At 46.3% G+C, this 130,509-nt stretch overlaps 2 protein-coding genes across 4 annotated transcripts; both read right to left on the bottom strand.

Moving 5' to 3' along the window:
• Nucleotides 1-647: 647 nt before the first annotated feature.
• Nucleotides 648-8,602, bottom strand: LOC142802980 (uncharacterized). The gene is made up of 6 exons (XM_075888071.1): nt 8,229-8,602; nt 7,106-7,236; nt 5,272-5,334; nt 3,357-3,371; nt 1,053-1,082; nt 648-655 (listed from the first exon to the last, which is right to left on the bottom strand). Exons 1-6 carry the CDS (start codon nt 8,600-8,602, stop codon nt 648-650), a joined length of 621 nt encoding a protein of 206 aa, XP_075744186.1.
• A 3,356-nt stretch (nt 8,603-11,958) lies between these two features.
• On the bottom strand, nt 11,959-112,046 carry LOC142803379 (uncharacterized). Of its 3 annotated transcripts, none has more exons than XM_075888497.1 (7): nt 111,990-112,046; nt 111,286-111,355; nt 96,162-96,251; nt 62,443-62,592; nt 41,378-41,460; nt 37,598-37,666; nt 11,959-12,269 (listed from the first exon to the last, which is right to left on the bottom strand). In XM_075888497.1, the coding sequence occupies exons 2-7, from the start codon at nt 111,347-111,349 to the stop codon at nt 12,162-12,164; spliced, it is 564 nt and encodes a 187-aa protein (XP_075744612.1). In that variant the 5' UTR covers nt 111,350-111,355; nt 111,990-112,046; the 3' UTR covers nt 11,959-12,161. The 3 variants fall into 3 exon arrangements, with proteins under 3 accessions (XP_075744612.1, XP_075744613.1, XP_075744614.1); XM_075888498.1 differs by having other exon boundaries at nt 41,378-41,457; XM_075888499.1 differs by lacking the exon at nt 41,378-41,460.
• Between the last annotated feature and the right edge of the window lie 18,463 nt (nt 112,047-130,509).

Below are 130,509 nucleotides of genomic sequence, written 5' to 3'. Positions count from 1 at the left end.
TCTTTTGCTCCGGTTACCAGTTTAGCATACCGACAATGACGTCAATGACGTAAGATTGCAGGGTTTCGACGGAGCGAGTATAATCTTGTTAGGGAAATTCGCAAACTGTGTGCGCAACATGCGTGCTACTTTTTGGTGCACTTTACAGACTACCTACTTGTTGTGGCAGTTGAGGCACGTGTCATGTGTAGTGAGTTCTGTCAAGTTTATTCCTCTTCAAATGAAGCAACTGTGCCTGTGAGTTGACTTAGAACGACCTGTCTTGTTTTTGAAAAGGCCCCGACACCTTATCTTGTGCGGTACGGGAGCGAAACGCACGTTTCCAATGTGTGTTTGGTGATTTGAACTTAGTAATTGCAGTTACTTCTTGGTTACTTTTGTTAGTGTGTTTTTCTAGGCCTTGTTTGTCCGTTTTAACCCTGTCTCGCGCATTGCAAGTCTTGTTTATAGCCTTTGTTGATTTGAAGTTAGTTATTGCAGTTACTTTTTGATTCCTTCTGTTAGTATGTGATTTTAGGCCTCGTTTGTTCGTTTCAACCCTGTTTCGTGCGTTACAGCTCTTGTTTGAAGCCTATACTGAGCACTTTACTGTGAGCGTAATTATGTCACAGGAGATGAATGGAATCACAAACCAAGTTCCTAAAGTGCTATGAATCTACAACAGAGAAAAAATATGAGCTACATTCAGCTTGAGAAGCTGCTTTTTTTTTTTGTGAAGCTACGATATGAATTTTTGCTGTGTTTTGCTTTTTCTTTATACCAACGTCGTATAGCTTCCACATAATCTTACTGACTTTCACGACTTATTTTTGTGAATAAAAGCTTCCGCCGACACTTGGTGCACCAAAGCTGCTCATCTTCTGGAAGCCGCAATATTTTGCTCCAGAATACTCTGTTGTATAACGCACGATACTATAACGCTCGCTGCATATTCTAAAGATCGTGAAGCAATAGAAATGAATTGAACATCGCTCGCGCGCGACTGTTGAAATGAGACGTTCTTCAGATGCCCATTGAAAAATCTATACTCTACGCCATGCAGTTTTACTTACTGACTTCCCAATTCTTCGGGGACTGGGTCGCTGAAAACCGACGAGGAAAACGAAGACGTAATGACCGATGGATCAAAGTTAATGACACTTCAAGCAGTGTCACTTTACCTCAGCGGACTATCTTCATTGTAATCAAATCGCAATATGTGAAGGGATTTAGCACGGACGTTTAGGAGACGGAACAAAAAGGAGACACTCAGAGGCGCCAACTTTTAAGAATTCATTCATTTGAATATTCATCTCAAATAAGTATACACCGAACTAACACTTCCGCGGGCGCAGGTACAGTTTCCTCGAGGAAAAGAAGTCGTTTTGTCAGAGATAGTGAAGCAGTAATAACGCAAATGTCACGCAACCTATGAATAGCTGCCGATTCTAAGATTGATTTAAGGGTTAGTTCAAGGTGCCCACGGACGATGGAACCATCCCCAAAAAACAGAAATCACCAACACGTGCTTTCTGCAGTGTTTTGCTAACCATCCATGGCTGCCTTTCGTTAGATTGTTGCATTGTTCCCTGAGCCAATCATTAAGGCGTCATCCCGTTCGCCCTACGTAATGTTTAGGACACGATATGGGTATCTGGTAAACAGCGCTTTCTTTGCAGGGCATGTAACAATTCCTGCGATTCTTACTGCCGCCAAGCCTTCCTTGAGAAACTGTGTTGCTGCTTTTGCATAATTTAGCCAAGTTATTTGAGGCCATGGGTGCCACGCCAATGTTTGCCCAAGCAACCACCGTTCTCATGTTGTGAGACATACTGAGCAAGTACGGCACAGCGGCTAACTTTTCAGCCATCAGAGCTAGCAGTTTTTCCAGCTGCATACTTTTTTTTTGCTTTTTTAGCAGAAATTCCGCGACCTATACAACAAAATGATCGGAGTAACCTGCTTGCTTCAGGTGAGTTAATAATATCCTGGGTTTTCCAACACAAAACCACGTTATGATCGTGAAAGATGCTGCACTGAAGGGATCCGGAAGTTTTGATCATCTGGTGTTTTTTTAACGTGCACTGATATTACACAGTACATAGACCTATATACCATTTCGCGTCCATCGAAATCTGACCGCCATCGCTGGGATCGAAGACGCCTCATTTGGGTGAGCAGCCGAGCCCCATAGCCAATGTAGCAGGGAGGTGGACTTCAGATTAGTTTTTTTTGGGCATTGAAGGCGCTCCAGAATGAGATAAAAACAAAATTTTCTTATGATATTTTCACAGAAGCGTCGTACAATGGACCTTTTCAGCAGCTTTGAGTGAGAAGACGGGAAAGATTGTGGTTAACAATACATAGGGCAAACGACGCAATGTGCTTATGTGGTAAAATTGACTACTAATCATAGACTGCGTGATGATTGTGTTAGTATCCTGCCCATGTCTCTGACAAACAAAAAAGTATTCTTCAACCTATCTGTGCATGCGTGAATGTTAATTAAATGTATTACTATGCTTGATACGGATTGAAACAAATCATTTCTTGAAAATCAGCTTGTCGAAATGGTTGATTGGGTGAGTAGACAATTCATGATCATTTGAAATGCGACCGCGAAGCGTAGGCATGAACAGCAAAAACAAAGACAAACTGTTACTACCAAATGAAAGTTTTCTCGCAAACTGAACAGGGCTCTAACTTCCGTGTGCGCCCTTTATCTTGTCATGTTTAAAATCTGTGCTAAACCACTTCCTGTTTGTAGCACCAACAAGGCCAGAAGTCAGCCCTTGATCAAATCAAACCGCGCAGTTAATAGACATTAGATGCTATTTATATACACGGAATTGCCTTTTCTCAGAAGATGAATGCTTGTAAAGAGTTTCTAACGGGGTAATTTTTATTCTTGCTGTGAAATAAAAAAAATCACCGATAGAGTACACATGGCCGTGTACAATGGACGCTTGTTTACTACTTTCTGAATAGCTTCTACATCAGCTGTACGTGTGTTGTTTATTCACTGAATCGCTAGCTTGTGGTCAATTCATGGCTAGTGCTGAGTACTATTTACGTAATAAAATAATGAAAAGAACGCGTCACAAAGAACTAGAATGACGCTCTCGAACTCCGTTACGGTTAACACTGTGAAATGATCGGCCAAGTTATCTCCAAGGTGTTCCCTTCAACAGAGATCTGCTGTGATAAGCGGCCCAGTGATTACAAAACACTGCAACGATTCCCCGATTAATGGTGAGCAGCTTAACTGGCAATTGGAAAGTTGAAGGAGAAAAATTATTTAGACATTTAAATTGACATGGCCTATATTGGCGTATATTGATTGTATAGGTAATGCAATGAGATTCAATCACACTTACTTGCTTTCGTGAGACCTGTGAGCAAACGTTAAACAAAAGGTGTTCTGTGGTTAGTAATAGGCAAGACGAAAAGCAGAAGCTAATGCATGAACACTATAGACGGCATTTCTTGTAGGTTGCAGAGTTGCAGAGTAGCAAAAGTTGGTTATCGTGTGCATTCTGTGTAAGATCTATCTGTCGAGTGAACTGTGAGCAAACGTGTACATAATGGTACTCTCTTTGCTATTCACAAGCTCCCTTTTGATATACCGAATGAAGGCACGGATAGAGACTGTTAGTGCAATGTTTGAATAGTGAAACAAAAGAATAACATTCATAACGAGCTGCCAAGCACAGTCCATGTCCGCGTGCGGTATCCGTTCATTATCATTACCCTATGCTCTACTAGTACTGCACAAACAGAAAGGCCACTGGGTGGCAGCTGCCTTTCTTTAACCGGGTCATCTAAAAGTGTGTTGCCCACAGAACATTCGGAATAAATACATATATACCCCATCGATATGCTAGTTGGCTAGAGTCACCGCGGTAATATAAAAAAAAGTTCATCGCATATCGAGAGAAGACACTTTCACTCACACCAGAAATCATGCACAGGACCTATAGCAGGCTGCTGTCTGTTTCCCTTGGCTATTACTTCTGCTTCTTAAAAAATAAAAACAAGCTAAAACGATAGGAAAGTTTCAGCACAGCCGAGTCATTTTTTTTGTTCATGCATCTCCTGCGTTCATATTTTGTGATTATTTTGCCTTGGACGCGACCATTTCACTCATATCGAAGCATCTAGTAAAGATTCCGTCAACGAAGGGACAGTGTGTACACCTAGTCGCGCTGCTAGTACAATGCAGAGCCGCAACAGAGACTGAACTCCTTCTAGAACACGAGCTCAATGTTGCACATGTTTTTCGCTTGGTCCTCACGCTTATGAAATCGTTTTAGTGCACACATGGCACCGGCCTGCTGCAGTGATGTCTCATAAAGTGAGTAGTCTAACTATTTTAGTACCTTACACCAACACTTATATGTGCGAACATTCGTATTGGACATACAGTAAATATCTTTTCGCATCCAATGTTAGAACTTCGAGTTAGCCCGGCGTTGTACACATGTGAAGCTTAGACTTAAGTCAGCCTGCACACAACGACGCACTTACCATTCGCTTTGAAATTGTGAAGTGTTCGTCCTGTAATCTTTTAGACTTTTTTTCAGTATCCAACCCATCTATGGGTTGTCTCGAGAAGGGTATTATACTACCACAATCTTCAATCAGTGATAGTTCTATGAAGTTCATGTATTAGTTTGTAAGTGCTTCCGTTTGTGTTTATCAGCTTATGTGCGCCATATTCATTCGTATCAACCGCTTACGGAACAAATGGAAATAACAATTGCATTCATTTTTCTCGTTGATAAGCCCTGATTTCTTATTTTGATGTAGCATTGCTTATTCTGTTTTTCTTTTTTGTATATGCGTTTCGGAAAGCATTGCCAGGAGTACTTAGTAGAGCTATGTTGCCGAGGCAAGTTCTCATGCTGTTTTTTTCTGCTCACACCTATTAGAACTTATTTATTGTGGCACAGCTCGCTATCTTGTTGATGCTCTTATGACACATAAACACCTGTTTAAACCATCTAACGATGAATCACATATTGTTTCGCTTTGATCTTCTACACAGCAGGAATACAACACACCTACTAAATTTAACGTTGTTCGGGAACATCACAAATAGCACACGCCGGCGTGTCTAGCGTCCGCACTGCTTGTTATATAAGGTTCATTTCCGACTAGGAATTTTCTTTATTAGTTTTCTATTCCTTCTCATACAAACATGAATGCTGCAATACATCAACTGATAGGTTTCGCAATTTAGGCGAGAACCAAATATCTCATGAAATGACATTATTTCTTGTTAATACTTACCCTCGAAGAATGTCACGGTGGTGTCAGTCTGTTCCGGGGGATCCGGTGGAGTCGCTGGTTTCACTAAGTGTTAAAAAAGAGAGCACAACAGGATATGGAAAATAGGACGTCAATTTTACGACGGGAAATGTCGGTAGATTGCGACGAACAAATTGTTGTTAAGGTGCGGCCCATCGCGAGAACTTTTTGCGAACAGCATATAATCCGACACACAAGGCACCGAGCTCCGAGCTGCCATAAGAAGTACCGCATAAACAATATAAGTGTTTTTTATTAAAAAAACAAAAAAAAACAGTCTGACCATTAGGACAAATTAAAGGTCAGACTGAAAGAAATTAATGGTAAAAAAACCTGACCTGTAGTGGCGCTAGAAATAAATCAACGCTAGTATTTTTGTCTTTATGCATGAATGTCGGTTTGTGCCACCCTCTAGAAGGCATTACAAAGCCGTTACGTTTACAGCTGCACCATTCGCGAATACTATAGAACTGCCTCTTATTTATATCCAAATAATTCCTTCAGTATTTCGATTGGAATTCGGGCCATGACACCCCCATACCCACTACTATCGCCGCAACCCTGAAACAAGCCTAGGGAAAAACTGCGGCAACTGTATGGCCGTCTGAATCTTTCACTATTGTACGCAGCAGTGACGTGTCTGTCGGCGTCATATGATAACGAAGTTGCGAAAAAACGCCAGGCCTGCGCGGAAGGCGCAGTACAGTCACAGCGAAAGCTAGAAGAGCTGCTTTTCAGAGCCTTTTCAATACACTCATTGGGTAACTACTGCAGGCACACTTGCTTCATGTCCACTAGGGCATAAATAATAAACTTTTGGGTAGTAGGCTGGCATTTGCTATGCTGTTTTTGTCATTCTTCCGAGATGCGTGGTAACCGCTGAACACTAGCAAGGAATTTTGTGCCAATCGTTCATGCAGTGGCTGACGACGATGAGGAATTATGCCTGAAATGGGTATGCGCCACAATTGATAGGGGAACACGAACAAGCTTTTGTAATGGCTTGAAGCATTGGACGGTCCTCTCATTACGCTATTCGTATTGTGAGATGACTGTTTATTTTTTCGCCGTTTTAAAATGCTTTATAAGTCTTAATAGCGCGATTGCTTTCCCGACAACAAGCCTGCCTAAGGCAAGTTTTCCAGCAAGTCACAAGCACCAGCGTAGCTCAGTGGTAGAATACAAGGCTGGCACCCAGAGGACCCGGGTTGGAGCCCCACTGTGTCATTGGTGCTAAGTGTTTTTTTCTAATTTCGCGCGATGTGTTTATGGACACCGGCAGCGACTACGGACAGCTGCGCGTGACCCTAGTTATGATCTGATAACAGCCTTCGCTGTAAAATTGCTTCCTGGGCGCACGCTCTGTGTTAGTGCACTTACCCTCGGCCTTCTTGGAACTTCATTTGGTCATATGGCAAATACATAAAAAGTGTACGATCGCCAACGATTTGGATGAATATACATTCTAATGCTGCTGTTGCAGTCTGATCAGTCTCGTGAACAAGCTATTTGGAATTTTTCATGCGAATAGAGTCCAAAAGAGAGGTAGCTTCTGCATGCTCTGAATGCGATAAGCCGGATGATTGCATTTGGCGAGCTTGTTTCAGGCTACCTGAATTGTAAAAGCACGCTGCAAAAAGGCACTGGTCTACTAAAACGCTGCTCCAATAGCACGTGCTTACACGTTCTATTGGGTCACTGCAAGTGCGTAGAAGCACGTGCTTACAGCTCTGCCGTTTCTTCTGAGTGAGTACACTGTGCGTCCATTATCAGTTCAATACGCCACCCGCATGTAACCTTCAAGAATTGTACGTACGCCGGTAGGTGAAGAAGACTGAGCCGCTGACCAGTGCGAAGCCAATGAAGATGAGGTAGCATGCGGCACATGTGAACACCAGGGAGTTAGGTATGATAGGCTTCTGTGTGAGCTCGTACAAGGCTTGTTCTCTGCATGCGCGTGGAAAACGAGTTTTAGCTGATGAGCTGGAGCAATTCCAACTGTAACCACTATTACAACGTGCACAGCAGCCCTACTGCCGAATGAACGCGTATTCTGTTTAGTGCTTCAAACGTGATATGTCTGAAACTAACAAACTATGCAACAGGTCGTTCACGATATGCTTTCGATGGAATCTTAGCGGCATGAATATATTAAAGCAGTACATGGTTATACTGAATGCATATTTGTTAGCGGTTACATAATTCAACAAAATTTCTGAAGCCTATGTGAGTCACGTATCGCACATTTCCCGATTTGTCTGTTAATTTCCTTTCCCCATGAGTTCGCCAGATGAGCTGCATGCGCACACAAACACGCACGCACGCACATACGAACACACACACGCAAACACACACACTACTTATACAACGCCACAAGTGATTTTTTCAGTAGGCCACACAGAATACCATTAGGCGTGCACCACAGCCAAACATGCGCATTGAAACTCACGCATGAGATGAGTAAATACTACAGGCAGAGTCGAAGTGTGAAAAACATGTTTTAACGAAAAAAAATCACTTGTGAAAAGAAAACATTCATTCTACATGTTTTCTCAGTGGCATTTGGTTCGTTCGTGGTGTTCAAAATACTGAACTCAGGGAAAAGGCAAGCTATTGCAAGATGGCGTTTATCATTAAAGGAAGTGGTAGGCTGGGCTAGTTGGCATGAATGCATACTAATGAACAGCACCAGGAAAGACCGATATACAAAAAGAAGAACAACACGGGACGAGCTCTCTCTGTCAACTGCTGCAATTATTTTGTTTAGACGAGCCGCGGCTCGCGCGTCGCACCTCGCTTTTATCGCCTTCAGTACCTATCGCTTTTAGTACCCGTTTTTTAGTAGCTGTCGTGCTGTAGAAACATAGCCATTTTAAGTAGACGCATACCAGAATTAAAACCACGTTTAAATTTACGGTAAATGCGAAGACAATACTCACACAAGCATCTGGGCTTCGAAGTCCTGCAATGTACCTGTACCCACGTCTTCTGGCGGTGCTCCGGGCACGGCTCCTTGAGCGGGGGCGAAAGTGACAGCCGGTGCGGCAGCACTTGCCGCAGCTTGCGGTACGGCCGGGGGAGGTCCAGAAGCAATGGGCAAAACCGTAGGAGGTCGGGGACCCCTAAATGGGGCGGAGGGAGACGTTTGCGCACTAGTACCACGTCCTCTGACGGCCATAGACTGGCGCCTGGCCGTCGCCGCAGCACGCGCCGTCGCGATGGCTGAACCACCACGAAGGGGCCCTCCAGGTGGGCCGGGTACCAGACCTGGGTACTGGGGCGGGATGGGGCCATGTGGTGGTGGCTGACGCATCTGGAGATTGATAGCCGCGCTGCTGCAGAGGAATATTCAAGACGGCAGGAACTTCAAGACGGGCAAGGTTCGCGAACTCAATTATTTGCTGATAATAAGGGAGCCACTTGCTTGCATGGGCTTCCTCGCCTGCGTTCGTCTTCCTCTTCGTCTGCGCTGGCTTTGTTTGCTGCAATTTAAACACTGGCACATACGCACTTTGGGGGACTGACCAAGAACACTTCCAGTAGCTTATATGTTATTATACAATGATTGACAGCCTATTACTAAAATGTACAAAAAAACGAGAAAAATAATTTGAGAACAGACAAAACAATAAGAAAATAAAAAAAATCAATAATAGGAAATAAGAGCTAATACTAATAAGAGGCGGAATAATAAGAGGCGGAAATTTTGAGATAACCAGAGAGCTGAGTTTACCTCACCCGATCAAAACTGAATGTGTCAGCAGAGTGACATTTTGGGCGAGTTGGTTCATTCTTAACGAGCTTATGGTGCTTATGGAGCTTATGGTGCGCTTGTCCATCTTTCCCCGTGTGCTCAGATTTGGGCGCATGTTAAAGAACCCCAGGTGGTCGAAATTTCCGGAGCCCTCCACTACGGCGTCTCTCATAATCATATGGTGGTTTTGGGACGTTAAACCTAATCAATCAATCAATCAATCAATCAATCAATCAATCAATCAATCAATCAATCAATCAATCAATCAATCAATCAATCAATCAATCAATCAATCAATCAATCAATCAATCAATCAATTGTCCTTCTTTTGTGTTTTTTCGCGCCATAAGCTCATTATGAATGTATGTCCTTCATTTATCAACAATACCAATTATATCCTACCGCTTAATACTTACGTATAGATGTTATGCCTCATATATGGGTAATAGTTGCCTTTTGATCCCCTATGTTCACAAGTATAAACGCCGCCTCTAGTTCAAGATGGCTGAGCGTTCAGCAAAGTGCTTAAACTTTGGCCAGGTGGCTCAGTCGTTTGACAGACACAGAAAGAAAGATAAGCCAAAATATCTGCTTTCAAGTATCCCAAGAAAGAGTGCAGTCTTTGAAAGAGAGTGTCCAAATGCACCCTCGTTTCTTCTAGCGGCACTAATGAACACTGCGAGCACAGATGTACCAGATACATTGATTGGGGAGGGGGGGACGCAGCCGTGGTAGTGGCAGAACATCGGGCGTTTTATTCAAAAGCTGCAGCTACGGTGTCTGGCAGTGACAAGTTCTTTTCGTTCAAGTTACTTTCTTTACATTTGCGCCATTATTTCTGCAAGTAACCAGCTCCATATTTGTGTTTTGTCGAACAAAGAAAACATGAGTCTTTAAAGGCGACCAGAAATACCTTTTCAAGTAATCATGGAATGAAAGCACCGGAACAGCTTATTTTCACCAGAATTCATTGCCGATAATATTTTAGGAATCCGTCCAGTGCGAGAGGAGTTACAAAGGTTTGTCGCATGCCGCAATTGCATTCTCTCTTCTCTCGTCCCGACGAAAGCACTGGAAGCTAAGCAGGGAGGAATGGCAGGGCCAAGTATGTATAAACGTTAGGCAGGGCCACAAAAAAAAAAAAAAACGTCACACACGCTTCGTCACCTTGAGCATTTTTCCCCCCTTTTTTTTCTTCGAATGCGCGGCTTTGTCAGTGTGATCATGCGCGCACGCGTGGACAAGTCATGGCCTCCCGCGGCGAACTCTGTAACGAGCGCGCGCCATGTTTCAATCAGCCAATGGCTGATAGATGGGTAATTCACGTGTGATTTTTGGGCATATTCCACCATTTGTCGAGAGAATAGAAAGCAATTCTTAGCTGACCTCGATAACTTATTTTGAATTCCAGGCCGTGTGCTGTGCTATAATATTTGGCTCACGTTTTGTCGGGAGCCTCTACTACTGATTGGCAGCGTTTTCTGACCATGTTCAAAAAGTGTTGCAGGGCCCCTTTAATTTCCCATTCGTTCATTCGGTCTTAAGCCGAAGTGCTGACTTTTGTTAAGGAGCAACTAAGAGATCACCAGAGCTTCGCGACGTTGTCAAGCCATTGGTAACGTTGGTAACGCACTTACAGTGGTAATGATCGCACTTACAGTGGTAACGATCGCACTTACAGTGGTAACAATCACACTTAAAATCAGTGGAGGTATCAAACTATGCCAAAACTATGACGAACACTACGAACAACGTGATTCAATTCGTCGCTTGTGCATCTGAGAGAATGAATGGTCTCAGCGGAAAGTCTGCTGGTTCGCGGGGTGCCGCTCTACATAGGTCCAAAGGTCAAGAAGTTCATAAGCTCGGAGAATTCGCGCAGGCCTTTGTGCCTCGTACTCATGCTCCTGCTCATTTACACTACCGCTATCAATACAGCGTATCGTTGAGTGGTACGTTTTCTAGGTGCTCACAACCGACCATGTGCGATCTGCCCGCTCAATTGAACTGGAACCCTGAATTCCCTTCTTACAAAAAATTTGTTTTCTGTGAATTTCCGGAACAGTCCTGTTCTTTACGGAGAGGACACAGTAGCTACAAAGTTGTTTAGTAGTTTTGTTTCAATACGTTTACACAAATCAACTTTCGCAACATATGTTGGTTTCTGTCAATGCCTATTCGCACTTGAACTGAAGACGCCCATTTAACTTTATCCACAGTGTTTGTTACATTTGCAAGCTGAACTACACCAGTTAAAACTGTGCCGTCGCCCATGTCTGGAGAAACCAAGGCACGAATACCCACTAGTTCTCTCTTTCCTAGCTCTGAATTGTTTGAGTTCCATGTGCTTAGATTTAGGTGCTCGTCAAAGAAACCCAGGTGGTCGAAATTTCGGGAAACCTCCACTATGGCGTCACTCATATTCCTATGGTGGTTTGGGACGTTAAACTCCAGATCTTAATAATTATTTCCTAACTCTTGTCACTCCCCATTTATCCGTCACTAAGGCGCAGCACTTTCCAGAAACAAAACACGTATACTTCAGTTTTCCCGCTGTGACCAATTACTTAAAGCGGTATCACAGTGGTGACATTGAATTAGACACTCATATGATGCATTGAAACATGCCTACATGCCTACATATCTATGGACAGTTTTATCTTTCTTTTTGATATTTACATTCATCTTTAGTGCACAGTGAAACAAATATAACATGCTGTGCTCTTTTACGGCTGTGCTTTCTGATGATTCGCTTTATGGAAGCTTAACATAAGTAGTGAAATGCTTTGAATAGCGGTGAATTACGAGGTGGCCAGGTGCTTAAGTGATAAAAAGGCGATTAGTCTGACATTTATTCCACATGCATCCACTATAAGGGGTAGCATTTAGGAAATGAACAATGATTCATGGCTTTATTAAAGACATTTGCTAATTTTTTTTTGTTGTGGTGCTCCGCAGATCTGCCCAACAAGATTGTCGAACTCCGAGACACTGAAAGCAGAAGCCATTCAGTTCGATTGACAAAGATGAAGCCTTTGCAGGCGCCATATTAATAGCAGAAGATTTTTACTATGTGTAATCTACTTAAATCAATAAAAAGCTGCCATATTTAAAAATGCTACATAGTTGCACATCTTGAATATATAGCGTTCGTGCATCGGCCTTTTTTACAGACTCCATGATAGCAAGGGTTACCATAACCAAGGTCTTCTCTACTTGGTGTGATCTGTAAAAAGAAGAATTTTATTACAACAAAAGGTTGGCATCTCAGGGAAAAATTTTTGTTTTCTAAGCATATGATTTTTGATGAACAGTTATTGTATTTCAGTTTTGGAAGCAATGTGTAATGTGAATCATTTGTACAAATTGCATATTTGCGTTTTGTTGTCATGTCATGGAATTTACAATAATCTGTTTGACAATAAAGGCACACTCCACGAAAAGGCCTTATGATGCCGTCGGTAAGAATCGGGTACAGGCCCGGCCCGTATTGAGCACTCTCTATGAGGGAAATATTAACACTTACATTAACTTCAGAGGCCGAATTCACAAAATTTATCGCGTATGTGTGTGTTCGTTAGTATGGGCCTTGAATGATGCGCAAGCTAAACTGCTGATGCTACAATTAAAGCACTTTGTGAAGCAGCCACGTATTACTCCAAACTACATGTAAGCATATGCGTTCAGTTCCATGGATTTGAATGGTGTAGACGTTCATCCACCCGTTACGCACGTTCGTGTAGCGGTCAAGTGGGGCACGTGTTCTCGCCCCATGCATTCGTCACGTTGAATTGAATTGAGTTTGAACTTTATTCAGACAGTCATTGTCTGGGGTGAAGGGGCTAAAGGCAGATACGACTGCCTGACAAAGGCTCCCCTACCCATGCATTGCTCAGTAGTGGAACACTGCGGTGCATGGGCAAACGTCATTCAATGTTTATCAAAATCTATATTCGATGCTTTGAGAGACTGTGTCTTTTTCATTATTATTATTATATAATTATTATTATATATATAGTTAATAGTAAAGTAGTAGTAGCACTAGTTGAAGTAGTACTTGTTTATAATGATGATGATGATGATGATATGCAGGGTTTAACGTCCCAAAACCACGATATGGTTATGAGAGACGCCGTAGTGGAGGGCTCCGGAAATTTCGACCACCAGGGATTCTTTAACGTGCACCCAAATCTGAGCACACGGGCCTACAACATTTCCGCCTCCATCGGAAATGCAGCCGCCGCCACCGGGATTCAATCCCGTGACCTGCAGGTCAGCAGCCGAGTACCATAGCCGCTAGAACACTGTGGCGGGGCTTGTTTATGAGAACTACGATAAAAATGCGGGTATTTGTAGTGGCAGCTGGAGTACGCGAAGTGGGAGAGGATTCCACTGACGCGTCTTTAAAGGGTCATACAGATTTAAGCTGTCTAAGCTCTCAGCCGGCGGGAAAAAAGGTTGGTCTTAATCCCCACCTCCACGAAAAGATAGTGAGAAAATGCAAATGTATTTCTCACGCCGAGAGAGGGTACTATTACCGTCAGAGATTTGCCTTCACAAACTTCTTCCATCACCATGAAAGGCGCCCTGCCAGTGAACGGAAGAGAGCGTAGAGTTTCATAGAATAATACACAGAGAGGAATCTGGTGCTGCGATCGTGTACCCTCATGAAAATTATGGAAGTACAGGCTTCGGGTTAGATCGCGTTAGTCACTGAACTGTCTACAGATTTTTTTCTAAAGTTTCAGTTTCGTTCGTCGCGAAAAGTGGTTAGTGGGGTGGGTGCAAAGGACTGAATCTGCGCCTTTGTTGTTCGAAGCTGCTGCAAACCACTAGGCCTTTTAATTTATTGGAACGATGGAGCTGTATAAGTCGTGGTTGACAGTTTAGACGAAGGGTCGTCCACTCACCGCTGCACCTAGATGCAGCGTCCCATGTCAATGTAGGATATTACATCGAGTTCGCGTTTGTTGTTAGTGCGTCTTGCCAAAACTCGTTGAAATCAACTGCGAAACGATGGCGACGGGAAATAGATGCAGCACCACGCTCTTCTGACTTGACTTTACAACAAAATGAGAGGTGTGATGGCGGCAGACCCCGTGAACCGACGCGTCTTGCACCACAGCAGACGTAACGTTAAGTGTTCCTCACCTAATACTGTGCTGTTATTTCTATAAATAGATATTGTGCACATTCGAGGGCAAAGGAAGAATTTTTGTATTGAAATATTGTAAAAAATAATTCATTACATTTTGATGCCAAATCTGAAACGTAATGGCAAAACAATGCAAACCCTGGTGGTTAAGTTTGTCGATATGTCACTTCTACCATCTAGTCCCAAAAACCTTTTACAATAAAGTTTGCATTGAAAAAAAAATGAAGCAAGTTTCAACTAGACATAACTTCATATCACTTTGTTTTACACTCAACAAACAAGCATCGCGAATCTCAAAAACGTGATCTATCCGAAGCCTGTACTTCACATATTTCACATGGGGGTACAAACGCCACTTAATTAGCTCGCGTAGACACTAGCGCCAGATTCCTCTCAAGGTATAAATGTATGAAACTCTGGTCGAGAGTTAGACGTGAGCGGACGGGAGAGAGTGGCGCAAGGAGGAGTAAGAGCGAATGGTGAGAGAAGGAACGGCGAAGCGCTGCACCTACCCTCTTCTACACTCTCTCACCCACGTGCTGCGATGGATAAAGGAGAGGATAAGCACGCGCGCCCGCAGCTGTGGCTATGGAAGAAAGAGTGAGAGCCCAAAGATAACCCCTGCCGGCGTGCGGACACCATCGCTGACACCAGAGACAACGCCGAGTTCCTGACATAGCCCGACTAAAAAAAATCACTCACTTTTAAAAAGTTGGCACATTCCCTAAGTATCAACCGTTTACTTGTCGCCAATTCTGCCACCGTGCATTACAGCGGGTGGTTTCCTGCTCACAACGCAACGAGGGCTGTCGGGTCTTCAGAACCCCAGTGAGGTTTTTTACCTTCCTGGGCGAGAGCTCATGGGCCACGACGGCGGTGAGGCTTCATTAAATTCGGAGGGGGTTGGGCAAAGATATACCTCAATAAAGTTTTATGAGGTCGTCTCCTACTATAGAGAAGAACGCACAAGCTTCTCGCCTCCACGCCCAAAACTATGCAGGGCTCAAGCGATCACGCTTAGGCTGCTTCAGACAAGGTCATACCTCTCGAGAAGTTTGCTAAGGCGGATTAACCGAGATATGTACCCACACTGCCGGGAATTTGGGGAGGCATTTAACACACTAGCGCGCATGTTCGGGCAGTGTTCTGCGTTATGGGACACGCTAGATAACAGTGAACAGGACTGGGAAGACGTCGTCGCAAGTACTTCCTTAATATTCAGGCAACGGCTGTCTGAAGGGCTCGCGAATGAGCGGAGAGGCATGATCTCCAGATTCCGACACGGGAGCAGCCAGCGGCGAGCGGAGAGCTCCAGGAGGTCCTTAGTGGATAGTCCCTCAGGACCTCATCGAATGTTTTTGTCTGTCTTTGTATGTCACAGAAAGCATCAAGCTTGTAGTAAGTGAAATTAGTAAAATGAAGTTTAGTGAAATCCGCCACATTGTTTGCTAGTAAAGAGCATCATTTCAAACTGTCGGCGTTGACCTAGGTTCTTGATAACCGTGTGGACACGTGTATCCCATATTTATTCAGCAAGGCGTTTTTGTCTGTTTGGTTGATATATGCGTTAGAGCTACATTAAATAAAGGATTACGACAACAAACAATCATAATCATCAGGACAAGAAGGTGCAACATAAGGATTGTGCATGCAATCTACTTATTTGCTTCAATTGAAACTCAGTACATAATGTAAATAGCTCATCAATAATTTCCTTTGACTAGCGCTAAAGACATTTATTATACAAGCGAAATATTTTTCACAGACCGATGGTGGTGAATATTCTTGTGAAACTCAACACAACTCAATTAGATCTCAGTTTATGCACAATGCATCCCATGAAATAAAGTCCATACAGCTTGAGTTAAATCTCTATAACCGATTTCTGAGGGCCGTGCTCTGGGTGTGTCCCCGTCTTTGAAGGAATATTTCGTTGTTATTTCACACCAACAATGGAAGACATCTGCATTAAAAGGACTCTGCAACACTTTTTGATCATGGTCAGTCAACGCTGCTGATTGATAGTAGAGTCTTTTGACGACACGTGAGCAAATATTTTGACGCAGCACGGGGCCTGAAATTCACAACTAATTATCAAAGTCAACTAAAACTGCTGTTATTCTCTCGGCAAATGACGGAAAGTGGCCCAACATCACTCGTAAAAAGCTCATCTATCAGCCATTGGCTGATTTGAACATGGCGCGCTCGGTCGTTACAGATACCACCGCGGGAGGTCGCGACTTGTCCACGCGTGCGCGCGCGATCACACTGAAAACGGTGCGCATTCGTAAAAAAGTGGCCAAGGTCACGAGGCGCGAGTGACGTATTTTATTTGCCTCTGCCATCCCTCCCTGCTTAGCTTTCAGCACTTCCGTCGGGCCGAGAGAAGAGAGAAGGCAATTGCGGCATGCAACAAATCTGTCTAACTCCACTCGCACTAAATGGATTCCTGAAGGGGCCATGCATTACTTTTTGAGCATTGTCAGGAAATGCTGCCAATCGGTAGTAGAGGCTCCCGACAACACGCGAGCCAAATAATAAAGCGCAGCACGTGGCCTGGAATTCACAATAAGTTATTGAAGCTACCTAAAGCTAGCTTTCTCTTCTCTCGGCTATCACGGAAAATAAACACAGTAAGCTCATCCATGAGCCATTGGCTGACTTGAACAAGACACGCTCAGTTGTTACAGAGGTCACCGCTAAAGGCTGTCACTTGTCCACGCGTGCGCGCCCGATCGCACTGAAAAAGCTGTGTATTCGACGAAAAAAAAAAGAAAAAAGTCCGAAGGTCACGAGGCGTGAGTGACGTTTTTTTCCCCTCTCATCTCTCCTTGCTCTGCTTTCAGCGCTTTCGTCGGGACGAGAGAAAAGAAGAAAAGAGATTGTGATTGCAGCGTGTGCGAATCTCTGTAACTCCGTTCGTACTGGAATGATTATTAAAATTTTCTCGGCGTTCAATTTGTGAGGTAATAAGCTTTTCTTGTAAAGTAATTTCATGGTTACTCAAAAAGTGCTTCAGGGCCTTTTTAAACTTTTTGCGGCGTTGAATTCACGAGGCAATAAGCTCTTCCAGTGAAATAAATCCATGGTTACTTGTAAAAGTATTTCAGGGCCTTTTGAAGGTATGCGAACTGGGCATAAAAACATTCACATACATAAGGCGAAATTTCAACAACTTCATCACCCAATTTGCTTCCCATTTAAACCACTTTTTCCGGATCAGACATACAGAGAGTTATACAAGAATTAGAACCCCTTTTTGAAACATTGATTTAGCAGCTTATCCGTAATTATCCCTAAATATAATTTTCATTTCAGGTGTGTACTTGCGGCCAATAACGTGCGTTATATATGCGTACAATTCGTACTTTGATACCTTGTACCACTTGCCTGCGGGAAAGCTTTATTGGGCATGTGACTGGCTAAGCACACGCTGTGAGAGAATCGAAAGTTGGGCTAGTTGGATATGCATGGTATAACTGTCCGTTCAAGTGCACGAATAAACAGAAAGGGAGAGAGGTCAAGCGCTTTCTAAAGTAAACGATTTATTAGAAAGGGAAGCATATACAATCAGGCAATCAAAAAGGGAGTTCGTACGTTTTGTGCCTGTAAACGAGAGCTTGTGACAATTTTAGGGTTTCGTGCACTTTGAAGCCACTGCGGTGGTTAGCCACCCTTCGGATTAGGTGAGTCAGCTGTGTCACAGTGTTCTGCAGCCGGCGTAGGGCAGCGAAGCCAGACCCATCTTTATGTACATGTAGTCCAAGGGCTCGAAGCGTGTCAAATTATGGTATTTGGACTCCCTGTAGAAAGGCTTGTGGGTCAGGAGCGTCGTACCTTGGTGGTCTACCCTGGGCGCGTGCCGAAAGTACTAACAGTTCCGACTTTTCCGAAGCACATTGGAGGCCGCAGGTCTTGACATCTTCTTCAGTGATGCTAACCGCGTCTTAAAGTTGGTCCTCTTGTTCACCCGTGCTTGCACCTCTTGTCTACATAGAGATATCATCGGCGTATAACGCGTGATGTATCCCAGGGACAGTTACCAAGAGACGTGGGAGCTTAAGTAGGGCCAAGTTGAAAAGCAGTGGTGATATCACTGAGCCTTGTGGTGTGCCTTTGTTAGGGAGTTGAAAAAGCTTGCTCCAAATATTGGCAATTCCTACAGTGGCGGCACGGTTGGTCAGGAAAGCCAGCTTGTAAGCGTATGTTTTGGCTCCGCAGCCGACATCTTCCAGGCTATGCAGAATGGTTTGGTGGCTCACATTGTCAAATGCGCCTTTTACGTCCGGAGCTAGAACAGATGACTTACTGTGCTTGCTCAAGCGGAGAAGAATATCTTCCTTTATCTGCAAGAGGATGTCTTGTGTGCTGAGCATTTGGCGGAAGCCGAACATGGTGTTCGGGTAGTGACCATTGTCTTCGAGGTGTATGATGAGCCGCTCGTTTACCATGTGCTTCAAGAGTTTCCCAGCGCAAGATGTAAAGGAAAGGGGACGAAGATTCGCAATCAAGATTTGCTTGTTTGGCTTGGGTACCATGGCCACATCCGAGTGCTTCTAGGCTTGTGGTAGCTCACCCTTACTCCAGCAGTCATTATAGTGTCGAAGGAGCGTCGTCAACGCCCGGGGCGGTAGCTGTAGTAGGTGCTTATTGGTCATTTTGTCTTTTCCTGGGCTCGTGTTGCGCGTAAGCTTAGCGAGGGCCGCGTGTAGCTCTACCTGCGTGAAAGGCTGGTCTAGTGCTTCGTTCGGTGCTCCTTGGTACTCCCTCGGTGTCGAAGTCTTGATAGAGGTAGCTTGCTGGTTAACAGAGCCACGCAGCTTTGCTTGAAGTTATTGCAGTAACTGGTGCTCTGTGCTCTCATAGCTGTGCACGAGACGCTGAATTGTATTTCTTTGATTAGTTTTGGTGTGGATGTCGTCAATCAGGGCTCGAAGAATGCGCCATGTTTTTTTTGTGCTCAATGTCTCTTGAAGTTTGTCGCAGATGGACCGCCAGTTCTAGCTCGCAAAGTTTTCGGTGTACTCGTGTGCCTGAGTATGGCAATGCGACGCTTCAGCTTGCGGTTGAGCTTCTGCCGTTGCCATCGTTTAATAAGCGATCTTCGAGCTTCCCATAGATGAAGGAGATGAATATAGACTGCCGGATTGTTCTCGTTCAAGTGTATCGTTTTAGTATGTCTGTCAGGAACACTTACAATACTGCTTAACCAGGCTTCAATGTCTTCGATAGTCGAGTCATCATCAAAGTCATTCCTGGAGGCGGTCCAGTCCGTGAGTCGAGCTTTTCCTGTGTTGAGCGAGCGGTGAGCATGTTCGACCTCTATTTGAATGATGTGATGGTCGCTCCCTAAAGTGTTCGGTAGCCTTGTCCACGTTGCGTAGTGCACGTCTCTAGTGAACGTGAGATCAGGATTAGCATCCCTCGACACGCTGTTGCCCACTCGAGTTGGATGGAGCAAGTCATTTCACAGCGTCAGACCGTGTTACTGCGCAGCTTCGTGAGCACGCGCCCCCTTCTTGGGGGTGCTGTGATAGCCCCTGGCCACGTGTGGAGCCTTGAAGTCCCCAACTAAGACGAATTGGTTGCCGTTAACCATTTGACGGAGCTCGTGGACGAAGTGGTCGTATTGGTGTAACTGCTCCCGCGGAGGGCTGTAAAGGTTGGCTAGGTATAAGCTCTGTTGAGTCTTCCGAGTGAGGATTATCTTCATGATGGTGTGTTCAATGCCACTGTCTTCAATTTCATGAGCCTGTGCGGTTAGAGTCTTCTTGACTAGAGTTGCGGTGCGGCGTGAGCATGTGAAAATGCTGTAGCTAGGGAGCTTGATTTTTTCTGTTTTGGTTTCCTGCAACGCGGTCATATCTAGATTATTTGTTTTAACATAATCTTGCAAGTTTGCAGAACGAGGTCTGTAGAATCTGCGATTCCAGTGCCAAATTCGAAGAGTGGGGAGTGGCTCAGGCTGTCCACGTGTGGGAGCTGCCATTCTGGCAGTTGATTTCCGCCTGGTGCCGGTCGTTTGGTGCTGTCGATCGAATTTCCGCTGCAGTTTCATCCTCTGAAGTCTTTCGCTCTTTCCACTTGGTTCCTGATTGCTCCACCAGCTGCTCATGGATAACGAAATTTTTGTATGCATAAGTTATGAAGTTATGCTGTTAGGCTATGAAGCCATGAAGCTTGGTGTCGAGCATGCTTAGAGTACAGGTCAGTGGGTCTACCTTTTCACTAATTTTAGTAACCACTTTTTCTATGGTTTCGTATATGAATGCGAGGAGTTTCGCAGTGAGGGCTTTCTCGAAAGCTTCAAGGCATCGTTCGACGAGGTCGAGCATCTTCGCTTCATGTGCTTACAGCCTTTCTTCTACCCACTTCATTATTCTGTCTTCCGTCTGTTTTAGTATGTTGTCTTCAAGTTTTAGCGTGCTACACTCGGCTGGTGTACGTTGTTGTGTCCTTCGTTGTAGATCTTCTTTATTTTCTAGAGCCCAGATGGTCGCTGTCTGAGCAGGCCAGATGGTCGAGGCACATGTGGTACTTAGAGAACCGGGCCCGTCACTACTGGTCACCACGGGGGCGTAACTGATTCCCCTAACGGAGCAAGACCGTGATGACTTGCGGGATGCAGAGCGACCTTTTTTTCCTTGAGCGAGAGTGAATTTGGTCAGATTTTTGGTGAAAAGAGGGGGCTCGTGAAATTTCTGGTGTGATAACCCACCCGGATAAATCATCGGTGTGAGCACTCCAGTGATTCTCATGGGCGCGGGCGCTATCGAGCTGCTGGCGTCTTACTTGATAAGGAGGGGTGTTGCTGCGGAGTTTCTTCTGTATGCTTTTCCAGCACTCGCATGGTCTTCTCCGCAGATCTTGCACATTGGTTGGCAGTCATGTGGTTCTGTGTCCTTGTCGTGACCGAATTTGTAGTAAAAGTTCGCTTTCGGCTGAGGGCAGATGTCTTGTCAAGGACCTATGGCGCCACAGGTTCAGCAATATTGGATTGACTTCCAGTATGGCTTGCATCGGTAGTCTCCACTGAGGTACATTACGGTAAAAGGAACCTGCTGCCCGTCGAAAGTGATAACTGCAGCAGTGGAAGATCCCAGCATGCGTGGGCTAAAGATGTGGTATCTTGGGTCTACGCAAAATCCAGCAACAATCTCCATGGGGCTTGTTCCTGGTTCGAGGCCGTAGTCACTCCGCGGCACACATCATCGGGGTGTCGAATGTACGGATTTACTTGATATATTACTCTACCGATTGATTGATTGATATGTGGGGTTTAACGTCCCAAAACCACCATATGATTATGAGAGACGCCGTAGTGGAGGGCTCCGGAAATTTGGACTACCTGGGGTTCTTTAACGCGCACCGAAATCTGAGCACACGGGCCTACAACATTTCCGCCTCCATCGGAAATGCAGCCGCCGCAGCCGGGATTCGAACCCGCAACCTGCGGGTCAGCAGACGAGTACTATAGCCACTAGACCACCGCGGCAGGGCTATATTACTCCACCGAGCGTTATAGCATTTATACTTCGCAGTTTGGAAGCTCGTTCAGTACTTGCTGTGCTTGTGATGATCACATTCTCTACTTTCTGCACCTGCACTCACACATGGTCATACAAGCCCTGCTGGGCCAAGCCACTGGATCTTTCGATGGCATGTGTAACCTCGGTGAATCTTTGCTTTGAAAGATCTGGTCTTCGTTACGGGCGGAATACAATTTTGAAGTCATCAGTAGAAAATGGCCGCATCCTAGTGCTGCGTTGACGCTGCGGTTGAGATTCGGCGTCTGGCTTTACAGGTTGTGTAGCTCCTTCTTCGGCTGACTTGTCTTCTTTGGATGACCTGCCTTTACGGCCAGCTTGTAGCCCCTCAATGTGGGCTTTGCCTGTCGTTTTGCCGCTATTTACATCAAACGTCCAATGTGATGCCGTTCTTGAGTTACCCTCCATGTTACACTTGCATCGTACTCGGGCCCTCTTGACGTGGGTTAGACATCTGCGTTTCCTTGAGTGCATTAGCTCTTAACCTCAGACGCTGTTTCTGTGTGTTGCGCGAGCAGTGTGCTCATGCACCTACGAGCTGCTGGCGTCCAGCTCGTTTCACGGGCCGCTTTGCTCACTAAACGATCAAGGCTGATCACCCTCGTGCTAACGCTACGGAAAACACGGTGGCAGCTTGAAACAGATGACAGCAGCAATTTCACTGTCACAGCCGCTGCAGTGGTGTTATCTTGGAGTGACGTCTTATGTATTATAATATGTTATTGTTATCCTCCAACACTCGCAGCTGGCTTATCACATTTATAACGTGGACGGACCGTTGCTCTGACCACTGGGCAAGCGCGAAAAGCACAAAAAACTCTGGCGGAAGAGAATGCGTCGGGCCGCGATTGTGCCCCTGTGCAAGCGGCTGTGAACATACCGCCAAATCTCTCCTTGTTGCTGCTTTAAGTACAGAGTAACATAAAAATGACAAGAGTGGTCACTCGGGTGAAAACACGGCTGAGCTACGCAGATTCATCCCAGCCGTAAGATGGCAACACATCACTTACTGCTTCAAGGAAATACACTACTAGTTAATCACTACAGTACCTTTTCTAGTGCAATATACGTCTGCGTGTTTTTTCGTTTGTGTTAGTGGCCTGAATTTGTCTTTATCACCTGCGATTGTACGGTGCGATAACGTCGAGCTGGGATCAGGCATGAATCGCACGCGTGAGTAGTGCTCATGGCTTCGAAGTGACGGCAACCTTGTCATGCTCCGTGTTCATGAGCATTTGCGGCAATGAAGAGGTACAGGAAGCAGCAGGAAGATGCCATAAAATATGTGCGATAGCGTGCCTGGCGTGCGCCGTGGTCTTAACTTGTTTCGACTGCCTCTGAGCTTGGCCGCTGGTAGGTACGATCGCTGTCAATACTAGGGATTTTTAGAATAGCGCACCACGTGCCCTTGCGGTGCGGTCGCTGCCACTGCGCATGCGTCGTAACACGAGTCGGCGTTCACGTTCGCGGACCGCACGCAAAAATACGAAATTGCGTGCGTTAATGGTGGCCCTTATTTGGCCCGCAAGCGCTGGTTTCGAGGCTACGGGTGGTGATGGCGGCCCGCACCTGGCACGCAAGCGCTGGTTTCGAGGCTAGCGCTTGCGTGCCAGGGTCGCAGGAGGGCAAACGCTAATAGGGAGTTTTAGAATGCCGTTTGCAAGCGCTGCGGGCATTGCGGGCGTAGCGGGTGCCATATAGGTTTTAGAATAGCGTTTGCCCTGCTGCGAACCGCAACGCACGATCGCAGTGACACCGTAGCCCCAAAATCAGTGCTTGCGGGCCACATCGTAGGTGTTCTGTGGCCACATGTGGGCCGCCATCACCACCCGTAGCCTCGAAACCAGTGCTTTTGGGCCACATGCGAGCCACCATCACCACACGCAATTTCGGTTTTTCTGCAAGCGGTCCGCGAACGTGAAGGCCGACTCGCGTTACGACGCATGCGCTGTGGCAGCGACCACACCACAAGGACTCACAGTGCGCTATTCTAAAATTCCCTATTCTAAAACTCATATGGCACCCGCAACGGCCGCAGCGCTTGCAAAGGGTATTCTAAAACTCCCTACTATGTTAAGGGCGTGTTGCATTTGTCACGGAAGTCTTAACCTAACGTTTCTGGCATTGTGCTGTTCGGCACAGAGGTCATTTTTGTGCTCTTCACTTCACGTACTGTTTTGTGAAATGCTTCACACGAATGAACTGGTTTGAATGCTTCGCAGCACGGTTGTGACAAAAGTATTTCTTGGCTTAAAAAGTGGAGCCGCCGCTCGCGTTGTTAGGTTTTCTTTGTGCCACTGCATGTATTCGAATTCACTGCCTGAGTGAGATTTTCTGAAAAGTGCAGTTATGCTCAGTATGTTATCTGTGCCGTTCACAAATCGCTCGAAGCTCTAACGATAGCAATAAGAGAGAAGTGTTGAATCTAAGCTAAAGCTTGGACGTAATCTTTGAGTAAACACTCCTGCCTCGTTAAGGGCTTGCATGACACCTAAAGATGCTTTGTTTTTGCTGCGGCAACTGCTTGTGACTGTTTTTTTTTTGCGAAATAGTGATGTAAAGTGTGTAGGAAAAAATTTGTGCGAAGGTGGGAAAGAAAACAGCCAATATTTTTTCTTTTCTTTTTTCGGCTAATGCCAGAGGCACGTGCTGAGGCAGCTACTGCCATGACACGTTGTGCACTGTATGTGTAGTTCTGTGCGTTTACTGCAGTTTTGCTCAGCCGTGGTTCTTGTTATATTGTTGCCTATATGGTTATTACTCGAGTGTATTTAAAATCATGACATGGCAGCTGTATTTTTGAGTATGAACCTCTCTTTGTGCCTGAGTTTATCAAACCTTTACAAAGTGGGCATGTGCTTACCAAGAATATCACTTGAAAATAAAAGTCTTTGCTCCTCCAGTGATCCTCATGTTTTATTTAAAATGTGTGCATAGATGCACATTGGCATCGCGCGCCGGCCGCTGTGTAGTGCAGCTTACACGAAGCTCATCGATGCGTGCAAAAGACGCGTTATACAAAGGGAAAACCTAAAATACGGTCTCAGAGAAGAGTACGCAAGTAGGAGTGGTCTCGGAGGCTGTGTAATATTCCTATAGTCACTACAAAATGACGTTCGAGACAGTGCTTTCAGCGGTCTGCCATCTCTGAGGCTGCAAAGCTTCCTCGCACCCGTTTGGTGCGCTGGGAACCCAAATCAGTCACATGGGCTTATGGAAGTGTCCTCTCTTAATCTTTTATAAAATTCTATGCTAGAGGAGCCTTCACGAGTTACTTCTGCATGGATCATATAATGGGGCGAATCGACGAGGACGAGTTCGAGGTATTGATTTCATTGCTGATCGTCTAGCGTCCAGTGACCTTGCAATGCGCGACACTAAGGTCCACGCCCTCGTTCTATGCATTCAGCCCAGTTGCCTAAGATAAAAAAAATGTCCCCGTGTCTGCATGTAATCTGCAAATGTCGTCGAAGACGATAGTCTTGTGTGTGGAGAGAGTGAACAAAACATTTATTTGATGTTCTGCGCAAGCAAATCGGTGATTGGTATTCTGGAGGCGCTGCGTTAGAGTGCCCCGAGCGTGCAGCGGAGGCGAACGAGTGCATCAAGTCATGTCACACGCGAGATATGAGCGCCATCTAGCAGTTTTCTTGGAAAAGAGTGCGTGGCTCGGAGACTGGTGTGTGCGCTCGTCTCAGAAGTGAAAAGATGTAGAACGCAAGGCGACGGGAAGGTGCCACCACCGTCTCGTTTTAGCAAAGCGTGAAAAAAAAAAAAACACTCGCCTGTACGTGCAAGTGCTGCATAGTCAGCACAGCGTGATAAGTGCTACGGCCCTTAAAATTACCGATGTATGCCTTTTCTAGTAAAAGACGCACAGCCAGAGTATATACGTGTTGTTGTGGTGCCCCAGACATGCGCAATAATTGCTTTTTAATCGACAATTGCACATGTATGAACGCTGAGCCTTGAACAACATTAGTGGGCGCTGTGGATGGGGTGAGTCATTTCAAGTACCCGATGCGGTTAAGAGTGGACAAACAGACAAATGTACAGACAGACAGACAGACCAAACTTTTTGCGTAGGAGGTCCCCAAGAAAGACTAACGTCTTTAAAACTTGGCCCCGTATCTGCATGTTAATCTGCAAATGTCGTCGAAAGCCTATTGTCTTGCGTTTGGAGAGAGTGAAAAAACGTTTTTTGATGTTCTGCGCGAGAAAATCGGTGAATGGTATTTCGGAGGCGCTGCGTTAGAGTGCCTCAAGCGTGCAGCGGAGGCGAACGAGCGCATCAAGTCACACGTGAGACATGAGCGTTATCTGGCAGTTATCTTGGAAAATGAAGCGTGCAGCTCAGAGATGGGCGTGCGCGCCCTTCTCGGGAGTTATAAGGCGTAGAACGCAAAGCGATGAGTAGGTACCACCACCGTCTGAGCGGCCAGTGCTCTTGACGCAAGCCTGGCACGCGTAGTGGGGTTGCGAATATCTGCGTCGACGATCTCTGCGATATCGCTAATCATGAAAGTGGTTACTCTGGCCTAAGATATGAGCGGTACCAGCAACTTGCCACCATCAAGTAAGCTTTAGCTTGACGCTAACTCACTCCTAATGAACGTGAACATCATCTACCTGCCCTGTGACGCAACAACATTCGTTTTGGTTGACCCTGGTCGAAGCTATCTTTGATTTGCCCAATATCACCAAAGATTTCTTAATTTTTCTACTCGTTCTGTACCTTGTGTTTTGAGGGGAATAAAGAGTGTGTGGACGTCATATCGGCATTTTCAAACGTCGCTTCGTACCAGTGACTGAAGGAGTGCACCCTATATTGCATCAATGTGACTGAGAGCACTTGCTTGCAGTACTTGTTTACCCCTGAAGTGTTTCGTGATCGATGGAATTTTCTGAAACATGAGGCAGCTGCTGTACACGAATAATGTCGACTCTAATAGTACGCTTTTGAAACAGCTCTTTCTGCAGCGTTTACAACACTTACCGGTCTTTTTTTTGGCTGCTACAGAAAAGTTGATCCTCAATTGCCTTGCCGAGCTCGGTGATACAGCTCATGAGAGGACTTATGCTTTGTCACTTTCTTCTACGCAAGAGCCTTCCGCCAAAAGTCCTGGATTGCACAGCTCACCACTTTCATTGAAATTTTTTAGATATCCTCTCCTGCCTAACGCTGTGTGTCATCACATCAAGAACGGCAGTTTCAGAATAGTACTTGTATAGTTAGTTTCTGGCACGAGGGCTACGTAGCACCACAATTTACCCCATACAGAGCAGCGGTACATCGAGAAAATTCATCAGCAGCTGAAGGTGTCACTTGCCACTACTATTGACAGTAAGCGTTTGCCAAAAAAGAATCCCTAGTACCACTGGTTTTAAACAGAGAAATCAGGGGCATCCTCATAGTCAGCTCAGCCGCGATGGTCGATGCATAATCAACAATACACAATTTCTTCGGCACCCAGGATTGCACTGCCGGTGTTCTGGCGGCAATGCTTTCCATGACTAGCTCCTATGAGTAACCTCACGTGTCACCACACGGTGAGACTCCGTTGAAATTTCCAACGAGTCTTCAAGAAATTTCGCATTCGCAGAAGGACTTAAAGAGTGATGTTCGGCGCGTGAAAAAAAAAGAACGATCATATTGTTACGGGGATTACAAATACACGGAAAAGAGAAAGGAGTGTATTTGCAATATTTACAGGTAGGTATGACCCCTCAGGGCCACTAAGATCTCGCGCGCCGAATCCGCTTCTTCTTCATCGATGCGTCTACGACGGGGCGGAGCCATGCCCACTGCCTCATAATATCACCCCCGGCGGAAGAAGCGCCATCACGGCGCCGCTAAGTCAATCAGGACTGGCAGTGTAGTAGCGTTTTAGTCGCGACACATGAACAACATCAGTAGGTGGTGTGGCAGAAGATGAAGGTGGTTAACGGGAGTAATGAGGTAGTCGACGTCAGTGACCTTGCGGGGAACTTTGTAGGGCCCGGTGTATCGTGGAAGGAGCTTCTCGCACTAGCCTTCACGCCGATGCGGTGTCAAAAGTAGGACAAGAGAGTCAGCAGGGTACTCAACGTGGTGGTGCCAGTCATCTTAGCAGACTTTTTGTAAGGCCTGAGAAGCAGTGAGCCTAGTGTGCGCAATTTGGCGAGTGACGCGGGCTCGAGAAGCAACGTCCGGAGCACACACCGTTGGTTTGGTAGTATAGGAAGGAATGAGTGTGTCGAATGGCAAGACAAGGTTGCGGCCGTACAGAAGAAAGAATGGAGAATAGCTGGTGGTGTCATGCATCGATGAATTGTACGCAAACGTAACGTAGGGGAGCATTGCGTCCCAGTCATGGTGATCAGCAGATACCTACATGGACGACATGTCTGTAAGAGTTAGGTTGAGGCGCTCTGTGAGACCTTTGGTCTGGGAATGGTAGGCAGTAGTAAGGAAATGTTCGGTAGAGCAGCTACGGAGAATTTCGTCGATAACTTTTGCGAGGAAGCAGCGACCACGATCCGTCAGAAGCTGGCACGGAGCCCCATGCTGCAGAATTACGTCATTAAGTAGAAAGTCTGCAACTTCTGTAGCGCAGCTACTTGGCAAGGCACGAGTTATAGCATATCGTGTCGCATACTCAGTTGCGACAGCGATCCATTCGTTGGCTGACACGGACGTTGGGAAAGGTCTGAGCAAGTCGAGGCTGACGCGGAAGAATGGTTCTGGGGGAATGTCGATAGGTTGGATCAGGCCAGCCGTACGGAAAGCAGGACGTTTGCGACGCTGGGAGCGCTCGCAAGCAGCGACATAGTGGTGCACAAATTTATACAGGCCAGGCTAAAAAGCCGTTGCCGCACGCGGTTATAGGTGCGCGAAAAACCCAGGTGCCCTGCCATCGGAGTATTATGCAGATGTTGAAGAATGGTGGCACGCATGTATCGGGGGATAACTAACAAAAGGTCCGGGCCATTAGGCTTCGTGTTGCGGTGGTAGAGAATTTCGTTGCGGAGGACATATTGACGGAGCGAAGGGTCGGAATGTCTTGAAGATACTCGCTCAATGACCGTCTTGAGGGTTGCGTCCCGGCGCTGCTCCGTGCCGATGTCACGCAAATCGGATATGGCGAGCACACAAGAATCGCTCTCATGGACGAGGAGGCTAGCAGGGCCCACCAAATAACGCAAAAGACAATCGGCATCTTAGTGTAACCTGCCATACTTATAAATTACGTTGAAGTTATACTCCTGGAGACGTAGAGCCCAGTGACCTGGGCGACCAGTTGGGTCCTTGAGCGACGACAACCAACACAGAGTGTGGTGGTCCGTAATAACTGAAAACTTCCGGCCATACAAGTAGGGGCGAAATTTCGCTACAGCCCAGACCAACGCAAGACACTCGCGCTCCGTTATCGAATAGTTTCGCTCAGATGTGGAGAGAAGGCGGCTGGCATACGCAATAACACGCGTTTGGCCCCCCTGGTGTTGAGCCAGGACGGCGCCGATGCCGTGAGCACTGGCATCTGTGCGAACTTCAGTCGTCGCGGACGGGTCGAAGTAAGCCAATATTGGTGGTGAAGCGAGCAGCTGGATCAGCGTGGAAGACGCAGCTGCTTGGTCTTGGCCCCACGAGAAGGGCGCATTATTTTTGAGATCAGTGAGTGGTCGTGCTATTGTAGCGAAATTGCGTATAAAACATCGGAAGTACGAGCATAAGCCCACAAAACAACGAACATGTTTGGTGGTAGAAGGCAGAGGAAAGTTCTTGATGGCGCTAATCTTGTCAGGGTCCGGTTGGATGCCAGCAGCACTTACACGATGACCAAAGACCGTGATTTCTCATCGGCCGAAATTGCACTTTTTCGAGTTCAGCTGGAGTCCCGCTCGACGAAAAACGGCTAGAATGGTCGACAGACGAGTTAGGTGACTTTCAAATGTTGGAGGAAAAACAATCACATCGTCGAGGTAGCAAAGGCAGATGGACCATTTATAACCACGGAGGACAGAGTCCATCATGCGTTCGAACGTGGCCGGGGCGTTGCACAGCCGAAAAGGCATAACCTTGAACTGATAAAGGCCGTCCGGTGTGACAAAGGCAGTTTTTTCGCGGTCTAAGTCGTCGACAGAAATTTGTCTATAGCCCAAACGCAGATCCATAGATGAGAAGTATCGCGCACCACGAAGGCAGTCAAGGGCGTTGTCGATTCGTAGCAGCGGATATACGTCTTTGCGGGTTAGTTTCTTCAAGGCACGGTAGTCAACGCAAAATCTCCAACTGCAATCTTTCTTTTTGAGTAAAACAACATGTTTCGCCCATGAACTTGAAGAGGCCTCTATGACTTCTTTTGAGAGCATCTTCTCGACTTCTCGTTTTATGACCTGGCGTTCGGACTAGGAAACACGATATGGTCGCCGTCTAACAGGACTAGCATCGCTGGTATGTAATTGATGAAGCACAAAGTACGTTTGACCTAAAGGGCGGTCATCGATGTCGAAAATATGTCGGTAGGTGGTCAGAAGGTGGTGGAGTTGCGCAGCTTGACAGGGCAGAAGATCAGGGGCAATCATCATCGAGATTTCATCGGTAGGTGCGTTTGCTCGGCTGGCTGCAATAGGGGACGAGCAGTCTTCAGGGTCTAATGCCACGATGTTACATGCATCAAGTGGGGAAACATGGCCTAACGAAATGCCTTGCGGGAGAACTTGGGTCGAACTACTGAAGTTGAGACGCGGAAGCTGAACGTAGTTGTCCACGATAGTCACGATGGTATGCTGCACAGCAACACTTCGCGCCAAGAGCACATCCACTAATGGAGACATTATGTAGTCACTGTCAGGAAGAGCTGGGGATATCGTGAAGGCCACAAACGTGGTGTCTTGCGGTGACAGCCGAACATAATATACAGCGCACAATCGGTGTGACGGTGAGGACCGCACAGCCCCACGTTGAGGCAGTTGAAGTTGGAGCGGCATGAGTGGACAAGAAATACAATCCAAGAATCAGGTCATTGGGGCACTGCTCAATAACTGCAAAGAGAACAGATGTGGGGTGATCGGCGATTGTGATGCGTGCTGTGAACATTCCTATAATGGCAAGACTTCTTCAGTCAGCGACACGAATGATGCCAGAAGCAGCCGGTGCGAGAACTTTCTTTAGGTGGCGACGAAGTCGGGCACTAATCACAGAAATAGGCGCCCTCGTGTCAATAAGCGCCGAAACAGTCAGGCCGTCAACGTCTACGTCGATCAAATTTCGTCGTGTCAGCAGTACAAGGAGAGGATTTGAGGTCGATATCGAGGCAACACCATCTAGAAAAGGTGCTTTACTAGACGGTGTTGATCGAGGATGCAGCTTCACCACTAAGAGCTGCACCGCTTAGTTTCCCTGATGAGAATTTAGTGGGGAAGTCGGGCGTCGTCGTGGAGGCGAAGTGGACGACGGCTGGCGTGCAGGCGGCGAACGAGACTGATGACGTCGAGGGGACGGTGAGCAGCTGTGCTGCGTATTAGGCTCATCGAAAGGTGGAAGGTGGTGGTAGCTGTCGGGGATCGGCGCAGGAGGCTGGAAAAGGCGGTAGCTGTCGGCGCGGCGAGCAGTGTTATACTGTGTTCGGGACGAAGACCAATGGTTGCGGCAATACCGTGTGACGTGCCCTATGCGGCGGCAGTTAAAGCAGATCGGCCAATCATCCGCCGTTCGTCATTCGGCGGGATTGCGAGAGCGTGGAAAAGCCCGTTCCTGGGGTGGTGACCTGGGGCGAGGCGGCGACTTTGAGCGGAAGCGGATTGGTCGAGACTGAGCAACGGCACAGACATCGAAGCCCGAATTGCTGAGTTATTCCCGCACAATTGACTGTACCAAGCAAACCTGAGGTACTTGCGAATCGACGTTGCCGTTTCTGGGAAGAGCAGGTGTAATTGCTTCGATTTCCCGCTGGACGATTCGCGTAATTTCAGACGACCGTGAAGACTGCCGATGAGAGCTCAGTCCATATTCGCAGGAGGACGTCGCAGCGGTGTTCGGCAGTCAAGTGAATGATCTTGAAATACGCCTGCTTTTGGCCAGTTCAAAACGCCGGGATTCCTGAATAATTTCCTCGACGGTCGTGCAGTTCCGGCACATTAGCAGGTTGAACACATCGTCCGCTATCCACTTGAGGACGTGGCCAACTTTATCCGACTCTGACATGTCGTTGTCGACTTTACGACGTAGAGCCAGCACGTCCTGTATATACGAGATATACGGCTCTGTGGACGTCTGAGCACGTATAGGCAGCTCTTTCTTTGCAGCCACCTTTCGACCAATGGGTTTCCCAAATAAGTCGCGAAGCTTCTTCTTGAACGTGTCCCAACTGACAATCTCTTCCTCATGGTTCTCGTGCCTGACTTTGGCCGTTCCTTTCAGGTAAAACAGCACGTTGGTCAGCATGAGAGTCGGGTCATACCAGTTGAGCGCACTGGTACATTCGTAGTCGGCTATCTAGTCGTCAACATCAACTTCGTCCGTACCGCGGAACGATCCTGGATGTTTCGGATGCGTCAGCATGTACGTGTGGGGGTGGGGCTGGTGGAGGCATTGCCGTGGATGGTGCAGGCGTCGCCAAGACCGCTTGAGAGGTGGCTGTGGGATCAGTCCCATGTTCCGTTTCGGAAACTCCGATTTGACGACCACTGCGGAGCTCCGTTGAATGGCGCTTCATTACCCAGCACCTCCACCAATTTGTTACGGGGATTACAAATACACAGAAGAGAGAAAGGAGTGTATTTGCAATATTTACAGGTAGGTATGACACCTCAGCGCCGAATCCGCTTCTTCTTCATCGATGCGTCTACGACGGGGCGGAGCCATGCCCACTGCCTCGTAATAATATGTTGTGACTGCATGAGCCAGCGCATCTGCAAGATCACATTGCCTTTCTTATTTCAACCGGAAGTAATCGGAACTTGAGGGCAAAAGCTTTTTTAGCGAATACTTGTCGCTTCTTTTTTGCTGTACCCTAGAGACAAGGGCCCATCCTGTGCACACTTAGCAGATATTAAGCAGGTGTTTAATTAGAAGAATATGGTAGAAAACTCTCGTTTTATATCAAGCGATTCTCCCACTGTCTGATTCGGGCCCCAATGCTTCTGCATTTTTCTTTCTTCTGTAAATCACCACGCCAGCTGTCAGGCTACGCAACTATTTCATCGCTACGTGCTATATGTCAGCTCATTACGTCTCAGGAATACGCGAACCCAGAAAATGTGATGAAAAGTGGTCACATAATCATGAGGTATCTCTTGCAGAAAGAGTGCACTGTGTGCTTACCGCTCGCAGTTTCTTCTGAATAAGCCGTATTTTTTCCCTAAGCAGAACGACAGCACAGAAAAATTCCGATCGAAGAAAGTTTAAAAGCCACGCTGTAAATGTTTTATTTCATATTCCAGAGTGTGAATTAGTTTGAATTGCAGTGAAAGGCGTTGCTTTGAACTTTGATAAGCTTGCGTAAGTCACTACAAAGGAGAACAACACATTTCTGGTGGTGGCGCTAACGGCATAGCATCACCAATTTTAGTAGGTAAGCTTAGTATTTTATTTTAGGGAGATGTGAGGGAAACACTGATTCTCCATTCTCGTACTTTCCAGCTGTGCGGTTCTGGTTATTGGTGCATATACTGAACAAGTGCTTATCACTACGGGTTTCTATCTTTCTCTCTCTCTCTCTCTTTTTCTTCCGCATTACCTTCTCCCCCGTGTAGGATAGCAAACAGGATTTAGTGTAGTTAACCTCCCTACGTTTCTGATATTTTTTGTTCTCTCTCTTTGTGGTCTTAGAATGGCCACCATCGACCACAGGCCGGCGAACTCGCTCATGAGTCGACTCACTCGGGCTCACTCAGACTAATTTTGAGCTGTGAGTTTCAGTCTGAGTGAGTCCGAGTGAGCAATACTTTCGTGAGTGTGAGGCTGATTGAGGCTGGTTGAAGAAAATTTTCGTAAGTTTAAGTTTGATCGAGTTCGGCTCAGCAAAATTTTCATCAGTGTGGGTGCGAGTGACTTCAAAGCTCGAAATATATTTCATGAGTCAGTCTGAGTGAGCTTTAGACGTTTTGCCGACCTACGCCATTGACCGAAGAGTCCTGAAGTCCTGAGCTGCTTCAGGGCTGTGCTGCCCTGAAGCAGCTCTGCGCAGCCCTGAAGCGCCGCTGCATATATAAAAGACATGATGTGCACTTTATTAATCCCGGCGCTGGTGACGATGAAAAATTACGGCTTCATCTTCGCAAAACAGCGCTAAAAACGAGGTGACCAAAAGTAACACACAGGAAAGAGCGCTAGTCACCTCCATCTTAAGCGACTTGCTCTTGGCAAAATACGACAGACGCTTGGAGGAGAGCCTAACGACGATCCGGTGGGGGAAGAGTTTTCGCTTTCTTGACAACTACCTTGTGTTATTCTACGCGAGCCCGGCCGAAGCCAATACGATGGCAGAAAAGATTTACAGCAGCTTCTGCACTAACTTTCCTGGACTACTCTTTACCAACGGGCTACCTGGAGACCAACTACGCTTCCTCGACCTCACCATTTACCTGGATGATAGACACACCTGTCAAATCAATATCCCGCGATTGAAGAAGGACCATCTGCCGTTTTGATACCATCTGTCGAAGCTCGTCAAATGTGCCATTGAATTGACTAACATGAATAATGTCCTATGTCATTCATGTCCCAATCAAGTCGCTTCAAGCTTCACCCTTTAAGTGAACAGGTTTTACAAGGACTGATTTTTTTCAACAGTTTTAGATGCGGAAGCATCTTATACTCGCGCCTTGTAGTGCGCCGTCCGCGCCGCTTCTCGAACATTCGACAGCTGACGCGCGCGCATGCGCCGTCGCGCCGTCGCCCACTCTTCCACCATCTGTGCATCCCTTCCTCCTCTACACACCATGCGCGCTTCACTCCTCCACCATCTGTGCACCCTTCCTCCTCTACACACCGCGTTCGACATCTACAATTCTCCTGATTCTCCAGTGGACGCGCATGTGGCGTCGCGCTTCGAGAACATTCAACAGCTGACAGTGCATGCGCCGTCGAGCTGTACATATACTCAAGGTCGGCGCTCGCTCGCTCAGTTGCCGCTCGTCGGTTGGTTTGTACGGAGCGTCGACGTCCAAGGTCGCGGTGAAATGAATTCCAACGAATCCACAAACACAATGATCGACGTCCCTTCGACCAGCGCCGCCCTTTCGCATACGTGTGTACGTGTTCACTCATTTAACACCCCCTCCTACAACCACGTTAACCAATTTAGCCATCGACCCAAGTAAGTCGCAATTTAACACCCCATTTCACAACCACGTTAACCAATTTAGCCATCGACCCAAGTAAGTCGCACTTTAACACCCCGTTAACCAAATATATGCTCCGCATCCTCCTCAGTGTTCCCCCGAGGGAAGCTGCGGGCAATTTTTTTTGGCAGAGCTTGCAGACGCTATTCTACGCGAACATATGTCTGCGAGAAAAGAAACGCAGCCAAAATTTCTGTCATCTCCTAGCTTCACAGCACCACCCACTGGGTGAAAAAAAAGCACCGGCAAGAGCGGAAGAGTGCTCTACTCGGCTTTCCTTAAACTGAGCTACTTCTGCAAGCGAGTGAACGTGGCAAACTCTGGAAAACCCGCGTGCCCCCCCCCCTCCCCCCAAAAAAAAACACACATGCACTTTGGTTCTTCCCCTGCAAAACAGGAGTGGTGTACGAGGTCCCGACATCATGTGGTGGCTTGCACATCTGTCAGACGGGCCGGTGTGTGAATGACCGCTTACGAGAACATGACAGCAATCTTGGAATGAAGACACGCAGCAATTTCGCAATTCACTGGGCAAGGTGCAGGTGCTAATCCCTTTCCCAGCAGACATGCATTATTCGCAGGTATCTAGAGTTCTGAGGTCGAGAAATCTACGAGGCCTAAGAAATGTACAAAGTGGGGTCAGCATGTGTCAGTGCACCTTCGATAGCATTAGCAGAAAAATAGATTAGCTATCTGCACTGTTAAATAGATGCGAAGTCTAGAAGAGAGCACATGTGCCTTTTCCATACGGCTCTCTTTCCTGGCATGTTTAGAACCGTATTTAAACGTGTTTGCACAAATACATGCATTTTTTGGTACTCAGCGCTCTTTCCAGTGTGTTTTCTGTCTCTGTTTTTTTTTCTGTTTTGCGAATATAAAGCCGTACTAACAAAATATAATCTACACGCTTTTGAAGAGTTATGGCTGAGCCGTGTTTGTAAACTCTGAAAGTTTGAAAACTACCTACTTGTTTCGTAGTTCGCATCGTACGTGTGACACGCAGCTGTTATTTTTATCTTTTACTGCGCTATATTGCATAATTGTTAACTTTATTTCCTTCCCGACGTTACGTCTGTATAGGATATTTTCGCGAAGAAGTTTCGAGTGGCTTGGCTCTGCAGTAGAATACTCGACTGCCACTCAGAGAGCCCGGGCTCAACCTCATCCGACCCATTGTATTGGTTGGCCACTTCACGTGGAAGCGTAAGGACAATAGCGGCAGCCGTGGCAGGCAGTGGTGGAGTTCCGCATCCCAAAATTGGCTAATATTGTGTTCTAATAACAGCTGTACCTGATGAAAAAGAAACACTTCAGAAGCGCTTCATACAACGTGGTAGTGTTTTTTTATTTTGTTGCTCCTGCTCTGGCATATCGCATAGTGAAACAAAGAAGAAATGAAGAACAACACAGCATATATTAGGTGTTCGAGGCCACTAACCTGGAGGTAATGATTTAACGAACTCAAATTTCTACTTCGTTGAAACCATAGGCAGTGCTTTTTTTCTTTATTTCGCCGGATGTTTTCGCTTTATCAATGTTGTTGTGGCATGCTTCCTGGAAAGCTCCTTGTCGGTAAGTTAATTTATTGCTTCGTTTTTACAATGACAAAATGCTTTTGTCAATGTGAATCCATCAAGCAGCATAAATGCACCTTCTAAAGAATTAAACGTAAAGCATCAAAAGCAATAACTTTGTGCTTGATCAGTCGTCAATGGTATTGTGGTGTGAAGGTATGCCGCACCATCGAATCATGTCAATAAAATAGAAGTGGGTTACACTTTTGATTACTGAGCCCTTCAATCACCGCTCACTGTGCAGTGAAAGCAGAATAGTAATGGTAGTACGTTCTGGGTTTTTACTTCCCCAAACCAGCATATGGTACTAGGAACGGCCTAGCTGAGGGCCCCGCAAATTTAGACCACCCGGTGTTCCTTAACATGCACCTAAATATATGTACACGAGCATCTAGCGACCCAACGCTCTCGAAGTAAGGGACGGCACGGCTGGTATTTCATCCCGCGACCATCTGATCATCGATTGAGCGCCATGACCACTAGTCAACCGTGGCAGATACTCAATGCGCAGGGCTGGATTTGTTCTCTTAAGCATGGAGCACAACTGTGATGTCTGCGTTGTCATGAAAGTTTAGCAAATAGCTCGATGTGGAGGGTGACATTATCACCCGCAAAATAATTGATTTTATTATTTTTCGGAAAATCGATTTGTGCTTAGCGCCGGTACACTTAAATGATCTCTCTAATGCAGGATCACTTCTCGTAGCTGTCCTTTTCTCAAAATCAGTGTGTGGTGCCGAGAAATGTTCTCAGGAACATTCAGGCAGGCAACTGATCCACCAACTACTGGACACAATAAACTTGTATCTCACGCTTTCTCTCTCTCTTTCTCTCTTGCTAAAGAAACTCTGCGTTTTCTACATTGCCTATTAAAAAGTTAGTGATCTAGCTTACTTTTTCGAATTGCAAATAACAATGCCACTTTTGAAATAGTAGATTTGTGCGTTCTCACCAAACACGGTGTTCCGTCTGGTTTCTGCGTGCCGTGCCGGTACCAACAGTGTGTAGACGAGTAGCCGATCTGCGAATGATGACGACACATGACAGCAAAATGACATAATTGATTGATATGTGGGGTTTAACGTCCCAAAACCACTATATGATTATGAGAGACGCAGCAAAATGACATAGGCTGTAAAAGGTATTTATAATAATGTTCACAATCTCAAGGTTTGGAAACTTATTCATCGCTGTTTAATGCTCAGAAAACAAAAGAGTGTGTCGCAGCACTCTGTAAGGGATTTCGATATTGACCAAGTAAAATTTATAGGTGTTTCATTTAAGATGTTACAATTGATAGGCTGTGTTTCTGCAGAAGAGTCATATATTGGCGTCCTGCGTGTCGAATCACCATGTTAGCTTTTGTAGTTTCTAGTACTTTTCGCATACGTCGGCTAAGTTGCTACATTGCAATGTATGCTGCTGTCAGTTAGCGTTATGGCTGCTTGTATAATATTCAACCCTCAACCACCCTCTCGTGGGATTCTTTGTTTCTTTCGGCAAACTGATGCATTGGGCTTAGTGCTGCTGAGTTACTGTACCGGATAAAGCATCAGTAACTCCCCGGAACAGAGCTCACTTGCGTAGCAGACGTTGTCTAGACTCTCGGTCACCTTGACGCTTTCGAGTGACGTCGCCCAGTGTTGTCTTTACGACATGTGGAGCTGCTTTGAAAACCATTCATCAGTGGGCAATGAACCTGCCCCACTTCGAAGTGATACGCGTAACACCGATTCCTCTTCCGTTTGTTAAAAGACGCTGCTAATTGGTGCTGCTAATTTCCGATGCTGAGCTTGCGTTTTATAGCGTTCAATTCCACTGCGCCATGAAGTTCGCTTTCATAGCACAGGCTACTTTTGGGGAATTGTTACATTTCCATGCATCATGCCCATTGGATCCATTATCAACCTGTTAGACGGAATATAGGCACTCGGTGTACAAGACGGTCATTTCCCCTAGTGTTCTTTAATTGTGCAAAACCTGACTAGAACGAGCAAGATGTGTAACAAAAGGTCTGAAAAACGAAGAAATTGTGAAATGATGTTGGCTATAAACAAAATATGTACTATAGTGTCCTCAAAATTGGTATAGTGTAAAGCCCACAACAATATATTCCTTTTTACGAGCCAAATTTACGATATGATTGCGCGTGTGCGATAGAGGAGGGCTCAGGAAATTTTGATCACCTGGTGTCCTTTATCGTGCAGGTATTCTATTTGTACCTAAATACAAACCAATTGAAATGCGACTGTCGCTGTGGGAATATGGTTACTTTGACGTCAGCAGCCCAACACTATATCTAATGAACCACCGTGGCGACTAATATATAAGAGGTAGAGTGAACTTGTTCAAAATGTTGGTAATTGTGAGCTATGTGGATCGGCAGTGTGCTGTCTTACGGAATTCGGCTTCCCGTGTGTATTTTTATACCATTTATTTATGTACCTAACTTTGAATTTTATGGAAGGTACAAGCTAAATAGGAAGATGGAGGACTGCATATAACTTGCGCTGGTCCGTTATGTGATTTGAGCCTCTTAAGAAATAATGGCCGCCTCGATGACAGTAGTGTCAGTCATTGTCACAAAACGTGCGTCTCATGGTCCTCCAGTACTGACAGAGTAGATGTTGACGAAGTGTCTGCGACACGCGAGCACCAAGTTAGGTGCGGAAACAAGGACACGATATAAGTACTGCTAAAAGCCGTGAACTGCAAAAGTAAGACATGTACGTTGCACGTTTGCATGTAAAATCATTTCAGCTAATAAAGTCAAGTTGTTGTTCTCCAGCATGGCTTATTAAGACCTCTCTATTTGAATTCAAACTGCTTCGACTATGCATGCGAATGGCTGCCACGTGAAAATGAGCATAGAACCTTCTATCATAATCCACATTAATGATGGAAATGATGTCCGTGCCTTCATCTGAACAGTCGTCAACTACTACTATACCATACGGAGGTGTTCCGTTTGAGAAACGAAGGAAATTTGTAGGAATGTATCACGATGACTCTTGCTGTTAAAAAAATGACGCGACCACTGTTTTCTGCGTAGAACTTGATTTGTCCAGTGAAGTATCTCCGAAAGCCTTGCTTGAGTAGACCTTAGCGGGATTAGAAAGGCGTTTCTATTTTCTTGAGGAACTTTATCGAAATGAGTAGTCTAGGAACAGTAGGTTCGCATACAGCCCCACAGCTGCATGACCGCCTAACCATCTTCGGATAATATTTGCATCTCTACTTGATGATGCAAATGCTGGGTGATCGATGTATCAGCATGCCTTCGCTTGCTTTGAATAAAAAATAAACTGAGTTTCTGGCTTTAACACAGTAGATTGCAAATTTGCGCTGAGCTGTGGTGTCGCATCCATATAATGAGATGATGATTGCCTTATACTGTGACGAATAGGTCGCGCAATTGTGTGGTGGTGTTCTATCACGAGTATATATTTCCAGCGTTTTTTCAAATAAACTTTCAGTTGAAGTCAGCGCTCTTTCTATCCTTGTGTCTTTTTCTGTAGTTACGTCGTAAATACTCGCAGTCTTGCACTGCGCGATTGTGTCGTATCCCGACCTTTCAATAACAAAACAACGTTCACCTGCAGTCATGACGTTGCCTAAATTATGTGGGTTTTTTATCCGCTCTCGTCATCCAGCCACTGCAAGTTGCGCATTTTTTCACGCTTTTCGAAATTACGTAACATTATTTTGAGGACTCGTTTACTACAGCCACGATTACAATCAGGCACGTAGACAAAGAAAGGCCCAGGGGGATGCCACGTCTCTCCCCCCCCCCCCAACAAAGAAATTTGTTCAGGCTCCTGTTTTTCATGGCAACCTTTTTTCAATAAAAAGATTTTCTGATGAACAATTAAATCTGGCCCCTCTCTTCCCCCACCCAAAGAAAATGCTGGCTACATGCCTGATTGCAATTGAACCCTTTTAGTAGACAGCAAAAGTTTATTTAAAGCGATGCTAATGCATAAACACGACGTGTGTGTCATTTGCTTGTTATACACAATCATCGCTGGCGGTAAGATTTTTTTCAGGTATACATTGCCGTGCCCATATGCTCGCATTGAACAGATAGAAAGAAGATTAAAAAATGCATTCCCGAAAGGGAGTGCCATGAATATTTTTTCATACATTGCTGGTGCCTCAGAATAAACGAGCTGTGGAAATTCATGACATGACCAGTAGCAGTGTTTAGAGACACCTGTGTGGGCACGTAGGTCATCAGCGCTCCTACTGCCTATGGCTAAAGAAGTCATATACTTTATCAAGCTCCGCATTTTTCTGTGCACCGAAAACGAAACACCGATTGTGTAGCGATTTTGGAGAGCGCTGTGAATTCGTGCCGATACGTAGCTACAGATGATGCGTTGCCAGACAGACGAGCTGACATTAGTTGACTCTTACCCCCGTAATCACAAACGCTCCTTCCCTCAAAAGCACTCCTCGACTTCAAAAAGCCGATGGAAGCGCGGTCTCTAGGTGGACCAAGTCACTGCATATCGGCAATATTCTGCAGCGATTCTTCAAAAGCACAGTGTCAATTTCAGTCGAGCAGTGGCGCAGTGCTCAACTCAGTCAAGTGAAAAATGGAATTCAAGTCGAGGAGCGTTTCTGAATACGGGGGTTAGTTTTTGTCGAAATACCGTGATGTTATTAGAACTATAATCGCTCAACTTTAACATCTGCATTTTAAACGATGAACAAGGAAACCATCACGCACCCAAGGCACATGCAGGCTCACTCCTACTTCCTCCTTTTTAGGTGGTATTACCAGTTCTAGTTTTGAATCCTTCGGAGCATCTGCTGCATGGATAGGTAAAGCATTATATATATATATATATATATATATATATATATATATATATATATATATATATATATATATATATATATATATATATATATAAGGGAAAAAGTGTATACTTAAGGACTCGTTTTTCCGTGTTTTGACACAATATTAATGAAATCTAACAGATGCCGAGAAATGTACAGGGCAAGTTATTAGAACCAATGGAATGTAAATAAGAAGAAAGAAAAGTGGGTGAAAAAATAACTAGCCGTGAGCAGGAAACAAACCTACGACCTTCGAATAACGCGTTCGATGCTCTAACCACTGAGCTATCACAGCCGCCTTCCCTCCATCCAATTTTTGGTTTTGTATGTAAATTTAGAAGTAGGAGTGTCAGTCAGCGCCATCTATAAGCCAAGCGACGAGTGTGAAATACTCTTATATGCGCATGTTTGGCGTCACGTAGCACGTGAACTTATTACGAGCGGCCAGCTGCTTGATAGTCCCTCCTATACAACCTAATGACACCAAGTCTGCCAGAACGAGACCCTCGTTATTGAAGAAAGGAAAGAAGTGTATACCTAAGGGCTCGTTTTTTCGTGTTTTGACGCAATAATTATGAGATCTCACAGACAGTAATGCCAAGAAATGTACACGGGAAGTTATTAGAACCAATGGAATGTAAATAAGAAGAAAGAAAAGTGGGTGAAAAAATAACCAGCCGTGAGCAGGAATCGAACCTACGACATTCGAATAACGCGTTCGATGCTCTAACCACTGAGCTATCACAGCGGCCTTCCCTCCATCCACTTTTTGGGTTTATATGTGAATTTAGAAGTATAGGTGTCAGTCAGCGCCACCTATAAGAGAAGCGACGAGTGTGAAACACTCTTTTATGCGCATGTTTGGCGTCACGTAGCACGTGAACTTATTACGAGCGGCCAGCTGCTTGATAGTCCCTCCTATACAACCTAATGACACCAAGTCTGCCAAAACGAGACCCTCGTTATTGAAGAAGGGAAAGAAGTGTATACCTAAGGGCTCGTTTTTCCGTGTTTTGACACAATAATTATGAGATCTAACAGACAGTAATGCCAAGAAATGTACACGGGAAGTTATTAGAACCAATGGAATGTAAATAAGAAGAAAGAAAAGTGGGTGAAAAAATAACCAGCCGTGAGCAGAAATCGAACCTACGACCTTTGAATAACGCGTTCGACGCTCTAACCACTGAGCTATCACAGCGGCCTTCCCTCCATCCACTTTTTGGGTTTATATGTGAATTTAGAGGTAGGAGTGTCAGTCAGCGCCATCTATAAGCCAAGCGACGAGTGTGAAACACTCTTTTATGCGCAAGTTTGGTGTCACGTAGCACGTGAAATTATGACGAGCGGGCAGCTGATTAATAGTTCCTTGTATACAACCTAATGACACCGAGTCTGCCAAAACGAGACCTTCGTTAATGAACAAGGGAAAGAAGTGTATACCTAAGGGCTCAATTTTCTGTGTTTCGACACAATATTAATGAGATCTAACAGACAGTATTGCGAAGAAATGTACAGGGGAAGTTATTAGAACCAATGGAATGTAAATAAGAAGAAAGAAAAGTGGGTGAAAAAATAACCAGCCGTGAGCAGGAATTGAACCTACGACCTTCGAATAACGCGTTGAATGCTCTAACCACTGAGCTATCACAGTGGCCTTCCCTTCATACACTTTTTGGGTTTATATGTGAATTTAGAAGTAGGAGTGTCAGTGAGCGCCATCTATAAGCCAAGCGACGAGTATGAAACACTCTTTTATGCGCATGTTTGGCGTCACGTAGCACGTGAACTTATTACGAGTGGGCAGCTGATTAACTTGCAGTTATATATATATATATATATATATATATATATATATATATAAAGGAAAGAAGTGTATACACCTCAGGGCTCGTTTTTCCGTGTTTTAACACAATATTAATGAGATCTAACGGACAGTAATGCCAAGGAATGTACAGGGGAACTTATTAAAACCAATGAAATGTAAATAAGAAGAAAGAAAAGTGGATGAAAAAATAACCAGCCTTCGGCAGGAAACGAACCTACAACCTTCAAATAACTTGTTCGATGCTCTAACCTCTGAGCTACGGCTGGTTATTTTTTCATCCACTTTTCTTTCTTCTTATTTACATTCCATTGGTTTTAATATCTTCCCCTGTACATTCCTTGGCATTACTGTCTGTTAGACCTCATATATATATATATATATATATATATATATATATATATATATATATATATATATATATATATATATATATATATATATATATATATATATATATATATATATATATATATATATATATATATATATATATATATATATATATGCAAACATGGTGGTGCAGTGGCCGTAGCGTTGTGTATAGTCAAGTACGTCCTCCGTCAGTGGTCACAGTGTGGTTTATTTATACTTTTCTGCCTACAGTCTGGCCTTCATCAGGAAGGCTAACCTTTTGTCCAATAAAAACCTTTTTTTCAATAAAAAGATTTTCTCAGAAACAATAAATCTGGCCCCTTTCTCCCCCCCACCCGAAAAAAATGCTGGCTACGTGCCTGATTACAATTGAACCCTTTTAGTAGACAGCAAATATTTATTTAAAACAATGTTAATACATAAACACGACGAGTCAGTCATTTGCTTGTTCTACACAATCATCGTTGGCGGTCAGCTGTTTTTTCAGGTATACATTGCCGTGCCCATATGCTCGCATTGAACAGATATGAAGGCCAGACTCAAGGCTGAAATGTCGAAATAAACCATGTTGTGACCGCTCGCGAAGGATCTACTTGACTTCATGCAACGCTACGGCCACTCAACCACAATATATATATATATATATATATATATATATATATATATATATAATGAAGTCTTGGTAGTCTTGGCTGCGACAGCGTTTATTTGAGGAAAGACCTCGCAAAACGAACGGGCAGAGCCAGCACACAGACGATGACGATGATGATGAACCAGAGTGGCAATGAGGGCAAAGAGACAAGCGGATGATGGTGATTGTGATTATGCAGGGATGAGGACGATGTAAGTTACAAATGCCCACACTAATTCCCCCCCACTTGAAAGCGGACACCCTGGCCGCCGTAAGTCAAAGTGATGGGGAACGTCGCGTGAAAGGTTTCATGCGACAAACGTGTACAATCTCTGTGCTGCGGTAGCGGCGGCCTGTTGGGGCGACGAGTGGTGTCACACGATAATTAACCGGCGAAGTCTGTTCTAAAACAATGTATGGCCCGATGAAGCGTGGTTGGAATTTGTCACAGAGACCAGGAGTGCGAATAGGTGTCAAAAGCAGCACCTCGTCACCAGGTTGGAAAGACACAACGCGGTGGGATTCGTCATAGATGATCTTCCGCTCGTGCTGTCTCGCTTCAGTGTTGATGCGAGCCTGATGGCGAGACTGGGCCAGGCGGTAAATGTATTCTTCGCTAGAAGACTGACATGAATTCCCATGGCTGCTAAAGAAGGAGACGTCGAGAAAGGTAGTCGGGGTGCGTCCGTACACGAGGTAAAACGGTGAGTAGCAAGTTGTTCGCTGAACGGCGGTGTTGTAAGCGAATGTCAGGAATGGTAAAAGAGTGTCCCAGTTTTTGTGGTTGGGTTGGACGTAAACGGCTATCATGTCTGCAAGGGTTCGGTGAAATCTTTCTGTGAGACCATTTGTCTGAGGGTGGTAGCTTGAAGCTGTCTTGTGAGTAGTTCCAGATGCGCGCAGTACTTCATTTACAACTTGTGACAGGAACACTTTGCCGCGGTCACTAAGCAGTACACGAGGAGCCCCATGACGCAATATTATTGCGTGAAGAATAAAGTCTGCAACTTCCACAGCTGAGCCTGTAATAACAGAGGAAGTCTCAGCGTAGCGTGTCAGGTGGTCCACGGCAGTCACTATCCATCGTTTGCCAGCAGATGTGACGGGGAGAGGCCCGTAAAGGTCAACACCTACAACCTCGAACGGCATTGAAGGGCACGGAAGTGGCTGTAGAGGTCCAGCAGGTGCCGACGTGGGGAGTTTACGACGCTGGCATGGGTAGCAGGAACCGACGTACCGAGCTACACTAGAAGAAAGGCCAGGCCAGTAATAACGACATCGAATGCGGTCAAGAGTTTTTTTAAAACCAAGATGACCAGCAGTCAAGTCGTCGTGGAAGGCTTCGAGCACCTGAAGTCGGAGAGAGCGTGGCAGTACAGGAACCCAGCGCTGACCGTCAGGGTGGTAGACGTGGCGGTGGAGAACCCCATTGTCCAGCCTAAAGTGCAGGAGTTGACGACGGAGTCGCGCGTTTGGTGGATGAGAAACTCCCGAAAGGTGGTCCATGATGCGTCTGCAGTATGAATCGGACCGCTGGCGGGAGATAAATGTTGGCTCGTCGTCCAAAAAGGGTTGCGTTATTGATGCGAGCATATGAACTTTGGTAGATGTGGTGGTTGAGTTCTCACCAACGCTCATATGGGTAGTTGGAAGCGGGCAACGAGATAAAGCATCGGCGTCTTGATGTTTTCTGCCTGACTTGTAAGTTATATCAAAGTCGTACTCCTGCAAGCGTAGTATCCACCGACCCAAGCGTCCGGACAAGTTCTTCAGTGTAGAAAGCCAGCATAAGGCATGGTGGTCCGTAACGATTGTGAAGTGACGCCCGTGGAGATAGGGACGGAACTTCTGAACCGAGCAAACCACAGCCAAACACTCTTGCTCAGTTATAGTGTAGTTCTTTTCAGCAGCGGTGAGTACGCGACTGGCATATGCAATAACTTTCTCTAGGGAAGACTTGTCGCGTTGTAGAAGTACGGCTCCTATACCAAGGCCGCTAGCGTCGGTATGGAGGATAGTTGGTGCGGCTTCGTCAAAGTGGCAGAGCAGAGGTTCAGACGTGAGTGCCCGCTTCAACAGGTCGAATGCTGTTTGGCATTCTTGAGACCACAGAAAGGGGACGTTGGAAGCAAGTAGTTGGTGTAATGGAGCAGCAATAGAAGCGAAGTTCTGGATAAACCGGCGAAAATAGGAAGCAAGGCCAAGAAAACTGCGAAGCTCCTTTGGTTTTTCGGGGCGCGGAAAGTGAAGGACTGCAGAAATCTTGTCAGGATCGGGCCGGATGCCATCTTTGCTAACGACGTGTCCTAAGACCTTGATAGATTTGCTAGCGAACGAGCATTTCTTCGTGTTTATTTGAAGCCCGGCGCCGGCAAGGCATGTCAAAACTTGATCCAATCGTTCTAGGTGCTCAGGAAACGTTGACGAAAAGATAATAATGTCGTCCAGGTAGCAAAGGCAACTTTTCCATTTCAGGCCACGCAGCACGGTATCTATCATGCGCTCAAAAGTCGCGGGTGCGTTGCAGAGCCCGAAAGGCATCACGTTGAATTCATATAGCCCGTCGGGGGTTGCGAATGCCGTTTTCTCTTTATCGTCTTCATGCATGGGGATCTGCCAGTACCCAGAACGCAAGTCGATGCTTGAAAAGAATTCCGCGCCTTGTAGGGAATCAAGGGCGTCGTCAATGCGTGGCATAGGGTACACGTCCTTGCGTGTGATCTTATTGAGCGCCCGGTAGTCCACGCAAAACCGCACAGAGCCATCCTTTTTATGGACCAAAACAATAGGAGATGACCAAGGGCTAGATGAGGGACGGATGACTTCCCGTTTAAGCATGTCCGCAAAGTTTTCTTCTATAATTTTTCTTTCAGTTAGAGACACGCGGTAGGGTCGGCGGTGTACAATAGATGTCCCAACAGTTTGAATTCGATGTGCTGTAGTATTAGTGCGGCCCAGCTTAGACGAGCAAATATCGAAAGAATTTGCATGTTTCTGTAACAATGCGAGCAACTGCTGCCTCTGTGAATATGTCAATTCGCTGCTGATAGTGGTGGTAAAGGCGGAGGAAGAAACATGCTCACCGAGGCAAGGTTCTTTAGATGCGATGGCCTGAAGTGGCGTGACGAGTACAGGCTCGAAGTCAGCAACACGGGCCACAGTAGTGCCCTGTGGCAGTAAGATCTTCTCCGGTGTAGAGTTGACAGCGGTGACAAGTGCCGAGCCATTGCAAAAACGAACGACACCGGACGGAAGAACTATACCTTTGCGAACGCAAAGTGGTGACGGTGAGACCAATACATCCCCGTGATAGATGCCGTTGGACGTAATGGTGACAATTTGCTCTTGTAGTGGCGGGAGTTCGATGTCTTTCGCAGCGACCAGACGAAGTGGCTTCTGACTATCGTCGTCAAGCATGTAGTCGGTGTCAGCGAGGTGAACGACGCGTTGTCCACAACAAATCGCCGCGGAAGCAGATGATAGAAAATCCCACCCTAAAATTAGTTGGTGAGAGCAGCGGGACAGGACAGCAAACTGGACATGATGGCGGATGCCGTCGATGAAAACACGCACAGTAAAAAGCGCGGAAGGGCGAATGATGTTCCCCTGGGCAGCAACTAACGTGGGACCATCGTAAGGCGTCATTACTTCCCTTAAATGTTCACACAAATCAGCACGTATCACAGACAATGTCGCACCTGTGTCCACCAAAGCATCGACTCGCACTCCTTCCACTTCCACAGAAACCATGTTACACGGGCCTAATGGAGGAATTTCAGTTCTAATTCCGAATGCAGTTTTTCCTCCACAAACTGCATCACTTAGTTTTCCGAACGAATATCAGAGGCGAATGAGGCGGGCCGAAGTGGAGAAGTGGAACGGCGGAAGGGCGAAGGCGAGCGGCGTCTCGTGTTTCGGCTGTTTCGTGGTGCAGTCGATGCAGGAGGAGATGGAGACCGGTGCGGGGGAGACGAATAACGCCGACCTTGATAAGACGCCCCGTTGTACAAATCCCGTTCACGCACATCGTTCCGACGCTCATCTTGCTGGCGCTTCCGGCAGAAACGGGATATGTGGCCGCGATAGCCACAGTAGAAGCATACAGGGCGAGACGAGCGCCACGGTGGAGAATAGAAGGCATTCGGGGCACTTGGAGATAGCGCGGTCAGGTGGGCCGAAGGGTCAGGGGGCACGGAATGGTAGTTCACAGGGGTAGCGGCAGCAACTGACGCGTAGGATGGACGTGGCAATGTCGCGTGGGCGTCGCTGGGAGGCACGGCAGCAACTTGAGGGTACGTGGCTAAAGGGTGAGAAGCAGGTGGCTGTACGGGTGCAGAGCCAGTCAGGGATGTAAGTTCCTCCCTGATGATGTCACGTAAGGGCATTCCCGAAGGCTGAGTAGGTCGCGGTGTAGGAGGTGTGAAGCCCATGGACCGCAATTCTTCGCGTATAATGTCCCGGATGAGGTCACGCAGATGGCCATCTGACGTGGAGTGGTGGTCGCCGATGTCTGGTTGAAGGCGGACGGAGTCCAGCGCATCAAGGCGCTGGCATGTCGCAACGACATCAGCGATGGTAGCTGGGTTTTGCACAGCGAGGGCATTAAAGGCAACAGGCCCAATGCCTTTCAATATGTGGCGCACTTTGTCCGATTCCGGCATGGATTTATTGACACGCCGGCAGAGTGCGAGGACATCCTCGATGTATGAAGTGTACGATTCACCGCGATGTTGTCGGCGAGTATCGAGTGTCCTCTTCGCGACGGCGGATCGAATGTCTGGTGTCCCAAAGACGTGCCGCAGCTGCTGCTGGAAGGTAGCCCAGTCGGGTAAGTCAATGACGTGGTTAAAATACAATGTCTTTGCGACTCCGGTCAGATAAAATGGGACGTAACGCAGTTTGGCGGCCTCGTCCCACCGATTAGCGACACTTACGCGGTCGTAGTCGTCGATCCAGTCTTCTACGTCTTCTCCACGACTACCAGCGAAGAGCGGGGGTTCCCGCTGATGTCCGTGTATGTAAGTAGGAGGGGCAGCTTGCGGCGGTGCGTGGTTGATGACATCAGTGCCGGCAGGCTCGGTCTGGGACATGCTGCCTGACTGTGGGAGCAAGCGGCGGCCTGAACGAAGCTCCAGGGGGTATAGCGGGCTGCGGGAGGTCAGAGGACCGAAAATACACCTCCACCACGTATGAAGTCTTGGTAGTCTTGGCTGCGACAGCGTTTATTTGAGGAAAGACCTCGCAAAACGAACGGGCAGAGCCAGCACACAGACGATGACGATGATGATGAACCAGAGTGGCAATGAGGGCAAAGAGACAAGCGGATGATGGTGATTGTGATTATGCAGGGATGAGGACGATGTAAGTTACAAATGCCCACAATATATATATATATATATATATATATATATATATAATTTTTATTGCATGCTTTTCCCCATCATTTTATGTCGCTGTGGTCATCCTGCGGGAACGCCGTTAGCTCATCAGCTCTGTTTGTTGAAGTATTTCATACAATTTTATAGGATTAATTGCGCTGCCATAAGGCGAAGTGTTTTTTCCCTTTGTAGTCACTAAGCCTATTTTTTCACGTCGACTGTGTGAAACGTTTCGACATTAACCTTGTTTCCACAATATTGTGTTGATTAATTCTGACCATGCTTGTTAGTGTTCTCGTTAGTTCATAAATGACGTAAGCCACGTGTTTGTGTTTGACCACTGTGAAGCTGCTCAGTTTATAGGGTGACTAGGATCTCCTTAACCTGCTCAATGCAGCTTTCTTTTGCCACATCGTCATTGCAGCCTTGTTTCGAAATCAATAGCTGCTGACAAACGGAAGTACCTGGCTGTCTTCCACAACGATGGCGGTAATCAGCAGAGCCGAGCGTCGGCAAAATAGTGGGACGTCGCCGTTGTGGACAGCATCACAAACACACGCTCATTGCGATACTGCATAACAAGGGCAAGATTAGGGTCAAGGCAGAAGAGAGACTTTTGAACCCCGACTGGCATGCACAGCTTCGTGTAAAGACGTTAAGTGCCTCTTCACATTGATACCGCATTTTATCATCTAAAAGGGGGCGCACATATAACCAGCATTCTCAACTACAAACCACGAGAGATAAAAACAAAAAAAAAGAGTCCCGGCATATTTTCGTAAACCACCATCCTTGGCATAAGCCTTCTACTTGCGCGACGACTTTGGCATTGAAATATCAACGCATGCACTATGCTTCCGAACACAGCAACCATGCAAATCTTCAAGCCTTATAACTTAAAACGGAGTATGACCGCTTGAATTTTCTGTTCCTCATTATTCGTAATCAGGTTAAAATTAACTCATTACATTTTTTATAATTTCTCCAGATCCACGCTCAACACAAAAACACGGTTTATATATGCAGCCACCAGCCACCCGAAACAGCGCATTTTATTGCAGCTTCTTTCCAAGAAAAATTAAAGAATGGAATGAATTACCAAACACAGTCGCGATGTCTTCCTCTATCACAGATTTTTCTGCAGTTTTAAAATCGCTTATTTTCTCAGAAACAGATGCGTCACAGCACTTTTTTTGTTACGTTCTTTATTCCTGTCTTCATGTGTCAATGGATATTGGCTCTATCTTTGTTAATTTTTGTTTTCAATGCGCAAAATGAACTGGTTCATGCCCGTGTTTTAGCATTATTTTTTTTAGTGTAAATGCCTGTGTTTGTTGTATGTCTCTATTTTGTAAGGTATTTCATGCCCATTTCATTTATTTAAATTATCGCTCGAATTTCAGCTTTTAAGTGTATGCTATTATATGTATTCAATTTTCCCTCCTGTAAATAAACCCAATTTGGGGTTGACAGCAGTAACAAACAAACAAACAAACAAACAAACAAACAAACAAACAAACAAACAAACAAACAAACAAACAAACTGTGAAGAGGTTTATTAGTCGTTAAAGACAACGGCAAGACAGCGTGATGAACCGTCCAGCAGAGACCGGCACAGCAGCGAACCGAAGCACGAGCCGAGAGAGCGTGGCGTTGGTGATGCTGCTCGCTGCAGGCACATCTTCTTCACAATCGCCCCCGCTGAAAGAGGAGCCATCCTGGTGACTTAAGAAGTTTCAGGCAGAGGCTCATGGTACGGTTTTAGTCGGGAAACATGAACGATGTCACGTGCACGCCAGCGCATGTCATCCGATCGGGAAACTGGTTCAATTAGGAAATTAACCGGTGAGGTTTTCTCCAAAATGGTGTAAGGCCCCTCTTACTGGGGGACAAGTTTCGAGGAGAGTCCCGAAGTTTGGTACGGGATGGGAAGCCACACCAGAGACCCTGGGGCATAGCTGGGATCCGGAAGAGAGGTGCTACGGTTTTCTTTTTGGCGTTGTTGCTCTTCCGAGGTGAACGCACGGGCGAGCTGGCGACACTCTTCAGCTTGTCGAGCAGCATCGGAGATTGGTGGACACTCGGAAGCATCAGGATGGTAGGGAAGTAGGGTATCAATCGTATGGGAAGGCTCGCGTCCTTAAAGAAGAAATAAAGGTGAGAATCCCGTGGTGGTTTGTATTGCGGTGTTATATGCGAACGTTACGTATGGGAGAACATGGCCCCAGTTGCTATGACCAGATGCCACGTATATTGAGAGCATATCACCCAGTGTGCGGTTAAACCGTTCCGTTAGCCCGTTAGTCTGCGGGTGGTATGCTGTCGTTTTCCAATGAATGACGTGGCATTCCGAAAGCAGAGTTTCGACGACCTCAGAGAGCAAAGCGCGGCCTCTGTCAATAAGAAGCTCTCGAGGTGCACCATGTCGAAGGATAAAGCGTTGTAAAATGAAAGAGGCGACATCCTGAGCTGTAGCGCTCGGCAAAGCGGCTGTTTCGGCGTAGCGTGTCAGGTGGTCAACCGCCACTATAATCCACCGATTACCATCTGGTGTCAATGAAAGGAGGCCGTAGAGGTCAACGCTGACGCGATCAAATGGCTTGGCAGGGCATGGAAGTGGCTGCAATGTGCCAGTCGCACGTGGCGGTGTTGATTTGCGTCGCTGGCAGTCAGGACAGCACTGCACGAATTTGCGTACAGATTTGTACATGCCGTGCCAGGAATAGTGATGGCGAAGGCGTTCATATGTTTTGAACACCCTGGCGTGACCACATTGCGGATCGTCGTGAAGAGAGGCACATACTTGTGATCGTAAAGTGCGTGGAATGACCAGTAGCCACCGGCGGCCATCGGGCGCGTAGTTGCGTCGATGAAGAAGTTGATCGCGGATGGCGAAATGGAAAGCTTGACGTCGGAGGGATCGAGATACTGAAGGTTGGGCGTGCCAGATAAATATTCGATAAGAGAGGCGATCCACGGGTCACGACGTTGTTCGGTGGCAATCGAGTCGAGATTTAGCGATGACAAGGTCTGGAGGCAAGTGTTTCCGCACATCGGATCTGGTGGTAAAGGTGAGCGGGACAGGGCATCAGCGTCAGAGTGCTTGCGTCTGCAGTGGTATATGACGCGAATGTCGTACTTCTGGATGCAGAGTGCCCATCGCGCAAGGTGGCCAGAAGGGTCTTTCAACGTGGCGAGCCAGCAGAGTGCGTGGTGATCAGTTACTAGATCGAACGGGTGGCCGTATAAGTACGGTCGCAACTTTCCAAGCGCCCACACCAGAGCCAAACACTCTTTTTCTTTCACGCTGTAATTAGTTTCGGCTTTCGTCAGAGTGTGGCTAGCGTAGGCTACAACGTATTCTGAATAGCCGGGCTTTAGTTGAGCGAGAACAGCGCCTAGCTCGACGCCGCTGGCGTCGGTGTGCACTTCAGTAGGAGCCGTCGGGTCGAAGTGGCGAAGAATAGGTGGGGAGGTGAGCAGACGGCGCAGAGTAGTAAAGGCAACGTCACATGCAGGGAACCAGGAGGAGAGGCTCACGTCACTGCGAAGAAGCTAGTTTAACGGTGACATGATAGATGCAAAATTGCGAAAAAAGCGCCGGAATTAGGAGCATAGGCCTACAAAACTGCGAAGTTCTTTCATGATCGTCGGCTTGGAAAATTCTGCAACTGCTCGAAGTTTTGCTGGGTCAGGTAATACGCCGTGCTTGGACACGATGTGGCCTAGCATGACAAGCTCGCGTGCAGCGAAGCGGCAGTTTTTCAGGTTAAGCTGCAGGCCAGCGTTGGTCAGAGAAGTCAAAACGTGCCTGAGGCAAAGGAGGTGCTTAGGAAAGTCATGGGAGAAAACCACGACATCGTCGAGGTAACAGAGGCACAAATTCCATCTGAGGCCGCGTAGCGTATTATCCATAAGACATTCAAACGTGGCAGGCGCGTTACAAAGCCCACAGGGCCTGACGTTAAATTCGTATATTCCGTCTGGTGTAATAAATGCCATTTTTCGGCGAACGGCTTCATCCATTGGGAGCTGCCAATAGCCAGACCGCAAATCTAGCGACGAGAATTCAGCTCCGTGAAGGGTGTCAATGGCGTCATCAATGCGCGGCAGATGATATACGTCCTTGCGGGTTATCTTATTCAAACGACGATAGTCCACGCAAAATCGGATAGATCCGTCTTTCTTACGCACCAGGACGACGGGAGACGCCCAGGGACTGTGAGATGGTCGAATGACGTCTCTACAAAGCATATCTTCGACTTGATCGTTGATCACGCGGCGCTCTTCAGCGGAGACACGGTATGGTCTTTGACGCAGTGGCTGGTGTAGGCCGGTGTCAACATGATGTTTGACTTGCGACTTGCGGCCTAGCTGAGGTTGCGACACATCGAAAGAATTCCGGAACTCATGCAGAAGATCAAGCAGGTCAGCATGTTCGGCTGGAGTGAGGGTGTCGGTGATGGCGCTGGAAAACATATCCTTGGACGACTCATCGAGTGCCGACAGTGATTTAAGGTGGTCGCAGTAGTCATCCGGGACATCAACCAAAGACGAAGGGTCAAGATCCTGCACGCAGCCGAGACATTCCCCCACAAGCAAAGTGACAGGTGTGGAAAGCGGATTGCTTACGAACATGTTGCTTCTTTCGGCGGCAAGGTCAATTGTTGCGAAAGGCAGCGGCAAAACTCGACGACATTTGAAGATATCAGAAGGCATAAAAAGGACTGTTGCGAAAGGCAGCGGCAAAACTCGACGACATTTGTAGATATCAGAAGGCATAAAAAGGACTGTAGCGTCAGTGTAGGCGTTGCATGAAATAGGAACAAGTGCGAAATTTCCAGGCGGAATATCGGTATCTTCATGAACGAGCAACTTCGGCGGCTGATGAAGAGCGTCCAGTAATGGGACATCACACAAGGGTGAAAACTCAACTTCGGCTCGTGTGCAGTCTATGACGGTATTATGGCGGGATAGGAAGTTCCACCCGAGGAGGACGTCATGCGAACAGACAGCGAGAACAATAAACTCCACGATGTAAAGAATGCCTTCGATGGACACTCTTGCAGTGCAGGCTGCGAGAGGCGTTACTTGCTGTGCGCTTGCGGTGTGAAGCGACAGTACCGAAAGCGGCGTCGTCACTTTGCGTAATAAATGGCAGAGATTAGCGGCAATAACAGAAACAGCAGCGCCGGTGTCCACAAGGGCGAAAGCACAATAACCTTCAACAGTTACTGCGACCACGTTAGCAGGAGAGGAGCGAGGGCTTAGACAGTTCGTAAACAGCGCAGTTCTTGACTCTTGAACCGCGGTGCTCAGTTTTCCTGGTCGGAGGGTCCGGGCCGGCGACGCATGGGGGAGGGGGATCGCCGACGAGGAGAGGGTGCGCGTTGCGGCTGGAAGTCAAGGTGGTCAGTCGGGGCATAGTGAGGTGACGAGACCGGCCCGTATTGGGCGAAGGGTTGGCTGCCGGGTTGCGACGACCGGGCATAGTTGCCGAACATCTGAGGTCAACGGCGGCCGTAGCGGGCAACGTGTTCGGGAGTGAAGCAGGCGCAGCAAATCGGTCGGTTATCGGGCGTCCTCCAAGGATTGGCGACTGGTACTGCCGTCCAAGGTGCAGTATAAGCAGCCGGGTGTGCGGGCTGTGAGCGCGTGGTGTCGTGTGGTTGTGGGCGCCTACATACAGCGTCTGTATATGTGAGCGGCGCGGCTACGGGATGCATCTCTTGCGAAAAGGTGACAGGAGGAGCCACAGGCTGCGCTGCACAGGTTAGGGGCGCGGCCACAGGCTGAACGGCTGGCGGATAGGCGACAGGAGCGCATACCGGCTGTGTGACACGCGGGCAGTGAACACGGCTAGATAGAGGTGGCTCGTAGTGCGCAAGGGCAACAGCTTGTGCAACCTCTTCCTATATAGCAGTGCACAGCGGGGCAGGTAGACGGGTAGTGGTCTCGTGAGTAAAGGGCACTAGGGAAAGCTGGCGGGCGACTTCCTCACGGACGATGGCACGGACTTGCTGAAGCAATGGTGAATTGTCAGGCATGAAGTCGAAACTGGACAGTGACTCACCACCAGGCTGAGGCTGCCGAGTCAGACTGCTTTGCTTCTTCAACTCGCCGTAGCTCTGACACAAGCTGACGACTTCAGAAACGGTGCTTTGATTCCGAGCCAAAAGCATTTGAAAACCCCATCGTCGATGCCCTTCAGTATGTGTTTGACCTTGTCCGACTCGGGCATGGTGTCATTCGCGCGTCGACAAAGGTCGACGACATCCTCAATATAGCTTGTAAAATTTTCTCCAGTCTGCTGAGAGCGGACGCGCAAGCGCTGTTCTGCCCTCTGCTTGCGGACAGCCGGCCGACCGAACACTTCGGCACATGGCGTCTTGAAGACGCTCCATGTGGGAATGTTGTTTTTGTGGTTGTTAAACTACAATTCTGCGACGCCAGTGAGATAAAATATGACGTGGCCCAGCTTGTTGGCTTCATCCCACTTGTTATTGGCGCTCACCAGCTCGTAGTGCTCGAGCCAGTCTTCCACGTTGGTCCCATCCGCACCGCTGAAGACCTTCGGGTCCCGTAGCCCAGAATGGCTGGGACAGTTGAACTGGGGCGACGACGCCGATGGGTTGGCGTTGCCAGTCATGACGGGTGGTAGCGTGCGGCTTCGCAGCTCCAGGGTGTAGCGACGGGGATAAACAGCACTCTCCACCAAATGTGAAGAGGTTTATTAGTCGTTCACGACAACGGCAACACAGCGTGATGAACCGTCCAGCAGAGACCGGCACAGCAGTGAACCGAAGCACGAGCCGAGAGAGCCTGGGGTTGGCGATGTTGCTCGCTGCAGGCACATCTTCTTCTTCACAAACAAACAAACAAACAAACAAACAAACAAACAAACAAACAAACAAACAAACAAACAAACAAACAAACGGACAGACAGACAAACAAACAAACAAAAAAACTAACACACTAACAAACCAACCAACCAATCAACCAACCAAAAAACAAACAAACAAAATAGGCTATATTTTTCATAATTTATTCAAAGCAGCTCTCTTAGCCCTCTAGAATGCAGTTCTTAACCTCATTGTCCCTACAACTGCATATAAGTTCCTTTTCACAGGCCTCTTCCATCAACTACGTTCTCATCTTTCTCAGCACCGTGACTGCCACATTTACCATCTTTCTCTTACCTTAACGTTGCATTTGATCTTACAGCAACGTTGCCGAAAGTTGACAGACGTTGGCCCATATTCGACTGCAATGATGAAACATATAGCAGCTGTAACGTCGAGTATTTTCTGCGAAACCAGTCTTAAGTTCGTAACATGCACAAATACAAAGAATGGTCAGCTGCTGGCACCTATTAAATATGCCATTGCGGCACTGCTGGCCACACAGAGAGCATGCGTATATGTGCAATCCGCGTCTTTAGAATAAATATCTCTTATACATCGCGTTAAAAAATGTACTTTCATAACTTAGTCTTCTTGTGCGTAGATTTTGGCGCTGCGGTGTGACAGGGGCAATCAGCATATATACCTTAAGTCGAAACAAGAAGCGGAGCTTTTGCTGATCAGTTGCGGTCCTAAGATTATTGACAACGTCGATGGCCACGCAGAAACTTTTTCTGACTCTCCTTCAGAGAGTTGTGCGCTGTTTTCAATGTTTGCCGCACTCACCTGAAGACTTCACATATTGACTTAGAAAAAAAACAGCAAGTTTGTGTGGATGTTTTAAATATGACAACATTCAGTTATCCGGTTAGTGTCTACTCACAGAATATTATGCGATTTGCTCTCTTCACTGTAAGTCCTCTAGTTCTATACGAAGTTCGCTGTTGAAGATTGCAGTGGTTTATACGTGTACAGAGTGAAGTAGGTGGCAGAAAAAAGCGTCGAAGAGCAGTTGACGGTGTTCGTTTTGAGTTAGCTAGCTGTTTTGAGTCAAGTGACGTCTGTTGCAGAGACGGTCGTATGGCGAACGAATCAGAAGAGCAAGGGTGCATATTTCCATTTTCTGACTCATTTGCCCAGCACCCTCCGTAGCATGGCGTGTTGAGTTATATTCTTCATCGGTCACATTTCGAAGTGCTGCATGTGTTTTCACTTCTTCGTGCACTGAGTCATACGCTTACTTTTCGCTTACGCCGAACAGGTACTTTGTAGCTGCTGTGAAGAAGACGGGACATGTTGTCTATTTTGCTATCATAAAAATGTAGCTGCGTGTGACAATTTGCAGACTCATAAAGCTTTAGTAATTCTGTAGGCACTGTTGTTAAATAATATAGTAGACACCCGTTAGACCTTGAAGTTTGATGCATGGCAATGCATGCATCTCTGACAAGTGAGACTAAATTGTGCTGTGGCACCCAGCAAGAAAGCAACCAGCAAGAAAGAAACACGAGCTGCAAGAAGTATTCATTTTGTTTTTGTTTTCGTAAGGCTCTTGACAGAATTGTAGGTTTAGTAAAAATTGGTCTTAGTGATTCACAAGTAAACAGGCAAGAATTTCTCTGAAAATGCGAAGTGCTTCAATTGACTTCATCAAGCTAAATGGTTTATTCTGCCACCTTAGTTTGTGTACATTTCTTTTTGTCTCCAGGGAGGCAGTTCCAGAGAAGAAACTCCCTGGAACCGGGGAGGTTTGTCTCCAGAAAGGGAGTCCGAATCCAGCCTTCCTTCACTACCTTTATTGTGGTCCAAAAGTTTTCTTTCCACTATGTCAGTTTTGCAACATTCCAATAGCTTCAATAGGGCAAGTTGCACTTATGTTGTAAATATTAGAGTATTTACTCAAAGGTGCATTTACAGTACTGTTGATGTTACGATACATTGACGAGAGGCCACATAGTCATGTGCGCCAGTCCTGGAGGATGATTCGTCCTTCATGTTGTGGCATATATTATCTAGAATGTTTCAAATGTTGAAGTTCATTCATACTATTTTGTGAGGCAAGAGTACATGCAAAGCCTCTGTTCGCAGCTTTGTTAACGTTCAGAACACTTAATGAATGGCGACCGAGTAATGGGTACCTTCGTTGCAAGCTTATCGCTCGTTTATATCTGTGTCACACTTTGTCTAGTCACAGCTCATAAGATGTCTTCGAAAAGATCAAATTTGCTTAGACTATTTTGTAAAGCTACAGTATACAGTATTTTCATTTGCTTCATACTCTTAGCTTTAATGAAGGACCAGCTATCAATAGTGATAATATCTTGACGTTTTATTTTTCTTTGTGATTTCAATTGTGGAACCAGTCAGCGTGGTTGCTTTCATTCTTTAAAGTCGTGTGCTTTAATTTGTAAATATTCGTGGCATTTTTCATAGAAAAATATTGCACAGCCAACAAAAGAGGCCCCTCATCAGAGATTGCGATGACTGTTGACAAATGTAAACGTTTCTGCCGTATCGCAGTTCAGGAAATGTACAGAAAGGGGAGTCAAAAGTTCCCAGGCTGTTATTTCATGTATGAAAGCTGGCCTGAGAACTTTTGATTAGGACTGTGCGCTTATATTGAAGAGTATGTAAAGAAATTTTACGTAAAAATTGGAGTGTCGATCAGTTCCCGAGAGTTGCCACTTTTTTTTTCAAAAAAAAAGCACCTTAAAACGATATGCACATGGCTAAAACTGTCCAATGGCTGTATTTTTGCTAGGTCATGTGAAGTCAGATGGTCATTAGCATTAGGGGTGCGTCGGAATTGAGTAAATATGACATATCACAACATATACGCCTTTTTACTTATGATATTGAATAAATATTTACTGTACGTTTTATTTTATTTACTCTGAGTGGTGGACTCATACCTAAGTTTGATCATGCTATTGAAAGCTCACTATTTTCATGGCTATGATGGATTGACCTGCTGCTGCTCTTGAAAACTTCGGTGCTGACAAGATGTTGCAGGCAGCCCCGCCGTGATGGTCTAGTGGCTAAGGTACTCGGCTGCTGACCCGCAGGTCGCGGGTTCGAATCCCGGCTGCGGCGGCTGCATTTCCGATGGAGGCGGAAATATTGTAGGCCCGTGTGCTCAGATTTGGGTGCACGTTAAAGAACCCCAGGTGGTCAAAATTTCCGGAGTCCTCCACTACGGCGTCTCTCATAATCATATGGTGGTTTTGGGACGTTAAACCTCACATATCAATCAATCAAGATGTTGCAGGCACCTATATGCATTTATTGCATAAGAAAAATGAAGAAAAACGCGGTTCTCGTACCATTCCTGCCCTGATTGGTGGGAGCACCATAACGTCAGCAGAGGGCGTTTCCGTGCATAGCATCCCATTTCCAGTGCAGTATAAGAAACAGTCGAGCCTTCATAATTGCGTATCTATGTATTTCCTTGTAAAGGAACACAGCACTTTATACTTACGTCGTGATGTTGCGCCTCGGATATGCGCAATGTTTGCTTTTTGATGGACAACGTTTACAAGCACGGACGCAGCCACCAGTTTAATATTGTTGGGCGTTCAGAAAAAAGAATGGAGAAGGGAAGGTAGATAAATAGTGCTTAATTTTTGGCCGCTTGGTAGAATTGTGTGACAGACAGACAGACAGACAGACGGACGGACAGACGGACGGACGGACGGATGGACCAAAATTTGAGCGTTGAAGTGTCCAAAAGAGTGCTATCGTCTTTAATAATTATTTTGACTGATTATACACATTATATTAATCTAAACGGCTCTGATTATGCCTTTTGGTAAATAGTGCTACTACCGTACTTTTTACCTAGGTACAAGTAGATCGACATATAACACTGCTGTTGAAATGAGGCTGGCTCCATGAACACTGATCTAAAAGCATGATTACATATTGTGTGAAATTTTCTACTAACTCATTGCCTTTTATTCCATAGGTGGCTCCGCTCTGTCACATACTGATTATGTAGACATGACCGAATCTTTTTTTTATTGCGACGAAGACTTACCTTTAAGGCATAATATTTTTGTTAAATGTGTGCTGTTAGGCCTGTGTTGTGTATGAAGTGAAGTAGTGTCTTGTGGAATCACTTTTCATGTATCCAGCGGTTTTAACTGGCTGTGTCGCTGTAGCGAAGGTTGCCTTGAGCGAGGTGACTGGAGCGTTCTGGCTGCAACTTTTTACTTGTCGATAAACGGTGGTATGTATCTGCTTCCATCGCATGAGTGGGGCATTACGGACACGTACCCCAACTCGTAAATGTGACCAGTTCAATGAAGATATAACGGCCGGTGTAAGGGCCACCCCTTCCCGAAACCTCCTAAGCATAAGTTCCTCCGCCCTAGTAAGGTGAGAGGGGAGAGAGCAGACACACGGTGGAATGAGGGCACGTGTATCCTGCCGGAGAACATTTTTACGGGTATGGAGTAAGTTTAGGGGCTGAGGTGGAAGGGGAATGGCTGGAAGGTCCATGTCTGGAGGGCAGTGCGCCTGCTGGTCAGCAGCAATGTTGTGTGGTTTTGCAGCGTGGCCTTGAATCCAATGTTGACCGAATCAAGACGCCTGCGGCTGAGGGACCAGGGTGCACGAAAAAGGAGCTGTGAGCACCACACGATTGCCTTGAAGTGAATGTAACTGAATGTTGGTATGTGCTGCAACTTACCTGAAGGTTTTTTGAATGTAATAAAATATTGAAGAGGCATTGTATACCTTATGATAAGAATTCAGTGCCTTGAAGATAGTTACTCAAAAGTTGCTCAAGTGTTGCAGGAACATCTACGCAGCACTAAGAAAATGTTGCTATGCCGTTATTAAGTTACGCAAATGTTGCCATAACGCTGTGGATACGTTTGAGCAGCGTTGCAAGAATGTTGCATCAACGCTGCTTTATGTGGCATTCCGGTTTCATGAAGGCTGCCTAAATGTTGTAGGAACCTTGTAGCAGCATTATGGAAACGTTACATCAACATCACTGCACGTTATAGTTCAGGTACATGGAAATGTTTTGAATGTTGTAAATACTTTTGAGCAGCGTTAAAAATGCTATATTAACGTTGTGGCAATATTCAAACTGAATGTTGCCGGAATGCAACGAAAAGCAGACATTAGCCACGTTTAGGCAATGATAGAAGGTAACATTGAAATGGTGTAGTGACAAAAGTGTATGCTACTTAGGATTTGTATACATATGGCGTGTTTGTATGTAGGTCTAACTGTGCGCTAGAGACGACAAGAATGATAACTGATCCTCTTAAGAGGCACAGCACAAAAGAGTGAAAATAAGATGGTCTTGGTGGCCCTCTCCTTGAGAGTCTCTGTGAGTACGAAAGGACGAACCTCTTTCCCAAATAAGACCCCGTGTTTTATAACCCGCGACAATATCTTAACATAGGTTGACTTCAAAGTAGCTTATAACTGTCCGGATAATTAGTTCATTGAAAGCACATATTCAATATTCTGGAGCAGTTTTTTGAAGTGGCCTTGGAGATAAGCTTTGGCCGGGCCCCGAGACACAATGTTAGAATGTACCTAGGATATGCTTAATACAGGCCTTTGTTATAACAATAATTTAGAATATATTTCTATGAAATATTGAAGTAAGTGCTCGACGCAATCATAAATCACTCTTCTTATTCATAATACCTTGTGTTGCAAATGATTCTCACTGCTTGCACTGTAGAGTTTTTGCGCACATGGATAAGTAAACATTTAGGAATATAACATTTACAGAAATATCTTGCTGCCCTTCTGTACACATACTGCACTATCTCATGTGCCAAATGTATGCTGATGCTTCTTCAGGTTCGCACTTACGTGTCGTTGGTGGTTCTTCTGGCTTCTCTGTAGTTGTGGTGGTCGTTATTGGCAGTAAGTCGGGATCCGGTTGGAACAGGCAAATGTGACTGTTAAATTTAACTTGTGTTACAGCAGGACACAACAGTTTTGCACAAGGATACGGGTCGTCTGCGAAAAATTGAGTACTTTACAGAAGTCACTTTGAATCATAGTAGTGTTGTCATAGACGTACGTTCCTACAGAGCAACGTGAGAGTCCCTAACCCGAATGCCATAATGAAAAACTCGGCGAAGGCAAGTGCTGCTTGCAATCACTGCGGCAGTGATGAAACGATAGAGCACGTTCTTTGTCGCTATCCTTGTTACAGCCTGCAAAGACGGCAGTTAGCTGCAGCGTTAGCTCGCCTTGACGAAAGACCTTTGTCAAGAACAATCTGTGCTTGAAAGGCGACATGATCTGTCTTCGCGCAGAAAATCAGTGAAGGCCTTTTTGAACTTTTTACGTGGTAGTGGCCTATTGTATAAGCTATAGCACCACAGCCCACAATTTCTTTTTCTTTTTCACACGTCTATTTCGCTATTCAATTTCTTTCCCATCTTATTCCCCATTCTTTCTGCCCTTAGTGCAGTGTAGCAAACCGAATTCTTTCTTATATGGTTAAATTCCCTGCCTTTTCCTAATTTTATTCTCTCTCTCTCTTTCTCGGCGAAGGCAAGCCAGCTATTTCATGATAATGGGCTTGGTTCAACACAAGTTGCAACCGCGGTGTCCCGATGTGTAATGCCGAAGGTGTTCCTCTAACTCCGGGCTACAGAGCGTTGTAAATGCGTAAGCACAAGATGAAGAGCCGCAGATGACAGAAATTTTTACGTTGTCTAAAGCCATTTGTCTAAACCACACGTGTTGCTTTGGAAGTTCCACTGTGACCTGTAATCTAATTTATTAAAGACGATAGTCTCTCTTGGGGACCTTCGACGCAAAAATTTTGTTCTGTCTGTCTGTATACTTGTCTGTTTGTCCACCACTAACGGCACCGGGTATTTGAAACGGCCGACTCCACCCACAGCGCCCACCAATATTTCTAAGGTCTAGCGTTCTTACTTGTGCAATTGTCAATTAAAAAGCAGTTATTGCGCATGTCTGGGGCACCACAACAACACGTATATATTGTCGCGAGAGGAAACGATAGGCAGGAACTCGAAGTAGAGGACTGTTTATTCAGCCACAGCTGCCATTCACTTCTTCGCTCTCGTCTTCTGCTACCAACACAGCGCGTGGCATTACCCTCTCCCCAATGAAAAAAAAAGAAGAAGAAGCATCAAATGAATGCCATGGCTCCGAAAAACAACGAAAAGTAGTAAAAAATGTCGGTGTTTATTGAAAAGAAAAAGGACGAGATGAAAAATAAAGAGGCAAGAAAGTAATGTGCGATTGTCTTGAAGGATATTGCCACATCACAAAGTTCTTGTCTTGCAGTCAACGAGAATAGTACGGCTTCATCCTGGAGACGTGAACCACATACGAAGAGCGGGGTCTGCGAGAACGGTGTGACGTGTCTGCTAGGACAACTTCGTAGTTCACTTCGCCGAGGCAATGAAGAACTCGGTAGGGTCCGAAGTACCGACATAACAATTTTTCTGAGCGTCCACGTTGACGTATAGTTGTCCAAATCCAGACTAGGTCACCGGGTTCGTATATTACTGCTCTGTGGTGGGTGTTGTACCGGCGAGCATCTTGATTTTGCCCTGATAAAATGCGAAAGCGCGCCAGCTGCCGGGCGTCTTCGGCACGCTGAACAAATACATCTGCGTCCGGGGTAATCGTGTCCGGCAGAGTTGGTAGCAGCATGATGTCAAGCATTGTGGTGACGTCACGGCCGTAAACCAGACGAAAGGAGCAAAGCCGGTGGTTTCCTGCAAAGCCGTATTGTAGGCAAATGTTATATACGGGAGGATTTCATCCCAATTCTTCTGATCCTTGGCGACATACATCGAAAGCATATCTGCAATCGTTTTGTTAAGACGTTCGGTTAACCCGTTAGTCTGTAGGTGGTACGCAGTTGCTGTTCGGTGCGTCATGCCGCTCAGCAACAGGATCTGTCGGAGCAACTGTGCCGTAAAAGCAGTACCACGATCTTTGATGACGACAGCGGGAACACCGTGGCGGAGAACGATGTTCTTGATGAAAAAGTCAGCCACCTCGGAAGCAGTTGCTCGCTGGGCAGCTTGTGTTTCGCAGTATCTGGTCAAGTAATCGGTGGCAACCACAATCCAGCGGTTACCAGCCGTAGACTTTGGAAATGGGCCGAGTAAATTCATCCTGACCTTATAAAAAGGTTCGTGAGGGGGTCGCAAAGGCTGAAGCAGACCGGCTGGTTTCGTCGTTGGAGTTTTGCGGCGCTGACAGGCTGTGCATGTCTTGACGTACTGCCGGACGGTTTTCGTAAGTTTCCGCCAGTAGTATTTGTGCTTGATCCGTGCCAGAGTACGCGCGAAGCCAAGATGCCTTGACGATGGCTCGTCGTGACTAGCACGCAAAACATCATCGCGGAGAGCAGCAGGAACGACGAGGAGGTAAACAGTTTTCGTTGAATGAAAGTTGCGCTTGTAGAGGATGCCTTGGCGTAAACAGAAAGATGACAAATCACGCGCGAACTGATGTGGGGGTTGTGGGCGACGTCTCTCAAGGTATTCGATCAGTGGTTGCAATTCCAAGTCTTCGCGTTGCTGCTCAGCCGCGTTTAATGATGCGAAAACAGCAAGGCAGCTGAAGTCTTCATCATTGTGTTCTTCAGCGACCTCGACGGGTGCGCGGGAAAGACAGTCAGCGTCGGTGTGTTTCTGGCCAGACTTGTAAACCATCGTTATATCAAACTCTTGTAACCGAAGGCTCCATCTTGCGAGACGGCCCGAAGGATCTTTCAGATTCGCTAGCCAGCAGAGAGAGTGGTGGTCACTTACGATTCGGAAGGGGCGTCCGTACAAGTAGGGCCTGAATTTTGTTATGGCCCATACAACCGCCAGACATTCTTTTTCAGTCGTCGAGTAGTTCTTCTCCGCAGATGACAACGTGCGGCTAGCGTAGGCGATGATGCGTTCCCCGCCATCTTGATATTGCACGAGAATAGCTCCGAGGCCAAGGTTGCTCGCGTCAGTGCAGACTTCTGTGTCTGCTTCGGTGTTGAAGTGACCTAGGATCGGTGGCGTTTCTAGGCGTTGTTGAAGGTCGCAGAAAGCGCTGGATTGTTTGGGACCCCAGACGAAGGCGACGTCATCCTTGACGAGTTGTTGTAGAGGGTCGGCGATTTTCGAAAAGTTTGGCACAAAGCGGCGGTAATAAGCACGAAGTCCCAGGAAGCGGCGTACATCATGCTTTGTTTTCGATATCGGGAACAAAGCAACTGCCATAGCCTTGTCAGGATCGGGGCGAACACCACTGCTGCTGACAATGTGGCCAAGGAATTTCAGTTCCTCATATCCGAAATGACACTTTTCCGGTTTCAGAGAGAGGCCGGCAGTGCGAATAGCCAGAAGAACCGCCTCAAGCCACTCAATGTGCTGTTCGAAAGTCGTAGAAAAAACGACTACGTCGTCTAAATACACTAAACAAGAGTACCACTTCAAGCCACATAAAACTGTGTCCATCATTCGTTGGAACGTGGCTGGAGCGCAGCACAGGCCAAAAGGGAGAACGTTAAATTCATAGAGACCGTCCGGTGTAATAAACGTTGTTTTTTCTCGGTCCCGTTCATCTACTTCAATCTGCCAATATCCGCTACGGAGATCCATGAAAGAGAAGTAACGGGCGTGTCGCAGGCGATCCAAGGAGTCATCAATACGAGGAAGAGGATATACGTCTTTTTTCGTTATCTTGTTCAGTTTGCGGTAATCGACGCAGAATCGTAATGAACCATCTTTCTTTTTAACCAGAACAACTGGTGACGCCCAAGGACTAGTCGATGGTTGAATTACGTCGTCGAGCATTTGTTTCACTTGATGACGGATAGCATCTTGCTCCTTCTGCGACACGCGGTAAGCATGTTGGCACACGGGTTGTATGTTGGTCTCAGTGATAATTCTGTGCTTCATTAGAGGAGTGTGTCGGACTTTCGAAGTAGTGGAAAAACAGTCACTAAAGGATGAGAGGAGACTGAGGAGCTTTGCCCTCTTATGTTCTTCTAACTGGCGATTGATGTTGAGGCGACAAGTCACGTCAGTATCGCAGCTGTTCTCAGTCGATATCGTCGTAATCAAAGGGAAAGCGTCCAAATCATGCAATGCCTCTAAGTAAGCTATGGTTGTGCGTTTCGCAAAATGCCTGTGTTCGCCACCGAAGTTCGTAACTAAAAGCGTAGTCTGGCCATTTTGGAGTTGAACGAGACTTCGAGCAATGGCCACTTCCCGATCAAGCAATAACGACAGGTTACTTTCGGCAATGCCCGTAATCGACTACTTTTGTGGACACTCAACAAGCACGAAGATACTACTGCGAGGTGGCAACGTGACGCAATCATCGACTACGCGTAAGGCCACGCCACGATGTTTGTTCTCGATGTCGGGATCTGGAGAAACACAGTTAACAAAACCGACGAAAAAATCGCGCAGATTAATTATCGCTCCATACTCTTGCAGAAAATTCATGCCCAAAATGACCGGCCGAGAATAATTGGGCAGTACAAGGAATGATGCTACAAAAGCCGACGCACAAATCTCAAGCCTGGTGGTGCACTTTCCTATAGGGGATACGAGCTTTCCTCCAGCGGTGATTAGTTGAGGGCCGTCCCACGTTGTCAGCACCTTGTGTAGACGGGTGGCCAATGAAGCACTCAACACCGAGTAATCAGCTCCCGTGTCGACAAGCGCAGTCACCGGATAACAGTCGACCGAAACGGTAATGGCAGCGGACGTTCTGTTGGCGGTTTTACAAACAGGCTTTAACGGCACGTCGTAAGGCAGCGGCGGAGGGTATTTGTCGGTTCGCGTGACAGCGGCCTCACCTCCGGAGATCGCCGTTTTCAGTTTCCCCGGCGTGGGCTTGCGCCACTGACACCAGGGGACCCAAAAGTGGGTCGGGCGCGGTGCGTTGATGTGGACAGACGGGGTGATGGTGACCGTGACTGTCGTCGCGGCGGGACAGGAGCGTGATGACTACCTTCCAAGTAATCCACAATTTCTTGTGGGCGTTCACCATGGCGTGGGCAACGTGCATCTGGGTTGAATCCGCGTAGGCCTATTTGTCTGTAGTAACAGTCGCGGTACATGTGTCCAACTTCACCACAATGGTAGCACAAAGGACGGTTGTCGGGTGCACGCCAGATAGGGGACTTCCGCGGGCCAGGACGAAAATCAGCCTGAGAAGGTAGGCGATGGGCTGGACTTGGAAAGCGTCTGGGAGTCCCAGCTGGTGGATGAGCAAAATGTGCCGTCGACGGCGTAGAGACGCGTAGGGCATCCGCGTAGGAAAGCTTGGGAGCTTCGACTTGCGATGGTGGTGAGGAGTGAACGAACTGCCTGATTTCGTTACGAACGACGTCCGTAAGAGCAGCACTACTGGGAGGAGACGCTGCATGAAATTTTCAAAGTTCTTCGCGTACAACTTGCCGTATAAGTTCTGTGAGCCCCTCCCTGTTATCACCTCCTGGTACAAGTGAGCACGCAGCGGACATGGCCGTCTGACGCTCATACTGCGACACCCGCTGCCGAAGCATGCGCTCCATAATTGTGGCCTCACGTATGAACTCGGACACTGTCGTAGGAGGGTTGCGCACAAGGCCCGCGAAAAGTTGCTCTTTTACGCCTTGCATTAGCAGGCGCACTTTCTTGTCTTCTGGCATGTGGGGGTCAGCCCGTCGAAACAATCGCGACATTTCTTCGACGAACATGGTGATGCTCTCGTTCGGCATTTGAAACCGTGAAGAAAGTGCCTGCTCTACTTTCTCTTTCCGTTCGGGGTTACTGAGCGCCTCACGAAGCTGCCGATGGAATTCCTGCCAACTTGTGAATGAAGTTTCGTGGTTCTCATACCACACTCTTGCCGCGTCTAAGAGGGAGATATACACGTTCTTCAACTTACGGCGATTGTCCCAGTCGTTGATGGCAGCGACCCGGTCGAAATGGTCAAGCCAGTCTTCGACATCCTCACCGGCATCACCACGGAATGGGTTGGGTGTGCGAGGCGTGTTGATGACACAGGGTACGCTAGCGAGTGGGTCATGCTCGGTTTGGGTTGCGGATGTGGCAAACATTGTCCTCACGGAACTTGCCAAGGGGCCGTACTGTGGTGGTAGTCCTTGAAGGTGTTGGCTGCTTCAATAGATATCAGCAGACGCTGGTGCACTGGCGGTGGTTGCTTCTGGTTCAGGACCAGCAGGCATAAGACGTTGCAGTACAGTACCCAGCACGTCCACCAGTCTGTCGCGAGAGAAAACGATAGGCAGGAACTCGAAGTAGAGGACTGTTTATTCAGCCACAGCTGCCATTCACTTCTTCGCTCTCGTCTTCTGCTACCAACAGAGCGCGTGGCAATATTTTGCATGTGCGTCTTTTACTAAAAAAGGCATACATAAGTAATAATAGGAACCGTAGCGCTTATCACACTGCGCTTGTGGGATTGGAGAGTGTTTCCTACGCTTTGCTAAGACGAGACGGTGGGGACACCTACCCGTCGCCTTGTGTTCTACACCTTATCACCTCTCAGACGGGCGCGCACACCCGTCTCAGAGCCACGCACTTTGTTTTCTAAAAAAAAAACTGCCAGATGGCGCTCAGGTTTCACGTGTGACGTGACCTAATGCGCTCGTTTGCCTCCGCTGCACGCTTGAGGCACTCTAATGCAGCGCCTCCGGAATACCATTTACCAATTTTTTTTTGCACAGAACATCAAATAAATGATTTCTTCACTCTCTCCACACGCAAGACCATCGTCTTTCGACGACATCTGTAGATTACGTGCAGATACGGAGCCAATTTTTTGTATGGAAACAAAAAAAAGAAACACTGAACGTACATATTGTTATAATGACTCAGCAAACCTGAATCAATCTCGTGTTTTTTAAAAAACGCAGAAGTTATCGTAAAATCAGGCTTCAAACATAGGGAAAACGTTTCACAAGCACGTGCAACTAACGCTCATGCCCAGGGCTTCAACACACTCGGAAGGCTCCCTGGATTGAAGCTGCTTGACTGATGAACTGCTAAGCCGTAATATTGCCGTTAAACAGTACACAGTGAACCGATGCTTTTGACTCTAAAACTTTTAAACGTTTAATATTTGAACTGTGTATACAGCCAATACATAAGCCCCACTCTATTCAAGTCTCCATGTTGTCCACAGCAACGTCAGATTGCTGAATATGCCACTCAGTGAACTTCAGCGCCTACAGTTTAAGGCGTTTATTAAGGTTCAGTCACTGAAGCTGTCGTATGTCGTGCTGTGCTGTCATCATCATATGCTCTCGTGACCTGAGGTAACGCAGACAAAGCCACACATAGCATAACCATAGAGAAGTTTTTTCCTCTTATTCTTCGAGCGGACTGATGGTGATAGAAACAAAAAGAAGAAAAAAAAACGCAGAAAGAACCAGAAAAGAATAAAAAGAAAGAGCAGCGGAAAGAATGAGTAAACCTGCGAGAGGCAAAAAAGGTTGATCAGATCCGCACTACCTTCAAACTTGCCAAAACTAGTGCAACCTGTCCTAATTATATTAAACTTTTGGTGACAATACGCCTAGATACAATTCGCGTTACACACCGTACCTCGCGTTTGCCGCTCCCGCAAGACAATGGAGTTAACTTATTAAAGTATGAAGCAGGAGACTCCTCGTTTTCAGGGAAAGAAATCATGCAAGATGCCGTATTGTTTTTTTTTTGCATTGGCCTTTCCCATTTGTGGTACTTGCACTTTGAGATACCCAGGCACTTAAGGACTATTCCCGCCATCACAGCCGTACTGTAATCTGATTTGGCGCCTGCCCTAGAGAATGTCTCTTCAAGGCTACCTAGTATTAGACAATACTTAGCGTGTACAGAGGGCTATCGCACGGAACGTGCAATAAGAGATAGAACGCATGCGATACTGAACCTATGAGAGATGCATACGTTTCCGGACGCAAACGATGGGCACGCTACAGCTCTTGCGTACGCTACCAGCGGATCTCTCACCTGATCTTGACCTGCCGGGAGGAAAACAGACAAGAAGGCAGCGATCTACAGGAGCAAGCTGGTTGTTCCATCGTACGTAGTCGATGTAAATTTTGTCGTTGCCCTCAATTTGGAGAATGAAGCACCAAGATGCGTTTGTAAACACTCTTGTACCGTGGCGAATGCCACGGTTGTCAAATCAGCACCTGTCTGAATGATCGCCTTCAAAAGCATGCCAAGTTTAAGAAACGAAAGGAATGGTGGTAGTCATGCATTGCAGCTTATATGAATCCACGTCCGTGGTCCACCAAGCTAAGATGATTTTCACGTACATGGACAACCCTCAAGAACACCTTCTTCATATTTGAAACAGCTCTCACGGCAACTAGGGAATGCCCGTGCATAAGAGCGCCGGAATTTCTGAAAGATGCTAGCACCATCAGTGGGGATCCTTCAGCGTTCAGAAATCCGTGCTCCGGTTTAATTTTCTCACAAAACGTCTCTAGCATACGATAAACTTCGTTGGTTGTAAGCGTTCGTCTTGTGTTGTCTCTGCGACTCTTGTCCTGCTTCGCTCTGTACTGCTTTAGCAAAAATGGAAGTTCAGCAAGCCGAAACACCCAATACCACTTGTCGCCGTCGGAAAAGCTGGGATTTTGTTACATCTAGGCTTCTGCGTTGCGTTGCCCAATATTCCTCATTATAGCTTATTGCTGCCCAACTACATAGCGCGAAGCAACATCCAAAGGCAGGTCTAGGGACACTCGGGTGCTGTGCAAGTTTCGAATGCTGTACACGCTAAACGATTAGTGTAAGATGCAGCCGAACAAAGAGGAAAATGACGTTTCTACGTAGCCTTGCCCACATTAAAATATATTTTCGTGTTGTGTTACCTGTGAAGCTGCTCATGCATATGGAAGTTAAAAAAAACCTACTGCCATGGCAAAAAGAAAGGAATGCGCTCAACCGAAAGCCCTCCTCACCAAAAACTTGCCCGAACTAAGTATTGAAAATATGTGCAGTGACATGTGTAGTTCCGAGTCATGCGCTAAATTCAGCTTCACGAGCGTGAAACTTATAAAGGTGCGTAGCACCGGCACTTAGCAGCGATTTAAATTCCCAGAGTTTCCCGTTTTGGGATTGCGTAACTGTCGATGACGTCATCATATGAGCTGGGCACGTGGTGTTTCACCGGATGTGTGCTAGTGGCATTTGGAAAGCCGGTATGTGATGTGGAAAGAATTAGGAGAGCAAAACTGGAAGAAATGAAGGAAACTGAAAAAAACACACAAAAGAGAGAAAAAGAGAAAGAACAGAGGCAAAAAAACCCACGATAAAAAGAGAGGGCAACAAAAAAAGAAAAAGAGTCCGAGAAATAAACAGACAAAGAGAAGAGGAGATATGATAGGAACAGATAGAAAAAAAAAGAAAAACACAGCGCAAATAGAAAGAGAAAAAAGAGAAACAAACAGAAGGAAAGAAAATGAGAGAAAGAATTGCAAAGCAAGCCATACATAAAAACAGAAGAAAGTGAAATAAAGTTAGAAACAGAAAGCAAAAGAAAGAAATCGTTAGCGACACAGTGAAAGAAACAGAAACACACGCAAAAAGTACAAAAAGACAGAAAATAAAACTAAGCAGTACAAAGAAAAATAGGGGAAAGCAGGAAGGCCACCCAGCTAGTTTCTTCTTTCAGACTTAGTACTACTAGTGAGAAACTTCCGTAAATATTTTTCATCCTTGAATTTCTCGTGCTGTTTTTCGTTGGTTGTGCGCACTATTGCTTCTCATAAAAATGTTCTTTCACGTCGTACTTATAAAAAAATCCCCAGGCCTGCCCGGAACAGGCAGCACAGTCACCGTGAAAGCTGAAAGAGCAGCCTTTTAAAGCCTTTTCTCAACTCTTGTAGGGGAGAAGCTCCTTAGGGCGTCGGTCTGTCGCTTCTCTGTATGTATGGAGTAGTACGTAGCCACCTGTGGCACATACTCGCTCTAGAGCAGGTAGGTGCCACCGCATCTTCTGTGGCACATACCCGCTCTAGAGCGGGTATGTGCGAGATGGGGATGCGAGATGGGAGATGGCGGTACTTGGAGTGTTTAATAGATGAACACACGGATGGACGCACGGACAGACAGACAGACAGTCTAGCCGACGGACGGACGGATGGACAGACGCGCGGACGTACGGGCGAATGGATGGACTCACGGATGGACGCATGGACAGATGGACAGACGTATAGATTAACGCACGGATGTTCGCGTGGACAGACGAAAACAAGAACGAACGCACGGACGGATGCATAGACGGGCTGTCGGATGCTTCACCCCACTTATCATCATTCACTCCGTGGACATGCTGTGATTTTTTTATATCGTTTCCCGCTGGTTCACACAAGCTCTGGTGCCCGTGGTGCACGTTCGTGGAACAGGTTGACTTCAGCTCGGCTCCTTAAGGGATGTCCCCAAGGTCAGATGTCGAGTGGCAGGATCTCTGTTAGCAAAGAGTTTGCTTTTTGGCATCTCGTGCTCCTTGTTGGTTTCCTGAACATGTACATTGTTGCGGTCCTTTGGAGGTTAGGCAAGTAAGACTATTCTGATGTCTTTCTCATCACCTGATCAAGGGCAATGCTCTTGGCTAGCTTCTATGTCAGTCAAGGATTGGCCGTTCCATGCCCTGCTACGCAGTGGAAACAACTACGTTCCTGTGGCTCTGGTTTCTACGAATGGACGTTCTATTCCAATAAAGAATCTGAAAGCGATTCAAGTGGAGCTTCGCAAAGCTTCGTCACCCTTGCAGAAGATCGCTGAGGTCCGTCAGTTCGGCCGAGGTGGTACCCTGTGGTGCTCTGAAGATGGCGTGTGAGAGCTTCTTGATTGCTCTGAATTTATTGCACAATCAGTCAGTCCGTTAATTCTTGCTCATCTGCGTATACGAAGGGCACAGTCCTCCGTAAATATTCCGTGAATGATCAGATACAAGTCTGGCACCTCAAGAAATTCTGGGCTTATTTGCTGTAGCTGGCGTAGTTTGAGACCATATGTGCAGCCGAATGGCCGATAACAGAAAATCGTCTACCGAATCAGTTAGTGTAAATTTTGCAGGAAGAGTAATACTGATAGAAATTAAGTCATTGCAACTAATCTACAAAATCGAGCCACTTTTCCTCAAAACTACTGCAGTGCTTTTAATGTTGGGGGTTGGCCACAACAAGAAAAAATACAGATCAATTGCTGAATGTCGTCTGTGCGGAAAGAGTCATGACCACCGTGACTGTAAGTCTAAAGAATTCAAGTGCTGTTTGTGTAATAGAGCGCACCGTGCAAACACTGTTGAATTTCCCGCAAAAGAGAGAGACTTGTGTGATCTAGGAATCACAGAACGCCGGCGTTGCTCTCGGAGGGAGGCCGTCGCTGAGCTGCATAAAAAGTCGAAAGGTTACGCTGGCATAACATCTCAGCACACAGCTGCCATGAATGCATCACTCACCAAGTCCATAACGGAGTCTATCGAAAAGTGTACTGAAAAGGCGAGCACTTGGAATCCACTCTTTTTGAACCCTTGGCTAACACGTTATCACAGCAACTGAGTCAAATCATTAGTGAAGTTTCTGTGCAACATTGGGATTATCAGGTTTTGATTTCAAGAGAGTACAGAGGAGAAAAATCTGGCGCTTAATCGTAGATCTGCCTCTGCGAAACGAGTACCTTCAAAAATATAGTTGAGGCTGAGTCATAACCCGTAAAAGATGATTCAGGAGTCTTTACATATACGCACACAGAATCTCAAAAGCTCTGAAGCGTAACAAATCTCGTCCTACGAAGAATCGTAAGGCCTGTGTGGAACGCGCAGCACAGTCACAGCGAAAGCTGGAAGAATAGCCTTTCAGAGCCTTCTCTAAACACTTTTTTGTTAAAAGCTAGAAGCACACTTGCTGGCTACCCACAACGACATAAGTAATTTTATTTATGTGTAGTAGGCTGGCATTTGCTGTGCTATCCTTCGTCATTCTTTGTAGAAGCGTGGTCTCCGCTAAACACTTGCAAAAAATTTTGTGCGAATTTCGTGTTTCACGCAGTAGCCGACGACGATGAAGAATCACGCCGTAAGCGGGTATGTGCCACAGTTAATGGGCGATAAAGAGCAAGCTGTTGTATAGGGTTGGAGCATTGTAAATATTCTGTCGCTTGGGGCTTCTTCTCTGGGGCACAGCAGCAGGAGCGTCTGCATAGCACTTTGTGAATTTGTAAGAGACTTAAGAACGTTTGCTTGTTAAATTTATTTTTTCTCTTTTTTGTTTAATGAAATTCTATTTCTATAAAACTATCATCCATTTATTCCTTCAAATATTATTTGTTTAACTACTTTATTTGTAAGTCACCTTATAATTATCGGCTCTTATTTTCCCTTTATGACTCAAAAATTATTTTTCTTCAAAATCTATGAAGTAGCTTTCCTCATTACAAAAACCGCCGGTTTAATGGCCCATCCCCCAACTTGGGCACGAGCCAAAGCATATAGGAACAAGCAATCAAGCAAGCAAGCATTGGACGATCATTTCGCTACACGATTCCCATTGTATGACGCATGATTGTTCCTTTGCTGTTCTAAAACGCTTTCATACTCAAATTAACCGGATTCCTTTCCCGACATCAAGCCATACCTAAGGCAAGTTTGCGAACGAGTCTCAAGCACCGGGGTGGCTCAGTGGTGGAACACTGGGATGATATACAGAGGACCCAGGTTTGAATCCCATTATGTGTTTTGTGTTCTTTATGTGAGTTTTTTTTCTTATTCGGTGCGACAGTGGTCACGGACACCGGCCGTGGCAGATAACTACGGCAACGCGCGTGACCCGTGTTGTGATCCCATAACAGCTTTCGCTGCCATAAGCCTACTCGGAACACTAAATAATAAAAATACCCGACAAAAACACTTCTTTAGGAACCTGTCGAAAAACGACCCCTTTAAAAAAGATATTATGAATCAGGCAGTTTCTACTGCTGTTCTAGCATCGAAATAGGTTCACTAAAAATTCTGCAGTGGGATTGCCGGTTTATTTGGTCGGCGACTACAGATTTAGAATAAATTTTTTCGCAAACTTTTCAAGACATAATTGCTCTTTGGAAAATTGGGCTTACTATAATAAAAAAATCACCTATAAATATCGAATTATTCAGCTAGATAGCTCGAGGAGACGTGGCGGTCCGGCTTTCTTAATATCAAAAAAGTTTAGCCGCAGAGCCAAGATATAACGTATCAGTGTATTATTACGGATTGTGAGATTCCGGTGTTCGACATAACACTACCAGACTGCTTGCCTTTTTTTTCGCCAATGTACTTTCCGGCAGAAGTTCAGGACACAAGATGCCTTGATATGACGTTAACCTCAAGCATGAAATATATATTACTGTTTAGTGACTTCATTCCACGTCATGTGTCTTGGGGCTTAAGATCTGATGTATGTAACCTTTTCCAGCTTGAACTCACAATCTGCTACATTTGTTTGAGGTAATTCTAAATTGATGATATTTATAACATTTTCCAGCTTCTCTTTAAGTACATCCTCGTGCAATAACTGAGATTGTGCTACAAACAGCGACCACCTTCCCATTAGTTCTTACATTAAATTTGATAAGATATATGTAGCCGGAAAAGTTAGCTGATTTCTAAAGTATGTTGAACTACAAAAAAGACCGGGATAACCTAAAGCACATTACAAAGACGTCTAACCTGACCTAACTTGTAGAGAGAGTCTTGAATACCCGGATAATGAACTGTATGAAGAAAGTTCAGTATTAAACCCTAGTTCAATTGGATTCAGATCGCGATACTCCACTTGTTGTGAGCATGTGGATTTCAATAGTAGCATGCAGCTGGCTCGGCGCCGGCGCGAATGCTGTGCAGTAGTGACTCTAGACTTAGCTAAGGCATACGATAAAGTGGAGTATTCTATTTTAATCCAACAGATGCAAGACAATTGCATCTATTGCAAAATATCTCACAGCATGGGCTGCTGAGTTTGTCAGAGACAGAGAATTTCATTGCTTCTTGGTTGGATGTTCTTCTAAATAATATAAGCGGACACGAAGTGTACAGTGCTCAACTCGGCTGGCTATAACGACGGGGCGTCGCACGCGGAACAGAACGAGCGACATCTGCAGTCGCAAATGTGCCACATCTCAGCATGCGTGGCGCCAATGTTGTGCCTGCCTCGCAGTTCCTACGTTTCTTTATCTCCTTGGCCGCGATGGCTGCTTTGGCCGTCGAAGCGCTGTCAACATTGCAAAATCAAAGTAAAACAGCACCAAAAAAGAAATATTCTCGCTTCGCGATATCATATCACAGTGACAGTGGTTTTACTTCGTCTTTATTTCTTGTTTTTTCGCGAACTCATTCAGAGCACTTTCGACGGCCAAAGCGGTTGTTGAAAACGCGGCGATAAACAGGGACCAATATTGCGAGGCAGGCACATCACTGGCGCCGCGCATGCTCAGATGTGGCGTATTTGCGACTGCAGGTGTCGCCCGTGCTGTTTTGCGCACGACGCTCCGTCGTTATAGACAGCTGAGTTGAGAAGTGTACTTCAGGGCTTAGTGTTAAAACCAATTTTATTCAGCAAATTCATAATTTGCAATCCAAAACATTGGTACTTTGAAATTTAGGTAGCGGCACATGATATATTGCTTTCTTTGCAATGGTCATCTGCACTGACTTCATCAGCCGTTACAGAATTATACTAGATGCATGGCTTGAAAATATTGATATGCCATTGAACATCAAAAAAGTGCGCTTTTCTCGTTCTCTTTTAAAGATCCTTTCAACTTTTCACTACGGTATCGTAAGAGGATCATTCTCCAGATCAATTTTTTGTAATATCTAGGCATCGCGTATAATAGAACGTTAAATGGGAAAAGCCACATAGATGAAGTAGACTGTAAAGCGACACGTGCCTTGGGGTGGTTACGAAAATTGGGAAACAGAAAAAGAGGTTTTCAAAGAAATAGATTGATAATGATTGACAAGGTGTGTGTGTAGCCTAATGTTCAATTCGGGTGCGTATTATTTTCTGATGGCGTGACATATGAGATAATACTACAGGTGATATTATTAGAAAGAGAAGCATTGCGGTTTTGTCTTGGACTTTCCAAGGTTGTTGCAAATAATGTTTTGTATGTGGAAGTGCGTCTTCCACTTTTTTGAACTCGGTTTAAAATACTTACAGTTCAAACTTTCTTAAAGATATACAACTAACTTCGGAGGCAAGCTTTTTACGTTTAATTCAAGAACCAGACGCATTTTTCGGAACACAATGGTCAAGACTATACATTTCTCTTAGACTACACACTAAACCAATTCTGACCCTAAAGGGTGTAAATGAGCTTGTCGCCTGACGAGCACCCTTTGCTCCCTATCGGGTGTTCAAATAAGGGTGCTGAGAAAGGGTGCAGAGCTCAAACCTTAAGAAAAGGGTGCAGAGCAAAAATTTTAAAGGGTTTATTGAGTGCACCCTTTAAAAAAGGTGCTGTTATTTCATAGCAACCTTTCAATTGGGTGATGGAAGGGTGCTCCACATCGACGTACCAGTGGGCCAAATCTAGGATTGATGCTGGAGATAGCTAAAAATACAGATTGCTGTATACTTCTTAGACCATGCTGAGTGACAGCCCACATACGGTTTGTTAGTACTTGAACACATGTACTATGTCGTCCATTCCACCCTGAACACGTGCACCATGCACGCGCCTGGCCCTCCACAGAGTGCGTTCCCCAGATGCCCATGAAACTAGCACTGAAACACAGTGACAGTTCTAGGTGAGGCTTTTGCATCATCGTCTTTTAAAACACAGTGGCTCTGCAGTGAAGATATTGGTAAGTTGGCTGCACTGTTTTGCTTTCTCTATGTGTAGGCAAATAGAGAATCCGGCACTGTTATCGAGAAGTGCTCCAATTGTGCCTTATCCTGTGTGGTGCTCCTCGAGTTTTTGTTTTTTGCTGCTCTGGATAGAACAAGCCGCACTTATTGCACTTCTTAAGAATAGTGCCAAATTTTAGATAAGCTTGTACTGTTGCAAGAGCAAAGTTAGCTTCACCGTAAAGGAAGTGTGATTTGGCGAAGCCGCCGTTCTCCAGCAGTCAACAAAGTGGAGGCCCCACTTACAGCTGTCTGTACTTTTGTGTACTACTTAAAAGGGCCCTCGCGAAGCACTCAGCAGAGCGCGGGATGCATGGTGCAATGTTCAAGGTGGAAATAGACAATATGTAAATATATACCGTAAACAAGCTATATTGCATAAATATGTGTGTTTCAATAATCATGAAATTGATCCCAGAATGCGTATATGGCCTGTGCTACCCATTTTCGGTCCAGAATGAATGTAATCTATTCAAGGCCCCTTCCTGCACACATGCATGCCCGATTTATGGATGCTTGGTCACCATACGGACATGCATGCCTGCAAATTAAAAATTCATAAGTTTTGAATACTGGTGATTATTTCAAAAGCCATATACTCACTTTAAAAGACACACAGATAATATGCGCTAGATACAGAACCTTACCACATTGCGCTCTTTTAAATTATGTGTAGCAGAAGTGAGCTTTTATGAATGTGTGAATGCAAGATATCAGGCCCCAAAGAAAATTTATGACAAATAACTTAACATGATGCAAATGGTCACTATTTATTGTAGATAGCATACAACCTAAAAAGATTGACAATAGTAAACATGAGCTATGACCTACTGCACCGATTGTAATGGTGAGATCTGTGTGAGTGAGGATCAATCTTCTGTCTTTCTAATCTTTATCCTATGAGCAGATATCTTTTTTGTGACGAGACTTCTTTTTTAACTTTTACTATTCTGACTTCCCTCCTTGCATAGTTGGTAACAAATAAATTATTTAGAACAAGAAAATTTGAGTTAAAGGCACCAGCAGTCCAAAGGCGGTTACTGAGTGTGTCGCCAGTGCCCACACAATTGAAAAAAAAAATGGATAGGAAGTAGGTGTGTGGTAAAATATGTGTGCTTATATAACATGCTTTGGTCATCATGCTAAAACCCTAGACTACAAATTTGCTCAAGGCTTATTTACAGCTCTCCCTTTATAAATGTGTGTGTGTGTTTCTAAACTTGTGCGTTAGAAAATCACAAATATTGACAAGGTAATGCAAGTGGTGTTGGATTAATATAATGTGATCAATCAAACACTTGCACAATCCATCTTCAGCTGCCCAGGCGACTTTGGTTCTTTTGACAGAAGTGGGGTCAGGGTGTCCTTCTCTACAGCACATCCCCACCCGGAAGCCTAAAATAAAGACAGAAGTAATCACCAAGAGTTTCACAAGACAGAATGTCCAAGATACAATATGCTTTGCCATGCTGGAGTGTTGTCAGTTCTGTGTGAGTAGTAGTCAGCATAAAAATACGCTTTGTTTTCAACGGGAAACATGCTTGTTGGGGGTCCTCCCGGCAAAAAACTGCGTAAATAACTTGACAGTACCTGCGGGCCTACACAGGGTAGCACATACAACACATTCTACATACAAAAAACAAAGAGCATAGTAGAAAGGAAATATATACGCAAGAAACATCTGAGCAATCATTAAGCATGATGCACACGTGAAACACGAGTTGGGTTTGAGTAAAAAAGCTATTCATCAAGTAGTTGCGCACATCCGATTTGAACAAACCGAATAAGGCACTGAAGTTAATTAAGGTTTTTCAAGAATTGTAAAGTGCCAATAAGCAATATTCTAGTCTAGCTCTACTATAGTGTGTTATGTATGCTGTACTAGTATTTGCCTCTTATGTATGCTGTAGTCATGAATATCTTCAGTTTTCTTAATACCTAAAACTTAGTATGTCGAAGTCCAGCTGTTCATGTTCAATAAATAATTGTTTATGGTAGAGTTACAGTTACAAAATTGATGCTGAAAATTCGGCAGATCCCACATACTTTGGGAATCGATGTTATACGAAACATGCGGTCAAGGTGAATGTATTTTAACTTTTTTTTATTGAGCGATCTTATGAAGTGGAGCTCAATGTATGTACCAATGCTCGCACACACATACGTTAAACAGCCGCATATGTTTCATTTGTTATGGGGAGATGTTACACCCATAACAACATTAGCAGTTGTTTGCTGTGTCGTAACAATGCCAACAGAAACGTGGATATTAGCCACACTAAAGGTGGTAGGCTGGTATGAAGCAATAATGTTTGCGCTGGGACTCGCGAGGATGGTAGCCCTCAACACTGCTACGCAAATACCTCACAGGATGGTGCCTGACTACTATTGACTTTGATTTGACCTCACGGCTGCATCTTAGGAGTGCATATGTAATAGTTTATGAAATTTCATAGCCAGTACTGCAACGACAGTTGATGTTACACAAACATTGGAGACGATTTGGAAAGTATAACCGAGGCCGGGCATGGCTCTGTGGTAGAATACCTAATTGCCAAGCAGAATACTAGGTTTCGATTCCTGCTTTATTCTTTGCATTCATTTGGTCAATGCTGCCTATGTCAGCTTTTTAACATGATAGAGTTGAAGAGATCGTGTCGCGGAAAACCCGCCGCCAGGATCTGCCCCGTTGCTTGTGAGCGAAAAATCTTCTGTGCATCTGTGACCGAAAAATCAAGTTACCTAGTTTTCAGACACTCAAAGAATTCCTACTTATGACCTGATTGAGGCGTGCTACTTGCTGCAAAACAAAACCCCCAAGTCGTACTACTAGACACTCAACACAGGGCTTAACACACGGAAGTCCATTGACATCGGCCAAAAATTAACTTTCGATGTACAGCCCTATTTCTCTTCCCCATTTCATGAACCACAAAATGCCATGATAATTGTACCCTAGTATTTTTGGTGGGCTATATAGCACGAAAAATACAAGGATTATGTCAAAGAAATGCCATCAAATTTTACCGACATGTCATGGAAATAGAGACACAGGCTACTAGTCTTATTTATAATGCTAAGAGCATTTAAGGTAAACGCATCGAAGATAGCTGGAGGCCTTTTCGACCATCAAAGTATCAATTTTTCATTATCTGGGTATAAAAATTCTGCCATGTCAAGCATAGTTTACCGACATTGCAAGCTCAAGAAAAGTGTGGCTCTGAAAGCATCAACACAGCGTTTTGCCAGATCTTCTAAGAAGGCAGTCCTTAAAATTTCTAAGGTTTCCAATTTTTTCGCTATAAATTTCGTGCCTTGCATCCAAACGAACCTTCATCCTACTTGTTTTTTTGCATTCGTGCTCTCACTAACTGCTTACCTTGTCTTGTCAAGTGTTCGTTGGCATAAATAGGACTACTTAATCTAAAACGAAAGGCCACTGCAGACAGACGTAAGGTTTTTATCTTATCCAGAACATTTCAATTGTGACATCAGGCATAATGCACTACTATTTTTTTCAAATTAGGCTTGTTTGTTCCTACTCTGTCTGTAGTGTCAATATCATCACGAGTAATGATTTTTCCATCATTGCACGAAAATTTCGGACAGCGTCAAAAGAAAACCCTCATCTGGGACGCATTCGATGTCAGATAGTTAAACCATGAATACAGTGTAACTTCTTCAATTTTAATCTGAAGTTGCTTATTTTCACCTGGAAGTTTTTGTGCCTCTTTCAAGGTGCGGCAGGCTCTTCATGCAAAGCCTTTATTTCTAAAGAGAGCGCGTTGACACTCTCACCAGCTTCGTTCCACACTACTTGAAGGACCAAAGTTCAGCATGAATTTTGTGCTTGAAATCCTCTGCTTTCCATGACAAACAATTCACAGGTAACATTAGTACTCTTGCTTGACTGGAGTGCATTCAGTAATACTAACAAAATTGAAGCAAGGAATAAGTATCTCACCTGTGCAAAAATGATTTTGGCAAGCACTGTGAAGACCACACACACTGCTGCCAAACTGAGAGGAATGTGGAGAGCACTTCATGTAAGTAGGCAGCGTCCAGTAGCCTGGTGAGGCACAGCGCATGAGCAGGGTGAACATAGCTGATGCTTGAAACAATGGTTCTTAGTTTGCTGGTGCTTGGGCTCCTTGACCTTGTCAGGAACGTTCCTTGAGCAGCCTCACTCACATCAAATGACAGACCGTACCGAAGAATTTCTGCACCGGTGCAAAAAATTATTTTGGTGATGTTTGTCTAGACTGCATGCGCTGCTTGCCTAATTGCAGTGAATGGCTAGAAACGCATGGCCAACATATATTTAGTGGCACGCCACTGATAAATACAAAAAGGGCATGCTGCAGTATAAATACAACGAAAAACATGCTGTTGCAGAGCTTTTCATGTCGATGCCATACATGGGAATTTTCATTCACCGTTATAGCTCGCTCATGTAAGAGGATGAAGTTGAAACTTTTATACGTATAACCCCCTTTTAGCTGTATCAACTGCGTGTAAGTAAGAGGTAAGCATGCGGGAGTAATGTTGTTGCCAGCGATAAATAAATTCTGTTCGTGAAGCTGGCCAAAGATATGCACGAGTGCATCCATAGAGGCACATTTGCATTTCTGTTGTTATGATACCCATGAGATGTATTTCTTAAGTAAATGCCATGCAATATGCACCATATGAGTATTTTATTACGTAAAATTGCAATACCACTGCATATACATGTCAGTACGCGCATATACATCCACTGCAGATAAAACAAAATAATTGTAATACTGACACATGAATTTTTTACCAAGGTAGTGGAGGGTTTCCGAAATTTCGACCACCTGGGGTTCTTTGACGTGCACCCAAATCTGAGCACACAGGCCTACAGCATTTTTACCTTCATTGAAAAAGCAGCCACTGAAGCCGGGATTTCATTCTACGGCCTTCGGGTCTGAAACCGAGAACCTTAGCGACTAGACCACTGCGTCAGGACTTCAATCTCTATGTTCCCCCGTGTAGGGTGGCAGACCGGCTTTGCTGGTCTGGCTAACCTATCTGCCCATCCTTCTTCATCATTTCTTCTCATGAGTTCAACGAATGGAGCTTTCTTCAAGTGGTAAACACTGGGACGTTTATAACTTGCCTGAAATTGAGTTCGCTAAATGAATATTGTGTGCTGCATCATTGTGATCATTGATCTAAATTGTACCGGTTGGCTAAAAAGGCACTACTCCTCACTTCTCATCAAACAGCACAAGCGGTCTAGTGACCATAGGGGGGAAAATGGAAACGCTCAGGCAAAACATCAATCTTGAACCACATGCCATCACAATAAAGCAGGCAAGCTTCTGCAATAATGACCGGCAACCAGGATCTCAGAAACTACAGATAGCTACATAACGTAATGGTTTCCCAACATGATGTAAAGGCAGCAGAATCACATTGTGCCTAACCTGCTTGATTATGATAACGATGAGGCCACAATGTTTTGGCCTCTGTATGCTAATAACAATTTATTTACCTTGCAAATCTTTTGATAATAACATTCAATACGACGTCATGAATCTTGCATCCTACCATGCGGTTTAAGTTCCAACAAGGTGGTTTTAGTGACGTCGGTGCAAGCCGATAAACAACAATCACTTCGTGAACAATATTTTTGATATTATTGAATTGGTCTGATGCGTACATCTTCAAAAACGGCAGTTTAGATTTGTTCATTCTTAGATAAATACAATGTCTAATTTTGCATGTCAGCAGCAACATATGCACGCCTTATGCACGCATACCGTGATGAATAACCTTATTTTGTTTTTAACAATAATTTAGGTATTCATACAGTGCACAGACCACAGGTCACTTGTAAATCTGCAGCGAGGACATAAAGAATATATGATATCAGATAAAGCGTTACACTTGTTTTCGAAAGTGTCATTGGAAGTTGTGGTAGAACTTTGTTTTAGAATGTTTGTAGACGTAAAGGTATTCGGCAAAGTTTTAACCCCAAAGCGGGTTGCAGCGCCCACAATTCTTAAAAACCAGAACAATGCGATGATGGGTGAACAGGGGGGAACAAGCAGTACCACCAAAATTTCACTCGAACGAGTGAACTACTACTCAACCTAGCACTTGCACAGCTAAGGTACGGCTATTCGGCCACTCATAGACAAAATGTATTGACCCAGGCGTAATTGCACGCTTTGAGAACCACACCTACAGCACGCAGTGTCAAGTTTACGCACACCTAATTAAGCTGAATATCATGGTAATTTAATACTATTGTAACGCGGACTGAAAGAGCGAGGAAGAAGAAGAGATCGGACAATTCCACGAGCACAACCATTGGCTTAGCGTTGTTCTAGATGCGTCAAACAAGCTGGTCTCGTTTTAAACGCAAAGAAGTGTCATTTTGGTGAGCGTCAAGCCCTTGTGCTTGAATATCTAGTTGACAGGGACGGTATATGACCAGACCCGCACAAAATCAATGCTGTCCGAGACTTCAAGCAACCGACGTCTGTGAAGGATCTCCGTAGCTTCGAGGGCCTGTGTTCTTATTTTCGTCGGTTTATCGAAGACTTCGCCCAGCTTGCTCATCCCCTGACAGAGTTGCTCCGCAAAAACGCCCCATTCCGATGGACCGTTGAGTGTGAGGCTGCTTTCGAGCAGCTGAAATATTTGCTTACTTCCGGGCCCCTCTTGCGCCATTTCGACCCGGAAGCACTCACGGAGCTGCATACAGATGCTAGTGGTATCGGTGTTGGTGCCATGCTAGTTCAATATCACTACAGCCACCAGCACGTCTTGGCGTATGCAAGTCGTACTTTGACTAAGGCGGAGAGGAACTATACGGTCACCGAACTGGAATGTCTTGCAGTTGTTTTCGCCGTCCAAAAGTTCAGACCTTATTTGCACGGCCGGCAGTTCAAGATCGTCACAGATCATCTTTCGCTTTGTTGGCTTGTCGGACTACGTGACCCAGCTGGTCGGTTGGCTCGATGGGCCATACGGCTTCAAGAATATAATTATTCTGTGACCTAGAAGAGCGGTCGATGTTACGCAGATGCCGGCTGCTAATCTCATCTTCCATCTCCGACTGTGGATGCTGATGATGGTGATTTCGACAAGTACCTGGCCGCAATATTATCCAACTTTCCAAATTTGGACGTCTTCCGTCACGAGCAACGGCGTGACCCTTCGCTGAAACCAATAATTGATGTGGCTCGCAGCTCTAAACGCGCCACGCCATTCGTGATTCATGACGCCCTACTATATCGCAAGAATTACTCCAGCCATGGTTCCACATTACTCCTCGTCGTGCCAGAATGCCTGCGTCTTGCGGTATTCCAAGCCATGCACGATGACATCACGTCTGGGCACCTTGAATTTGCCCGAACGCTTCACCGTATCCGACAACGTTTTTACTGGCCTCGACTCTGGAAGACCACCAAGCACTAAGTCGCAAGTTTTGATGTCTGCCAACGCCACAAACAACCTACCACACCATTGGCCGGCCCACTGCAGCCGGTTAAGCAACCGACATCACCATTCGAAAAAGTCGGCATAAATTTACTGGGCCCTTTCCCAAAGTCTGCCACCGGCCACCGCTGGATTATTGTGTGCGTAGATTACATGACGCGGTATACTGAAACGATGGCGGTTGCTTCAGCCACATCATCTGTTGTGTCATGGTTTCTTCTACGCTCGATCATACTTCGTCATGGGGCCCCTCGTGTGGTGATAAGTGATCGCGGCCGACAGTTTACCGCTGACGTTGTAGAAGAGCTGCTATGGCTTTGTGGGTGTCAGTATCGCCATTCCACGCCATACCATCCTCAGACCAACGACCTCACTGAGTGCACCAATCGTACCATCATCAACATGCTTTCAATGTACGTCGCAGCGGATCTCACGAACTGGGATGTCGTATTACCTTTTGTTACATACGCCTTTAATACCACGAAGCACGAAGTCACGGGTTATACGCCGTTCTTTCTTCTCTATGCTCGTCATCCCCAAAGTTTTCTTGACACCATACTTCTTTTTTCGACGAACGAAAACGCCAGTGTCGCGCAGACTTTGTGTCGCGCCGAAGAAGCTCGTCGACTTGCTCGGCTCCCAACTCTTTCCGCCCACGCTCGCGCGAAAGACCGTTATGACGCAAAACACCCGCCCGTGACTTTCGCTACAGGTGATTTGGTCTGGCTGTGGACGCCCGTTTGTAAGAAGGGACTTTGCCAGAAGTTTCTTTCTAAGTACTCAGGACCATTCGTCATTACTCGGTGCCTAAGTGACATCACTTACGCTGTTGCGAAAGTGACAGCTCAGAACCGGCGTTCGCGCAAGACGCAAACTGTGCACATTGCCCGATTGAAGCCCTACAACAACCAATCGCTTCTACTCGCTCGGTGAGCTTCGTCTGGCCCGGAGGGAAATTTAACGCGGACTGAAAGAGCGAGGAAGAAGAAGAGATCGGACGTGCTCGAGGGATGGTGATTCGGCAGTGACGGTAGAGCGCTGACATTTTTGAGTTTAAATAAACCCATCACATCCGTAACAATATACATTCCCGGTGGATGCAAACACATTTGGTCAAACAGAAAAACACATCTACCTTATAGTAGTCACACACATTTAATGATCATGTAGCTGTTGAAAAGAGGACGCGTAACATATAAAACTTTCTTCAGATACTTCTTTGGCACAGAAAACGAACAAGGCCGCGTAAATACCAACGCGGACACCACGTCATTCTTCTCCATTCTTCTAAATTAAATACGCAAAGATCTAATTCAACGCGAATCACCGAAATACTCCAACGCACGTGACACACAGACGACGCTTACGGCTTACAGGCGCAGTCCCCGAACGGCGTTCCACGGCATTACAAAAATATAGTGATTCATAGTGTGCAGAGCATCGCCCGCCAAATCACAGCCGCAGAGCGCACATTGCTTTAACCACCATCCCCACGAGAAAAATTTGTCCGCGTGTAACGTCCTTGAGCTTAGACTTGAGCCTAATGAAATCAGACACGCCAACAGGCTTGCTACGTTAATAAAAACTCACTTACCATTTACTAGCTGGGATAAACTTTAGTTCACAACGTTAGTATACTATAGCACTCCCGGTGTTAACTGCGGGAGGAGTCGACGACGCGAGCGGAAGCACAGCAGCCTGGATCGGACGCGCCGCGGCCTTGGCGGGAGACGCAAAAAACAAAGCGTCGACAGGAGAAACATCCACCTACCTTTTTAGTTTGGCGAGCGCTCGATGGTGCGAAGCATCCGGTCCTCTCCTGGGTATAGTGCATATTCGTAACAAGCAGCACCGACAGAACACGACAGACAGCGCAAGCACACTTTGAACAACATAGAAAATCGACTTTAAACGCTCTGCACACGGATGTTGTGGCCTCCAGGAAGATTCCGCTAATTCTGTCCTTCTGACGCCACCGATCCGTATTTGCGCACATAATCTTTTATATGATAAGTAAATAGATTGTTTCTGCTTGAAGTTATAGTCAAAAGTAGTGAAAATGGAAGATACGCAAATGTGTATTGCATAGGATATTTCTTAACTTCGAAAAAGAAAAAAATAACGTAACGCGTTTTCACGCGAAATTCGAAATGTCAAAGAGCGCACGAAATTCGAAACGTTTGCTTGCTTGTGTATTTCTTATACCTATACCTTGTTAACATCTGTACATTGGTTGAGTGGTTAAGCTGGCTGTCAAAAACAGTGTTAAAATAGTTGTAGATTAGTACAAATTACAGGCAGCAAGCAAAATTCGTCACAACAAAATAAGCGTACTGGTTGGCAAACATTATTTTAGCTATATTTAGTGAATTTTATTTAGGAAAATATTTTAGTCAAGGCTCATTTTAACTTGGTATAAAGAATATTTTTATGAACAAAAGCAAGAAAACGTTTCTTTAAAGTTTTTATATTAGAACGTCAAAGTCCATAGCCGGCCATAAAAATTAGTAACACGTGTCAACTGATACATTGTTGATACATACAACACAAAAACTATTTTCTCTACCACGGTCTTGTTAGTTTGCATTTCTTTGCATTAACAAATGTATGATTTATATATACTGTCATGGACAAAGTTTTGTTTGCAATGTTAGGCGCAAACGAGGCCGAGAGCTCTATATGTGTAAGTCACAATCCTGTTGTAGCTCTACAAGCTGCGTACTCCGCCATTGGCTAGTGAGCTTGTAGCGCATAGCTTGGTCAGCGCCGGCCATGAGGCGACGAGAAAAAGGCAGCAAGAATGCCAGAACAAGTGCAGAACTTACGTTCTGCCGGGCACTACTGCTATTCAGATATCTGTTACTCCGGTGGGGCTACTAACGAGACCATGGTGTCTAACCAGGAGACCTCTAAAAGCTGTTGGTTATGCTCTATGACCATGTTGCTCACAAAGTTTTGTCGGCGACTGTGCACCCTAATGGTTGCTCATCAGCACCCATTAGTTGTTGCACTCTTTTTGCACCTTAGTTTCCACCCTTTTGATGTGTGCACCCTTTAGGTTTCGCTTGTAGGGTGCTGAGGCGCGAATAGGGTTATCAAAGGGTGTGCTTAGGGTGTCGGCGCTCTTTTTGACACCCTTATGGGTCAGAATTGGTTTAGTGTGTAGGTTAGTTCAAGTGCTGCTAGAACCTCTGATTGTAAATATCAATCAGATTATCTCAACAAGTATGCTCTATTCAAAACTTCACATAGAATTTCATGATATTTTTTTCTTGTATTGCAAAACAAGTGCCCCTTTGATATTTAAATAATTAGTTACGAGATTACTTTACCCAGCCGTCTGTAAACAACAATATTGTGACTGCTGCGGCCGTATTAAATGAAAAGGCTGGAGTGGGCATTTTATGTCCTTTCTTCGACTAGTATTTTTCAGTTCAATTACCAGAGTATGCTCCTACACTAGCTACTGAAGTATTTGCTGTAGGACTAGCATTTCGTAAACTTCCAGCAAGTGAATCAGAAGCAGTCATATTTATCAATTTTTCTCAGTATGTACCGCGCTCTTGGCACCGAAAAAAGTAACACTCATGATAAAGGTTAGCAGTTTAATGCCAGAAAACATGAGGAAATTTCACTTGCTATAGGTACCTGGCCACTGCATGGTTTATCTGATTGAGATGGCAGACTCGTTGGCCAAAGCATTTCTAAATAGACCTATCTCCCCATTTTGCCTGATTTGGCTTACGTGACAGCACTCAGATATAAAAATTCTTGTTAGCACAAGAAAATAGACAAGTCATTATTGAACCAAGCCAGAGACTACGTACATCTTGGATTTTCATGGAATAAGCAGTGGTGTGTGTCTCAGCAGTTATAAACTACAATGACCAGATTACGCGGTAGAATTCCGCATCTAAATTATTATTTACATAAATAAAGCTGGACTCGTAGCATCTTCGTTATGTCTTTTTTGCAAGAAAATTGAAACAATAGACTATTTCGTTTTATTCTTGATTGATATGTGTGGTTCAACGTCCCAAAACCACCATACGATTATGAGAGACGCTGTAGTGGAGAGCTCCGGAAATTTCGACCTCCTGGGGTTCTTTAACGTGCACCCAAATCTGAGCACAAGGGGCTACAACATTTCCGCCTCCATCGGAATATTTCGTTTTATTCTGTTGCCAATATTCTTATCAAAGTAAAATATGCGTTGTCGATCCAGTTGAAAAGCGAGATAAAGAAATAAACGTTACAGTAGTTTTATCCTTTGGAAAGATCACATTAGCTTATAGACACGGCGAGGTTTGCTCTGCTGTATTTGCGTACACAATGGAAACAAAAAGATTACCTGTTTAGGATCCTATTATTATTATTATTATTATTATTATTATTATTTTTTTTAGATAGATAATATTTTTTTATTATTCAATAAAAGATAATACATAGGAAAAAAGTTATACAGAAGGAGGTCCCAAAGCTCTAGGCTGCAAGGGGACCTCCTGTGCTAGTTACATAAAGAAAACAAAACATGTAAAGCAACTCGGTAAACAATAGAACAAGTTTAAAGGAATCAAGTACATTTCATTGCAAAAGAAACAAACAGTCAATTATTGTCAAATCGAAACACTTGATAGCAGATGAAATCCATCAGCAAATGATCAATAACACCTGGCAGCAGAAGAAATGAAACTTGAATTGTATATACACCTAAGTGCATGTTAGATGATAAACGATCGATACAAATATCACATGTGCTGAGTAGTAATAGGTAAAAAAAAGAAAAGTTAAAAGTGGTATGTCTCAAAGCGGCAACAATGCCAGACACATGTTATTCATCTAATTTGGTACAAAACAGAGCAAACATAATGAACGATTAGTTCCGAATTGAACAGCATAAACAACGAGATTATTTAAACATTAAGTAAATAGGAATTTAAGCGTTTTTTAAAACTGCCTATGTTTGGAGACATTTTTACGTCACTTGGAATACCGTTCCAAACGGAAATAGCTGTAAAGGTAGAAGTGAATCTGCCATAGTTAGTTCTAACTTTCGGTAACAGGAGGTTATTATTTGATGCAAATCGAGTTATATTTTGATTAATGAGTTGTTCTTTATTGAAGACCATGAAAGGCATGTTTGAGTGAAGAGAATTGTATGTAAGGGTTGCCATGTTGAAAAGAAAAAGTTTATGAATTGTTAGAATACGAAGCCCTTGTAAAATAGCAGATGCGCTACATCGTGATGGTTGATATGTGATAATGCGAATGGCCTGGTTTTGAACATATTGCAAAGGAGCAAGATGAGTGCTATATGTATTGCACCAGGATGCAATGCAGTAAGTGAAGTGACTGTGAACGAAGGCATAGTAAAGAGAAAGCAAGGTATTTGGCCCAAAGTATGGACGTACTTTGATGAGAATCCGGATGCCATAAGCTGCTTTTTGCTTTAGGTGTGAGACATGGGAAGTATACTTTAAATTTGCATCAAGAATCACTCCTAGAAATCTACACTGACTGGAGGCTTTGATAGGATAATTATTGACCGTTATAGACGGATATTCAGTGACCTTTTTTTGAGTGGGGTGAAATAGCACAAAAACTGTTTTACTAGGGTTAATTTCCAGTGAATTATGACGACACCAGCGAATTATATTTTCAAGATCACTGTTTAGTTTAAAAGTAACAGTATCGATCGAGGTGCAAGCAGTTAAAATCGTAGTGTCATCCGCATACAGATAAGGTAGACAGTGCGATAGGTGAGAAGTTAGATCATTAATGTAAACAGTGAAGAGTATTGGGCCTAGAATTGATCCTTGAGGTACTCCCCGATTGATTATTTTAAAATTAGAAAGATGATTGGATATGCTGACAGCCTGTTTTCTGTCAGTTAAGTAGCTGTGAATGAAGTTCAGGGCAGGTCCTACAACACCGGCCGCGTTTAGCTTGGTAATTAAAATTTTATGAAGGATTGAATCGAACGCTTTCGTGAGGTCAATAAACACTGCTCCAGCATATTTACCTGAGTCAATATAGTGTTTAATCGTATCCGTGAATGAAGAAGCGCGAGGTTGGTAGAGTAGCCTGCACGAAAGCCAAACTGCGAGGCAGACAGAATGCTAAATTTAGTTAAGTAATTTGTTAGTCGCTTTTCAAAGCACTTCTCTATAACTTTGCTGAGCACAGACAGAATTGCAATGGGGCGATAGTTAGAAACCAAACCCTTATCGCCTTTTTTAAAGACAGGAACTATTTTGGCTCTCTTTAAATCAGATGGAAATGTGCCATTTTTAAACAAAAGGTTAATTACATGTGAGAGGGGATCAGCGACGATATCAGCGACATATTTCAAGTGAACTGGTTGAATTTCATCAAGACCCGCGCTTGTTAATTTTAATTTCTTGATCACATTGTGAATTTCTTCTGGTATGGTAGGATATAGAAAAAAGGACTGTGGTTGCCTTTCAAGCGTACCTTCAAAGCTGTCGGAAACGGGTGTGTTATTAACTGTAAAATAATTATTAAATTCATTCGCAATGGCTGTTGGTTCTTTGTAGGTGCCATTAATGCTAGAAATCTCATTTATTAGTGTTTCTTTTGAGTTCCTGTTCAGAAAAGAGTTGATGAGCTTCCATTGTTCAGTGATACCAGTGGCTTCATGAAATTTAGCTTCGTAATACCTTTTTTTGGCGTCTCTCAATAATTTATTTAGGATATTTTTGTAACAGGAATATCGCTGCTGCAATTTGTAGTTAAATGGACAACGTTTCGTCTTTTTGTACATATTGTCTTTCTTACGCATACACTTCAGTAAACCATCAGTGAGCCATGGGTTATGGGGTGCAGGATACCTTTTGTGGCATCTAACAAAAGTGGTTGCTTCGCGAATACATTGCTTCAATACTGATGAGAATGCCTCAAAAGCTAGCTCTGCATTTGTTTCGGATTTAATTCTCGACCAGTCAAATGATGACATGGAATCTATAAATGAAACTTTGTCAAAGAGGGCTTTTCGAAAAGAATGCTTCGTTCGTGACAAGGCCGACGACAAGCGACAAAAAATGGCATAGTGATCGGTGATATCGAGGGGTATTATGCCACATTCATTACTTGATAAGTGGTTAGATAGAATGTGGTCAATAAGCGTGTTTGAGCCACCCGTAATACATCTTGTCGGCAACGTAAGAAGCTGCTCATAACCAAAGCCTGTAAAACAATTTGAATATTCAACCGAACCTTGATTGGAATCTTCTAATAGATTGATGTTTATATCTCCCATAATAACAACGTTTTTCCTTTCTCGTGAAATTCGATCCAGAGTTTCATGCAGTGCCGAACAAAACTCGGGCACGGATGATGACGGTGAGCGGTAGACGCATGCTAGAATAGTTTTTTCTGAATGGGATTGTTCAAGATTGTCGTCGATTTCAATCCATACAGATTCCGTGTTATCAGCTAGAATGGCGAGATCGTTACGACGCTTATATTTTACTGAAGATGATATGAATATAGCTGATCCACCATGACTGTTCGATTGGCGGTGACAATATTCTGGAGTGTAGTGTGGTAAGCAATATATGTTTCGGTCGTCAGACGATAGCCACGTTTCAGACATACAGATGAAGGAAAAGTGATGGGCAAGGGATGCTAGATAAACACAGATGTCGTCATAATGTTTTCTGAGACTACGCGTGTTGAAGTGGATGGCCGATAATCCTGGGTTTTCGAAAAAACGTCGAAGCTGGTTAGCGGAGTAATACATTTTGAGGCGTTTTGAAGGTTACTCAGCAATTCAGTTGATTGCCAGACACCAACTAGGAGGCAGAATGAAACACAGAAAGGTCTGCATCCTTCGTGATGCGGTATACCCGACTGTCAACTGATTTTCGTGCTTTGATCTGACAATTGTCGGTCCATAGGAACTTCCAGCCATGTTCCCTCTTAAGCTTCAGTGCCTTAGCGAAAAGTCCTTTCTTTTCCAACGTTAGATGATCATTTACATAAACAGGACGACTTTGCGAGCCCCCAAAGCCTAGTTCATTGGTGTTCAGTTTAGCTTTTCGTGCCTTAGTAATAAAATCTTGTTTCTTAGTACGTGAGCAGAACCGCGCGATGAGATTCTTGTCCCCCGTTCCAACTTTCCCTCGAACGCGATGAACGACGTCAATGTCCCCATCTGTAATAACGCAATCAATTTTTGCCCCTACAGCCTTCAAAATTGCCGTACAGTCTTCTCCCTGTGTACACGGAACATTCTTCAATTCAATGTTATTTAGCCGAGAGTATTGCTCAAGTTCAGCTACTCTGGTTGTCAAGGCATCATTCTGTGACTGCAGAGCTTGATTGACTGTGCGTAAACGGTCGCTTTCTGACCTCACTTCTTCGACAATGGAATTCAGCATTTCGACACTGGAGACCAAACTGTTGACTTCGGCCTTCAATGCGTCAATTTCAGGTTGCGTTGCGGAGGCTTTTTGGTTCATCTTCGCAACCAGCTTTTCCACTACATCATCCAGTTTACCTTCGGACCAGGCCTCAAGCGACTGGATTCTTTTCGTTAGTTCAGCTACAGTTGGCATAGTAAGACAAGCTACAAGCTATACACTACAAGCTACAATACACTGGCAGCAGCAAATGCGGTAATATGTTTATGAGCACGATGCAATAAGAAAACCCACCAACCTGCAAAGGCAAGTAAGTTCGTTTAGCTTGCGTTCCTCCAGCCGCAGGTGCTGCTGCCAAATGAAGCCGGGCAGCCTCCCGCACTACTTTTGTAGTCTGTTGGTATCAGCAGTCTTTATCACCAGGCGATGTTTCCACGGTTGACACTGGTCACGCAGGCGCGTTAGCCACCGACAGACCAAATCAGATGACCAGGTAGAAAGCGTGCGCACCCGTTGAGCAGTGAGCACGGGCACCCAGCAAAGCCCAGGCGAACCAGCGTCGTGTGGTCAGCTACGTAACCAAGTTGGGAACGTCGCAGAAAGCCCAGGTGAACCAACGCTGTATGGTCTGCAAAGGCAAGTAAGTTCGTTTAGCTTGCGTTCCTCCAGCCGCAGGTGCTGCTGCCAAATGAAGCCGGGCAGCCTCCCGCACTACTTTTGTAGTCTGTTGGTATCAGCAGTCTTTATCACCAGGCGATGTTTCCACGGTTGACACTGGTCACGCAGGCGCGTTAGCCACCGACAGACCAAATCAGATGACCAGGTAGAAAGCGTGCGCACCCGTTGAGCAGTGAGCACGGGCACCCAGCAAAGCCCAGGCGAACCAGCGTCGTGTGGTCAGCTACGTAACCAAGTTGGGAACGTCGCAGAAAGCCCAGGTGAACCAACGCTGTATGGTCTGCAAAGGCAAGTAAGTTCGTTTAGCTTGCGTTCCTCCAGCCGCAGGTGCTGCTGCCAAATGTATTATTATCATTATTATTATTAATATTATGGGCTTGGAATGGAGACTCTCTTATTTCCTAACCACTTGTTCGGGTACCGATTTCGCCTGTTATTTACGATTTGTTTTTTGTTCAAGCTCTATTGCACTTTCGATACATAATGCAATTACTTAAAAGATCCTGCCACCGAGTTGTTCGCCGATCCACCTTTGTGGGCGAGTGCCAGCAATATGAGAATATCATTATCATAACTTCTTTTGGTAACTGCTAGAAGCAGACTTGCAGAATATGCACTACTCCATAAATCATAATTTTTGCGTAGTAGGAAGGTATTTACTGTGCCATCATTCGTTATTCTTTGGGAAAGCGTGGTACCCACTACAAACTTGAAAGACATTTTGTTGAATGTTTTTTTATTCTGTGGCAGACGACGATGAAGAATCATGCCGCAAAGGGTTGGAGCATTCGATGATCCACTCTTTACGATATTCGTATTATTTGACGCCTGATTTTTTCTTGGTTGTTTGCTTTACTACTCGTGTTAACGCGATTGCTTTCCCGACATCAAGCGTGCCTAGGGTCATTTTGCAAGAGAGTTTCAAGCAGTGGCGTGACTCAGTGGTAGGACGCTGTGCTGGCATGTTGGGGACCCGGGTACGAATTCCACCGTGACCTTGGTATTTTTCATTATGAAGTTTTTTTTCGTTTCGCGTGACAGTGCTTGCGGGAACCGACGACGGTGACGGACAACTATGGCACACGTCGACTTTGTTGTGATCTCATAGCAGCTTTCGCTCGAATAACTCTTTATAATAAGTACTGCCTCACCTGGATCGGGCTTACTAAGATCAATATAATTGTTGAAATCAGCTTCTGCGACAGCTGGGCACCACATCACGAGGCATCCCTTTCCGCAAACTGCAAACAAACTGAACAGTATAGTTTTCTACTACGCTTGGTAAAAGCTAAAGAAATACAAGCAAGTCTATTGACAATTTGCAATGTTTTGCACAAAACATAGTGTATTTTCCCAATCAAGGGTAAGTAAGCTGTGCAAAATATGTGCTATTCTCAATTGCACGACTTAGGATGTTGCAGAGAAATGAGAGAAGTGCCGCGCGAGTGTTATTTTTTGATGAGGAAATAAAATGTGCAAAAAATTTTTATGTTATAAAATAGCGAGTACATATCTTTTCACTCGGTGTTCATATATACCATAGAGATGTTGGTGGAGGGGCTAAATATTGAAATACGGGTGTTTTTACTTCAGTGCTAGAAAATTACGAAGAGAGAGCAATAAGGCGCGCAAAGCTTGACAGGGTGAACCTGGTCAATCCACAGTTGTCAAATATTTCAACTGATGCGGGTGGCTGCTATGTTCTGATTGGTTGCTGCTAGGTTTTGCTGTGCTGTAACTAGGCCTTGATATGTGCTGAGAGTTTCTGTGTTCTAAATAGGCTTGTGCACGAAGATCCGCCACCTTCGCTGTGCCAAGATTTCCGTAGCTTAGTGCGAAATTTCTGGTTGCTTCTTGGCATTATCTAGGCCAGTGGTTCTCAGCCATGGATGTTTCTGGAACTTTTTGTGAACCTATGGAGGTGATCAGGACCCCTTCGCATGCAACGTGAAATAAGCGCCTCTTCTTTCACCTAGGCAAAGAATGATCAAATTGAAGTGGCGTGCCGATTCGATCTTAACATCTTGTCAATACTTGTTGCCGTGTGCATCCGCAGTCCACCTGCTTCTAGCTACTCTTGCTCTTCAAGTATAGAAGCCACGAAAAATATGTGCTTGAGTGCATAAGTCAAGAAAACGGCATAAATAAATGAAAAAGCTATACAGCCTTGTCATCAAGAAAGGCACCCTAGCTTGGTTATACCGCAATGCAATGCTTTCATGTGATGAAGGAAGGAAGGAAGGAAAATAGGAAGAAAAGAACGAAAGGGAGGTAAATAAGCCTATAGGCAGAAGGTTTGCTACCCTGCGCATGGTAGGGGTATGGTTTATGAAAGATAAAGAGGAGAGAGGAAAGAGGAAAGAGATAAAGACAGCACATTCGGCAGCACACGCGCGCACACTCAGTCATAGTCCAGTCTTGTCTCAAAGCAGCTAGTTCCGCTACTGTAGATGCTCCGGAGTGATCAGTCCTAAAGCACACGGTAACACCTTTTGCTGTGACAACTACTGCACCTGACAAACACTGGCGGTTCATGGAGGCTTCGATATATATATGTACACTGTCTGAATATTTCTCTTGCAAAAGAAAAAGAGACTGTTGTTTCAGCACGGGTGATGAAAGCTCAGATTTCCTCCGGATCCCCGGTAAACTTAGATGCACTGTGGATCGAATTAGACACCAAGGGGGTATCGATGGTTTAGATGCAGGAGTGAAGCCTGAGGGGAGTTTCTCGTAGCACTTCACAATCATTTCAGCGAACGATGCTTGGTGCTTCTCTGAAAGCAACAATACAAAGTAATGACAGGGAGCATGTGCAAAGTGTCTGATGTGCGTTCTCAGGACATCTACAGCTACGTGAGTTTCTATCGGATAGTCACCAGCAATTGCAATTGTTGCCTCTGTTGACGTACATCTGGGCAGACCAAGGCACACTCTCAGTGCGCGGGCTTGCACTGCCTGTAGAACACGAACATCGGTCTTGCAGCTATTGCTCTGCACGGGCAGGCTATATCTCAGAAAACCGAGAAACAGGGCTCTGTAGAGTACTATCATTGCGTGTACTGACACTCCCCACGTCTTCCTGCCAGGAAATTGAACAATTGGGAAATAGCGGTCAGGCGCTTCTTCACATAGGCCACATGCGGACTCCAACAGACGTCCGTATCAGTAATGATGCCCGGAAACCAGTGGCTCCTGGCGTAAGAAATGGGTCACCCACCGATTGAGATGACAGAAGGGGTCATTGTTTTGCGAGTGAAGGCCACGAGCGTGCATTTTTCTGGTGATATGCTGAGATCTTGTTTTAAGAGGTAGTTGTCAATCATAGTTGCTGCTCTTTGAAGCCTGGAACGTATCTGAGGACGTGTGACTGCCGAAGTGCAGACACAGATGTCGTCTGCGTGTATTGACATCCTAAAGGTACTTGGCAAGTATTTATCAAGGCCAATTAGTGCGAAATTGAATAGCGTCGGGCTAAGAACTCCGCCTTTAGGAACACTCCTAGAAGTATAGCATCGCGTAGTTGGGTCATCTTCTGTTAACACAAAGAATGATCTGGCAACCAGGTAACTCAAAATCCACCGAAAAACTCGACCACCAAGGCGAACAACCGCAAGAGCATCCAAAATGGCTTCATGTAGTACATTATCATACACGCCTTTCACATCTAGAAACAAAGGTGTAAATAGTCGCTAACGGGATCTTTCGTGCTAAATGTACGAAACTAGATCAATGACATTCTCCTTGGAAAAGTGGTCACATCGGAAATCAGCCATGGACTTCGAATAAATCTTGTAGTATTCAAGATACAACTCCAGGCAGCCTAGTATCATTCTTTTCTTTATCTTTTCTAGGCAGCTGGCCAGTGATATTGGGTGGTATGAGGCGAGTTTGAGTGGGGGTTTGCCCTGCTTCAAGATGGGTACCAAGCGGCTTGCTTTCCAGTCGTGAAGAGCATTGAAGTCCTGCCACGAGATGTTGTAATGGATCAACAGTTCTCTCCTTGCACATTCCCCGAGGTTGCACAAGGCTCGGTACGGAATACCATCTGGACCCGGAGGAGCGCCTGCAGAGAGCTAGTGCCGCTTCGAGCTCCTCCATTGTAAAAGAGAGGTTCATGTGGTAGTCGCGGGAACGGGGAACGTAACCTCTCGTTTGAGAATCTGGACGAGTGGCTTGTTTGGCAATCTGCACACAGAAATCTTCTGCGAAATCGATGTCTCTCCACCCTTGAAAGAGCGCGAGCACTTTAAATGGAAAACGCTGTTTCGTGGAGTGACGCAGACCTTGCACCGTTTTTCAAATGTGTGAGAGTGGCTTGCGAAGGTTAGTGACTGGCAAACCTTGTCCATTGTTTCGACGCCAATCTATTCATGCGACGCTGAATCTTTTTTAGCATCTTTCTGACTGCCCTAAGATAGTGAGTTGGTTTTGTACGCCGATACTGACGCTCCGCCCGGCGTCGAAGTGCTTGGAGTCGCACCAACGCTATGTCAAAGTCGTTCCGCGCGGAAGATATCGTCACCATGCGAGTGGTGTTTGGCAGTCTGCTCTCAATTGTTTGCTCTAACCCAGATCGTAGGCCATCGCTGCAAGCACCTTCCTAGTCAGATTTAGGGTTGTTCATTGGACTGCTCGAATGGTCGTCCGTGGACCACAACTAGACAAGCCTTTGATGTTAAGGTAGATTGGAATGTGATCATTTTTTCGTGTCTCAACATCTGGAAACCACTTGACGTATCTCGCGAGGGAGTTGGAGACAAAAGCAAAGTCGAGACAGCTGCTGTATGTCGCCCCTTGAAGAAAAGTGGGGCTACCATCGTTCAGGAGAGTAAGGCCATAGTTGTAGGCGATGTTTGCTAACCTGCGTCCTCTTGCATGTGCCTGCGTACTTCCCCGTGCATGATAGTGCGCATTGAAATCACCTATGATGACCCATGGTGCAGGGCACACTCTCAAAATATCCGCTAATCTCCTGGAATTGAGATTATTTGAAGGCGATATATAAACAACTATAAGAGTAAACATGAGTTTGTTCTTTTTCACAGTGACGCACAAAGGCGAGGAAATGGCTGCACGCACCGTTTGTTGAAGACATGACAGCTTCGTACCCCAAAAGTCTTATTGGTTTTGATAAATTGGGTTCACAAATGACAATGAGTGGAAACACGTTAGTGTACACAAACTTACGAAAATTTGAAAGGCGTGATTTTAGTCCTCTGGCGTTCCATTGAATGACGGATGCAGCTTTAAGGTCTTCACGAAATGATGTGGTGTGTGTAGCCATCTTTCTAGTTCAGAGATTCAAGCACTGGGCTTATGGCGTCTAATACTCCAAGTGCGCTTCGAGCAGATGCTGTATTCATGTCGACTAATATCGCTCGGATGGCTCCAATGAGGGGACGTAGTACCGAGATCACTTGACGATCTGTTTTAGGGAAATCTTCCATGGCTGGAGACGACTCTGGTGTGGCCGCAACCTGCCGAGATTCTTTGGCAGAAGAGCAGGTCACGAGCGTGGGCCATTCCTCCAAAGAAGAAGGCTTTTCCGCTTCTTTCGTCGAAGTGGTGGGTCCTTTCCCGGCGTTACTGAGTGGAACCGCTAAAGAGAGGGAACTAGCTTTTCGGGAATGTGCCTTCTTTGCAGACTTTCGATGATGCCGACGTCGACACTGACGCCGGACTACTTCAGCGGCCTCCCTGTGTGTCGAATTGTCTCGGGCCATTTGTTTGAGAACCGCGTGCTCCTTTTGGATTCGAGGACAGTCTTTCGACGAGGCAGCGTGAGGATCGCTGCGGTTGGCACACTTGAAAGTATAGTCGCTCGAAAGGTGTCTTCGGCATGAGGTTCAGCTCAATGGGGGACAGTCGCGAGTTGGGGAGTACGCCCTTGACGTGTCTTAGCCTGAAGCACTGATGACATTGAAGTAGCTTTTGGGTGAATGGTCGAAGCGGATGTCGGAAATGTCCAACTTTAACGTGGGATGGTATGCGATCTTCCTTGAAAAACAGTTTTACGCACCGCCTACTTCCAAGGTGCCAGACTTGCGTAATGACAGTTCCCTCGTTGGCAAGCTTGATAAGGGTAGGCAAGTCAACATTCGAAATGGCAATGTTGATGTCATAAATTACACCGGCAATCGATTTATCATCTATTGGGATAAAGGGGCGCATTTTAATGCCACCTAGCTCAGTCATTTGCTGCAGCTTTCCTAGAGCACTCACATCGTGCACGTCTATGGCGAGAATATTCTTCCTTGATTTTGCTTTGACGTCCATAATTTATACCGACACCGCACATTCCAGAGCAACGGGAAGGGCTGACCTGTTCAGCAGTCGTAGGTTGCTTGAAGGATCTTCCGGCATGAAGATGATGACGTGCGGCCAGCGCGCAGGCCTTGACTGTACAGTCGCTGTACTTGCAGGAGCTGATGCTGATATATTGGCAGCCCTTCTCTTTGCTCTCTTACCCCGGACAGGTATAAAGCTGTCATCAAATGTGTCATCTTCCGACATAGAATAAAGATCGGAAGCGAAAGGCCAGAATTGTACAAAGTGCGCAAAGGTTCATCAGACCAACCGTGTGTGCCCTGCAAAAGGACGCAGGAAATGCGGTGGCAGGAACCACTTTGCGATAGCCTGCAAGAAGGCGCAAAAAATTATTCGAAAGCGCGCGCAGTAGCATCGGTCGAGACGGAAGAAGGAGATTTATGGTTAGAAACGTTATCGCATGACAGTGGAGAAACACGACCGCTGGATGGCTACCGTTCAGATAGAAGGAAAGCCATCTTTCGCAAGCTAGACACAGGCGCAACATGCTCTGGTATAGCACGCAGCCAGCTGCAGAAACTAACAAACAAGCAGCCACATGATTGCAATGTTGTTTTAAAGACATTATTTGGCTTCCAAAAAAAGCGACGAAACAACTCCATCTTGAAGTGGCAACGAGTGAAAGCAAAATTGTCACAGATTCTTTTGTCGTGGATGCCGAAGTCGCCATGACCTTGAGTGGTACAGTTGCCGAAAAGCTTGGCTTGCTCCAACGAGTCTGATCTATCGACCAAACAGAGCTCTATGGCACTGCCAAGTCTTATGAAGACGTGTTTGAAGGTCTAGGTCAACTGGAGGGTATTGTCTACTATCTTAAGCTCAAGCCCGTGTCCCAGGGAGTAGTGGAACCAGCAGGGCGGATCCTAATAGCATTACAGAGCAAGGTGATAGCTTAGCTCACCCGCATTTAAACTGCTGGAGTCATCGAGAAAGTGACCGAGAGTGGGCCAGCAACATGGTCGTTGTTACGAAAGAAGAGAAGGTACGCATTTGTCTTGATCGTTCCGATTTAAACAAACCTTTGCTTCGCAAGCACTATCCAATGCCAACACTTGGAGACATTGCACCTTCGGTCAGTGGGGCGCAGTAATTTACAACTTTGGACGCAGCCTCCGGTTTCTCGCAGATCAAGCTAAAGAAAGCTCCGAAGTTTGCACTATGTGCACTTCATACGGCCGTTACCAGTTTTTACGGATGCCGTTTGGAATCTCGTCGGCACCGGAAATATTTCAGCGAGCCATGCACCGAGTGCTTGAAGGCCTCGAAGGCGTAGCGGTTGTCATGAACGACATTCTAGTGTGGGGCCAATCAAGAGAGCAGCATGATGTGAATCTTGAACAGGTCCTACGCCGTTGTCGAGAGTACAAACTGAAATTGAACAGAAACAAATGCCGTTTTTTACACAAGTCTGTCCGGTACCTGGGCCATGTTTTGACACGTGATGGCCTGAGCATGCTTAAGAGCTTCAAGGCTCTTAAGGAAGCGCTTGTGACAGGCCCTATACCAAGCTCTTACGAGAAGGGAAAACCAATTAGGCTGTCAGTAGATGCCAGTCAGAACGGAATAGGCACAGTGATCATACAGGACGGGCACCAACTAGCATATTCGTTGTGTTCCTTGACAGAAACACAGAAAAAGTATGCCCAGATCGAAAAGGAGATGCTGGCAATTCACGGCTGTGAAAGACTTTGCGACTATCTTCTCTGGACACCTGAAGTTGTGGTATAATCTTATCACAACCCATTTGAAATGATATTCAAGAAGCCACTATGCCAATGCCCTCCAAGGCTTCAACGCATGCGGCTCAGCTTGCAAAGGTACCCGATAGCCGTCGGATACACACACGGAAAACAGCTGTTTGTTGCTGACACTTTATGACGGTCGCGAGCAAAGCAACATTACAAGAACAGTGCCTGAGTTACCAGTTGAACACCATTGCCTGCCTGCCGGTATTAGGCAGACGGCTGAGCCAAGTTCTGCAAGAGACCGACCAGGACCCTGTGATGGTAAAACGTCGGCAGTACGCGAGCAGTTAGTGGCCGGAGAGCAAAGCTGACGTCAGCAGCGAGCTACGGTGCTACTGGAGCTTTCGCGATGAGCTGAATACGCAAGATGGCCTAGTGTTCTGAAGCAACCGCCTTATCATTCCTGCCCCGATGCACAGCGAAATTTTTGCCTACCTTCATGCGGCGCATGGGGGAGCGCAAAAAATGAAATCACGTGCCCTAACTGTACTTTATTAGCCTTCAATAGACAGCGACATAGAAGAAGTTGCTCGACGCTGCGGCACCTGCCAAAAACACAAGCCACGAAATCTGCGCTTGCCATTGATCAGCCTAGAAATTCCAAGCTTACCCTGGGAAGTTGTGGAAGCGGACATATGCTATCACAATGGAACAGAGTAGTTGGTGGCTGTTAAATTTTATTCTTTCTTTTTCAAAATCAACCCTGTGGCAATGACGACAGCCGACAAGCTGATTCCCGCTTTCACAGACAAATTCGCCACTCATGGCTTCCCACAGCGCCTATGCATGAACAAGGGACCATCGTTCAGCAGCCAGAAGTTTTGTAAACTTGTCGGTATGAATGATTTGAACCTTATTCGCTCCAGTCCACAACACCGCCACTCAAACGGATTGACTGAACGTGCAGTACAAGAAGCCAAAAATTGCTGAAGAGGTATGGGTACGGTTCTGTGGATTTTTGTGATGCCTTGCTTTAGTAGAGAAACATGATTCTTATTTGAAATCTCCAATGCAGAGACTCATTGACTGGCATGCGAGGACGCTGCTTCCAGTCACAGAAACCCACTTGCGACCACAGACCATACCCATGCAAGAGGTTCAACAGTGGCTCCATAACATCAGAAGTAGACAACGTTCCTTCTACAAGGGTACAAGGCTTTTAAAGGACTTTTTGGTGGCTCCCGCATCACGGTGTACCACGCACCTTCAAAGACCTGCTTTCCTGCTACGGTTGTCAAGCCTACGAATAGTCCGAGAGCCTACATGGTAGAGACTGAAGACGCGCTTCAGTTTCAGTGCACAAGAGAACGTCTCCGCCAGGTACCCGCTCCTCTGGTGACCTCACCCCCCCACCCCACAAGAACATCAAGCCGGCGTGGGCCCCACTGAACCACAACTACGCAGAAGCGAACGCAACCAACGGCCACCGCAAAGATATTGTTACGGGTAACTTATTTATTAAATTAAATACGATGTACTGTGCTCGGCGAACAAGATGGCAACAGTTCATAAACAACCAGCCACCAACGTCGTCTTTCTCTTTCTTGCAGCAAGGCTGTGCTCGGCTGTTGTGTATCAGACCCCCGGCGGTAGAAGCACGCATCGCGCGAGCCGACCACGCATGCCAACTTGCCCGGCGGGTAAGTTGGCATGCGTGGTCGGCTCGCGCGATGGCTTCGCCGGCATACTCAGTGACCGAGGGCAGCAAGGTGTCAAATGGTAGGGCGGGTTCTCAGCCGTAGAGAAGATAGAATGATGAATAGCCGGCAGTGTCGTGACGTGACGAATTATATGCGAACGTCACAAATGGCAAATGAACGTCCCAGTCCTGGTGGTCGGCCGCTACATATTTAGAAAGCATGTCGGTTATGGTGCGGTTGAGGCGCTCCTAAGACCGTTCGTTTGCGGATGGTACGAAGTGGCAAACTTGTGCTTGGCAGAGCAAGAGCGCAGGATTTCATCAATGACAGCTGATAGGAAGGTGCGGCCCCGGTCAGTGAGAAGTTGGCGTGGAGCTACGTGTACTAAAAATAATATCATATACCAGGAAGTCCGCCACATCGGTTGCGCAACTCGTCGGAAGTGCTCGTGTGATAGCGTACCGTGTCGCATAGCCAGTGGCGACAGCGATCCATTTGTTGCCTAAGCTGGAGATCAGGAATGGGCCAAGCAGCTTGAGGCCAACTCGAAAAAAAGGTTCAATAGGAATGTCGATCGGCTGAAGGAATCCAGCTGGTAAGGAAGATGGCTTTTTGCGGCGCTGGCAGGGCTCACAAGTGGCGACGCAGCGTCGAACAGAGCGTGCAAGACCAGGCCAAAAGAAACGACGGCGTACACGGTCGTATGTGCGAGAGATGCCCAAGTGGCCCACCAAAGGAGCATCATGAAGTTGGTTGAGAACAGTCGCATGAAGATGTGCTGGTATGACGGGGAGCAAGTCATGGCCATATGGATCGAGGTTACGGCGATACAGGATCCCGTCTTTTACCAGGAACATTTGTAGAGATGCGTGGCGAGGCATTGACTCAAGCTTGTCAGTGATGGTTCGCAGGGAAGCATCCCGGCGTTGTTCGTGGCCAAGGTTGAGTAGCTGCGTCACAGACAGAAGGTCTGGAAAGGTGTCAGTATGGGCAGCCTCTTCCACAGGGTACCGTGATAAACAATCCGCGTCTTGATGTGACCGCCTTAATTTGAACGATACGGTGAACGCGTATTCTTGTAATCGTAGGGACCAACGAGCGAGGCGTCCTGTGGGATCCTTGAGTGAGGCCAGCCAGCAGAGCGCGTGGTGGTCGGTGACTACCCGGAATGGACGCCCGTATAAGTATGGGCCAAACTTGGCGACTGCCCACACAAGAGCGAGACACTCACGCTCCGTGATTGAATAGTTGCGCTCGGCGGTAGGTAGCAGTCGGCTTGCATATGCTATAACACGGTCATGTTCGTGTTGGTGTTGCAATAGCATTGCACCGATGCCATGCCCACTAGCGTCAGTGCGAACCTCGGTTGGAGCTGATGAATCGAAATGAGCTAAAATCAGCGGTGTTGTAAGGAGCGTCGTGAGGTGGGAAAAAGATGAGGCTTGATCAGCGCCTCATAAAAACGGGGTGTCCTTCGGGAGGTTTGTGAGTGGGCGTGCAATGATGGCGAAGTCCTTAACAAACCGTCGAAAGTATGAGCACAAGCCCACGAAACTGCGAACGTTCTTTGTTGGCTTCGGAACAGGAGAGTCCGTGACGGCGCGAATTTTCTCGGCATCCGGGCGGACTCCTGCGGCATCGACGATGTGGCCAAGTACGGTTATTTGACGACGAGCAAAGTGGCATTTCGACGAGTTCAGTTGAAGTCCGGCTCGACGAAAAACTTCAAGAATCAACAATAAACGCTTGAGATGGGAGTCGAATGTGGGCGAGAAAACGATAATGTCGTCTAAATAACATAAGCAGGTTGACCATTTAAACCCTTGGAGCAATGAGTCCATCATTCTTTCAAATGTGGCCGGCGCATTACAGAGACCAAAGGGTATAACTTTGAAGTGATAAAGACCATCACGAGTGACGAATGCGGTCTTCTCATGGTCCATGTCAATCATAGCGACTTGTCAATAGTCAGACCGAAGGTTGATAGTGGAAAAATACGTAGCACCGTAAAGGCAGTCAAAGGCATCGTCAATTCTAGGCAACGGGTAAACACCTTTCTTCGTAATTTTGTTGAGATGCCGATAATCTACACAAAAGCGCCATGTTCCATTCTTCTTTTTGATCAGGACGACAGGAGAAGCCCAGGGGTTACAAGAGCGTTCAATTATGTCTTATGCAAGCATCTTTTTGACTTCCTGTTGTATGACTGTACGCTCGGACGCGGAAACACAGTATGGACGTCGGTGAATGGGACTCGCGTCACCAGTATTGATGCGATGAGTAACAACACTCGTTCGGCTTAAAGCCCTGCTGGCGAAGTCGAAAATGTCACTATAAGACCTCAGGACATGACGAAGGGCTTCCGCTTGATGAGGAGCGAGCTCTGATGGTACCATGTGGTCAACGTCGACGCCCGATGAACGTGATAGAGTTGGTTCATGGTCTGAGGTGCAGCAATCGTCCACTCTGAAGGGTTCAACCGTATGGTCTTGTAGAGCAGTAATTTCGGCCAGGGAGATACATTGTGGAAGAATTTGAACAGCGAGGGCAAAACTGACAATAGGAAGGCATGTGCAGTTTTCAACAATTGTCAAAATGGTGTGCAGAACAGCTACGCCCTGCGTAAGCATCACGGCATGAATTGGTGCCACCATGTAATCACTGTCAGCTACAGGTGGTGTAGAGAAGAGGTCAATATGTGTGACACAGTTAGGCGGAAGGCGTGCGAAATCAATGCAGCAAAGGCGACTTTGGGGTCGGTTGGTCAGATCAGAAAGTAGAGGCATTTCAAGGTCAAGACAGCCGGCTGAACAATCTATAAGGGCCGAGTGAGCGGTTAGAAAATCCATGCTTAGAATTACTTCATGAGGGCAATTTTCTATAACGGTGAAAAGAACAGCAGTGCTTCTATCGGTGATAGTCACACGGGCAGAGCACATGCCAATAATGGCGGCAGTTCCCCCGTCGGCGACTCGAACGGTTCGGTTCAAGGCGGGTGTGATAACTTTCTTTAGGCGGCGACGAAGAGGAGCAATCATTATGGACACATGCGCGCCGGTATCGATTAACGCACGCTCAGGTACATTGTCTAGAGTAACGTTAAACAGATTCCGGGTGGTAGGTAATGTTACAAGAGGATTTCTTGCAGAGGTCGTCGTCAATGCAGCTTCACCTCCAGAAGCTGCACTGCCTAGTTTTCCGGTCAGGGGCGCTGCGAATAGGTCGGAGAGGCAGGACGGCGTTGTGGGGGCGAACGAGATTGACGGCTAGCAGGGGATGGTGAGCGGGCGTAGCGAGGTCTCGTCAGAGGTGCGGCAAAATCAGAGGATGTGGTCGGCATAGGGGATTCAAAATCAAATGTTGAGGACGACTGGTGAACAGAAGTGGCCTGGGTATGAGGCCCATAGTGTGCCGGCGGGTCCCAGTGATTGCGGTTGTGGCGAGCAATATGACCGACACGTCGGCAGTTGTAGCATATAGGCTTGTCGTCCAGTATACGCTACTCGGACAAATTGTGCTGTCGAGAGTAGTTAGAACCAAAGCGAGGAGCGGAGTGACGATGATAAAAAGGCTCAGCAGAGTAGACTGGTTGAATGGGGTGTAGGCCGACGTTCGATAATTCTTGACGGATGACGGCTTGTATCAGTGGGATCGCGGTCGGTGAAGGATCAGGCGTTGGAGATGGAGTGACTATTGGTTGAGCTGCCTCGACCTCGCGACGAATGATGCGGGTGAGGTTGTCACATCGTGGAACTTGGCGGACGGTGTCACCGCAAGGAGAAGTAGCAGCTGTGTTCGGCAGGCGCGTGATGCCGTGGGTGACGCGGCGGCCTTTAGCCTGTTCTAGACGGCGGCATTTTGTTAGGATCGTGTCGATGCTCGTGACATTATTGAAAACCAGCAGGTTGAAGACATCGTCAGCAATTCCTTTGAGGACGTGATTAACTTTTTCTTCTTCTGACATGCGCTGGTCGACCTTGCTACAAAGCGCCAAGACGTCAAGAATGTATGAGACGTACGATTCAGTAGACGTCTGGGCGTCAGTGATGAGAGTCTGCTTGGCAGCGAGCTGATGACCAGATGAATCACCGAAGAGATCACGGATCTTCCATTTGAAAAGATCCCAGCTTGTGATTTCGGCTTCGTTGGTTTCGAACCATGTCCGCGGCGTGCCGTCGAGGTAGAACACAACATCGGCGAGCATGAGCGTGCGATCTGAGCGGTTGGTAGCACTGACCCGCTCGTACCGGTACAGCCAGGAGGCAAAGTCGATAGTACCGTCAGCGGAGAAAGTTCCAGGATCACACAGGGGTGGCAGGGTGACGTAGGTTGTCGACTCGGATCGAGAGACCGGTGGTGATGAGGCACTGGCAGTTGAAGTAGCCGCAGAGTCCCCGGTGTTGCGACCGCTGCGCATCTCCATCGAGATACGGGAGTCATCCACCTCCACCAATAATGTTACGGGTAACTTATTTAATAAATTAGATACGATGCACCGTGCTCAGCGAAGAAGATGGCGACAGTTCATCAACAACCAGCCACACACGTCGTCTTTCTCTTTCTTGGAGCAAGGCTGATCCGGCTGTTGTGTATCAATATTCATTACTAGAACTGTAAATTTTGTTTTTGTTAAAAAGGGAGATGAGGCAGACATGCATGCGCACACGTACACGGTTGGCGGCAACGCCCCTCGAGATACGGTGTATATAAGAACGCGCACTATCATTCAATGAAGCATTCCTTAGACGCGCACCCGTGTAAGCTACACCTCCTGTGCTAACATTCGGTATAGACCCCGAGTTAAGGGGTTGATCATGAGCGCACCCAGACGTAGGCGGTTGGTAAATAAATGGACGGATGGACAGACAGACAGACGGACGGACAGACCGACGTACTGCAAGCTCATAGTGCCGGCAGTTCACAAGGAAATGTTTGAAATTTAAAAAGAGAATGCAAGTTTGCCGCAACCTGCGGCGCCAAACTAGACACAGCTTCACAATAGGTAAGACTGTAAAAAAACTTACTCAAGTTGAGTATTACTCCATCCATCCATCCAACCATCCGTCCATCCATCCATCCACCCACCCACACACCCACCCACACACCCACCCACCCACACACCCACCCCCCCGCACATCCAACCACCCACCCACCCACCCGTCCGTCCATCCATCCGTCCGTCCATCCATCCGTCCGCCCGTCCACCCGTCCATCCGTCCGTCCATCCATCCATCCATCCATCCATCCATCCATCCATCCATCCATCCATCCATCCATCCATCCATCCATCCATCCATCCATTCATCCATCCATCCATCCGTCCGTCCGTCCGTCCGTCCGTCCGTCCGTCCATCCGTCCGTCTGTCCGTCCGTCCATCCGTCCGTCAATCCACCCATCCATCCATCCATCCATCCGTCCGTCCGTTCGTCCATCCGTCCATCCGTCCGTCCATCCGTCCGCACACGTCGTCTTTCTCTTTCTTGCAGCAAGGCTGATTCGGCTGTTGTGTATCAATATTCATTGCTAGAACTGTAAATTTTGTTTTTGTTAAAAAGGGAGATGTGGCAGACATGCATGCGCACACGTGCCCGGTTGGCGGCAACGCCCCTCGAGATAGGATGTATATAAGAGCGCGCACTATCATTCAATGAAACATTCCTTGGACGTGCACCCGTGCAAGCTACACCTCTTGTGCTAACATTCGGTATAGACCCCGAGTTAAGGGGTTGATCACGAGCGCACCCAGACGTAGGTGGTTGGTAAATAAATGGACGGATGAACCATCCATCCATCCATCCATCCATCCATCCATCCATCCATCCATCCATCCATCCATCCATCCATCCATCCATCCATCCATCCATCCATCCATCCATCCATCCATCCCGGGTTGGCGCGCGATGTGGTTACGGACACCGGCGGCGGCAGACAACATGCAACTGTGCGTGACCCGAAAAGTGATCTCATAAGAGGTTTCGCCTAAAAATTATAACACTGTCACTTTTCTTCCGCGTGGTTCACATAACATCAATTACCAAGGTACGTGAAATTTTTTTAACCAAGAACTAATTGAGGAGTGTGTAAGCGACCCAAATATTTAGCATTATAAATTGCTGAAATAAAACTTGTTCAGCACTTTGTTTCATAATTTGCTTTTTCATAATCCTAATTGATTTTTGTCATCATGTACGTATACGCAGCTTGAGGTTATTTAAATCCGAAGATCTGCCTTCAATTAAATTCGACGCAGATTGCTCCTGAGCTCATCTTCTTTTCTTCACAGTGCCATTTTATTGTGCTACTTAGAATAGTATTACTCACAAGCACTAGCTCGTCTACCATTCAACTAAGTGTATCATGGGCTCAAACACATGACATGCTTGGCATCATCGTTGTTTTTTCTTTCAATATATAGCAATTTTCATGCCAAAGAAAAGTGAGAAATGCAGAAGTACATTAATATAAGGAGCATATAAACTGCATGTTCCTAGCGCTCAGATGATGTGAAAAATGCTAATATCTGTCCTTGCGTTGACACCTCAGGCAGTGGAAAACTCACCATTCACACAGGAAACAGGCCATGTTGTAAGAAAGAAAAAAATCCAATAGCGTTGAATATTCATAGTGTACTGTAATGAAATCCAATTCGTCCTATCACAAAAGAAATATTGAATACTTTTGCACGTATTACGGCAGACACTAAAACAGCTACAGCGTTTAAGCACTTCAAGCAGCATTTGATTTGAACAGTTGCACAACTTTTGAATCTCTGACAGAGTCACGCAGAAAAAAAGCATCTGAAAAGATTATCAAGGTGCCATGGCTCTAGGATGAACTTTAAGCCAGGAGGGGTGAACGGGGGAAAATTAAAACAGTACAGAGAGAATAATGGTGGCCTAAATGATTGATACGTTTTAATTGTAAAACACCGGGAGGGGAAACAGACACATTAGAGATGAGTCAGGGCATAAAAAATGTTGTCGAATTGAAAAGCAGCAGAATAGTGGGAACAAAAGAAAGCCTGAAAACTTGCCAGCACATGAGCGTGCAATGAGAAAACTTATCAATCCGGCATACGAAAGGCTCTACGCTACACCTAACTGGTATATAATTTGATTTTTTATTTATGAAAGTCTCCCTTGAAAGCCTCGCTTCATTTATGACAGCCGCCTGGCAATAAACTGCCTGTAATGCGCTCTCTCACATGAGCAGGATCAGCCACCCTCATGGAGCACTTGGCCACTACCTACCATGTGAGCTCACCAATTAATCCTCAGTTCACAGCGGTTGCGAAGCAACGTTCCAAGGTGGCGGTCAGACCTGCAACGCAGCGCAGGGTGTAAGAATCTCTCGGTCCGAACAGGCCGCCATTAGTATTTGAACTTGCCTGTGTTTAACGCTAGAACACTGTGTAGTGAGGCTAGTCTAGTTATGCTATTCGAGATTGGATGGTAATAAATGGGATGTAATAAGGCTCAGCGAAGTTAGAAGGACACGTGAAACTTATACAGTGCTGAATAACAGACGCGTCATATGCTACCATGGATTAGTTAACAGAATAGAACTAAGGGGGGGGGGATTCCTATACACAAGTATATCACTGGAAACATATAGGAATACCATAGCATCAGTTAGAGGCTGGCAAATTTCCTATTTAAATTTAACAAAAGGTAGAAGATGAGGTGGTACATGCCTGCGTGCCTACATCGAGCGATGATAATCATTTGGTTGAGCGCTTTTACGAAAATGTCAAGTCAGGAATAATAAAGGCACGTTATACAATGGTGATGGACGAATTCGATCCCAAAGTTGGCTGGCCGTGACGCTGACGAAGAAGAACGAAGCACCGCAGCCCACCGACGCTGCCGACGGCAGCCACCCACTGCTTCGGCGCGAAGCGCCAAGAGAAGAACGTGTGCCTTGAACAACAGTACGTCACAAACTGATTTATTTACACAAATATACATATGGTACACAACACGGTCACACGAGGTGCCACACCACAATTGAAGCAAACCGAAACTGGAAACAAAACGAAACAGAACTGCACAACACGACAGTTTTGTTGATGTGTTCTTTCACAGGAACAGAGGTGTATCGGAATTGTGTAGCTTGTCTAACAACCATGAAGCTTGTATTAGATATAAGAGACAAGACCCTACACCAATAATGTACTTTTTCTTTGGGTCTTCCGTGTCTGCCTGTCAACGCAGCATGCGCCGCAGATGTCCGCCGCCGCCACCACCGATGTCCGTGACCAATATCGTACAAAGTAGAAAAAAAACTAAGTAAATAAAAACGCGATGAATACAATGAGATTTTCACCCGAGTTTCCTGCGTGCAAGCCAAGTAATATACCACAAAACACGTTGGACAGAGGCACGCCGATGCTTGGAACTACTTTTCAAACTGGCCTTGGCTTGGCTTTTCAGGAAACTAATCCCTCTAATAGTAGTAATAAAGCGTTTTATAACAGCAAGGAAACAATCAGGTGCCACACAATGTGAATTGCGTAACAAGTCGGTCGTCCAATGCTCAAACTCGTTACAACAGCTTCAGGCATAATTTTTTGTTGTCATGAGCAAAATTGCTCAATTGCTTGCAAGGGTGTTGCGGGTACCACGCTTCTACAAAGAATGACAAAAAATGGCATAGTGAATGGCTCCCTACTACAAAACAATTATGATGATTTATGGCATATACCCCAACGTTGTAGTCTAGGGGCTAAAGTGCTCGGCTGCTGACCCGTGGGTCACGGATTTGAATCGCGGCGGCGGTGGGTGTATTTTCAATGGAGGCGAAAATGATGTGGGCCCATGTGCTCAGATTTGAGTGCACGTTAAAGGCAAACAAGTGGTCAGAATTTCCCGAGCCCTCCACTACAGCAACTCTCGTAATTACATGGTGGTTTTGGGACGTAAAACCCAACAAATCAATCAATTAAATTGATTTAGGGCATAGTGGGTACACTACAAGAGTGCTTGTAGCAGCTATTCAAACAGCGTTTGAAAAGCTCTCAGAAATTTCTCTCTTCCAGCTTTTGCTCTGAGAATTCTGAGCGTTCGGCGTAGGCCTGGCGTTTTTTCTCAGAGAATTTCACAGAGACGCTGTTAAGGTAGAAGTTCAGGGAAGAATAGCATCAAATTACTAAGCATTACTACCTGGGGAGAAGAGAGTTTGCACCCCCTTACAGTAGACTAAACAGAGCTAAAGCGGTCACACTTAGACAATCACAGACACAGTCTTATTACTCACCGGCACAGGTAAAAGAATGGTACGATATAAAAGATATGAATGTTGTTTACACGGCATGTAAGAAAGAAGTATGCACGCTTGAGCATATGTTCTGGGAATGTGGGTCGCTTGGCCATGGCATTACCCGAGAATGGTTTACAGGGATGATAAAGTCCCACGACCATATCCCCCAAGTCCTGGCGGTCCAGTACGCCTATGACAGGGCTAGGAGGCTTGACCTCACAGTCCCAACGTGGGATTAGCCAGGCTGGTGGCTACGCTCTGTACAGGACGTATAAATAAAATTATTTCCATCCAGCGTTGAAAAATCTTTGAACAGGGGGTCATGGGTGTCGCTCAGCCACTGTCTCGACAAGTGGAACTTGTCTCCTTCAACGCCACTAACTTGAAAAAGACATGACTGCTTATGCAAACATTGTGTCCAGCAATGCCTTCTGGTTCAACAATTGCTTCATCACTACATAGGCGATTGGTATTACGGCTTACTGGAAATTGTTCGATTACATATCTGCGGCCAATATCTAGGCATCAAAGTTTCGTCTAGTTGCTCGACTTCAAAATGCTATTTGTAAAATAAGTTGAGGCGTGGCAGGCAAGGGGGGTGAGTCTACTTTGTCGCAAAAGGGCGCGCTTCCCAAAGAGCCGATTCTCGGGAAACGATAATCTCGTCGTAAGAACGCCCGTTCTGGCAAGAAGACCTCAGTCGGTCACCGCTTTTGACAATCAGCTAGGCGGTTCCAGGCCAGCAAAGTGCCGGCGGGCGACGTGAGGACAGCCGGTGTATAGGCACCCATCCATCAGGGTTAGAGTCCGCGGGACGGCTGTCACGCTGGACAGTGTAGTCATCTCGGAGTAATGGTAGGGGCCCCGCAGCCGAACGGCGCCACCATTGTGTGCGTTCGCACAGTTCGTGGTACGTAGTATGCAGGCCGATCCGTTCGTCTTTCTCTCTCCGACCGAGAGGTCGAGTACGTGAATAAGAGAGCGAGAGGAGAGGACGATACCAAATGTGTTTAGTCTGTCCAACAAACGGACTTAATTGTTTTGGTTGGCCGTGTGAAGAATTGGGAGGGCCATCCGAGGGGTTAAAACCTGTCTCCCGTTTTCTCACGGTCGTTATGATCGCAGCAGAGTGCTCTGCATTATCCGCTCTGCCGAGGCAACATGCGGCGGTTCCAACGGTGAAGAATCTTGTAAATTTGTGCATAATTTGCTGTACATAAAGTCGAGTTGTTGCAACGTAACGAAAGGCACTGGTCTCCATCCTTTACAAGCAGCAGCAGCCACGACAAGACAAGAGGGACACCAATCAACCAACCACCCACTCCCTCTGTTTCCTTGAGCAGAGCTCTCCCAGCTGCGTAGCGGCTATTGCTACTGAAGGGAGTGGAAGGTTGGTTGCTTGGTGTGTGTCTTGTCTTGTCGTGGCGGCCGCTGCTTGTAAAGAATGGAGACCAGTGCTTTACGGTACGTTGCAACAACTCGACTTTATGTACAGGAACGTATGTACAAATTTACAAGGCTCTTCACAGTTGGAACCATCGCATGTTGCCTCGGCAGAGCCGATAGTGCAGAGCACTGTTTGCTGTGACCAGAACGACCGTGAGGAAACGGGAGCCAGGTTTTAACCTCTCGGTTGCCCCTCCCGATTCTCCTTACGGCCAACTAAAACAATTCAGTTCGTTTATTGGACACACTAACCACATCTGTTGCCCTCCTCTCCTCTCGCTCTCCTATATATCTTAAATATTATAGTGGGTGGCGGCCACAGACCATGGTCATCAGTGCGCTGAAGGGCGAGAAATTGGACGCTCCTGAATTCGAGCTGACTGACAAGGAATCGCGACATTGAGTTGGAGAAAACCCGTGCCGTCTAAACGCGATTGATGCCTGAGCGTCGCTCTTCGGCCGCCGCGATCGGTAGACCTCTGAGGTGGCCATGGACAAGTTCACTATGAGGCAATATGGCTTTTCCAAATCTGCTCTTATCAATCGTGCTGCATCACACACTGTGGCTGCGTGCTGCCGAGACGCCCCATCTGCCCACGCAAGTTTGTCCGCAGCCCGCTCTTCCGTTAGCTCAGAAAACGGCCAAGCTACCTCCGCGTAATTTATTTAGTCCGTAGCTTAAGTTGTGTCCACACGATGCCTGAAATTCTATCAGCTTCGTACCTACGGTTGGCACACTCAAGTCATTGACTACCGCAAGCTTCTCACCATCAGGCACCCACACCCGACAAGGGGAACCTGCCACACGCCCTAAGTAGCACTCCAAATGACTCTCCATGCAACACTGTTCTCACTCGAAAAGCCTTCCTATTCTCCTTTTTACGCTTCTATGTGGGTGCGAGTTCTTTCGGGCTAACTTCTCTTCAAAAACTTATAGTTGCCACACCGAAGTCGCCTTAGGTTGGCCACTAAATGGTACCCTGTGGTTACTAAAATTCTCGCGAACTCGGTCACTGTCTTGTTTTCCGGCATCGGCCGACCGATCGGAACATGAGCAAGTACCTGCAGCACACGGTGCTTCCGGCAATGATTCATACTCAGCATCGCTTAATTCCACGCCTTGTTCGAACGATACGTCCACTGACCTAACTTCTGGGCAACAAAGGCGGAATTCTTTCACGTCCCCCAGCTCTCGAGGCCCCGCCGGCCTCTGTGCCAAGCACAAACACTCGCGATGTCGCGCAACAATGCCTTCCGTTTCCGCACCCTCCTCGGCTATCCGCGGTTTTACCTCGGCATGCTCCTTTTCGCGGAACTCCTCGGGTGCGCTTGTATCTATCCTGCCCACCGCTTGTGATCTATCGGGCGACGCGCGGCTGCCCTGGGGTTTGTCGTCGTCCCTGCTCCCTACGACAACATGGGTGATCATATCCTTTACAGTCGCGGTTACTACCTGGCTTTCAGGGCTCTCGGCTTCTAACTGCCGCACTTTGCCCATGTTCACCGGGCCACTCTTCGGCGTCAGCTGTGTGCCACCTGTCTCCTCCGCGCCTTTCGATATGCTCTCGGAAGCCCACTCATCTTTAAGCGATTTCCACGCTTTTTGTGACAGCAGACAATCCGCTCGTGCTGTCAGTCGGTAAGCTAATGCGCAAAGCAGGTTAACCACCCTCTTTGGTCAGCGTCAACGCCGCTTTCGCTAGACATCGTCAGTGGGACCACCGGGAGCTTTGCCTTCAGTGTCCCACCGAATGAAGATAATAAGTTGATAGTGCCTTGCGGCTTCACCATCTCCGGTGGGACCGCGCTCTCCCGCAACACAGTGATCTCCACCTCCATTTTCAAAACCGCTCCGCTGTGTCTATCTTTACAATCGAGTGACACAGCGATAAGGTCACTGTGCGCTACCACCGGTTCTCCCATTGAAACGTGCGCAACTAAACTCTTGCTCTCGGCGCCCGGAACTCCTTCAGTTGGCTGTTTCTGGTGCTGAGGGCAATTCCATTTTTGGTGCCTTGCGCTACCGCAACTGTAGCGTGCCCTGGACTTACGTTTTCTTTCTGCGCCTAGGCTTTCTCTGGCACCATGGCTCTTCGCTCTCTCACTCTGAGCTCTAGCTTTGCTCGCGCCTTGCAATTCCGCTGGCTTTCGATTCGCTTGTCTCGCAGCGCTGTTCGCACCCTGCGCTTCATCAGACGTTCGCAGCAACGCAGATATCTCTGGGGCGCTCATCCACGTTTTCCTTTCTTGGAGTATCACATACCGGATGGCCTCCCCCGACAAATTTTTTCTTAATTGGTGGGTAACCAAAAGCTTAACAAGGCCCTCAAAATTCGACACCCACCCTTGCCTCAAGGTAAAAGTGGAGGTAGCTCTCTAAACATGTCGAAAAAGTCTCCACCCTTCGTTCGCACGCTTCCCCGACCCCAATAATTTTTTAAGATACCCCCCGCCAAAAGTTCAAGCTCGTAAAGCACCGTTTGCTTGATTACCTGGTAATTCTTTGCTCTTTTGGGCTTAGTTGCGTGGACAAAAATGGGACTCTCCCTCTACCAACGGGAAACCAACCATCCCCACAACTCTCATGGTACCTCGTACGCTTCTAGGGCAGTCTCCACAAACTCAAACCACATCGGTGCTTCAGCCTCGGCTGAAAATTCGGGTAATACCCCCGTGAGAACTTTCGAGTAGCGTCTCACTTCGCTACACAGATCCCGACTGCCAAACTCAGGTTCACTACACCGAGTGCTTCCGCCCATCATTTGCGACAGTCTCTCCATCTCCAATCACAACTCCTCCAGTCTACGCTCCGGCGTGAGATTTCCAAACCGGTCATCGCTCTGGCTCTCCTGCGCACTACCCTCTTCCGGGTTTGCCTCGTCGCTGTCGTCTCCCGACTCACGACTCATGGCCTGCGCTCGCCTGTTTGGGTTTAGGTGGGCAGACCGCGTGTCCATAGGATGCCTTAAAACTCAAGAAAGGCAGCGGCACTCCTGAGATGTAAGAACACCAGAGGACTCACCATGGCACTTGTGAAGTTGCTGCCAGCTGCTCTCTTGCCTTGCCCGCCGTCATACGCTCGACATCGCCCGATGTCGCCAGGGTTGTCGCCGGACCGATGAATGGGGCTGACCGTTGCGAGACCGCTGACTTCCACGAGTCGAAGGCTGCCGCACCACAGCCTCCTCAGCTCGGTGGCTTGATTCTTCGTTGGAACAGCCGATGTCTTAGCTTTCGTCTTTCGTGTCCTCCGCAACACGATGAACACCATGGTACGCAGAGCGTTCATTGTCGTCATTGTTTTGATCGTGTCTGACTGCGCCTGTAAAACTCAACCTTTTACTCACTCTCTCTGTTCCTTTGAGCAGAGCTCTCTCAGCTGCGTAGTGACTGTTGCTACAGAAGAGAGTGGAAAGTTGGTCGCTTGGTGTCCGTCTTGTCTAGTCGTGGCTGCTTCTGCTTGTAAAGTATGGAGACCAGCGCCTTTTGGTACGTTGCAGCAACTCGACTTTATGTACAGGAACTTATGTGCAAATTAACAAGACTCTTCACCGTTGGAACCGTCGCTTGTTGCCTCGGTAGAGCCGATAGCGCAGCACTCTCTGCTTCGAGCAGAACGACTGTGAGGAAACAGGAGCCAGGTTTTAAACCCTTGGTTGCTCCTCCCAATTCTCCTCACGGCCAACCAAAACAATTCAGTCCGTTTATTGGACAGACTAAACACATTTGTTGCCGTCCTCTCCTCTCGCTCTCTTATTCAAGCGCACGACTTCTCGGTCGGAGAGAGAGAGAGACGAAGGGAGCGGCCTGCACACTACGTTCCGCGAACTGTGCAAACGCACACAATGGTGACGCCGTTCGGCTGTGGGGCCCCTGTCATTATGGAGTTTTAGTGCTGGGTACCCAAGCGGCTTGCGTACCCAAGACGTTGGGGCGGCGGTATTGCGCGTGCGCGAAACCCCAAACAGGTGCGTCGGAAGATCGCTGGGGCGATGGGGCTATGTGTCTGTACGGCCATAAACAACGCTGCCACCACTGGCCTCCTAGCGGAGATAAGCTGCCCTGGCGCACATGCTGGCGCATCATGTTACCCGTGACGTCACCCACCTTCATGGCGAGCAAAGCTGAGGCTGGCCAGAGCCACCAGTTTGACTTTAAGCACAAATATTATAGTGGCTAGCCACTATACAAATATCATGGCACAAAGGCACCAAATCTCGGACAGTATGGATCGACCGCCTTGTAAGGCACACCTTCGCAGGAACTCACGGTATCCGCACTGCGGATATTCTAGCAATCGAGATAAAATAAGCTAAAGTGCGAGCACCAATAGCGAATGCATTGTTTCAGCCAGATTACCAAAACTAGAATGGCCTGCAACATAGAAACTAAAAATATGCCAGCCCCCAAACCAGCCGAACAAGTGGCGCGATCTGCGCAGCAATATTGAACCAGATAATCACAACATTATTATTGCTGAAACATTGTGCGTTGTACTTCTGGTGCAAAAACCACACAGCGGCGTTATTACAAATGAGTAACCTTTTGATTCAATTTACCTCAAAAACATTTCGCGTAAGCTAACATGTTCATGACTGTGGTTGCACGAAGTGTCACAAGATGTCGACACTATCGTTACAGCAACCTTTTATTTTTCACATTTTTGCAATAAAAAAGTCTCGTGATTTTGCCACAACGGTCACATATTCCTCTGTAAGTTAAATGCAGTTTAAATGCAGTTAGCATCACCATTTATGGTTTGCGAAAACGTAAAGGCATATATGTTTATGTATGATGAGCTCAAAACGTTGGAAGATGCACGTTCCGGTAGGACGGTAAACGCAAACTGGTATCCGGTAACACGTATACGTAAAGAAGTATACGTAAAATGTAAAAGTTACACAGAGTTACACGTTACACCATTGCTCTGTGGTCGCGCTTGTCGGACTACGACTGGCCGTCTGGAGCGCTTGGCATCGACGGTTCCGGCTTCAGTCGCAAGTGCGACGCATACGAAAAAACTTTTTTCTGTTTCGTGTTGATAACTGTCATAATATTTTAAAAATGATTTATTGAAATTAGTTTACTTCATGTCACTATGTACATTTAGTTTAACATCTTAAATAGTAAACATAAATAAATAATACTTACGCTACAATTAGCACGCTATGGCGCTGCAGGCGTGTGTGACCTTCGAGCGGCTTGCATATGCGTGCGCGCCTCTCTAAGGAATTTCAGTTGGGTGTGGGTTGGGTACGCAACGCCGCGCACCCCCAAGCCCGCAATGCCCCAAGAGCTTGCGTACCCAGCACTAAACTCTCTATTACTGCGACATGACTACGCTGTTCAGCGTGACAGCCGCCCCGAGGACTCTAACCCTGATGGATGGGTGCCGATAAACCGGCTGTCCTCACGTCACCCGCCGGTACTTCGCTGGCTAGGGACCACCTAGCTGGTTGTCAAAAGCAGTGACCAACCATGGTCTTCTTGCCAGAATGGGCGTCCTTACGCCGAGATTATCGTTTCCCGGGAATCAGCTCTTTGGGAAGCGCGTCTTTTTGCGAAAATAAGACTCACCCCCTTTGCCTGCCACGCCAAACCTTACATCTGGTTACTATTATATCAAATTATTGAATACAAATTCAGTTGTTTCAACTTGAACAGCCAATCCGGATAAATATCAGCAACCTGCAGTTCACACGTGTCATATATGACGAAGTTAGGCCCCTACCAACACGTCGGCCAGCTTGCCCGAAGCATTTTCTCCTATTCAATCAGCCTATCGGCATGTTGTCATCCCTAATAGCAACTGCATCAAAGATTTCCACATTTAGGCTTCAACTAACGACAGTTTTTAGTGAGTATTGTACATTGATAGTTCCTATGACGAATTTTCGGTGTATGAACAACTGAGTACAAATAACACTCAAAACACCTTTCTAAATATAGAATACCAACGGCACGACTAATGCGAGAGAAAGTACTCACTGCAATTTTTGTGTAATGGAGGACACTAATAGAGGTAAAAAACTAGAAAAAAACTAATAAAACTAGAATAAAACTAGAAATCACACATGTACTGAGTCACCATGATAACACTATTGTGATTGGCCTTCATGTATTTCCACCCAGGCCCATAACTAGGGGGGGGTATAAGGGGTTCTGACCCCCCTCAAAATTTTTTTTGACGCTTTAAATTTTCGGGTGATACTAAAATATTTACACGCCTTCACAGCGACCACCAGCTGCCAAAGTTACACTGCAACTTTCCTGGCATTGCTTCCCTCTTCTTCCTTTCTTCAAACCTACTCTTTTACCAGAACACCTCAGCGCTCTCTGCCCCCGCACGTGCACCTGCCCTATTTGTACAGCTTTGCACTTCGCCCTCGCGTTCCTTCGAGTCTTTTTTTTTCGTCTTTCACACCGTAGCAGCTCCTTTATTGATTCCAGATGCTTTCCTTGTGCATTGCCGCTGGAGGAGTTATCCGTCTGTGCGGACCGCACGTGTCGACTTTGGGTTCCTACGAAAAGCGCGTCTACTTCTGTGAAGGTGAACAGTTCGACAGCAACGGCAACACCAACACGACGTGCGCAAATTTGCCAGGGAACGAAACCCCTAAGCGGAAAAACTCAGCGGCGCATTCCGAGGAGGCAGGCTGCAGGGCAAACTTTTCTCAAACTGTAGTCATCGCCACCGAAACGAATCATCGAAGATGACATCTACTAAAAGACTGGGATATCCGAGCAACTTCGAACAACCTTAACCAAACGCAAGGAAATCTACCTCTTCTGTACACAGAAGGTATATACGCCTCCCTACAAAGCGCACAAAGCGAAGATACAGACGGCACACAATCCGGCACCAGCGGTCAACTTTCACAGGAGAAAAAAAAACGCCGCCAAGCTGGGCTGCACGCGGGAGTACAGAGGCTGACGTCACAGCTTACAAAGTGCATTTTTGGGGGGGGGGGGGGCACGGCTAAATAATTAGCGCAGCCCAGAGAGAATTATGCAGGCACCCAGGGAGCCGTCATTGAAAAGGTGACTTTTTCACAGGAACAGAGCAACACCTCCTTTCTGGACTGTACCACGGGAGTGCAAATGTCTCGGCAGTGCATTCTTGGGGGTTCACGTATATTAAGGGGAGTATGCAGTGCCCATGGAGTCTTCTGTGAATGGGTTTTCAAGTAGCGTTAATCCAGTTTGCTGCAGCTGGAGTACAATAATGGGCCTGCACGCACACCAGCTGTAGCGGCGTTCAGAAAACACATGCGCCACGCGGGAGCCGGCGCGTTCATCACACTTCTACATTCTAGCCACTGTAAAGTGGATAAGAGAGGAAAAAAACATCGCCCACCGTTAGCGCCAGGCAGTCGAAGCAGTCGCAAACGTCTTTTTGGAGCCACTGGCCACTTCTTTGTGCGTGCACAGGATTGCGGCAGCAAAATGAAAAGACACTCTGCAACAACGAAGCAAAGGAGTCTTGCGTCTTACTTCAAGAAAGTTCGAACCAACGAAGCGGACGGAGAAGAACCGCCTCCTTCGAAGGATAAAACTTCGCCCTCCTCAGCACTAGTGGAAAGCCAAGCGCATCCGAACTTCTGTAGCGACTCAGGAAAATGCACCGGTTTATATGAATCACCTGAGAACGAACACAAGCAGGACACCCTTGCACCCCCGGGAAATGATGGTGGCCGCAGTGCAACTCCAAGTGATCTTTGTTCTACAGTCAACGCTGGGCAAAGTGACGCCTTTACCACTGGGCAATGCCCAAGGAAGGTGAGTGACATGGCACCTACACATTCTGGTTCGCCTCCCCTCTGTGGGACGAGTGCGAATATTTTCGACTTGGGACTGTTTGTCTCGAAAAGCAATAATGTAAATGATCCAGAGACGATACAGAAGCTGCTGCTCAATCCGTGGACCCCTCCGGCTAACTATCATTATCGAGCCACAGGGAAAAGGAATCTGAAGTTCCAACCTCACTGGGTAGATCGTTACCCATGGCTTGTTTATTCAGAGAAGCTTCAAGGAGCAATATGCAAATATTGCGTAGTTTTCGCAAGCGAGTGTGCAGGAAAAGGGGAGCACCAGCGCTTGGGCTGTTTTGTAACTAAGGAGTTCACCAATTACAAGAAAGCCATGAACGCCTTTAAGAGCCACGCATACAGCAATTACCACGCCATGTCAACAGCGCTATCAGAGAACTTTTTAGCAGTCCGGTCCCGCTCACAGCATGACATCTTAACACAACTTGACCACGGCCTTAAAAAGCAGACGGAAGAAAACCGCAAGAGCTTGCTGCCAATGATAGAAACAATCCTTTTCGGTGGCAGGCAAAAAGTACCGCTTCGCGGTACAGACGACTGTGGTCTGAAATATGTCTGAAGTGCTGCCATTCAAAAATGATGAAAATTTCCGCGCACTGCTTAGGATGAGAGCAAAATGTGGAGATGCCGCCTTGAGAGCTCACATGAAAACATCTCCGGCGAATGCGCTGTACACGAGCCCAAAAATTCAAAATGAGTTTATAACCCTCTGTGGTAAAATCATACAAAGAAAGATAGTGGAAAACGTCAACTCAGGTTCGTGTTTTTCAGTTCTAGCTGACGAGGCCACTGATATATCTCGCACCGCCCACATTTCCCTATGTGTAAGATACGTTGGACACGACACGTCGGGAGGGCCCATTCTTAAAAAAGATTTTGTAGATTTCGTTCCCGTGTACGATCTCACTGGCAAGGCGCTGGCGAGCACAGTCCTGAACAGCCTTAGAGGTCATGGCTTTGACCTGAACCTACTTTGCGGGCAAGGATACGACGGCGCGGTATCAATGAGTGGCCACCTTAACGGTGTTCAAGCCTTCATTCGTGAAACAGCGCCCAAAGCGTTGTACGTGCATTGTAGCGCCCACTCGTTGAACCTTGCTCTGCTTCACGCATGCAAACTCCCCAGCATCCGCAACTGTTTGGGAACTGTATCCTCAACCTGTACGTTTGTGAGAGCTTCGCCACAGAGGACGAACCAACTGCGAGACAAAGTAGAAGATTTAACGCAAGAAAAAAGAAAATCAGTTCTCTCCTTTTGCCAAACAAAGTGGGTAGAGAGTCACGATGCACTTCAGCGTTTCCGTGAACTGTACGTGCCTATTGTACAATTCCTCAAATATTTGGAAGAAGAGGCCACGTCATCTGATACTTCATCAAAAGCTTGTCAACTGCTCAATGCCATTACGAAGCCCGAGTTTGTCGTTTCGCTTCAGATCTAGTGCGGAAACGGAATTTAATAAGATTTTTTTGAAGTCGCTCTCTTTGCTGAAGATCACAAATGTTGAGATGGCCCTACCACGCATCACTGGAAGGCAGATGCAAAGGAGCAACGTACCTTCTGCTACTCCCGAAGAGTACTACCGGAGGAATATGTATTTGCCTTTGCTGGCTGACTTCTAAAATCAATTAAGAGACCGGTTCGATGCCCATAAGAAGGTCGTGGTTGGCCTTAACATGCTGCTGCCGAAATTCTGCGCATCGGCTAGCCTTTCTGATATTGATGATGCAGTGCAGTTTTACCTTGGCGACATTCCTTCGGCTAATGTCATCGAAGCAGAGTTCACACTGTGGGTGAACAAATACTGCCAGATAGAAGAAAAGTATCGCCCAGCTTGTGCTTTACAGGCCTTAGAGACTTGGAACCGCGACTTTTTTCCGAACATCCACAGCCCACTTTCTATCCTGGTGACTTTACCCGTGTCGACGTCGACCCCGGAACGGACTTTTTCCACACTGAGAAGGCTGAAGAGCTACCTTCGAAATCATATGAACAACGACAGATGGACCGGACTAGCACTGCTCAGCATCCATCGAGAACTTCAAGTGACCCCAGAACAAGTCCTCACAGAATATTGCAAGTTGCCGAGAAGGAAAAACTTCCTCTTTCAAACTTCCCTCTATGTTGCAAGAGTCGATTAAAAGCTAAACCCAGCTAGCCCAAGCTTCAACCCCTCTATCCTTTCGCAATTACGAGGAAACTATCCAGCAAGCAGAATCTGCGAACGGTAACAAGAAGATCGGAATGTCGGGCGACTTGTTTGTTTGCTTGCATACATGCTGTCACGAACTGCCATTTTTTCGACCCGGCGTAGCGGCAAATTAACGGGCGCCGCACTCCCCCGCTGACCGGTGGAACCATTTGCTCATAAAAAGACTGGCCTTTAGTGCAGGGAAGTACTGAATGGGGTGTTCTTCTTCGAACATTAGTCGCCGATGTTTGATCCTTTGTACCTACGGCGGCGTCGGCAGGGTCGTCAAAGGCCGCGATGCACCCCGAACTAGCTGTAGACTGCAAAACGCACTGGCTGAAACAAAGGAAACTGACCATTCCCACGGGCAAAACTGCTTGTGGACAAGCCGTATGAGAGAACCCCAACAGATTGTCACTCTCGCTCAGTTGAGGACCCTCTCCTAATTAAAAAGGGACGTGGTCAATATATTTTTAGGGTGGAGTTTCTAACAATGAAACGTGCATGATTGGACCCATGTAGAGGTCTCTTTTCACCAGGACGAGAATCAGGGGACACGGAGGTCGATTTAAGAGCAGGATTTCGCCTTGCTAAGCAGTCTAGTTGCTGACCAACATGGTGTAGAAGAAGATCAAGAAGTATCCCTTAAGTGGTTGTGGCTCCGTGTCGGCTGGCCACCTAAACTTAGCCATTCGTCTAGTTGTGACGCGAAATTAACGTCTGTAACGTATGTATCGGTACTTGAATCTCGAGTAAGCTCAACCTGCCCGAGATCGGCTTCAAGCACTAGCCTCCCGGAAACACCAGCGCTGCAACACCGCCGACATCGCAGTTGTGCCAGAACTCTCTCTGACTTCTCGCATCCGATCGTCGTGGACTCAACGCTGCCGGTCATCACAGGTATTCCTTCACCTGTTTATACCTTCGGACTTTCTCATCTGTAGTTTTATTGTTGGTTAGTTTTGTGTAGTTTGTAATACTTCTCTCTTGTAAGCTGATTTATTGATTTTATATGTATTTTGTTAGTTGGTATTAAGTGTTGTACTAGATTCCTCTGCAATATTCCTAGATTCCTCTGCAGTGCTGCATTATCACTAGAGTTTTGTTTTTCCCCACATACGTCTCTGATCTCTTCATTGTCTCTGCTTACGTACGGAACGACCTAACCTGCTGCCATTCCCGTCGCCGACTTCGCGCTGGCGATGCTAGAGTGGCAGCTTGTAACTCATACATACCGTTTTTGTACCGCGGTTACATTGTGTTACTTCATCAGGAGCCGTTGGTCGCGGTGTCCCCGGCTTTGGTGCTGCTATTGTCCAAACTTATTTCTCGCTTTAACCAGAATTTGAGGTTGACATACCAATTTCTTTATTTGGGTACAAATTATTGAAAATTACCATCGAATTATTACAAGTAAGCGATGTACTTGTTTTATTCACGAAGATAAGCTAGTATAAATCTTAAAAAATGGCAGCCGTTCTACACGCGAACCCCCCCCCCCCCCCCCCGAAAAATATTCCTGGGTACGGCCCTGTTTCCACCTATTAATCGACAAAAGAGCCATTAGGAACGAACCGCAAGCATATTTTGCGAAGTGTTTTGTGTGACATTCAGTGTGCCATTTGGGATGAAATCCATGCGTCACTTTTAAAAGATATCGTTCTTTCACCACTGCAATTATTTTCATATTTACACTAGGTGTTACGGGTGAGTCATCAATAGATACCAAGCACAATGCTATGATTTACACGAATGTGTAAGATATTTCTTAGGAACACTTGTACCTAGACCACCTGCAATTAGTAATTAGCTGCCGAATGTCTAGTGCAGCTTTACTCGCAGTAATTATAACAGCGAACGCACATGCTTGTTTGCAGAGTACTCACTTACGAACTCCTACTGACAATGGTTGACTGAGAGATCGCTTCAATTTTAGACGTAACGCATGATTTTGAACATAAATGGCACAGTGAACGTCACGCAAAAGACTTCGCAAAATATGCTTGTGATTGGTTTCTAATGGCTCATTTGTGGATTAAAAAGTGGAAATACACTAAGGGCGATCCCAATTGTGTTATCATGGTGAAACAGTACCGGTGCGATATGTAGCTTTATTCGCACGAAAAAGTCTGTCCTAACGTTACCCCAAATAAGTCTCCTTGATTGCATCAAAATTGAACTGAGGACTTTCTCTTGCATTCATTTCGCAGTTGGTATTCTATATTTAGAAAGGCGTTTTGGGTGTTATTTTCACCCGTAGGTCTTGCCACGCCAATAATTCCTCATCGGAACTACAAATCTACAATACCAGCGAATGACTGTCGTTGTTTAAAGCGTAGATGTGGACATCTCCAATATGGTTGCTATTAGAGATGACAATATCTAGATAGGCTAAATTGACAAGAGGAAATGCTTCGGACAAGCTGGCCGACGTATTGGTAGGGGCCTAACTTCGTCATGTGGCACGTGCTCATTGCAGGTTGTGCTTTTTCCGGGTTAGCTGCTCGAGTTAGCATAACTGAGCTTGTATTCGATCGTTTTATTAACCTGGAACCAGTTATTTTAGAAATAGCATTCTGAAGTTCAGCAACTAGACTCAATTGCGATGCCTAGATACTGACTGCACAGATGCAATGTAACAGTTTCTGGTTAGGCGCAATACCAATTGCCCATGTAGCGATGAATAAATTGTTGAAACAGGGGGCGTTGCAGGCGACAACGCTAGCACAAGTAGTCATGTATTCTTTCAGTTAGCAGCCTTGAAGACGACAAGTTCCACTCGTCGAGATGGTGGCTGAACGACACCCATGACACCCTGTGGTGAGTGAGTGAATGAAATAACTTTATTGGGTCTACAATAGACGTGATTTAGCTCAGCGTCACTTGATTAGGCCCACTCGGAGACGGTCAGGTTAAATCTGACCACTTTCACGTGAACTCTCTGGCCGCCAGAATTCGAGAGGTGAAGTCCTGGGCTTCAATCAGTTTGTTAATTTCCTCTTGTTGGAAACGGGGACCAGTAAAGGCACCGCCACTAAGGACATGCTCGAAGTTCACATAACCACCACAAAAGGAGCAATCCGGGTCAAAGATTTTTCATCCGTTTAAGATGCTATGTTTTCCGGAACTTCTACCTTAACAGCCTCTCTGGGAAAATTAAAAAAAAATTTGGCAGGTCCCACGTACAGTTGCAACCGATGATATGCGAAGCTCGAATAAGTAAGGTTGATATGCCCACATTAAAATCAGCACAACGTTTCGAGGTGGAGGTGAATTATGTCGTAGATGACTTCCACGTCATGATTATCATGTTTTGACCAGCCATTTACTTTCTTCGTTCATTCAAGTCACGTAAAATCAAATTTGGTGTATGTGGAGCTAGTCAAATGGCCGCGAGTTCGCTATGAGCGTAGCATGTAGTTATACTGTACATGACACTATCTCATGAATATCATGTATAGAAGTGTTCTACCTTCGTCGTCTATTCACGTCACATGATATCAAATTTGGTATATGTGAAGCTGGTGAAATGGCCGCGAGCGCATCATGAGCGTGGTACAATGTCATATTTGTCGAGCAAAAAGGGGCGAGATGGTGGCGACGAGCCCGGGCCGAGGTCACAGCTTTATTCGCGACGCAGGCGTAGGCGGAGTCACCGCCGCAGCGTCCAGCCAGGCCTGGAGCTAAGACATTCTGAAAATCTGTAGTGGCTCGCGCCACACGAGCTCGCGCGCCTGGCTTGTTCGACGCTGACAGCCGCCGCGGCTCCGCTTCGGCACGGCCCCGTCGGCCGCCTTCGTCATCTCACGTCTCTCTTCTCTCGCCGCTACATATTCTTACATGGCGCGTGTCTTGAATATTATGCTTGCACTAGTGATATACATTCGTCATCCTTTGACTTCACGTAACACCAAATTCGATATAGACATATTCCACCGGACATACTTCACGAAAATGTGGTGGAGCTGTCGTCGGGTGTTCGGTTTCGCTTTGTAGGCAAAAGATGCTCTGCCTTCCGCAGTTTGTGCTGGGTTTTCGATTGTACATGTGGGGTTCTCAGTGAAGCAATGAGGAAAAAAATGACAGGCCGACAAGCTGCGTCGTGGTTGGATGGCCTGAAAGGCATAAGAAAGGCAGCATAAGCTTTTATCGGTTTCTACTTGACGAGGACCATCGCAAGAAATGTGCTGTAGCCGTGAAACGGGCGCACTGGTCCCCGACGCGGGCTCATTGGTTGTGTGCACTTCTGATCAGGAGTACTAACCTGAAGTAATCACTGGCAGGAAACACAATGTGATGGTGAGTCGCATCTCACAAGATCGTCTTATTTAATGGCGCACATCGCAGCCCTCAGTGCTTATGGCGCGGGGCATAGAGCCGGGCTTTCCTGCCAAAAATTGTGAGCGGAAGTTGCGTGGGGACGTCGCTATAACTTCACCTGTATTTTCGACATCCGCCTACTTGTGTACAAACATGGAGTGGGTCTATATGTGAAGCTAGAGAAACGGCTGCGAGCGCATCATGAAGGACCTGTAACGGTGAGACGTAAGAGGAGACGTGAGACGACGTCGAAGGCGGCCGATGAGGCCGTGCCGAGCTCGCCACTTTATTTCATGCCTGAAGCGGAGCAGCGGAGACTGCGAGCGTCCGTCAAGCCTGGTGCGTTAGCTCGTTCTAGTCCTCGCGCAGCTCGAGCTAGCATCAGCTGCACGAAAGGTGCGGTGCAGTGATTGAGAAATGATGATGATGATTATGCACTACAGGGTCCCCCCCCCCCTAGCGCTTTGCGTGATTTGAAGTGTATATAACAAAGAAAGAGAAAGAGACTCTATACATGAATGACAATCCGCAAGGTGTCCATTTGGGAAGTCCAGTTTGTCAACGTGTAGTGACCACCGGGAACCAGTGGGTCTCTGGTGGGCGACACTAGGAGTCGCGTGGTGGACGAAGAAGTAAGCGTTCAGTCGCTGTGTTTGCACACAAGTGGGTGACAGGATGTCGCGAGTGAGCATGGCAGGTGTCGCGAGTGAGCATTGCAGGTAGAGGTGCGTTCAGGGTGAG

This window comes from Rhipicephalus microplus, chromosome 3 (genome assembly GCF_043290135.1).
Source record: "Rhipicephalus microplus isolate Deutch F79 chromosome 3, USDA_Rmic, whole genome shotgun sequence".
NCBI classification, from domain to species: Eukaryota; Metazoa; Arthropoda; class Arachnida; order Ixodida; family Ixodidae; genus Rhipicephalus; species Rhipicephalus microplus.
The sequence above is the reverse complement of the archived record's forward strand: the minus strand, read 5'-3'. Positions and strand labels throughout refer to the sequence as shown.

Excerpts from the sequence above, each read along its gene's own strand:
- LOC142802980 (XM_075888071.1), bottom strand. The coding sequence starts at position 8,602 with ATGCGTCAGCCACCACCACATGGCCCCATCCCGCCCCAGTACCCAGGT. Across the intron at positions 7,237-8,228 it reads TTCGAAGCCCAGATGCTTGT|AGAACAAGCCTTGTACGAGC; the intron begins GTGAGTATTGTC and ends ACGCGCATGCAG. Across the intron at positions 5,335-7,105 it reads AGTCTTCTTCACCTACCGGC|TGAAACCAGCGACTCCACCG; the intron begins GTACGTACAATT and ends TTTAACACTTAG.
- LOC142803379 (XM_075888497.1), bottom strand. The coding sequence starts at position 111,349 with ATGAATATTCAACGCTATTGGATTTTTTTCTTTCTTACAACATGGCCT. Across the intron at positions 62,593-96,161 it reads TCTTAGTAAGCCCGATCCAG|ACGACCCGTATCCTTGTGCA; the intron begins GTGAGGCAGTAC and ends AATTTTTCGCAG. Across the intron at positions 37,667-41,377 it reads TGAGCCTGCATGTGCCTTGG|ATCGGCTACTCGTCTACACA; the intron begins GTGCGTGATGGT and ends CATCATTCGCAG.